The 131,935-nt window shown below is 42.0% G+C and overlaps 3 protein-coding genes and 1 gene segment (V, D, J or C); 2 read left to right on the top strand and 2 right to left on the bottom strand.

Annotated features, from left to right (window-relative positions):
* Nucleotides 1–16,290: 16,290 nt before the first annotated feature.
* On the bottom strand, nt 16,291–22,407 carry LOC135549891 (protein S100-A13-like). The gene is made up of 3 exons (XM_064980266.1): nt 22,266–22,407; nt 20,000–20,131; nt 16,291–17,111 (listed from the first exon to the last, which is right to left on the bottom strand). The coding sequence occupies exons 1-3, from the start codon at nt 22,275–22,277 to the stop codon at nt 16,944–16,946; spliced, it is 312 nt and encodes a 103-aa protein (XP_064836338.1). The 5' UTR covers nt 22,278–22,407; the 3' UTR covers nt 16,291–16,943.
* A 17,284-nt stretch (nt 22,408–39,691) lies between these two features.
* LOC135549073 (Ig heavy chain C region, membrane-bound form-like) lies at nt 39,692–46,134 on the bottom strand. The segment is given in 6 exon segments: nt 39,692–40,430; nt 41,177–41,220; nt 41,614–42,549; nt 42,677–42,997; nt 45,144–45,467; nt 46,009–46,134. Coding segments are annotated over 4 exon segments (996 nt in total).
* A 6,910-nt stretch (nt 46,135–53,044) lies between these two features.
* On the top strand, nt 53,045–104,053 carry LOC135549890 (semaphorin-4A-like). The gene is made up of 15 exons (XM_064980265.1): nt 53,045–53,355; nt 66,980–67,226; nt 87,515–87,675; nt 88,001–88,060; nt 92,666–92,764; nt 94,076–94,178; nt 95,375–95,524; nt 95,882–96,009; nt 96,109–96,290; nt 97,422–97,566; nt 98,412–98,601; nt 98,739–98,854; nt 100,247–100,410; nt 101,441–101,523; nt 102,219–104,053. Exons 2-15 carry the CDS (start codon nt 67,130–67,132, stop codon nt 103,046–103,048), a joined length of 2,508 nt encoding a protein of 835 aa, XP_064836337.1. The 5' UTR covers nt 53,045–53,355; nt 66,980–67,129; the 3' UTR covers nt 103,049–104,053.
* Nucleotides 104,054–110,105: 6,052 nt separating this feature from the next.
* Nucleotides 110,106–115,008, top strand: mrpl24 (mitochondrial ribosomal protein L24). The gene is made up of 6 exons (XM_064980264.1): nt 110,106–110,181; nt 110,900–111,086; nt 111,549–111,644; nt 112,322–112,425; nt 112,911–113,041; nt 114,533–115,008. Exons 2-6 carry the CDS (start codon nt 110,904–110,906, stop codon nt 114,667–114,669), a joined length of 651 nt encoding a protein of 216 aa, XP_064836336.1. The 5' UTR covers nt 110,106–110,181; nt 110,900–110,903; the 3' UTR covers nt 114,670–115,008.
* The last annotated feature ends 16,927 nt before the right edge of the window (nt 115,009–131,935 follow it).

Below are 131,935 nucleotides of genomic sequence, written 5' to 3'. Positions count from 1 at the left end.
TCCACAGGCCACAATCAACAGCCTGGTCAACTCTATGCGAAGGGGGTGTGTCGCGCTGCATGAGGCGAATGGTGGTCACACCAGATACTGACTGGTTTTCTGATACACGCCCCTACCTTTTTTTTAAAGGTATCTGTGACCAACAGATGCATATCTGTATTACAAGTCATGTGAAATCCATAGATTAGGGCATAATTCATTTATTTCAATTGGCTGATTTCCTTATATGAACTGTAACTCAGTAAATTGTTGCATGTCGCGTTTAGATATTTATTATGTATACTTCCTGTGGCTACGGGTCTGTGCATAATGTCATAGGCCTACTGAGGTGTTTACATGAAAACCAGTTAACCAGGATCTTCATTATGCTACCACAATGGAGAGGCCTAAATCTAGCCTAAATACTGGATCTGCACAGTCGGGTTCAAGCCAATGATTTATAATAGATGACTGATACGGGGCGCTGTGTTGAAGCCACCATACCTCCATCTTTGCACTCCCCCACTTTGTAAAAAAATACTATTTTGGAAGCGCTAGAAATGCACGTCTACATTAATTCATGCCACATTTATTCTATTACATATACTTTAATGCATACTTTTAAATTATATTACGTGAGCTAAACACTCTAAACAAATGTAAATACATTTTTAGAAAATACCCTTAATCTATTGAAATGACTAATGTTGCTGTCCCCATGACAACCCCCAAAATGCTTAAAACCATTTAATTTTATCATCGAAACATTTCATTGAAATCCTGTAGAATAACATGAATTCCTATGGAGGACTGCTCCAGCTGGGGAGCGCCAATATGGCTGACTGGTGGCTTCAAAGCCTCTCAATGTCCAATACATAGAATAATCAATCCAGGGTTTATATACATCATTGGTCCAAACCTGTTGTTTCGCACTACCACCCACCTCTGTTAAACATATGCTTGTAAAAACAAATTAATGTCATAATCGAAGACCACAGTAAAACGCTTAATGTGTCTCTAGAATGCGCAGCTGTTTGGTTTCACATGCGGGTTCAATAGCGACTGGTATCCCTGGGGAGAAGGGTGTGTCCTCCCTTTAGAGCTTTCGAGCCATTCCTCCTCGTTGTCTTCCAGAAAAACAGACACCACGCCCAAATTTGAGAAGACACGGGATCAAGTGGATTTAAGAGCTTGATTAGCCCTAACTGGGGTATCTGTCAATGTCTCTGGTACGATGTCTCATTGCAGAGACGTTTAGGCCTATGTTGAAATGACACTGTTCAAGAGAAAAAGGGATGGCCTACACCAGGGCTTTTCAACTATATTCTAACAGGGGCCAGACGTAAAAAAGGTTCATTGCAAGGGGGCCGAACATTTTCCACTTGCGATTATTCTTCGGAAGAACTGTTTAAAAAAAGCAACGCGCACACACCAATAAAGCACTTTTATTAACATTAAATGTTGCTAAAAGTATTTAGGGAAGAAGTGGAGGCCTCTCAGCCAACGTGACTCGAGGTGCACCCAAAACATTTGATAATAATTGAAAAGGAAAAGGCACAAATGCTCGCTCACCGTTTTTTAAATGTAATTTAAACAACAATTACAAGCATATTAAAACGAATTAGGTCATTTTAAAATCATTTGAAAAAGAAGCATCTCAATAAATAATGCAAAGTCATATCAAATCAGGTAATGACAAAATCCAATCTGAAGGAAGTATGCTTTGAATTAATTTCCTTCAGTCATTATGTGTTTTTTGTTTTTGTCACAATTCCTTCCAAAGAGTCATTGTGAGCATGAGAAGGATACATGAGAAGGGCACATAGATGGGTTCCTGAGAGTTGTAGCATTCAAGAAGAGGGTCATAATATGTTGTACAAACTTTAGAGCCAAGTTCATGTGAAGAAAAAACATACTAGGAGATAAAATCATATTTAATGACCTTAAGATTAAAAACTCCCTAAGAAGGAAGGAAAGTACAGTATGAGTAAATAACTTATACAAGCAACTTCATACAAGACACACACACACACACACACACACACACACACACACACACACACACACACACACACACACACACACACACACACACACACACACACACACACACACACACACAATTACTCATATACAGATATGATTTTGGGTAGGAAACAGGCACACACTCTGGAACAGGCAATTCAGTGCAGTCTTACAGTCTTCCACATAATTCACTTTCAGACAGTCATGCCCTTTGTGTTGCAATAGTGTCGTTATCTGTGGTCTCATTCCAATGTCTCTGCATGCATTGGTCCGTCCGTCCGTCCGTCTGTCAGTCCGTCTGTTACTTGATACGTCTGAAAAGAGCGATATGAACTGTTTGGACTACCTTTCAGTTCTTTGACGAAGTCTGTGTGTGCTTGTATAGTCTTGAGTCCTTAACTGACTGAGTCTCATAGATTAAATATGGTGCAGCAATTTGGGGGCATCGTATCAAACTCTTGGTCTCATGCTCAAGGCAAACAGGCTGACCACAGTCCCATTATTTGTAACATTTTTGGTAGTTCTGGTTATGTGCTTACCAGGTTATTCAAATATGTAAATATTTTGATTGCTTCCACAAGGACATCATATCACTTATATTTTAAATAAGAATTATGTTTCACTATGAAAGAGAGAGAGATACTGTTAGATTTTTTTCAAGTGAACCCAAAAAACAACCAGCCAAACAACTTTTCCTCTCCCTTCAGTCACCTCATTATTACGGAATGCCAGAACCTGTTAAAACTTGCAGCACAGTGAATTCACTATGTTCCGGTCTTGTTTGCATACTTGGCCATAGATATCGCTGCAACTTATGTGTGGCTCAACACCCTGTCATGAGGCGCTGATACAGCTGATGAGAACCTGGCAAGATCACGTTTCCCAGGAATGTCAAATCAATGAGTACAGTGTCAAATCAATGAGTACAGTGCAAGGGTGCCTCTCAATAGTCTATAGGGTCTTCCTCTCCTTGTCTCCTCTCTTTCATCTGCACTGGTCTGCAATATGGTGGATGTTGACCGGAAGTATAATTTGACCTATCCAGTTCTTTTCTCATCAGTTCAAACAAAGGAAAGGAGGTTTTCATTTCCCCCTGTACCTGATTGATTAAGCAATAACTGTCTGGATGGGGTGTGGTATATTGGCCAATATACCACTTTTTTTAGGCAGAACATCAACCGGAGTGCCTGGATACATCCCTTAGCCGTGGTATATTTGCCATACACAACAAACCCACAAAGTTTTTTATTTTTTATTTCACCTTTATTTAACTAGGTAGGCTAGTTGAGAACAAGTTCTCATTTGCAACTGCGACCTGGCCAAGATAAAGCATAGCAGTGTGAACAGACAACACAGAGTTACACATGGAGTAAACAATTAACAAGTCAATAACACAGTAGAAAAAAAGGGGAGTCAGAACTACTTCCCGATACTGCGCCTCACAAAAGGACAGCTTGAAATGTGGCAATTAAGATTATAATTTTGATTGCAACGTGGGCATAGTAGAGGTGTTGACGGTTTCAACAGACGCAAAATTCCGAGATCTGACCCAGGACTCGAGCAGGTCCGACGTCCTAAATTCAGACTTTTGTCTCGGACTCGGGTCGGGTCTGATATAACTGTAACGGGTCTCAGGTATGTGCAATTAAAATGTATTTACGGACTGGACCAATTGCAACACGATAAAAACGTATATAGCTTATGTCCAGCTGAAACGGGTTCTGGCTGCTCGCCTGCTGCTGAGGAGAGAGTGAGAGAGAGAGCGAGAGAGAGAGAGATAGTAAGAGAGAGAGCGAGAGAGTAAAAAGAGTATTGGCCTAGGTTACTTTTGATTGCGAAGACGTTTTTCCTTGAAATAAAATGAAAGTTAGAGGAGAAAGAGTATAGTGAAAAGAAGCCGACAAGGTGAATTTTTTTATATTGCTATTGCAGGCCTATGAAGGCATTGTTCACCGGCACTCCAAACGAATCTTATAGTTGAACTTGAGGTGAGGAAGAATGTTTTAGGCCTACCAGAGTTACTGTAAAGGCTTTCTTCCTGGGAAGGAGAGGCGGACCAAAACGCAGCGTGGTTAGAGTTCATGTTATTTTAATAAAGTAACTCAACATGAACAGAATGCAAAACAATAAATGTGAAAACCGAACACAGTCTTATCTGGTGCATAGACACAAGGACAAGAAACAATCACCCACAAAACCCAACACAAAACAGGCCACCTAAATATGGTTCCCAATCAGAGACAAGGACTAACACCTGCCACTGATTGAGAACCATATCAAGCCAAACACAGAAACAGACAAACTAGACACACAACATAGAATGCCCACCCAGCTCACGTCCTGACCAACACTAAAACAAGGAAAACACACAAGACCTATGGTCAGAATGTGACAGTACCCCCCCCCTCAAGGTGCGGACTCCGACCGCACAACCTAAACCTATAGGGGAGGGTCTGGGTGGGCATCTGTCCGCGGTGGCGGCTCTGGCTCTGGATGTGGACCCCACTCCATAATTGTCTTAGTCCACCTCCTTAGCGTCCTTTGAGTGGCGACCCTCGCCGCCGACCTTGGCCCAGTAACCCTAACAGAGGGCCACATTGGAATGAGGGGCAGCTCCGGACTGAGGGGCAGCTCGGGACTGAGGTAGCTCAGGACTGAGGGGTAGCTCAGGACTGAGGGGTAGCTCAGGACTGAGAGGTAGCTCAGGCTGGTTGACGGCTCTGGCAGCTCCTGGCTGACTGGCGGCTCTGGCAGCTCCTGGCTGCCTGGCGGCTCTGGCAGCTCCTGGCTGACTGGCGGCTCTGGCAGCTCCTGGCTGACTGGCAGCTCTGGAGGATCCTGGCTGACTGGCGGCTCTGGAGGATCCTGGCTGACTGGCGGCTCTGGCGGCTCCATGCTGACTGGCGGCTTTGGTGGCTCCATGCTGACTGGCGGTTCATGACAGATGGGAGACTCTAGCGGCTCTGGACCGACGGGAGACTCTAGCGGCTCTGGACCGACGGGAGACTCTAGCGGCTCTGGACCGACGGGAGACTCTAGCGGCTCTGGAGACTCTAGCGGCTCTGGACCGACGGGAGACTCTAGCGGCTCTGGACCGACGGGAGACTCTAGCGGCTCTGGACCGACGGGAGACTCTAGCGGCTCTGGACCGACGGGAGACTCTAGCGGCTCTGGACCGACGGGAGACTCTAGCGGCTCTGGACCGACGGGAGACTCTAGCGGCTCTGGACCGACGGGAGACTCTAGCGGCTCTGGACCGACGGGAGACTCTAGCGGCTCTGGATAGACGGGAGACTCTAGCAGCTCTGGACAGACGGGAGACTCTAGCAGCTCTGGACAGACGGGCAGCTCAGGCGGCGCTGGGCAGACGGGCAGCTCCGGCAACGCTGGAGAGGAAGGTTCTGGCAGCGCTGGTAGCACCTGTCTTGATGGGACGGAGAAACAGCCGGGTGCGGGGAGCCGGCACTGGTGGTACCGGGCCGGGGACACGCACCTCCGGGTGAGTGCAAGGAACAGGACACACCGGGTTGTGAAGGTGTACTGGAGACCTGATGTGTATAGCCGGCATCAAATCCTCCGGAACTCCAACACAAGTTTCAGGCTGAGTACGAGGAACTGACACAGGTGGTATCGGAAAGCTAACACGCTCCTCAGGGCGAATGCCGTGCATACTATGCCAAATCAACTGCTCTCTCTCCTCACACTCCCCCAATTCTATTAACACCTCCTCGAGTGTCTCCTCATCTCCCATCCGTTCACTCTCCTCCATTCTGTCCAATAACTCCTCAACCCTCTCAGACTCAGCCCTCAGCTTCGCCGATAGCTCCGATAACATCCATGGCTCCTTACGATAAACAGGGGGAGTTGGCTCAGGTCTGACTCCTGACTCTGCCACACTCTCCCTGTGCCCCCCCCCCAAGAAATTTTTGGGCTGCCTCTTGGGCTTCCAGCCGCTCTGCCGTGCTAGCTCCTCATAATGCCACCTCTCTGCTTTCGCTGCCTCCAGCTCAGCTTTGGGGCGGCAATATTCCCCTGGCTCTGCCCAGGATCTTTTCCCGTCCAGGATCTCCTCCCAAGTCCATTCTTCCAAATAGTGCAGCCTCTCCCACTGCTGCTGCTGCTGCTGCTGCTGCTGCTTTTGCTGCTGCCTCTGTTTGCCACGCCGCTTGGTCCTTGGTTGGTGGGTGATTCTGTAACGGCTTTCTTCCTGGGAAGGAGAGGCGGACCAAAAGGCAGCGTGGTTAGAGTTCATGTTATTTTAATAAGGTAACTCAACATGAACAGAATGCAAAACAATAAATGTGAGACCTAAACACAGTCTTATCTGGTGCATAGACACAAAGACAAGAAACAATCACCCACAAAACCCAACACAAAACAGGCTACCTAAATATGGTTCCCAATCAGAGACAATGACTAACACCTGCCTCTGATTGAGAACCATATCAGGCCAAACACAGAAACAGACAAACTAGACACACAACATAGAATGCCCGCCCAGCTCACGTCCTGACCAACACTAAAACAAGGAAAACACACAAGACCTATGGTCAGAACGTGACAGTTACTCCTTTAATCAAAAAATATAATGCTTAACTTTATATATAAATATTCTGATCGAAAATTCATGAATTAGTCTTCTGTAAGCATTGCTACGGGGACTTGCTTCCATTCAGCCACAAGAGCATTAGTGAGGTCGGGCATTGATGTTGGGCGACTAGGCCTATATGCATTTAGCACTCAAATCTCAGCTGAACCGTGAGGTAAACAATTATTGTTTTAGTAAAGTAAAAACCAATGAAACAGTAGATTATACCATTTTGAATATGCTACACATCAAAACAACTAAAGGTATATTTTATATTATTTGTTATAGACAGTTTTTAAGGACACGTAACTGTGGATAATTTGGCCAATATTGCTTGTTTATTGATGGCACTGGCAGTGCCGAGTTGTAGGTTTCTTTCTCTCTCTCTTTATACCCTTGAATCTGAACGGGTCTCTCGGATCCCTACCAACACGGTCTGTTTGGGTCTGTTTTCCACGGTCCTTTTCGGAACTGGTCTGAAGGTGATTGGGTCCATTCGGAACGGGTCTCAGTGAAATATGTATCTATTTATGCATAATTGGGTCAGGTGGGAAAGCCACGGATCCATTTAGAAACGAGTGTCAGTGTCACGACTCCTACCGAAGGTGGCTCCCCTTCCTGTTCGGGTGGCGCTCGGCGATCGTCGTCACCTGCCTACTAGCTGCCACTGATCCTTTTTTCCCCCTTGTCTGTTTATTAGTTACACCTGTGTTTAATTGGGGTTATTGGTGGGGCTTTATTATCCAGCCGGCCCGCCTACTGGGTATGCGGGATTATTCTCTGTGTACATTTGTGTACGACTGTAGGTCACGGTTGTGCGTGTATGTCGTTATTTTCTGGACTGTTTAGTTCCCCGTGTTTTGGAGCATTTGTTTGGTTTGGCATCGGTTTCACCTGTGTGGTGAATTAAAAGTATCGCTACCCTGAACTCTCTGTTTCCTGCGCCTGACTTCTTCCTCCACTACACCCCGGGCATTACAGTCAGGGAGTGTACGGGAGGCGAAGTCAGGTGAAGGAGAGCAGAGTATAGTTAACAGGCACACTTTTATTCTTGTTCCAAAAACAAGAGCACTACATAAATCAAACGCGCTCAAAACACAGGACATTACAAAAGTAAAGTGCATAATAAAACACCACATAACATGAAACAATTACACACAAAGACATGATGGGAAACAGAGGGCTAAATAAATGTAGATTGATTGGGGAATGAAAACCAGGTGTGTATGGAACAAAACAAAATGGATACATGAAAAATGGAGCGGCGATGGCTAGAAAGTCGGTGACGTCAATCGCCGAACGCCGCCCGAACAAGGAGAGGAGCCGACTTCGAAGGAAGTCGTGACAGTACCCCTCCTTGACGCGCGGTTCCAGCGGCGCGCCGACAACGGCTTCGGGGACGACCAGGAGACGGTGAGACTCTCCCTTCGGGCGGAAGGTCAAAAACGGGTGAACTCCTCAAAGTGGTCCAACACCGCATCATCTTCTCCCAATACGGCGTTTGCCCACTCCAGAGATCTCCCTGAGAGGCATGAGACGAGGGCTGACACTCTCTCCCTTTCCGAGGGAGCTGGGTGCACAGTGGCCAGGTAAAGGTCCAGTTGTAATAAGAATCCCTGGCACTGTGTGGCCGTCCCATCATACTCCCTGGGGAGGGAGAGATGTATCCCACTAGGATTGGCTCCAGATGGGACAGGTAGAGGCAACCCCGGTTGCACTGGTCGAAGCACTGGAGAGACTGCCTGTCTCTCCCAGCGGTCCATATTCTGGACAACGCAATCCATCATGGTATCAAGATGATGTATCATAGCCGAATGTTTCTGGACGCACTCCTTGACTCCTTCAACCAGGGTACCATAGTGGTACCATAGTGGGTGTGTAATTCAGTCATGGAGTGTACAGGAGGCAAAGTCAGGTGCAGGAGAGCACTGACAAAGACAAAACAAAAGGATATATGAAAAATGGAGCAGCGATGGTCTAGAATGCTGGTGATTCCGATCGCCGAACGCCGCCCGAACAAGGAGAGGAGCCGACTTCGGCGGAAGTTGTGACAACGAGTCCAACCTTTTGGACCTGTAAAGACCTCTATCACATAGGCTCTAGTGGATTAATGAAATAGCCTGAAATGTTTGGTTTTTTAGCTTAGATTTACTCAAGAAACATACAACGCAGTGTAGGCCTAGGGTTTTAATATTTTTTGATGTATTAATTTGGCGTTTACAGTGTGGACTACCCAGAAGTCCCCATATGGAACGGTTTAGTATGAATAAGTGTACCGTTGCACTCCTAGTAATGGGCTAAGGGCTGTACCCTCTCAAGCAATGACGTGAATTGGCCATAAAAAAAAGAATGACATGCCAATTGGCTATAAAAAGTGACAGAAGATGCAAACTTTGAAAGCTCACGCCCTTCACCCCATTTTAGCTAAAGTCCTGAAATTCGGTACATACTGTAGGTCCTTCGCCTCACAAGAAACATATTTGCCTCAAGGACCCATAAGGTCCACCATTATGGATTTTTTTATTTTGAAATTTGTGAAAAACACTTTCATGGGTAGTGCAGTTAACTGTGCTTTCCTGTTTTTTTGTATGATATTTCAACACACTGAGGTCGAAACAACACTCAAAAATCATGATAATGCCCTTTTTGTATAAGAGCTGTTTGGGAAAAAAACCTGCTACTTAATGTCATCTGCCAATCTGATTATAATAGACCAATTAATGTTAATTGTTTATTTACATATTCCCTCCTAGTTTTGGTGATGGTCCCGCCCAAAAGCAAGTGTGAGTGTGCAGTACGGCAGCCTTTGCGCTGAATAGCTGAACAATTTCTTAGCCTAATTTGGCTTAGATATATTTTTCATAATCTTTTTTTCTTTTCTTTTTTTTTACCCCTTTTTCTCCCCAATTTCATGGTATCCAATCGTTTAGTAGCTACTATCTTGTCTTATTGCTACAACTCCCATACGGGCTCGGGAGAGACATCTGATACACAACCCAACCAAGCCGCACTGCTTCTTAACACAGCACCATCCAACCCGGAAGCCAGCCGCACCAATGTGTCGGAGGAAACACAGTGCACCTGGCAACCTTGGTTAGCGCGCACTGCACCCGGCCCACCACAGGAGTCGCTGGTGCGCGATGACAGGGATTTCCCTTACCGGCCAAACCCTCCCTAACCCAGACGACACTAGGCCACCGACCTCCCGGTCGTGGCCGGTTATGACAGGGTCGTAAGGGTCTCTGGTGGCACAGCTGGCGCTGCAGTACAGTGACCTTAACCACTGCGCCACCCGGGAGGCCTATTTTTCATAATCAACTGTCAGAGAAGTTCAGTCAAACCTACTGAACAGCACACTTTGCAACGGGCTACATTGCAAATCAGGCAAGCTATACAGTGTATTTGGAAAGTATTCAGACCCCTTCACTTTTTCCCAAATGTTTTTACGTTACAGCCTTATTCTTTAAATGGATCAAATAAATAACTTTCTGAATGCACTGAACATGCGGATTTGTCAACGTTTTCATGTACCGAATAAAAATCTAAAGTTCAATGTGTTTCTATCACATTTTCAACTCTACCAATAGTTTTGTCACAAAAACTTTTGTGTTAAATAGCTAATGCATGTATTTTATGTAATCATACCTAACATAGTAAATGCAAATCCAGGACACTGAAATTAGTATGATATGTTACGTTTGATATGGTTACATAAGACAGATGGATACTTAAGGCAAAAAAGAAAGTAGAGTGGATGGGTGGGTGTATAATGTCTAGCAACCCAAAGGATGCGGGTTCGAATCTCATCACGGACAACTTTAGATAATTACCAACTTTTCAACTACTTACTACTTTTTAGCTTCCTCTACTTAGCATGTTAGCTAACCTAACCTTAACCCTAACCTTAAACCCTTTTTGCTAACCCTTCCCCTAACCCTAACCTTAACTCTTTTAGCTAACCATTCCCCTAACCCTTTAACCTACCTCCTAAACTTAACTCTAACCCCTAACCTTAACCCTGGCTTAAGTAGCGTTGACCAGCTAGCTAACATTAGCCACCTTGCTAGAATTATTTAGCAATTTTGTAACATATTGTATATATATTTGTTAATTCGTAACAATGTACGTTTTGCAAATCCGTAAACATATGATACAAATTGTAATTCATAACATAACATACCAAATGGGTGATGGACATCCACAATTTAATACATACCATATAAAACTTAACATATCATACTAAACGGAGTGTCTTGGATTTAAGTACAGAATAATACGAAATGCTCTGAGACAAGGTTCATACCAGGTTCACACCCCTTGACTTATTCCACATTTTGTTGTGTTACTGTCACGCCCTGGCCTTAGTTATCTTTGTTTTCTTTATTATTTTGGTTAGGTCAGGGTGTGACATGGGGGATTTATGTGTTTTTCTGATCTAGGGGTTTTGTATGTTTATGGGGCTCTCTCCTTTCTAGGTAGTTTGTATGTCTATGGTTGCCTAGATTGGTTCTCAATTAGAGGCAGCTGTCTATCTTTGTCTCTGATTGGGAACCATATTTAGGCTGCCATATTCTGTGGTACTTTGTGGGTGGTTGTCTTCTGTCTTTGTGTCTATGCACCAGATAGGACTGTTTTTTTCTTCTTCACATTTGTTCTTTTGTATTTTGTAGTGTTATTGTCCTTATTAAACATGTTGAACACTAACCACGCTGCATTTTGGTCCTCCTCTCCTTCAACGGAAGAAAACCGTTACAGTTACAGACTGAATTCCAAAAGGATTAAATATAATTTTACACACATTTACACACAATACCCCATAATGACAAAGTGAAAAAAAAATCAGAATTCTTTCAATTATATTGAAAATGAAATAAATAAATATCTAATTTACACAAGTATTCACAGCCACGAGTCAATACATTTAGCAGCAATTACAGCTATGAGTCTCTAAGAGCTTTGCACACCTGGATTTGTACAATATTTGTAAATTATTCTTTAAAACATTCTTCAAGCTCTGTCAAGTTGGTGTGTTCATTGCAAGACAGCCATTTTCAAGTCTTGCCATAGAGTCTTGCCAAGTCAAAACTGTAACAAGGCCACTCAGGAACATTCAATGTCGTCTCAGTGTATATTTAGTCTTTGGTTTTTGGTTATTGTCCTGCTGAAAGGTTAATTTTTCTTCCAGCGTCTGTTGGAAAGCAGACAACCAGGTTTTCAGTATTTAGCCTGTGCTTAGATCTATTCTATTTCTTTTTACCCTAAAAAAAATCCCAAGTCCTTCACTGTCAAACGCTCCCTGAAATCGAATAATTCCCTGCGATATGCAACTTTCCAGGGAAGTCAGGAAACAATACACGCAGTCAGTCAGGAAAGCAAAGGCTAGCTTTTTCAAACAGAAATCTGCATCCTGTAGCTCTAACTCCAAAAAGTTTTGGGACACAAGTTTTGTAAAATCCATGGAGAACAAGAGCACCTCCTCCCAGCTGCCCACTGCACTGAGGCTAGGTAACACTGTCACCACTGATAAATCCACGATTATCGAGAATTTCAATAAGCCTTTCTCTATGGCTGGCCATGCTTTCCTCCTGGCTACCCCAACCACGGGCAACAGCTCCGCACCCCCCACAGCTACTTGCCCAAGCCTCCCAGCTTCTCCGTCACCCAAGTCCAGTTAGCAGATGTTCTGAAAGAGCTGCAAAACCTGGACCCGTACAAATCAGCTGGGCTAGACAATCTGGACCCTCTCTTTCTAAAATTATCCCCCGCCATTGTTGCAACCCCTATTACCAGTCTGTTCAACCTCTCTTTCGTATCGTCCGAGATCCCTAAAAATTGGAAAGCTGCCACGGTCATCCCCCTCTTCAAAGGGGGTGACACTCTAGACCCAAACTGTTATAGACCTATATATATCCTGCCCTGCCTTTCTAAAGTTTTCGAAAGCCACGTTAATATACAGATCACTAACCATTTCCCATTGATAAAAGATTGTACTGTGCAGCTGTCTTCATCGACCTGGCCAAGAATTTCGACTCTGTCAATCACCGTAATCTTATCGGCAGACTCAACAGCCTCGGTTTCTCTAATGACTGCCTCACCTGGTTCACCAACTACTTCTCAGACCGAGTTCAGTGTGTCAAATCGGAGGGCCTGTTGTCCGGACCTCTGGCAGTCTCTATGGGGGTACCACAGGGTTCAATTCTCGGGCTGACTCTTTTCTCTGTATATATCAACGATGTCGCTCTTGCTGGGGGTGATTCCCTGATCCACCTCTACGCAGATGACACCATTCTGTATACATCTAGCCCTTCTTTGGACACTGTGTTAACAAACCTCTAAACAAGCTTCAATGCCATACAACACTCCTTCCATGAACTCCAACTGCTCTTAAATGCTTTTCAACCGTTCGCTGCCCGCACCCGCCCGCCCAACATAGCCTCTTTCACTCACGCCGCCAAACATACCCTAGTAAAACTGACTATCCTACCGATCCTCAACTTTGGCGATGTCAATTACAAAATGGCCTCCAACACTCTACTCAGCAAACTGGATGCAATCTATCACAGTGCCATCTGTTTTGTCACCAAAGCCCCATATACCACCCAACACTGCGACCTGTATGCTCTAGTCGGCTGGCCCTCGCTACATATTCATCGCCAGACCCACTGGCTCCAGGTCATCTTTAAGTCTATGCTAGGTAATGCTCCGCCTTATCTCAGCTCACTAGTCTCGATAACAACACCCACCCGTAGCACGCGCTTCAGCAGGTATATCTCACTGGTCATCCCCAAAGCCAACACCTATTTTGGCCACCTTTCCTTCCAGTTCTCTGCTGCCAATGACTGGAACGAATTGCAAAAATCGCTGAAGCTGGAGATTTATATTTCCCTCACTAACTTTAAACATCAGCTATCTGAGTAGCTAACCGATCGCTGCTGCTGTACATAACCCATCTGTATATAGCCCATCCAATCTAACTACCTCTTCCCCGTATTGTTTTTATTTACTTTTCTGCTCTTTTGCACACCAGTATTTCTACTTGCACATCTATCACTCCAGTGTTAATTTGCTAAATTATAATTAATTCGTTACTATGGCCTATTTATTGCCTTACCTCCTCACGCCATTGGCACACACTGTATATAGTGGCACACACTGTATATATATTATTTATTCCATGTGTAACTCTGGGTTATTGTTTGTGTCGCACTACTTTGCTTTGTCTTGGCCAGGTCGCAGTTGTCAATAGCCTACCTGGTTAATTAAAAAAATAACATGATGGAGCCACCACTGCTCTTGGCTTGTGCCAAGTGGTGGCTCCAAACAACATTTTAAACCAGCCTTAGTCACTCATTTAATTTTGCTGCACACTATTTGAATTTTGTACAGAACAAACATTATCAAAGCAAAAATAATGAATACATCCCCTATTTAAATGCATCTCATCTAGTTGAAGTGCTGCAATGTGAAAGCAACTCTTTGTGCAAGTCCTCGTTGGTCATTGCCTGCCTCATCTGCTTGATCCTGATCTTCCATTGGAGATTGTTTCGTTTCAAGCATCACTGCTCAACTGATAATTGTATGAGAGATAAGATAGTCATTCAAAAACCATGCAACTTATTATGTGACTTGTTAAGCAAATGTTTACTGCTGAACTTATTTATGCTTGCAATGACAAAGGGATTGAATAATTATTGACCCAGTACATTTCAGCTTGACATTTGTTATTAATAAAAAAATAATAATCTCAGATCATAATTCCATATTATGGGGTATTGCGTGTAGGCCAGTGACACAAAATCGAAATGTAATTCATTTAAAATTCAGGCTGTAACACAACCCAATGTGGAAAAAGTCAAGGGGTGTGAATAGTTTCTGAAGGCAGTATTTATCGACTGAATGGATTCCGCTAGTGCAGTGGTATTCAAACTTTTTCAGCAGGGACCACATTTTCTTCTCAAGAATTTCTCACAACCCCACCTCAAATCTAATGACACAACCTTAAAATTGATACATTTCAATTTTTACATCAACAAATAATCTTTAATTCATTACATTTTCATCTCCTATCAAAATGAAAAGAAACAAATGAATACATTTACTCAATAACATAACATTTTTCAAATTATCTTCCTCAAAAACTTTTGCATATTGTCCCATACAATAATCTGTACTCCCAACATTTTTTTCCTAAAAAATAGATATACTTTAAGTGTACAAACATGATGAACACCTGCTCTTTCCATGACATAGACTGACCGGTGAAAGCTTTGATCACTTATTGATGTCAGCTGTTAAATCCACTTCAATCAGTGTAGGAGACAAGTCACAGAAGGATTGAGACAATTGAGATGTTCCATTCAGAGGGTGAATGAGCAAGACAAAAGATTGAAGTGCCTTTGAACGGGGTATGGCAGTAAATGCCAGACGTGCCTGTTTGTTGTCAAGAACTGCAATGCTGTTGTTTTTTTCACGCTCAACAGTTTCCCATGTGCATCAAGAATGGTCCACCACCCAAGGGACATCCAGTCAACTTGGCACAACAACTCTAGGAAGCATTGCAGTCAACATGGGCCAGCATCCCAGTGGAACGCTTTCGACACCTTGTAGAGGACATGCCCTGACAAATTGAGGCTGTTCTGGGGGCGAAGGGGGTAGGCGCAACTTAATATTAAGAAGGTGTTCTTAATGTTTTGTACACTCTCATAAAGAGTATAATCTCATAAAACATTTTTTTTGAAAGTCTCAGTGTCGTTATCCTCACAAGGGTGATGGAGTACTGAAAACAGAGGTGTCAAAATAAATGTATATTACCAATTTAACAAAATCTCTTTCTTTGAGCAAGTGTATTAGTATAAAATAATAATAATAATATATATATATAAAAAATTGAGAATGCAATATAGCTCAGTATTTTAAATATTTTATGCAGTCTCTTTTGGTCTTTACTTTTTTGGGGGAGTGGGGGGAGGGGTGGACCATCCTTGGGTGGAGGACCATCCCTTTTGTCCTGATGCAACAGACACTTACCTCTGGGTGAGTCATGTAAAGTTTCATGTAAAGTTTCTCCTAATTTCCTCTTGCTTGCTCTAGTTGTCGCTCACTCAATCTCACACGTGTGCAGTTGCAGAGAAGAGGAAGAGATTAGCCAATTACACTCATTTCTAATAACAGCATGTCTTACCTTTTTTTGTATGCCGGACAGTGCCTGATTTGACATTGTCTGATTTTCAATGCAGTATTACACTTGGCTCTAACAACGTTTGAATGCTGAAGGTGCCGCTCAGATGTATGAATATTAGATTCTGACTTGTAGATCATGTATTATCAGACTTGGAGATAGATCATTTACCTGTTTCAATTCAGTCACAAAATATTACAGGTATTTCCGGAAGGCGGAGAGAAAAACATCATAGAACTGGCGCTGTGCAACGTTTGGGTGTATATTTAGTGGTTTTGCACATCTTTCGTGACGTATGAAGACACTGACATGTTTTATTTGAGAATTTGTGAATGTGTTTGCTATTGTTATGAAGCTTTAGCTGTCAGTATTACTGTTTTTGCATTCTGTATTCTGAGTTCTGTTCTTATGCTTCTGCATCATGGGATGAAGGTGAAGGCCTCGAGGGGAGCTGCCAGAAGCAAACGTTAAACCAAAATAACTGCTTGGCTGGGGAAAAAACACATTTTATTAAATGATATGATTTTAGGAGTTAAGTCTTTTATTGTTATTGTAATTCATTCCTTTCTGTCATGTTTCTTTTTATTGTATTTTTACTAATAGTATGTCAATAGGTTTCAGTTACCACAGGACCAGTTGTTCACCAAAAAGTTCCACAGGACCATATAGATCCCATAAAAAACCTTGTGGTACAGCTAGGATCACGATTACCACATAAACCTGAATTCCTGTGGTATAGAGCTCCCACACAATTTACCATTACAACAACAATTACCATACCATGTGGTTACACCAAATAACCACAAACAAAAAACATTGAATTACCACATAAAAACAAAACAAATTTACCATACAAAACCACAGGATTTGTACCCCAGCAATAACAAATTCATGCAGTAAAATGTTCCAAAATACCACACAATGTCTGGATACCACAGGTCAGATACCACAGGAATAGCCCAGAGTTCCACCCCAATGGGCAAAATCAACATTGTTTCCACGTCATGTCAACCCCAAAAACAAATGTGATGATGTTAAATCAAGGAGATGAGCACTGCTGGCACTACCTAGCGTGGGGAATAAAATGCCTGTAGTGGGAGGGGTGAGTACTATGTGAGTGTCCAGGTCTGTCTGGTTCCCCCTGGCTCACACCACCATCAGAAGGCATGGACCTCACAGGAGCACACAGCTGCTCTTGGACACTTTCTTACTAATGAGATCATGCTGCGTGGTGGCCAGTGACTGGATCAAGCCCCAGAAGTGCTTGAAGGTGATTCCCTCGCCATCCGACACACCCATCTGTTTCATCATCTTGCCCAGGCCTTGCTCTGAGCCTCCAGTCTGGGGGAGGGAGGGAGCACAAAAACAACTCTTTATTATATAGGCACTGTATTTAACACTTAATAAGCACTTATGGACATGTAATAAAGAAATAAAGTAATCATGCATAGACATGTGTTAGCAGGAAGTTAGCAATTAGTCTTTTACACTTTTGAGAGTATAACATTGTTGCCTTCATTACTCGGTAGGCTATATTCACAACAGTACTACTGATATCCTCAGCGTAGTAATTATGTTTGACTTCATAATCCAATATCGTTCACTCTTCAACTGTATCAACCTGGACTCAGGGGTAGACGTAACATAGTAAATATAATTTTTTCTCCCTCCATTTAGTATGTGCATATGGCGGAGGCGTCGGTGAACGCTCAAATGGAGGGGCGAGGGGAATGGAGTGATTTGATATTCAGCCAAAGTGTGAACTTTGTCAACTGTGCCATATGTTTCAGGCTTTGTTACCCTCTAGTGGTTATAGATCCATGGATCTTTTTCTAGGAATCACCACCATACTTTACAATAGGTATGGGGTTATTTTCTGCAGTGGTGTAAAGTACTTAAGTAAAAATACTTTAAAGTAATACTTAAGAATTTTGGGGGGGTATCTGTACTGTACTTCACTACATTCCTAAAGATAATAATGTACTTTTTACTCCGTACATTTTTCCTGACACCCAAAGTACACATTACATTTTGACAGGAAAATGGTCCAATTCACACACTTGTCACGAGAACATCCCTAGTCATCCCTACTGACCCTTATCTGGCGGACCGACTAAACACAAATGCTTTGTTTGTAAATGAATGTCTGTGTTGGAGTGTGCCCCTGGCTATCCGTAAATAAAATAAAAACAAGAAAATGGTGCCGTCTGGTTTGCTTAATATAAGTAGTTTAAAATGATGTATACTTACTTTTACTCTTGTATACTGAAGTATATTTTTGCAATTGCATTTACTTTTGATACTAAAGTATGTATAAAACCAAATACTTTTAGACTTTTACTCAAGTATTATTTTACTGGGCGACTCACTTTTACTTGAGTCATTTTCTATTAAGGTATCTTAAACTTTACTCAAGTACGACATTTGAGTACTTTTTCCAACACTGATTTTCTGCTTATACAACCTTTCGACGCCAAACCCACCACTGGTGTGCGTGGCCAAAGAGCTCTATTATGATGTCATCTGAACATGGCACCGGTTCTAATCTAAGTGCCAATACTGTTTAGCAAACTCCAGTCGTTTACATTTGTTGGATGACATGAAAATAGACCTCTTTGGCCACTGTATGTCCAAGCTGTTGTGGCTAACTATTGTGTAGCAGAAATACTCTACTTGATTGTCAAGTGGTGGATGAAGTCGACTTGATGCAAGGAGTCTTATTACAATAAGGCCTACAGTTGTTCTGTTCTGTTCATAAGGAAAACTGTTATTTACTTCTCTGTCAGAACATTTAATCCCCCTCCAGATGAGAGAACAACCTTAAACCTTCATCACTTGTTTATATATTTGAACGGACCTTTTCCTGTTTTTCAGAAGCATAGCTATCTTTGTCAACCACTGGCAGATTCAGACTAGTCCTGGAAAACTGCCTTAGGCCTCAGACAACTAAGCAGCGAGTTCCAAAATGAAGATACTTTGGACTTTTTAATGTTTCAAATAAAGCATGTGTCAGATTCAGTTCCTAGCGAGACGTTTAACTTTAAAGGGCCAGTGCCCTTGTTTTATATACACTGAGAACACCTGCCTAATATTGAGTTGCACCCCCCCCCCCCCCTTTTGCGCTCAGAACCGCATCAATTCGTCGGGGCATGTACTCTATAAGGTGTCGAAAGTGTTCCACTGTGATGCTGGCCTATGTTGACTCCAGTGCTTCCCAAAGTTGTGTGAAGTTGGCTGGATTCCTTTGGGTAGAGGACCACTCTTGATACATATGGGAAACTGTTGAGTGTGAAAAACCCAGCAGTGTTGCAGTTCTTGACACAATGAGGATGCCCATGGCACGCATACACAATACATGTCTCAATTGTCTCAAGGCTTAAAAATCCTTCTTTAGCCTGTCTCCTCCCCTTCATCTACACTGATTGAAGTGGATTTAACAAGTTACATCAATAAGGGATCATAGGTTTCACCTGGATTCGACTGATCAGTCTATGTCATGGAAGGAGCAAGTGTTCATGTTTTGTACACTCAGTGTATATTTACACACTATGAGGTTGAAATCATACTGTGAAATTGGGAAGAGCTGTTTATAAAGACTGGCTGAAATTTCTGCCTGTTTTGGTGGGATGGAGTTTTGTCCTGCCTGGTGTTATCACCAGGCGGTATAAGGTAATAGACGAATAACAAAGAGTTTAAACCTCTCTGCCAATAAAATCTAGTTTTCAGGTTATATATCCCTCTTATTAGGCTCGTCCAATTAGGCCCCTCATCAGACCACTCCCAGACAGTCCAATTCAATTATTTTTGTGTCTTTTTGCCCATTTTAATTGAAAGATTTAACAGTAAAGTACTTAATTGTTACCCAGAAATGATTTGATATTGAGAGAAAATATGGCTGCATAGGGCCTTTAAACTATGGACATCCAGATAATCCAGCGTAGGTGCTCATGATATGTGCTAACATGTTGAAAACTCAATTGGTTACTGAGTGCCAAGTAGATTACAGCCAAGTTTATTTTGCATCCAGCCTGGCAACCAACGCCTGCAGGCTTTTCCTGAGTGTTTGTTTGGGAGTCATAGGATGTGGCGTGTACTGTATGTGTGTGGTTGAGTTGGGGGGGGGGGGGGGGGGGTAGTAAGAGTCAGAGTCACGCCCTACTGGTAGAATCAATGGTAGGTGTGGCCGAGGAGGGCGAGGGCAAATTAGCCGACAGTTGCAGCTTATGTACCTTGACTAAGTTGGGCAACTGGGAGGCGAGGAGGTCTTTGAACTCTTTGGTTTGGAGCGTGGGACCTTTATTGGCCGCAGCGGCATGGAACTTTGTGACCAAAGTGTTGATGGCCTTTTCCAGGTCGGAGTGCTGCGCCAGAGGAGGAGACATAAACGTGTTAGGGTGGGGGGATCAAATAATATAACAATAACAAAAGCGTCCTTTAAAGTTTATTATTATAAGAAAGAAAGAAAGTTAACATATTCATCAGACAGACTCCCCAGGTGTGTGTCAAACAGTGGAAGCTGCTAATAATAATGACTCATAATAATGACTAGAACGGAGCGAATGGAATGGCATCAAACACATAGAAACCATATGTTTGACACTTTTCCTCAAGCCATTACCATGAACCCATCCTCCCCAATTAAGGTGCCACCAACCTCCTGTGGTGCCAAAGTGTACCGACCTCCACTTGCTTCAGTCAAAAATACCCCAAAAATGTCAGACACTCACATCCGTCCTCAAGTGCATATCTTCCATGCCTCCGCGTGTTTGAACCCCACGCAAGGATACCACTCTTGATGTTTAACCCTGTCCTTGAATTACTTCATCTCAACCAACATCGAACAACACTGCAGCATTCTTCCCCGCACAAATTACACACTAACCAACTGTGTCGTTTTTGTCAATGTTGAATAGTTAGTATTGTACTATAAACCTAATAAGCCACAAAACAACTAACAGTATACTCATGGATGACATAGGATGACAGAGTTTTTTGTGAGAAATAATATGTGAGTGAAAAGTACAGTTATACAGTTAGTTACACTTCCAGGTTACAAATGACCTGTTTGAAAAGTAGACCTTGTGTTTGGCAGTGGAATATGAAACTGTGTCACACAGACTTGTTATGTTGGTCATTGTGAAGGACATCATTCCATACTCTCTTTAAACCAAGAACCAAACACCCAATCTATTGTAACTGTTGGGTTTTTTGTTCATACTACTTTTTATTTATATCCTAAATCACTAACATTAAATAACTATTCAGGGACTTTGCTATGTCACTCACCCTTATTCAAATAGATATTAGAATATGCTATTGAAATGTGAGCATCTGTGGGTGGGTCGGGAGGAGAAGCTTAAGTAACGAGAGACTATTGGAAGGCAAATTGAGACAACTTGTCTCCATGTAGAAGATACTTGAAATACCTGCAGGTTGGGGTAGCTACAGTATGTTTATTTTCAGGGTGTGCCAGGAGTGGAGTGGCCATCTGGAATTTCGGGCAAATGCCAGATGGGCTGTTAAATTTTTTACCCATTGGGCCTGTCTAACTTATAATGGGGGCCTCGAGGAAAAAACTGGGGTGTTTCGTCAGTCCGTCCGTCTGTCTGTCTTTTCGTCTAGCTGTCATCCCTCACTAATCTCCAAAGAAGGTCTCTGTGGCATAGGCCACGGGGACGGAATAAGAAGGGACTGATTGCTTCCCCGTGCTTTCCATTTCCACACATGGTCTGTCTATAGACACAATTGAGAATTGCTCCTTGCTCCCTCAACAGCATATGGCCTAGATTAATTAGTTATTGTCCACATTCTTTGCTGCTGTCCAGCATGCACACTGATCAGTGCATTGAAATGATTCGTGGTAAACTCATGTTAAGCTGGCAAGAGCGCATGCAAAGTTGGCTATATGCAAACACCTATAGGACGATCTCATGGACTGTGACATGATATAAATTGGATAGCATAATATGTCAATGGAATTTTGGTTAAACTACATTTTGTGCCACTTCCAACGGTAATCAGAACGATGCGTAGAAGTTGGGGGAAGTTATCACCAAAAGAATGCAACAACTCCATTCCTTGCTTCTAGGACGAGATAAGCCACCATCTCTTCAAGTGCAACGTTTTGACAAGTGATGATGAATGAAAATGAATGAATGACATTTTATTTGAATGTCAAATCACCAGTTGGCAACCCATCCCTAATGGGATTAATTGACACATAAACAAGCATTACAATAATTCACTGTGAAACGATAATTCTTCTTCCGGTGTTCTCTACATTGCACATCGCATCAAGAGTGAAAACATTTATGGTAAAAATCAACACATAGTAGTAAATAAGGTTATCCAAACAATAATTACATCCCTAGAGCAGTAAAAGAATATACATACATACACACTGTGTATATCCACATACATACTGTACACACATAGATAAATAAATACAGAAAAAGAAACCAAAGGTATGATATTAAAATTGTATAGTAGGCCTACCTGTTCAGCCATTTGGAACGTTTTGTGCTGTCTTTTTCAAAGTAAAGTTTTCTCTCTGCGATGTTCAGCAATTGCTACTTTTCTCGCTCAGCGTTCAATTGCTTCTGTCACATATTGGCAAGATTCCTAAATGATCCCACTCAAGAAAAGAAAAAAATGCAACTTGATTCCACCTTCCGTGTCAGTCAGAGAAAGCTATGGGAAAGTACAGTGCACTCAGTGTAACCCGATGCATTGGGACTGTAGACTTCAGGAGGCAGACATGCAGTCATATAGACCAACCACCCTTATTTTATTGCAAAGTTCTCTTTAATTTAGAAGTTTTGCAGAGAGTAGCCTACACAGTTGTGCATTTAAAATATATAGGCTATTCAAGAGGAGCCTGGGAGTGCTTCCCTCAACATCTGGAAACATTTAGCAAAAGTTGAAACAGTCTGCAAGTTTACACTGGAATTCTTCATCTTTATTGTTGCATTTTTTGAACCCCTCGTATAAGCTTACCTATTTTATGCAGTGTCTGTAAAGCTTTGAATATCCTCCCAAAATCATATTTTTCTCAATAGGCCTATTGTAAGACACTTTTATGAACCATGCATACATGGACGGTCCTTATGGGTAGGCTTTTTTTCCGAGGTTGTTTACAATTGAAGTCGTTTGTCATTGTCCATTCCAATTGCCATTTGGCCTGCATTCATTTTTTACAAAGTTATCAGAGGTTGATAAGGATGTGCTGGCGGACTAAAAAGTGATGTGTGCGCAATGAACAGGCACGACAAATTCTTGTAAGTATTAACAGAGTGGTGGGGAAACTGTTTCTGTCCATAAATTGTCATAGGCCTATTGGGGTGTTTACATGAAAACCAGTCAACCAGATCCTTTATTATGCTACCACAAAGAAATGGGCTGTTGCAGCCTGGTCTCATTGACTATACGTAACATAGGTAAAGCAAATCCGGGACACACAAATTACCATGATATGTTACGTTTGGTATCGTTACATAAGACACAAGGTTACTTAACACAAAAACAAAATTGTAATTCGTAACATATCATCCAGGAATTAATATATACCATGCGAAACATAACATACTGTATAATCCTAAATGATTTGTCTTGGATTTACATACAGAATAATATGAAATGTTATGAGACCAGATTGGCTGTTTTGACAGGCCTAAATCTAGCCTAGATACTGGATCTGCACAGTCGGGTCCAAACCCGTTGCTTCGCACTACCACCCACCTCTGTTAAACATACAGTATATCACAAAAGTGAGTACACCCCTCACATTTTTGTAAATATTTGAGTATATCTTTTCATGTGACAACACTGAAGAAATGACACTTTGCTACAATGTAAAGTAGTGAGTGTACAGCTTGTATAACAGTGTAAATTTGCTGTCCCCTCAAAATAACTCAACACACAGCCAATAATGTCTTTAGCGCTGGCTACAAAAGTGAGTACACCCCTAGGTGAAAATGTCCAAATTGGGCCCAATTAGCCATTTTCCCTCCCTGGTGTCATGTGACTCGTTAGTGTTACAAGGTCTCAGGTGTGAATGGGGAGCAGTTGTGTTAAATTTGGTGTCATCGCTCTCACACTCCCTCATACTGACTGGTCACTGGAAGTTCAACATGGCACCTCATGGCAAAGAACTCTCTGAGGATCTGAAAAAAATAATTGTTCCTCTACATAAAGATGGCCTGGGCTATAAGAAGATTGCCAAGATCCTGAAACTGAGCTGCAGCACGGTGGCCAAGACCATACAGCGGTTTAACTGGACAGGTTCCACTCAGAACAGGCCTTGTCATGGTCGACCAAAGAAGTTGAGTGCACGTGCTCAGCGTCATATCCAGAGGTTGTCTTTGGGAAATAGACGTATGTGTGCTGCCAGCATTGCTGCAAAGGTTGAAGGGGTGGGGGGTCAGCCTGTCAGTGCTCAGACCATACGCCATACACTGCATCAAATTGGTCTGCATAGCCGTCGTCCCAGAAGGAAGCCTCTTCTAAAGATGATGCACAAGAAAGCCCACAAACAGTTTGCTGAGGACAAGCAGACTAAGGACATGGATTACTGGAACCATGTCCTGTGGTCTGATGAGACCAAGATAAATGTATTTGGTTCAGATGGTGTCAAGCGTGTGTGGCGGCAACCAGGTGAGGAGTGTGACATACTGAAGCAGAGCATGATCCCCTCCATTCGGAGACTGGGCCGCAGGGCAGTATTCCAACATGATAACGACCCCAAACACACCTCCAAGACGACCACTGCCTTGCTAAAGAAGCTGAGGGTAAAGGTGATGGACTGGCCAAGCATGTCTCCAGACCTAAACCCTATTGAGCATCTGTGGGGCATCCTCAAACGGCAGGTGGAGGAGTGCAAGGTCTCTAACATCCACCAGCTCCGTGATGTCGTCATGGAGGAGTGGAAGAGGACTCCAGTGGCAACCTGTGATGCTCTGGTGAACTCCATGCCCAAGAGGGTTAAGGCAGTGCTGGAAAATGATGGTGGCCACACAAAATATTGACACTTTGGGCCCAATTTTGACATTTTCACCTCTGGGTGTACTCACTTTTGTTGCCAGCGGTTTAGACATTAATGGCTGTGTGTTGAGTTATTTTGAGGGGAGAGCAAATTTACACTATTATACAAGCTGTACATTCACTACTTTACATTGTAGCAAAGTGTCATTTCTTCAGTGTTGTCACATGAAAAGATATACTCAAATATTTACAAAAATGTGAGGGTGTACTCACTTTTGTGATATACTGTATGCTTGTAAAAAACAAATTCATGTCATAATCGAAGACCACAGTAAAACGCTTAATGTGTCTCTAGAATGCGCCGCTGTTTGGTTTCACATGAGGGCTCAGTAGCGACTGGTTTCCCTGGGGAGAAGGGTGTGTCCTGCCTTCAGAGCTTTCGATGTCCTGCTCTCTCGCCACTCCTCCTCGATGTCTTCCAGAAAAACAGACACCACGCCCAAATTTGTAAAGCCACAGGATCAAGTGTGTTTGACAGGGCTGGCAAGCCCTAACTGAGGAATCTGTCAATGTCTCTGGTACGATGTCTCATTGCTGAGACGTTTAGGCCTATGTGGAAATGGCACTGTTCAGGAGACTAAGGGGTGGCCTCCAAGCTACAATGTACCTACTATTTTAAACAATAGTCAAATTAGGCATTAATGATCAAATTATCTTTCATGATTTTAAGATGAAAAACTCCCCATGAATGAACGAGAGTACAGCATGAGTAAATAACTTATAGAAGCTACTTCCTAAAAGCCAAACACAATTACTCATATCCATATATGTTTTTGTAACAATGGCGCCGGAGAAGAAGGCTGACGTTATACGTGTCCCCAACCTATTGTCTTTGTTTATTTGCGTTGTTTGCGTGTACTTATTTTGTACATAATGTTGCCGCTACCATCTCTTATAACCGAAAAGAACTTCTGGACATCAGGACTGCGATGACTCACCACGGACTGGCAGAATATTTTATTTTTCCTTTAACGAGTCTGTTGAGCATGACGCAAATGATATACTGCTTTCTCGGGAACAGGCCCAGATCCCCGTGATTTGTGTGAAGATGAGGTGGAGAAAAAGGGGCCAGAGGGTGCCTTCTGAGACTTTGTAGGAGATCGAATAAACCCCCACTTCCCTCCATTCTGCTAGCAAATGTGCAATCTTTGGAGAATAAAATCGATGACCTACACGGAAGATTAAACTACCAACGGGACATTCAAACTGTAACATCTTATGCTTCAGGGAGTTGTGGCTGAACGACGACACTATCAACATGCAGCTGGCTGGTTATACGCTGTACCGGCAAGATAGAACAGCGGCATCTGGTAAGACAAGGGGCGGTGGACTATGTATTTTTATAAATAACAGCTGGTGCACGATATCTACGGAAGTTTCAAGCTATTGCTTGCCTGAGGTAGAGTATCACATGATATGCTGTAGACCACAGTATCTACCAAGAGAGTTTTCATCTGTACTTTTCATTGCTGTTTACGTACCACCACAAACTGAGGCTGGCACTAAGCAGCATTGAATGAGCTGTATTCCGCCATAAGCAAATAAGAAAATGCTCACCCAGAGACGGCGCTCCTTGTAGCCAGGGACGACGCTCCTAGTAGCCAGGGACTTTAATGTAGGGAAACTTAAATCCGTTTTACCAAATGTCTATCAGCATGTTAAATGTGCAACCAGAGGGAAAAAAACTCTGGACCACCTTTACTCCACACGCATATAATGCTCTCCCTCGCCCTCCATTTGGCAAATCTGACCATAATTCAACTCCCTGATTCCTGCTTACAAGCAAAAATTAAAGTAGGAAGCACCAGTGACTAGATCAATAAAAAAGTGGTCAGATGAAGCAGATGCTAAGCTAGAGGATTGTTTTGCTAGCACAGACTGGAATATGTTCCAGGATTCCTCCGATGGCATTGAGGAGTACACCACATCAGTTATTGGCTTCATCAATAAGTGCATTGATGATGTCATTCCCACAGTGACGGTACGTACATACCCCAACCAGAAGCCATGGATTACAGGCAACATCCACACTGAGCTAAAGGCTAGAGCTGCCGCTTTCAAGGAGCGGGACTCGGAAGCTTATAAGAAATCCCCCTATGCCCCCCGATGAACCATCAAACAGGCAAAGCATCAATACAGGACTAAGATCGAATCATACTACACCGGCTCTGATGCTTGTCGGATGTGGCAGGGCTTGAAAACCATTACAGACTACAAGGGGAAGCACAGCAGTGACACGAGCCTACCAGATGAGCTAAACTACTTCTATGCTCGCTTTGAGGCAAGTAACACTGAAACATGCATGAGAGCACCAGCTGTTCCGGAAGACTATGTGATCACGCTCTCCGCAGGAGATGTCAGTAAAACCTTTAAACAGGTCAACATTCCCAAGGCCGCAGGGCCATACAGATTACCAGGACGGGTACTGCAAGCATCCGCTGACCAACTGGCAAGTGTCATCACTGACATTTTCAACCTCTCCCTGTCTGAATCTGTAATACCGCCAGGTTTTAAGCAGACCACCATAGTGCCTGTGCCCAAGAACACTAAGGTACTCTGCCTAAATTAATCCCGACCCGTAGCACTCCCGTCTGTAGCCATGAAGTGCTTTGAAAGGCTGGTCAAATCTTACATCAACGCATTATCCCAGAAACCCTAGACCCACTTCAATTTGCATACCGACACAACAGATCAACAGATGATGCAATCTCTATTGCACTCCACACTGCCATTTCCCTCCTTGACAAAAGGAACACCTATGTGAGAATGCTATTCATTGACTACAGCTCAGCGTTCAACACCATAGTGCCCTCAAATCTCATCAAAAAGATAAGGACCCTGGGACTAAACACCTCCCTCTTCAACTGGATCCTGGACTTCCTGATGGGCCACCCCCAGGTGGCATGGGTCCTCAGATCTACAAAAGGTTCTACAGCTGCGCCATTCACAAGGCACTACATAGGGTAGTGCGAACGGCCCAGCCAAGATTCCTGCCATCCAGGAAGGCCCTAAAAATTGTCAAAGACTCCAGCCACCCGAGTCATAGACTGTTTTCTCTGCTACAAGAGGCTTCTAAACAGCTTCTGCCCCTCTCCCCCTCTCCACCTCTTTTACACTGCTGCTACCCTCTGTTGTTAGCATCTATGCATAGTCACTTTAATTCCTCTACCAACATGTACATATTACATCAACTAACCGGTGCCCCTGCAGATTGACTCTGTACCGGTACCCCCCGTGTATAGTCTCGCTATTGTTATTTTAATTACTTGTTACTTTTATTTTTTATTCTTATCTGTATTTTTAAAAACTGCATTTGGCTCATAAGTAGGCATTTCACTCTCTGTTATATCGGCGCATGTGACTAATACAATACAACGATTTTTGATTTGATTTGATTTTGGGAAGGAAACACTGGCACAGGCAATTCAGTGCAGTCTTACTGTCTTCCACATAATTCACTTTCAGACAGTCATGCCCTTTGCATTGTAATTGTGTGATTATGTGATGTCTCATTCCAGTGTCTCTGCATGCATTGGTCTGTCTGTCTGTCTGTCTGTCTGTCTGTCTTCCTTCCAACAAGACATCATATCACGCATATTTTAAATAAGAATTATGTTTCACTATGAAAGAGATTTTTTCAAATGAACCCAAAAAACAACCAGCCAAACAACTTTTCCTCTCCCTTCAGTCACCTCATTATTACGGAATGCCAGAACCTGTTAAAACTTGCAGCACAGTGAATTCACAATGTTCCGGTCTTGTTTGCATACTTGGCCATAGACATCACTGCAACTTATGTGTGGCTCAACACCCTGTCATGAGGTGAGGCGCTGATACAGCTGATGAGAACCTGGCAAGATCACGTTTCCCAGGAATGTCAAATCAATGAGTACAGTGCAAGGGTGCCTCTCAATAGTCTATAGGGTCTTCCTCTCCTTGTCTCCTCTCTTTCATCTGCACTGGTCTGAAAACACAGGATAAATGAAAGCAATATGGTGGATGCTGACCGGAAGTATAATTTGACCTATCCAGTTCTTTTCTCATCAGTTCAAACAAAGGAAAGGAGGAGTGGAGAAAAGGGTGCTTTAAATTATTGAGATTCACTCAGACTTCCTGCTAGCCTCATCCTCTAGACCGGGAATTTCCAAACTGAGGTACACGTACCCCAAAGGTACGCACAAATCTGTTTTTTCTTCACATTTTCAAACAGTCCATTTATATTTTCCCACGGGGCTATACTTTTGGGTGATGTTTCAGTGTTCAGCGAAATAACAACACAATGTCAAATACAGGTAGCCTAGTCAAATAATTATCATCCAATCACATTAACCTTTACTCTCTCGCAGGAAATCCACTAACTGTCCGTACAAACATAGCTGCGGCTCATTCCGTTTGCTCGAAAAATGATAAATACTTAACAAAAGTAAGGCCCGTGTCCATAGAGACACATACCAGCTCTACTGGTAGTACTGCTACTACCAGCAGTACTACACCTGCACCTGTCGATGACACAAGTTGTTCTGCTTCCATGAGCACATCCAATGCTAGCATCAGTAATTCTACATTCGTTGTTAGCCCAGCTAGCATGGACACTGACAGTTGTGAATCTGATGCAGCCGAAGAGCTACTGCCCCCTTACCTGGGAAAGTACCGAACAACAGCCAGGGATGTTGGGCCATCGAAGAGGAGCAAATATGATGAGAACGACATTGATTTGGGGTTCACTTATAATGGGAGTAGTGCCTTTCCTCAGCCACAGTGTGTTATATGTGCAAAAGTACTATCTCACAACTCAATGAAGCCTTCACTCTTACACAGACATTTAGAAACAAAACATGGCAATTAGAAAAATAATCCACAGGAGTTTTATGAGCGAGAATTAAGATGACTTTTGAGTAGTAAGACATGCATTTGATTTGATTTGATTTAATAATAAGGGGCTAGAAGCGTCTTATATGGTGAGCTACTGAGTGGTTAGGACAGGCAAGCCCCATACTATTGTGGAGGACTTAATTCTTCCTGCTGCCGCAGATATGGCTGGGACAATGCTGGGGGAAAGGCCAAAAAAAACTATACAGCCAATGACTTCATCAAACACTGTTTCACGATGCATTAGTGACATTGCAGGAGATGTTTTGAAACAATTACTGCTTTGCATACAAGCCAGGGAATTCTATGCGTTATAGCTAGATGAGTCAACAGATGTGGTGGGCCTGGCACAGCTCCTGGTATATGTCCGTTACGTTTATGGGGGGTCAATTAAGGAAGACATCCTCTTAGGCAAATGACTGGAAACCAAGGCCAACAGGAGAGGATATTTTTAAAGTACTGGACAGCTTTGTGACATCAAATGGACTTTGGTGGTCAAGATGTGTTGGTATCTGTACTGATGACGCAAAAGCCATGACAGGGAGACATAGTGGAGTGGTAACGAGCATACAAGCAGTTGCTCTCGAAGCCACTTGGGTACACTGTAGCATCCACCGAGAGGCTCTTTCTGCCAAGGGAATGCCTGAAAGCTTGAAAGACGTTTTGGACACTACAGTGAAAATGGTTAACTTTGTTAAAGCAATTGAATTTAATCAGAAGCCACTCCCAGATTTCTGGATTAGGCTGCACTCAGAGTATCCTGCCTTGGCAAATCACGCTGTTAAGACACTGATGCCCTCTCTCTCTCCAATACAACCCAACATTGCAGAGATATGTGCATCCTTTCAAGCATTCACTTGTCATTAACATGTGGTGAGTTATTCACAATTTTCGATGAACAAATGAGGTTTAATATGTGAGATGGCAAAATAAAGAGCAAAATTATTGATTATTATTATTTGTGCTCTTTGTCACTTCCCACAAGCCGGGTTGTGACAAAAACTGACACTCATTCTTATATTTAGTAAATGTATGGTATAGTGTGTGTGTGGCAGGCTTACAATGATGGCAAAAAACAACATTTGAGAGTGAACTGACCCTGGTTCTAGATGGGGTACCAGCTCGAAGTTGAATGTTTGAAGGAATATGGCACTATAAAAAGTTTGGGAACCACTGCTGTAGACCTCTACCCTTGAAGAAACATCACGCACCCTACAGGGCATAGTAGGTAGTACAACTTAAATGTGAAACCAGCAGCATTTTCACTGTAATTGTCACGATCGTCGTAAGGAACGGACCAAAATGCAGCGTGGTATGTGTTCATGGTGAAGTTTTTAATTAAAGAAAGCACTGAACACTGAATACAAACAATATAAAACAATAAACAAATAACGACCGTGAAGCTATAATGAGAACTGTGCTGACACAAGCAACTAACATAGACAATCACCCACAAACAAACAGTGAAACCCAGGCTACCTAAGTATGATTCTCAATCAGAGACAACTAATGACACTTGCCTCTGATTGAGAACCATACTAGGCCGAAACATAGAAATCCCAAAATCATAGAAAAACAAACAGACTGCCCACCCCAACTCACGTCCTGACCATACTAAATAACGACAAAACAAAGGAAATAAAGGTCAGAACGTGACAGCTGGGACAGAACCAAAATGTGCACACAGAGCAATGTTAGAGAGCAATGGACTTAGAAGCACTGCAGTACTACAAATAAAAGCAAACATGCATAGTGGTTGTTTATTGCAGTTGGATATACATACGTTAATTGTTCTGCCCAATAGGATATACAGTACAATACATGAAAATAATGCAATTTCCTGTAGTTGGCATAACTCCAAAATGATTCAAATGCTCAACATTCAACATCATACACCCCTAAACGACACAGCAAGGCATTACAATTCAAAAAAGGAACGTAAAAGTACAGTATACACATTCATCAAAACATGGTATAATGTTTAGTAATGGATATTTTGGTAATCATCACATATTTTGTATGTGTTTGTAAAACCATACGGCCGTATACTGAGGAGCTCACAGTGTTAGCACAGAGTCTCTCTCCTCCTCTAACCACACGACGACTCATCAAAAACAAGGCTGTGTTCTCTGCATGGGCCTGTGTTTCCTGTCCACTTGTCTGTTTAAAGCAGCGTGAACACGGACTATAACAACACAAGGAAACCCCTCGGTGGAGTCACTGCAACTCACATTTCAGCTACAACTAGCTACTATTAAACGACAGCTTGTGTCTTGTTTTAGTTGCTCACAATGTATTACAGAAAAGCGGGTAAAGGTAAGACTGGTAAATATGAGCAAATATTGACAACAAAAAATGAACGTACAAGAATTGTACAAAACATCAAGAACCCCCCGCCCCCTTTAGCCCTCAGTCCAACCTCAATTCGTCGGGGCATGGACTCTACAAGGTGTCAAACAGTTCCAAAGGGATGTGGCCCATGTTGACTCCAATGCTTCTCACAGTTGTGTCAAGTTGGCTGGGCGTCCTTTGGGTGTTGGACCATTCTTTATACACGCGGGAAACTGTTGAGCGTGGAAAACCCAGCAGTGTTGCAGTTCTTGACACAGCGAGGATGCCCAGGCACCTACTACCATACCCTGTTCAAAGGCACTTCAATCTTTTGTCTTGCTCATCCACCCACTGAATGGCACACACACAATCCATGTCTCAATTGTCTCAAGGCTTGAAAATCCTTCTTTAATCTGTCTCCTCCCCTTCATTTACACTGATTTAAAGTGGATTTAACAAGTGACATCAATAATTGATCATAGCTTTCACCTGGACTCACCTGATCAGCGCATGTCATGGAAAGATGTCCTTAATGTTTTGTACACTCAGATTATGCCAATGAAGATACATTACATGCAACCCGTTTCCAAATGAGGAGTTAATAAAACATAAAGGCTCATTTAAGTGGAGTAAAAATATTTTCTTACGTGCAAAGTAGAAAGATATGTAAACATTTACCATGTGTTACTCCTACTGTCATTACTGAGAAGAATGTGAGATCTGTAGCTGAGTATGTGAGACTCAGTAGCAGAGTAGTCCTAAATGTGGTTTGCATTCTGTTTATAATTGTGCCAGAGCAGTGGACTGGAAGTGACACCTATCAAGTCAGGAGGTACAGCAGCTACTTCGTTGTGTCCTCTTTGCACTGGTTTAAAGTACTTAGGTAAAAACACTTTAAAGTACTACTTAAGTAGTTTTTGGGGGTATCTGTACTTTACTATTTATATTTTTGACATTACCTTCCTAAAGAATATTATGTACTTTTTACTCCATACATTTTCCCTGACACCCAAAAGTACTAGTAACAATTTGAGTGCCTAGCAGTACATGAAAAAGGTCCAATTCACACACTCAAGAGAACGTCCCTGGTCATCCTTATTGCCTCGGATCTGGTGGACTCACTAAACATAAATGCTTCCTTTGTAAATGATTTCTGAGTGTTGGAGTGTGCCCCTTGCTGTCAAAAAAAAGTTATAAAAAGGAAATTGTGCAGCCTAGTTTGCTGAATATAATGAATTTGATGTATAGTATTTACTTGTACTTTTTCTCAAGTATGACAATTGAGGACTTTTTCCACCACTGTACTTAAATACATTTAAAATGTTATACTTTTACTCAAGTAGTAATTTACTGGGTTACTTTAACTTTAGTCATTTATATAAATATATATTTTTATATTGTTATTATTAGTATTTTTTTTTACCTTTATTTAACTCGGCAAGTCAGTTAAGAACAAAATCTTATTTCCAATGACGGCCTAGGAACAGTGGGTTAACTTCCTGTTCAGGGGCAGAACGACAGATTTGTACCTTGTCAGCTCGGGGGTTTGAACTTGCAACCTTCCGGTTACTAGTCCAACGCTCTAACCACTAGGTTACCCTGCCTAAGGCATCTTTACTTTTACTCAAGTATGTCAATTGAGTACTTTTTCCACCTCTGCGTCTGTCGTGTGGTTTGAAGAGGAGGCACCAACTGCGGTGGGCTTTCAAGGTGATGCTCATAGGTTGACTTCTGAAGAATACATGCACTCATGACAAACAACTCCCCATGGCAACTGTTGTGACCTTCTGTGTCTTTCTGAATAATTTGTCAATAATGGTGTTTTATAAACCTTTTATTATAATTATGACATACTGTCATACTGATCATCATCATCAACATTTGTGTAAATTATATTCCAATTCAATTAAACAAATGTAACTTTGCCTGCTGCGCTGACTCGCATTGAAACATAACGGAGACCACTATGTCGTGTAACTACTTCTTCTCTCTAAAAGATGGTCTTTTGTCTGAAGTTGCTAACCAGAATGGTAGCATCAATTATCTGCCGTCTATTTTTACTCTCTGACATGGCCTCACAACCTTTACCAGGTCAAAGACAAGACCACCATATTGCACATTTAGGTTGGAAAGCATTTCATTCTGTGTCCAAGTTGGATTCAACCCTTGCTGATATGCCAAATGAATAAAGCTACTTTTGAATTAGCTTAAAGAAGAGTGGCTTGCATAAAATGTAAAGATATGCCTTGTAGAGAAAACTGAAGTGAACAGACCATATATAACTTATAATTACTTGGACTGAAAAATGTACTGACATGCCTCAAAATATAACATTCTCCTGAATCGGCCATGGACTGCATCGAGAGACAACTATCACATTAACCTCATATCAATCTATGCAAAGCATTTGGTTAATTACCATGTTTCTGTATTCAGTTGCAGGGCCCATCATGTTGGAGGACTCAACAGTGACCCAGTTTCGACCTTTTGTTGAATTGACGTGGTCGTTGGCAACATCACCATGAACTGCGTTCTGGAGGGGTTGACATCTTACTGTCATACTGTTGCCTGCATGAGATTGCCCACACAACCCGGGGTGCTGCGAGTCCCCAAGAACACCATTATCAACATCAGGTCTCAGTATGACATCTCATAGAAGATGTGCCCTGTGTTCATCTACACCGCAGCTGTCACCGTCTCTGGGATTTACTACTGTGCTGTCATATACAGGCACCGTCATTTGGGAATTACTCAGACCCTTTGACTTTTCCCACATTTTGTTACAGCCTTATTCTAAAATTGATTAAACTGTTTTTTTTCCCGTTATCAATCTACACACAATACCCCATAATGACAAAGCAAAAACAAATTTCACAAATTTACAAAATAATACCCCCCCAGAAATATCACATTTACATAAGTATTCAGACCCTTTACTCAGTACTTTGTTGAAGCACCTTTGGCAGCGATTACAGCATCAATTGTTCTTGGGTATGACGCTACAATCTTGACACACCTGTATCTGGGGAGTTCCTCCCATTCTTCTCTGCAGATCCTCTCGAGCTCTGTCAGGTTGAATAGGGAGCGTCATTGCACAGCTATTTTCAGGTCTCTCTAGAGATGTTCGATCAGGTTCAAGTCTGGGCTCTGTCTAGGCCACTCAAGGAATTTCAGAGACTTGTCCCGAAGCCACTCCTGGGTCTTCTTGGCTATGTGCTTAGGGTCATTGTCCTGCTGGAAGGTACACTTTCGCACCAGTCTAAGGTCCTGAGCGCTCTGGAGAAGGTTTACATCAAGGATCTCTCTGTACTTTGATCAGTTCATCTTTCCCTCGATCCTGACTAGTCTCCCAGTCCCTGCCGCTGAAAAACATCCCCACAGCATGATGCTGCCACCACCATGCTTCACCGTAGGGATGGTGCCAGGTGTCCTCCAGACGTGACACTTGGCAGTCAGGCCAAAAAGTCCCATCTACGTTCCATCAGATCAGAAGGTTTTCTCATGGCCAGATCAGAAAGTTTCTCATGGCCAGAGACCTTTTAGTGCCTTTTGGCAAACTCCATGCGGGCTGTCATGTGCCTTTTACTGAGGAGTGGCTCCTGTCTGGCCACTCTACCATAAAGGCCTGATTGGTGGAGTGCTGCAGAGATGGTTATTGTTCTGGAAGGTTCTCCCATCTCCACAGAGGAACTCTGGAGCTCTGCCAGAGTGACCATTGGGTTCTTGGTCACCTCTCTGACCAAGGCCCTTCTCCCCTGATTGCTCAGTTTGGCCGGGCGGCAACCTCTAGGAAGTGCCTTGGTGGTTCCAAACCTCTTTCATTTAAGAATAATGGAGGCCACTGTGTTCTCGGGTGTTGCAGACATTATTTGGTACCCTTCCCCAGATCTGTGCCTGGACACAATCCTGTCTCGAAGCTCTACAGACAATTCCTTCAACCTCATGGCTTGGTTTTTGCTCTGACAAGCACGGTCAACTGTGGGACCTTATATTGACAGGTGTGTGCCATTCCAAATCATGTCCAATCAATTTAATTTACCACAGGTGGACTCAAATCAGGTTGTAGAAACATCTCAAGAATGATCAATAGAAAACAGGATGCACCTGGGCTCAATTTAGTCTCATAGCAAAGGGTCTGAATACTTATGTAACAGTATTACTTTTTTGTCATTAAGAGGTATTGTGTGTAGATTGATGAGAATTTGTACTTTATCCATTTTAGAATAAGGCTGTAACATAACAAAATGTCTAAAAAGGGAAGGGGTCCCAATACTTTCTGAATGCACTGTATAGCCAAGTTTTACTTTAACTCCTATTCAGTAATAGTCACAGGCATGTATTTGTAAAAAAATGAATAATAATTAGAAATCAGTTTCCAAATCATCTAATAGCATTTTAATTTCCTTCACCAAAACCCTGCAACAAAATGGGAACTCCTCTTCCCTTAATATCATAGTTTGTACTACTGTAATAAAATTGACAGTATGTTAATGTAGTAAGTAGTCGTGTTAATTTGACAATAAATTCAGTGAATATGAAGATATTGAAAAACGTTTTGTATTAAACTGTACCGTTCCATTTGATGAGATGTTATTGTGTGTCCTGTCAGACTTCTCCACAGTGTTACACCATAGTCAGTCTCTAACAGGGTGCTGGGAATTGTCTCCTCTCTTCTTCTCATTACACTGACTGCATGGGCACAACTATCAGTCGAAAGCAACAATTCAGGTAAGATGTATTTCTGTATGATATTGTATACACTGAACAAAAATATAAACACAACATGTAAAGTGTTGGTCCCATGTTTCATGAGTTGAAATAAAAGATCTCAGAAATGTTCCAAATGCACAAAAAGCTTAATTTCTCTCAAATGTTTTGCACAATTTTGTTTACATCCCTCATAGTGAGCATTTCTCCTTTGCCAAGATAATCCATCCACCTGACAGGTGTGGGATATCAATAAGCTGATTAAACAGCATGATCATTACACAGGTGCACTTTGTGCTGGCCACTCTAAAATGTGCAGTTTTGTCACACAACACAATGCCACAGATGTCTCAAGTTTTGAGGGACAGTGCATTTTGTCATGCTGACTGCCAGAGAATTTAATGTTAATTTGTATACCATAAGCCACCTCTAACGTCGTTTTAGAGAATTTGGCAGTACTTTCACATGGCCTCACAACTGCAGACCAAGTGAAACCACGCCAGCCCAGGACCTCCACATCTGAAACCAGCCACCCAGACAGCTGATGAAACTGTGGGTTTGCACAACTGAAGAATTTCTGCACGAACTGACAGAAACCGTCTCAGGGAAGCTCATCTGCGTGCTCGTAGTCCTCACCAGGGTCTTGACCTGACTGCAGTTTGGCAGTTAGTGGGCAAATGCTCACCTTCGATGGCCACTTGCATGCTGGAGAAGTGTGCTCTTCACAGATGAATCCCGGTTTCAACTGTACCGAGCAGATGGCGTCGTGTGGGTGAGCGGTTTGTTGATGACAACACTTTGAACAGAATGACCCATGGTGGCAGTGAGGTTATGGTATGGGCATGCATAAGCTACGGACACCGAACACAATTGAATTTTACCGATGGCAATTTGAATGCACAGAGATAGCGTGACAAAATTCTGAGGCCCATTGTCATGCCATTCATCCACCGTCATCATCTCATGTTTCAGCATGATATTGCATGGAAACTTCTCGCAAGAATCTGTACACAATTCCTAGAAGCTGAAAATGTCCCCATGGCCAGAATACTCACAAGACAAATCACCCATTGAGAATTTTTGAGATGCTCTGGATCAACGTGTACGACAGCATGTTCCAGTTCCCGCCAATATCCAGCAACTTCGCACAACCATTGAAGAGGAGTGGGACAACATTCTACAGATCAACTCTATGCGAAGGAGATGTGTCACACCGGATACTGACTGGTTTTCTGATCCATAACGGATCTGTAAGCAACAGATACATATCTGTATTTCCAGTCATGTGAAAACCATAGGTTAGGGCCTAATGAATTTATTTCAATTGACTGATTTCTTTCTACATATGAACTGTAACTCAGTAAAATCAATGAAATTGTTGCATGTTGCGTTTATATTTCTGTTCATTGTAGTCACGTATGTTGCCTGAATCATAGTCAAAAGTAAAAAAGAAAGAAATGTCAAACAAAAAAAGCAGACTAACTGAAAGTGCTATCTGTGTTCATTCGTTTTTTATTCAGGCTGACTTGAGAAAAGTAACAGAAAATCCCCAAACTAAAGAAAGGAGGAGGGCTTTCATTGTGAAAACTGCAGTAAACCAACATTCAGAATAAAAGTGCTTTGAGAGATTCGGAGTGCTTCATACCTACTAGGAAGATGTTAAATGCAAAATGCACAAAACATATGTTAGAGGAGCCTAGTGCTTCCATAAAGTGCTATCTATCCTTCAAGTACAGTCATGATGAAATGCTCTTCTTTCTCATCTTGTGTCACTGTCTCCAAACATCCAGTAGATGTGAGTGTTTACTTCAAATCTACCTGTCCTGTCACTCAGATAGCCTGTAGTTTTTTCCCTTCCTATACAAACATCAGGTAGGCTGGAGTTAACTATACAAACACATTAGGTAGGAAACTTCGTTAACCAAATGATCTGCATCAATATTTTAAAAAGTAGCCGTCTTATTTGACAAAATAATTATTTCTGTGATGGGTCTATATTGCCTCATGTTGTGTCATACTGTAGAAATGTATAATTGTGGGGGGGGGGTTCGGTTCACTAAAGTCATAACTTTTTACTTACCAAAAACGACTACTGTCCTTTGTATTAACATTACATTAACATTTCATTGTAAAACTTTTGTTATGTCTTGCCATTACTTACTTGATTTCATCATGACTGAATCCAGCTACACTTAATTGAAGACGACTAAACCTTTTATTAAATCGTGTGTGAATTGGATGGAATGCAGATCCTTGTCACTCATCGGCCAGAGTGCTTTATTTCCCATTCAGAACTAAGTGGGAGCATAACTATGTTCCAATCCTTTAAAATACTGTTGTTGTAGAAAATGAACTGTTCCAATAATAACAGCACATTCCATCTATTGTCTGAGTTTCATTCATTTCGTGAAGGCTGCTGAGGTTAGGCGATCGGATGGGAGCTGATAACCTTTTTACTTTCGTGGTATGCTATCTAGTATATTGCGTGCGCTATTGGGTGAAAAAGTCTGAATATAGAATCTGCTAGTGGTTTGTTATAAGCAAAGCACGGATTTGATCAAAGCGGTGTCTGTCCAAAAGCATATCATGCTCAGAAAAACCACTCCTCGCAGAGAAAGAAAGCGAGAGAGATAAGCAGCTAAAGCTTAAACTACTGTGGTCAGCTTCTGTTCCGAAGGCTACAGTCCTACACATGTTACCTGTGACACTTTCTCATGTTACACAATCCGCAGTCTGTGCAGGAGCCTTCTCATTTTGGTCAGAGAAATTAAGACGTACAGTTTGTCAAAGTGCGCTTGAGATTGAGAATTTTAACGTCATATTTTTTGTTGTTGCATTCAAGCAAAGTTTTTAAACATATGTTTTAGATATCTGTTCAAAAACAGAGGCATGTTTGGCACTAAGGTTTCCAGGGAAATGGTAAATTAAATAAGAGGTGATAAAATGAAATTTAAAAAAAAACAAAGACATTCATTTACAAGCCATATTCATTGATTGATTTGATTTTGGATAATACAATTCTTACAGTTTTAAAAGTACAAAGAATCCCAGAGGATGACACACAATAGTATAAGAACACTTATTTCCAATGTGGTTTTCTGTGTTGGACAAAAACAGGACGCAACACAAGACAATCCATGGAAATACATGGGCCAGTGGAGGCTGCTGAGGGGAGAATGGCTGATAATCATGTCTGGAACAAAGCAAATGGATTGGCATCAATCCATGTGTTTGATGTATTTCATACTATTCCACTCCAGCCAATACCACGAGCCCATCCTCCCCAATTAAGGTGGCATCAACCTCCTGTGACATGGGCCTATGATAAGTCCCTAACTAGCCTACACCATAATAAATACACAATCCATACAAAATTCAAGAATATTCAGTAATTTTCCTATTTAGACCTGTGCACTTTTTCTGACGGAAGGGATCTAACCTGACCTCTGAAAGCCTTTCTGGACTGGGACAGCTTGATGACTAATGGGAGACTAGTCCACAGTTGAATTCCAATATAAAAGAAAGTACTTTGCAATTGAGGACACCGGCTACACAAATAATAATCTGAAATGTTTTCAGTGGCAGTTCATAAGCATCTACATCATGACAAAATACAAGGAATTTTTATGCAATTTCTTTGTCAACATCTGATTGGAGAACTGTATTTGTGCGTCTCCCAAAATTGATATGGTCCAAAGTCGCATACTGGACCTCCTGTGGAACGATCAACACCAGGGAGTTAATTCTCAAGGGTTCAGAAATAGGTACAGTATAGTTAATGCTTTATATTCAAGTATACAAAACTGCTTTAAAACTTTATGTGGACTGAATTGGGGCAGCAAAACTGCAAATGTAAACCAGGCTCTCATATGTGAGGATTCATACCATAGAAGTGATATTACGTCAGTCAATCAATATTCACAATTGAGATAACTGAGTAATCTAAAACGATCAATCTAGGGGTGAAAGTAGGTTTAGCCTCAATTCATTTGAGTTTGTTTACAGATATAATCCATGTACAAATGTCAATGTGTATTTACACAACCAGGTATATCACCTATAAGTACTGTATTTTCACTATACTTAACAAGTAATACACCAGTACGAGACATTTCAGAGCAGTATGTTCGGATCATAACATTCGTGTTTTTTCAACATGAATACACTATGGGGCCATTCCTGAAAAAATATTAAAATATTAACTAAAAACCATGTTCAATGGAAAATGTCCATACAACAAGTTTTTTTTTTAGTCAAGGACTATTGGCTTAATCTATTCCCAGTAAACTGTCCCCAAGAGTTAAATTGGGCCTAAATGGAGATAAAAAATGAGTTCCACCACCTTTACTATGTGAGAAAATCTGATAGCATGGCAATGGATTATAAAATCATGCAACATTAAAAAAAACATTTAGCACGACCAAAAATGATAGTTTAACCCAAATACAATAGCTACTTACCGAGAACGATGATCTAACTGGTCTTCTTGCTTCTCCACGTCTCCCTGCAAACGTCAGAACTCAGAACATAAACACCAATGCAGCCATGACATCCACCGACAAACTACTTCAAAAAGACTTGGAATCCTTCAATCAACCGGCCCTGCATACGCCATCAAGAGACGCTGTGAAAACTAAGGGTGTCTAAGTGCTACAATGGTACACAATGTGTTTCTCTACGACTTATTTTGAGCAATTTGGCAATCAAATCATATTTAATTAAAGCGCATTCATTCAATCTATTTCAACTGAATAGTTAAAAAGATAATGAAAACGCTAAAACACTTCCGCCACTAAATACCTCCAAGTTGATAAAAGCCATCTTGAAATCCTTCTAAAGTAGTCGGCTGTTGTATTTTATTAATCCTAAAATTGAAAAAAATGATGATAATAATTACCAGATTGATCCCGTCTGTTCTCAGTGCCTGTGCCTCTTTGTCTGAAATTAAAACAGAGGATTTCACACTCTAGCAATCACAGGCTTTTCTATAATCCAAATTTGCATTGAATGTCAGACTCAAACCTTGTATCAGCATCAACAACCACAGGATGCCCTATAGGAAAAAACAATCAAAATAACACATTTAATATCCAGGTTGAAGAAAGCATCATGATTCAGTGATAATGTTTGTTGTCCATGGCCATTTGTTAATATTGACTCTTTGATCTCAAAAGCAGGTGGAGTAGACTGCTGTCTAAACGTAGCAGACACTTGCCATAAAGGTCACTGTAACCACTACAGAGAGCCTGACTTGTGTGAAAGAGGGAAAAGAGGAACAAAGTCAAGAATTATCAACAGATTTTAATTCTCAACATTCCTGTGCAAGAGAAAATACAGGCCTACGAAATCCGATTTTATTCAATTTCCTCAGAAAATGACCTAATGGAATAAAATATTTTCTCCCATATTTAGCCACCTATTCTATTGTGTAACAAAATAAAATAACTTGACCCATATAGGTCTGACCTCTGAACTGGTTTACCTACATGACTACCCATAACCATAGGCATCACAAAGTGCACTTGGTGTTTTGAGTGGGTACTAGTAAGTTATTAAAAAGACTACATCTTGTAAATGTATATCCTGCAAATGTACCAATTGATGGGGCATGTTTCCCCTAAATTACAATGGTCATAACATCCTTTTCTGAGTACTATGGTATAAATTGTCTTGCACACGATCATTTGGTGTTTGTTATACAGTATTGGCCCATTATCCATTGATTTGATCTTACCACGGTGCAGACACACAGCGATAGTGACAGCAACTATTATGGTGAGGAGAGCAGCTGCAGAGGCCCCATACATCAACATTGTGCACATGGCATTGGAATCTATGGTGAAAATAAAGACAAAGTCTAAATAAAGGTAGTTTCAAGTTATATCTTTGTTTTCAGTGTTAAATCCCTTACTGAAAGAACAGGTGCAAAAGCTTAGTAAATCTGGGTCTAATGCAATTACCATTTTGCTGCAGCAGTGTTTTGGTGATATTTTTCCCCTCAAACTCCACCACACATGTAAACTCTGCTCGTCTGTCCCACTCCTGTGCCTGGACAAGAATCTGGTTCCTAGTGAACTCTGTGGCTGAATCACTGTTGTCTGTCCAGGTGGAGTCAGTGAGTCCACTCTCTTCTCTCCCGTCTATGAGCCAGAACACACGGACCTGAGACGGGACCACTTCCAACACCAAACACAGCAGAGGGATGAAGATGCGGTCAACCTCTGGCGAAGAGACGATTTGGATGGTTGGGGCTTTAGTGCTGTTCCCTACCCTTTCTCTCTCTAAGGACAAAATGGTCATCATTTAACAATTACATTATTAAGAATTACCAACTTGGTTTTCCTCCTGGTAAACTGGTTATTTAAAATAAAACAATGACTGGATTTATGATCAAAGAACATACAGTACAGTACAATTCAAACGTTTGGGGTCACTTAGAAATGTCCTTGTTTTTTAAAGAAAAGCACATGTTTTGTCCATTAAAATAACATCAAATTGATCAGAAATACAGTGTAGACATTGTTAATGTTGTAAATGACTATCGTAGCTGGAAATGGCAGATTTTTTTAATGGAATATCTACATAGGCTTATTATCAACAACCATCACCCATGTGTTCCTATGGCACGTTGTGTTAGCTAATGACAGTTTCTCATTTTAAAAAGGCTAATTGATCATTAGAAAACACTTTTGCAATTTTTGCAACAGTTGAAAACTGTTGTGCTGTTTAAATAAGGAATAAAATTGGCCTTCTTTAGATTAGTTGAGTATCTAGAGCATCAGCATTTGTGGGTTCGATTACAGGCTCAAAATGCCCAGAAACAAAATACTTTCTTCTGAAACTTGTCAGTCTATTCTTGTTCTGAGAAATGAAGGCCGTTCCCATGCGAGAAATTGCCAAGAAACTGAAGATTTCGTACAACGCTGTGTATTAGTCACTTCATAGAACAGCGCAAACTGGAGCTAACCAGAATAGAAAGAGGAGTGGGAAGCTTGTGGAAGGCTACCCGAAACGTTTGACCCAAGTTAAACAATTTAAATGCAATGCTACCAAATACTAACTGAGTGTATGTAAACATCAGACCCACTGGGAATGTCATGAAAGGAAAAAGCTGAAATAAATCACTCTCAACTATTATTCTGACATTTCACATTCTTAAAATGAAGTGGTGATCCTAACTATTTCTTTTTTTTTTCTACATCGTATAATAATAGTGAAGAAATCAAAACCATGAAATAAAACATACGGAATCAAGTATAAAAAAAAGTGTTAAACAAATCAAAACCTTTTGCCCTGATGACAGCTTTATACACTCTTGACATTCTCTCAACTAGTTTCATGAGGAATGCTTCTCCAACAGTCTTGAAGGAGTTCCCACACATGCTGAGCACTTATTGGATGATTTTCTTTTACTCTGCAGTCCAACTCATCCCAAACCAGCTCAATTGGGTTGAGGTCAGGGGATTGTGGAGGCCAGGTCATCTGATGCAGCACCATCCCTCTCCTTCTTGGTCAAATAGCACTTACACAGCCTGGAGGTGTGTTGGGTCATTGTCCTTTGAAAAACAAATGGCGCTAACCAGACAGGATGGCGTATCGCTGATTCACGCAGTCTCCTCTGAACAATTGATGTTGAGATGGGTCTGTTCCTTGAACTCTGCAAAGCATTTATTTGGGCTGCAATCTAAGGTGCAGTAAACTCTAATGAACTTATCCTCTGCAGCAGAGGTAACTCTGGGTCTTCCTTTCCTGTGGCGGTCCTCACGACAGCCAGTTTCATCATAGCGCTTGATGGTTTTTGTGACTGCACTTGAAGAAACTTTCAAAGTTCTGCATGTCTTAAAGTAATGATGGAGTATTGTTTCTGTTTGCTTATTTGAACTGTTCTTGCCATAATATGGACTTGGTCTTTTACCAAATAGGGCTATCTTCTGTATACCACCCCTATCTTGTCACAAGACAACTGATTGGCTCAAATCCATTAAGGAAAGAAATTCCACAAATAAACTTTTAACAAGGCACACCTGTCAATTGAAGTGTATTCCAGGTGACTACCTCATTAAGCTGGCTGAGAGAATGCCAAGAGTGTGCAAAGCTGTCATCAAGGCAATGGGTGGCTACTTTGAAGAATCTCAAATATATATTTTGATTTGTTGAATAACACTTTTTTGGTTAATACATGATTCCATATGTGTTACTTCATAATTTTGATATCTTCACAAAATAAAGAAAAACCCTGGAAAGAGTAGGTGTCTAAACTTTTATCTGGTACTATATATATTGTTTAATTTAGATGTAACATTCCGTTTTGTGTTTATTTTTTAAAGGTTTATATCATTATATACATTTGAGTTTTTTAGCAAAATATATTTTTTCTAGTTTAGTAAACTTTGTAAATAAATATGAACATACAAGACATGAAATTACCTGTCAAAATAATAACCTTAGAACCATTGCCAGAGTACACCATTTTGGAGTGAACAGCCAAACAGTAGTACATGCCAGAGTCGCTAACTTTTGCATTGGTGATTATAACGGAACATAGGTTGTCCTGTTCCTGGTCCGTTGAAATGTTATCAACCGTTAAGGTTGTACTCATGCTGTGTGTTCCAGTCCTGGGATCCACTTTTATCCAACTCACAGAGAAGCAGTAGGTGATAACCTCACTCAAATGGCATTTCAAGGTCACTGTATCACCAGCTTTCACCATCACCACTCCAGGTGTCTGGGTTATAATTGATGCGTGTGTAGCTAAAAACAGAAGTAGGAATAACAAGAATATAACATATATTTCATCTAATTACTGTTTAGCATGTTTGGTGCGTTTTCATAACTTTGTCAACTTTTTTTTCTCATGAATATACCAAGCATGGATGCCCGAACAGAAAAAAAGCTTAAATCACTGTCCACTTGTAAACAATATTTCGAAATTGAATCTTATAGGCCTGCTTTGTCTAACCTAAGATGTTAATTATCTTGAAATTGCTTGATTATAACATGAACAAAACTACATTATAAACAGATTATAGAGTTAATGACATACTGTATTTCAGATCACTGTTTCATCTCACATACAGGTAAGTAAAGTTCATGAAAAAGTTATAAAGTAGGCAGACTAGAATACTGTGGATATTCCTTGAAATAAATGAATGTAGGCCTATTTAGAGTAATGATGAAACAGTCTAAAGCCCTCACTGTCATCATGAGTTAGCGTTCGCCTAGCTGAATGTACCTTTTCTACATTAATTATCGATACATTGTCAACGTGTGCAGAATACAGTGTCATACTTGCCTTTCAAGACATAGCTCCAGCACAGCAGAAGTAGCAGGGGGCCTGGCATTTTAGTTTCACTCAATTTGAAAGGCATCATCACTTTGAGTCCGTTGAGCAACCTTTACGAGATGAAGATGTCTTGCCCATAGGCCGATCCTACATCTCAAAAAGCGAGACCGCCAATTTCACCGGAAATGAACACATGAAAAGTCCTGCGTTATAACTCAAACTGTGAGCAAGAAAAGATAGGTCAGATTCCAGCAAAGACAACAACAAAACATGTTTTTCGAATGAATGCGAGAAGATTGAGAAGATTGCACCGACCTACCTTTTTTTTCTCACTCTAAGAACATATTATAGGCCTAGTTTTCTGTAAAGTAGTACAGGCCGAAACTACCTTTTGTGAATTGTATTTGACATGGTCTTAATTCAATATTAATATTAGGCTATTTCATCATTATTATATCTGATCTTATCAATAATCCTCGTTTTTAAACAATGCATCACTAAAAACGTTAGGTCAGAGGCCTGTATGCCTATATAGTATTGGTACATAATATTAATCTAGTTATTATAATTGTTAACATTGCCTAATTATCTGAATTTAATATAATTTACTTTATTCATGGCTCTGTATGCAACTAATGATGATTCCAAGCCAAATCCAATTTAGAAACTTGCATTATAGGCTGTTTTATTTCCAGAAGGGAATAAAGAAAAAAGTAGAACAAAACAAGTTTAAGAGAAACATTACATAGCCTACATTCAAATACAGACAGTTACGTGCTTCATAATGCTTATTGTTGTTTTATATAACAAAACAACAGTTGCAATGTTTAATTTGAACACACTAAATTGGCTATAGTTCATATTCAAGTGGGGAAAAACAACATTGTATTGAATAGGCCTTGCCTATCATTGAAAAAAACGAAGAGCTACATACAGATCAAATGGCCAGAGTAACAATATATTCAGCCGTGTTTGTGCCTATGTTCGTAAACTCCTGCCTGCCATTTATTTCTAACGTTGCTTGCCTTAATCTAACCACAAAGGGCGCAAGTGACGTTGCAACCCAGCGAGGAAAAATTGCTTGTCTCGGCGTCTTCACAAACTACCTGTTTACCATTGTGGTTTCTAGACCACCAAGCCCATGGAAACTCTTGAGATTGTCATGCACACTATTGTTTCATTGCTGAACATGTCAGTCGGAACATATGTCCGGAAATCGCCAAAGGAGTTTGATGAAATTACAATAAAATGTCGTAGGCTAAAACACAAGAGATTAATGGAAATTGCCGAAGTAAAACTGAAAATATGTCTAACGGAGAATTTTGTCTTCACGGTAAAGGCAAAGGCGGGATGGCGATGGAGCTTAATGCGTTGATGCTGCAGTCATGCGTAAAAAGAAACGTTCGCAGTCTTGGTGAAAAATGTCAGCATTTACAACACAACTATGCTATGAGTTTGTGGCTTTCAAGAGTTAATATTTTGCATCAAGTCTTTAATGCAGTGTTTGACGGATGAATTAATGGTCAAGAGGACCACAATGGAAATAAGTCCCATACTTTGTGTTATCCTCGTGCTTGTTTTTTTGTTCTGTTTTAAAAAAAATGGTCGAATGAATAAACTAAACTAAACCTGATGCTGAACTGTGAACTCCAATAATTTCCCCCATAACATTCACGTAGATGCTTCTAGTTGTTAGGAATTAGATTAAAATAAAAAAAACATTTGGATTTACAATGATTAGGGGTGAACTTGAAGATATTTTAAGCTATTTAAAATACAAGTGTTTTACCTTTATTTAACTAGGCAAGTCAGTTAACGAATTCTTATTTACAATGACGCTGGGCCAATTGTGCGCTGCCATATGGTACTCCAAATCACAGCTGGTTGTGATACAGCCTGGTGTATGTATCAAATACATTATAGACCCACAATTGGCACAAACAAGCGCGTTCAAAAGCCAATGCCCGTGTGCCCTCTTTTGCTAAACATTTACGGTGGTTAGGCCACCATTTATATCGAGTCGCAGACAGTCGGAAGACACTACCATGGCTTATATCCTATCAAAGACAAATTATAAACATATAAATCAACCACCTACTTAGCTACATTAATAACAGGGTATTTACTTGCAGGTATTTACTTTTAGATTGTAACAATTGTTTGGATTTGCAGGCCTATTGAATAATGTGTTATGGCAACAAGTACCATTTATTTACCATGTCAGATAAAGTGTAGGCTATGGACTAATATCTGAAGGAGCTGTCAATACACGTACCCCTCGATTTTGCATATTTGGAAATGGTGCAAAGACCTGCAAAAGTTTGAAACATTGCCATGCACACAAAGGGCTGTTCCGAGGTAGCTGCTGAGCCTAAAATCTGATTTTCCCACCTGTATTTGGGGAGTTTCTCCCATGATTCTCCACAGATCCTCTCAAGCTCTGTCAGGTTGGATGGGGAGCGTTGCTGCACAGCTATTTTCAGGTCTCTTCAGAGATGTTCAAGTCCGGGCTCTGGCTAGGCCACAAGGGCATTCAGAGATTTGTCCCGAAACCACTCCTGTGTTGTCTTGGCTGTTGTCCTGTTGGAAGATGAACCTTCGCCCCAGTCAGAGCGCTCTGGAGCAGGTTTTTATCAAGGATCTCTCTGTACTTTGCTCTGTTCCTCTATCCTTCGATCCTGACTAGTCTCCCATTCCCTGCTGCTGAAAAACATCCCCACAACATGATGCTGTCACCACCATGCTTCACTGTAGGGATGGTGCCAGGTTTCCTCCAGACGTGACGCTTGTCATTCAGGCAAAAGATTTGTTTTCATCAGATCAGAAAATCTTGTTTCTCATCGTCTGAGAGTCTTTAGGTGCTTTTTGGCAAACTCCAAACAGGCTGTCATGTGCCATTTATTGAGGAGTGGCTTCTGTCTGGCCACTCTACCATAAAGGCCTGATTGGTGGAGTGTTGCAGAGATGGTTGTCCTTCTGGAAGGTTCTCCCATCGCCACAGAGGAACTCTGGAGCTCTGTCAGGGTGACCATTGGGTTCTTTGTTACCTCCCTCACCAAAGCCCTTCTCCCCCAATTGCTCAGTTTGGCTCGGGCGGCAAACTCTAGGAAGTCTTGGTGGTCGAAACGTCTTCCAATTAAGAATGATGGAGGCCACTGTATCTTGGGGACCTTCAATGCTGCAGACTTTTTTTGCTACCCTTCCCCAAATCTTTGCCTCGACGCAATCCTGTCTCGGAGCTCTACGGACAATTCCTTCGACCTCATGACTTGGTTTTTGCTCTGACGTGCACTATCAACTGCAGGACCTTATATAGACAACTGTGTGTCTTTCCAAATAATTTCCAACCAATTGAATTTACTACAGGTGGACTCCAATCAAGTTGTAGAAACATCTCAAGGATGATCAATGGAAACAAGATGCACCTGAGCTCAATTTCAAGTCTCATAGCAAAGGGTCTGGATACCTATGTACTGTAAATAAGATATTTCTGTTTTTTATTTATGAAAGAAAAAGAAATGTGCAAAAAATTCTAAAAACCTGTTTTTGCTTTGTCATTATGGGGTAATATATGTAGATTGATGAGAAATGCACTGTATGTTGAAAATTCTGTGACTATTCAGTCAATAGCTCTTACACAAAACATGCCATGATTAGAACAATGATATATTCTGAATCAGGGGAAGATGGAGAAAATTACCCCCCCCCCCTAAAAAAAAAAATGCAATGAAAAATGTTATTGAACAATAACAAAAACATTCTCCATCCTCGCCTGATTCAGAATATATAAATATCATAGTCATGACATGCTTTGTGTAACAGCTATTGAGAGAGAAAACCGAATATCCACTGAATGTCCAATATAAAACACATTTTACCTCGGTACAAAACCAGCAATTACGCAGTCTCTATGGGGGTGCCACAGGGTTCAATTCTCGGGCCGACTCTTTTCTCTGTATATATCAATGATGTTGCTCTTGCTGCGGGCGATTCCCTGATCCACCTCTACGCAGACGACACCATTCTATATACTTCCGGCCCGTCGTTGGACACTGTGCTATCTAACCTCCAATTGAGCTTCATTGCCATACAACACTCCTTCCGTGGCCTCCAACTGCTCTTAAACGCTAGTAAAACCAAATGCATGCTTTTCTACCGATCGCTGCCTGCACCCGCATGCCCGACTAGCATCATCACCCTGGATGGTTCCGACCTTGAATATGTGGACATCTATAAGTACCTAGGTGTCTGGCTAGACTGTAAACTCTCCTTCCAGACTCATATCAAACATCTCCAATCGAAAATCAAATCAAGAGTCGGCTTTCTATTCCACAACAAAGCCTCCTTCACTCACGCCGCCAAACTTACCCTAGTAAAACTGACTATCCTACCGATCCTCGACTTCGGCGATGTCATCTACAAAATTGCTTCCAACACTCTACTCAGCAAACTGGATGCAGTTTATCGCAGTGCCATCCGTTTTGTCACTAAAGCACCTTATACCACCCACCACTGCGACTTGTATGCTCTAGTCGGCTGGCCCTTGCTACATATTCGTCGCCAGACCCACTGGCTCCAGGTCATCTACAAGTCCATGCTAGGTAAAGCTCCGCCTTATCTCATTTCACTGGTCACGATGGCAACACCCATCCGAAGCACGTGCTCCAGCAGGTGTATCTCACTGATCATCCCTAAAGCCAACACCTCATTTGGCCGCCTTTCGTTCCAATACTCTGCTGCCTGTGACTGGAACGAATTGCAAAAATCCCTGAAGTTGGAGACTTTTATCTCCCTCACCAACTTCAAACATCTGCTATCTGAGCAGCTAACCGATCGCTGCAGCTGTACATAGTCTATTGGTAAATAGCCCACCCATTTTCACCTCCCTCATCCCCATACTGTTTTTATTTATTTACTTTTCTGCTCTTTTGCACACCATATCTCTACCTGTACATGACCATCTGATCATTTATCACCCCAGTGTTAATCTTCAAAATTGTAATTATTCGCCTACCTCCTCATGCCTTTTGCACACAATGTATATAGACTCCCCTTTTTTTTCTACTGTGTTATTGACTTGTTAATTGTTTACTCCATGTGTAACTCTGTGTTGTCTGTTCACACTGCTATGCTTTATCTTGGCCAGGTCGCAGTTGCAAATGAGAACTTGTTCTCAACTAGCCTACCTGGTTAAATAAAGGTGAAATAAAAAATAACAAAAATGTGTTGTAGCCTATACATAACTGTGGCTAAAACTGGACCCCTCAAGCTAATTAAGCCTAAATGTCAGGATCAATACTTTAGATGACAATAAATAGACCGGTTTAAGGAGGAGCCAATAATGAACAGTCTAAACAAGTGGTGCAAGTGACTAGGCCAGTTAGCGCTAGTTTATGCTAACTTGAATTGTGCTCCAATTTTACTTGGGATAGCTGTATTTGTTACCTATGTTCAAGTTAGAATTGTGCAATAGCAGAGCATAAGAGCGTTGCCACATCAATGTTACACTGAATTAATTAGTTAAATTATTGTTATTAAATGTTATATTCCATTCCAATATTATATTCAAGTGAATATTGTTTTTAATGAATACAAAATGAATGAAAACCTTTTGCTCCTGAATGTAATTTTAAAGACTACTTGGATCTAAAAACTTGCATTATTCAAATATTATTTAGTGCAAGTGTACTAATGGTGACATGTGCAACACCCCCCCCTCCCCCTTACTTACTAAAGAAAAAAAGGGGTGGGGGGGTGAGAGTATTTTTTTTTTAAACGCCCCTTTTCTAAAAACAACATTTCATGAAATAACTAAAATACTGTAGGTATTTATTTACATGACCTTTATCCACATACCAATTTTTCTCCAAACATTGCTTTTTTGTGTGTCAGCAATTAGAAATTGTTCTTAGTGCGGGCTAGTTACCCCCTATTACCCTAACCGTTTCGTCCTCACGATTATCCCTTGAGAAATTCTTCATTAGGGATTTCCTCAGCATTGATAGGGCGAGATATGTTTTAGCAGTCGTTAAACTGCCTAGTTCAAAATTGCCGCCGGTATAGGCATGTAACGCCCATCTGACTATCTAAGATAGCGGCTGCGGTGGCAAATTGGTTTAAATTACATGAGAAAAAAATGATGGTCTGTTATAATAAGCGTTTCTCTTGTCCTTTCCTTAATTACCTTCTGTAAACCGTCCCAACAAGAAGGCTGAGTGAAGGGCTTTCTATCATTTTCACCAGAGAATTGACCAGAGGGAGAGATTGACTGATGATACATTCTGTGGAGGGTGCAAGATCAAGTCATGACCAGGTAAAACTGATTTCTTTATCTACAGTACATGTCTGCACCTGTCATGAGCTCTGAGGCGCAGGGTTGCAGGCAGATGTTGGGGGTTTATGCATCCTGTGCTGTGTAGGTAAAGTTGTGTTTTATACCCAGAAAGCTGGTCCACTCCAGCATATCAAGCAAATGAATGGCTTAACAATATGTAACTTTTCCCCAGGTAATTTATTTGCACGTTATAGGCTACACTCTGAGGTGGTTTCGCCTGCAAGGTATGTGTGCATAGCCTACCCAATGGTTTGATTGGTAATTAAAAGCTTAGGCTATGAGATGCTTTTCTGTCATTTTGTAGATATCAAGTGGCCATCTTAGTTTCAGGTTTTGATCCATTTAATTCAGCTAGGCCTACATATTCAAATATATCCTACCGTAGACCTATTACAATCGGAATTGTTTTGTTTCCAGAAACGGATAGTCAAGTAATATGTCTGGCAGAATGCTCTGCTGAAGTTTAGTTAGTAGTGGTTGATGCCAGTAAAAGCCAGACTGGGCTTTAAATTGACAATGGCATTGAAAGAAATGTGTTAACGTGAATTGTAATGAAGGGAAAATGTAATGATGTGACCTCAAGCGACATGGTGGATTTGATCGTGTAGCCTACAATATTGTGTTTAAAAGCAGCCGGGTTTACCGGTTTTCCTCCTGTAGATGGCGCCTGTTGATCACTAGAGATCAGTCTACTAACAGCAATCTGTTGATCAACGGTGTGTGTTCACTTCGCTGAACAGGGTCAATACAATTGTATGGGAGAATGCAGGCCAGCCAGACAGGCGTTTTTCATCTGGGAGAGCCTTGAGCAAATGTTTACGGTCAGAGTTTTCCTCTTGTGGGCACGATTTATTTCGTTCGTAGCGAGAAGAGAGCTTGCTACCTTAGTGGCGTAGGTAGGCTTCTACAACAATCAGACCGTCTACCTGAACGCAAGGGCGCTCTGGTTAGATCAACGGGAGGGATATAAACGCACAAACACTCGGTGGAGGTACACAAATCCTCTGCACTTTGAGATGTGGGTAAGAACGCTGTGTCGAGTATGGCATTTTAGTAGCTTTTGTTCAATTCGTTTGCACAACACGTTAAATATAGGCCATATAGCTAGTTATCTACTTTAAATCAGCACATTTCAACCAGCACAACGAGAATGTCGTTAGCCTGCTAACGTTTGCTAGCTCACCCTTTTTTTCAGTGAGTGTTTTGATTGCAAACAGCCCATGTTATAGCCAGAATACTCATGGCAGCCTGCACATGCTTCTGTAATTTGCGTTGAAACGGAACAAAACATCCGTTGCACATGTGTGATAATGCACGGTTGTTGTATTTTGCAAATTATTCCGAATGACTTTTGCGCGCTGTGTACTTAGAGAACGCAACACTTCTGGGCTGAATATAGGAAAACACGTGCTTCCCTCTGCCTGTGGCGGAGTCGCGCTGTGGAATGTATTGACTGTTTTCCTCATGCACTTGGTTGTTATTGTAACGTTATGCAACCTGCTTTCAGCGTTGCCTCTGGAATTCAACGTTTGTGGGTGTTGGGTAATATCAGCAGTGAAAATATTAGCTATAGTCTCTGGCACATAACCTTTGCCCTGTCTGTTTTCCCGGCAACGTTTCCAACCACACTCATAACATGGCGAAACGTGTTACGATTGTCTACACTCGGTCTCAAACGTAAGTCTACCCCCTGATTCCACTGCTGCACAGAACTAGAGAATAGGCTACATCTGTGTAACAGTGATTTGAATGCCTTTTTTTGTTATTCGGTGACAGACCTAATACTAAGGGAAAGCCATGCTTGGCTGCAAATAAAGGCAAGGAAGTCATAATTGACTGACTATTGTCTTTATGGAGAGGGAGGGTCTTCTTGCTCTTACCTATTGAGGTGGAAAATTGGATAGATGGTTGAAGTGTGCATCAAAGGGGCACAAACAATTGCTTCTGCCCTTTGAGGAGGAATTCCACAGCTCTTGAAACCAACGCTTGCGCAACAAAATCATCTTGTATGAACTCCGCTTCAGCCTCAGGACATGCTTGCTGGTGCTTTATAATCTGGCAGGTAGTCATTGTCCAACCCTTTTATCTGACAGTATTGTTCATAAATGGGGGATTTTCCCTCAGATCTTTGTATCATGCCTCAATGAGTAATGTTTGATAGCAGGTAAGGGCTGAGGTGGGCAGATGTGCAGGTATCTGCTGGTTTGTCTATTTAAGAGAGGCTTTGTATGCTTCATTCACACATGTGTCTCCAGGCAGTCTGTCAGCTGTGTATAGTGTTGTATCATTAACCTTTTTTTAATTGACTATAGTATTTGTTTATTGAAGTGGAACTGACATAATGCTATCAGGTTGTAAATCACAGCTGGCCTGGTACATTGTTTGCTGCCTTTAGCCAATCGGGATGCACTGTTTCAGTTTTAAAACTTTGGACAAAAGTGGTTGAATGTAACGAAGGCTGGGAATGTCAATACAATCATACTAGCATAGGCAATGATGACAAGTCAGTCATAACGTGGCTAATAGGATAGCTTATCTATTTATCTATTGATTTATTTAGCATGCTAAAAACAGAGCTTCATGTTAGCTATAAAGGCAACATGTAAAGTGTCAGTCCTGCGTTTCATGAGCTGAAATAAAAGAACCCAGAAAATTTCCATACTCACAAAAAGCACATTTCTCAAGTTTTGTTCAGAAATTTGTTTACATCCCTGTTAGTGAGCATTTCTCATTTGCCAAGTTAATCCATCCACCTGACAGGTGTGGCAAAATCAAATTTTATTTGTCACATACACATGGTTAGCAGATGTTAATGCGAGTGTAGCGAAATGCTTGTGCTTCTAGTTCCGACAATGCAGTAATAACCAACAAGTAATCTAACTAACAATTCCTAAACTACTGTCTTATACACAGTGTAAGGGGATAAAGAATATGTACATAAGGATATATGAATGAGTGATGGTACAGAGCAACATAGGCAAGATACAGTAGATGGTATCGAGTACAGTATATACATATGAGATGAGTATGTAAACAAAGTGGCATAGTTAAAGTGGCTAGTGATACATGTATTACATAAGGATGCAGTCGATGATATAGAGTACAGTATATACGTATGCATGAATAATGTAGTGTAAGTGACATTATATAAGGTAGCATTGTTTAAAGTGGCTAGTGATATATTTACATCATTTCCCATCAATTCCCATTATTAAAGTGGCTGGAGTTGAGTCAGTGTCAGTGTGTTGGCAGCAGCCACTCAATGTTAGTGGTGGCTGTTTAACAGTCTGATGGCCTTGAGATAGAAGCTGTTTTTCAGTCTCTCGGTCCCAGCTTTGATGCACCTGTACTGACCTCGCCTTCTTGATGATAGCTTTGTGAACAGGCAGTGGCTCGGGTGGTTGATGTCCTTGATGATCTTTATGGCCTTCCTGTAACATCGGGTGGTGTAGGTGTCCTGGAGGGCAGGTAGTTTGCCCCCGGTGATGCGTTGTGCAGACCTCACTACCCTCTGGAGAGCCTTACGGTTTAGGGCGGAGCTGTTGCCGTACCAGGCGGTGATACAGCCCGCCAGGATGCTCTCGATTGTGCATCTGTAGAAGTTTGTGAGTGCTTTTGGTGACAAGCCAAATTTCTTCAGCCTCCTGAGGTTGAAGAGGCGCTGCTGTGCCTTCTTCATAATGCTGTCTGTGTGAGTGGACCAATTCAGTTTGTCTGTGATGTGGGTTGGCCAGAATATGTGTTGGCCTATCTATTGTAAGTCATCTGGCTATGCCACAGGCTTGTTCATTTAGCAGACAAGATATGTCATTATTTTCTATGAATTTATAGTAAGAAGAATATAATTGAACTTAGCTGAATAAAATTTAAAGGATATTTTTCCCATTCCGTAGCGAGTGCTCATATGAAGGCAATGTTGAGTGTAAAAGGAATGATTTGAAACAGGTTTTATAGGCTACACTAGATTTAAAGTTGCCAAATCACTCTAGTTGTTAATGATACAAACCTTACATGCTGACCAGACCGAACGTGCGCATGTTGATTTTTGTCAATCCACCCCAGATGCGCTCATGACACGCAGGTTGAAATATCAAAGCAAACTCCGAATCAACTATATTAATTTGGGGACAGGTCGAAAAGTATTACACATTTATGGCAATAGCTAGCTAGCTTGCTGTTGCTAGCTAATTTGTCCTGGGATGTAAACATTGGGTTGTTATTTTACCTGAAATGCACAAGGTCCTCTACTCCGACAATTAATCCACAGATAAGAGGGTAACGTTAAACCAAGTTTGTTTCTTGTAATCTCTCTTCAGACTTCTTCTCCTTTGGACTTCACCCGGCGGTTTAACTTTAACCTCTAACCGTCCCCCTGCGTGACAGTTGAGTAATGTAGGCTAATGTGATTAGCATGAGGTTGTAAGTAACAAGAACATTTCCCAGGACATAGACATATCTGATATGGGCAGGAAGGTTAACAAGAATTTAAGCTAACTGCACTGTCCAATTTACAGTAGCTATTACAGTGAAAGAACACCATGCTATTGTTTGAGGGTAGTGCACAGTTATGAACTTGAAAATGTATTAATAAACCAATTATGAACATTTGGGCAGTCGTGATGCAACATTTTTGGGGGAAATGCAATGGTTCAATGGATCAGTCTAAAACTTTGCACATACACTGCTGCCATCTATTAGCCAAAATCTAAATTTCGCCTAGATCCCTAAGTCATGTTGGAATTTCTCTTGCATTTCAAAAACTATGATTCAAAAATAAACATTTTTTTTGTATTATCTTTTACCAGATCTTATGTGTTATATTATCCTACATTCCTTTCACATTTCCACAAACGTCAAAGCGCTTCCTTTCAAATGGTATCAAGAATATGCATATCCTTGCTTCAGGTCCTGAGCTACAGGCAGTTAGATTTGGTATGTTATTTTAGGTGAAGATTGAAGAAAGGGTCCGATCCTTTTTAAGGTGCATTACTACAACCAACTGGGCTGGAGTGTGGACCTCAGTTCATCTTTCAATCACCGACGTGGGTATATGCTTCTAAACACCAATAACGAGATGGCACGTGGGTATATGCTCCTGAAACCCAACGAGGAGATGGAAGAGGCGGGACTTACAGTGCATCAAACGACACAAATAGAACCAAGTTCTATTTTAGCACTTGGCCAAGCAGACGCTTGCGAGCAGTGTGGGTTCAATGATTGAACAACATATATGCGAGCGGTGTGGTCACCATGTTAGAATGTCTTAGAAATCAAAACATACAGTGCCTTCGGAAAGTTTTCAGACTCCTTAACTTTTTCCACATTTTGTTACGTTACAGACTTATTCTAAAATGGATTAAATGAGGGGGGATCCTCAGCAACACACTAACCCATAATGACAAAGCGAAAACTGTTTTTTACCTGTGGTAAATGCAATTGATTGGACATGATTTAGAAAGGCACAAACCTGTCTATATAAGGTCCTACAGTTGACAGTGCATGTCAGAGTAAAAACCAAGCCATGAGGTTGAGGGAATTGTCCGTAGAGCTCCGAGACAGCATTGTGTCAAGGCACAGATCTGGGGAAGGGTACCAGAACATGTCTGCAGCATTGAAGGTCCCCAAGAACACAGTGGCCTCCATCATTCTTAAATGGAAGAAGTTTGGACCACCAAAACTCTTCCCGGAGCTGGCCGCCTGGTCAAACGTATCAATTGGGGGAGAAGGGCTTTGGTGAAGAAGGTAACCAAGTACCCGATGGTCACTCTGACAGAGCTCCAGAGTTATTCTGTGGAGATGGGAGAACCTTCCAGAAGGACAACCATCTCAGCAACACTCCACCGATCAGGCCTTTATGGTAGAGTGGCCAGACGGAAGCCACTCCTCGGTAAAAGGCAAATGACAGCCCGTTTGGAGTTTGCCAAATGGCACCTAAAGACTCTGACCATGAGAAACAAGATTCTCTGATCTGATGAAACCAACACTTTGGCCTGAATGGCAAGCATAATGTCTGTAGGAAACCTGGCACCATCCCTACAGTGAAGCATGGTGGTGGCAGTATCATGCTGTGGGGATGTTTTTCAGCAGCAGGGACTGGGAGACTAATCAGGATAGAGGAACAGAGCAAAGTACAGAGAGATCCTTGATGAAAACCTGCTCCAGCTTAGGTCCTCTAACTTGGGCGAAGGTTCACCTTCCAACAAGACAACGACCCCAAGCACACAGCCAAGACAACGCAGGAGTGGCATCGGCACAAATCTCTGAATATCCTTGAGTGGCCCAGCCAGAGCCCGGACTTGAACCTGATCGAACATCGCTGGAAAGACCTGAAAATAGCTGTGCAGCAACACTCGCGAGCCAACCTGACAGAGCTTGAGAGGATCTGTAGAGAATCATGGGAGAAACTCCCCAAATACAGGTGTGCCAAAATGGAAGCGTCATACCTAAGAATAATCGATGCTGCCAAAGGTACTTTAACAAAGTACCGAGAAAAGCGTCTGAATTTTTATACTGTATATAAATGTAAAATTTCTTATTTTTTAAAAACATTTTTTATTAGCAAACATTTCTAAAAATGTGTTATTTGCTTTGTCATTATGGGGTATTGTGTGTCGATTTAGTTTTGTTTCTACATCAATCTATTTTAGAGTAAGGCTGTTAGGTAACAATGTGGAACAAGTCGAGTGGTCTGAATACTTTCTGAAGGCGCTGTACATGGGCTGCACGGTGCGACAATAGCAGGCCTGGATTACAGGCTACCGATTATTTGAGAAAGTCGCAGGAAAAGCTTGCGCTCTGTTCCTTGCCTTAAACGCTGTTCTCTCAAGTGATCATATTTCTATCCGTCAGACTATTCCAATTTTTTCTCGATTTAGGGGCAGAGGAAAAAAGACATGTCACCCCCCTATGCGCCCGAGGCCGCTATCCCCCTGTTCATTTGGGTAGGATACTCTGGTTATTTCACTCCATGCATCAACTTCTGTTTGAGGAGCATGCAGCCTCTCGCTGCACGGCGGAATATTGCAAAGCCGACGGTATCCTAATGTGTCACCATCTTAACTATGAAAATATGAAAACATGTCATATTACTAGGCTATTCAAAATCGATACAAATTCTGTATTGTAGGCTAACTCTGTAAGTCGCCCTGCACAATCAATGAACCAACAGCATCGCCTAGGCCCATAGGTTCTCTCCCAGACTCATTGATAAAAACTTTGGAATGTAGCACAAGGTAACCAGTCCATCCAGTATACATGATAATACATTCTACGTTCAAAGGCGATTTACTAGAATTCGTTTTAATTGTTCTAGCCTATATTCCAAAATTAAAGACATCTCAAATAAAAACCTTTTTTTTAGGCGGTTTTCTGCTGTGCGTAATTTTCTGTAAGCTATGTATTGTATAACAAACGGCACAATCATTATTTTATTTAAGTTTTTTTTCTGGCTTGATGTCGGTGGTTAGAAGGACAATAGATCCTTGAGTACCAGGGCATTAGTGAGTTAGACAACCAACACATGTCATGAATGCATAGGAGGAGATGACCTTTTTTGGAATTTTACTGTGGTCATGACTCATGACTACCGGTGTGGGGGTAATACAGTTTCCTCAACAGCCCTACCCCAATGAGTCATAGTGACATTTTAATTTAACCCTAGTCCCCAATTTTGTCTCAGATTATACCCTGACCAGAATTTGGTGGTTTTAGCACCGACATTACGGTATAAACATCTGAACTATTGTCGCTGTGAAGCTGTGTGGACTCTACTCAAATTCTTAATATGAAGCAGTTTTGTTTGCTTATTCGCTTAATCCCCTTGTTGTTTTGGTGACTCTGTTTTGCACAGCTTTTTTTTACAGATTTGGGGAAACTGCATACAAAATGTTTTTTTATTTCAAGAGAAAGTTCTGTTTAGCCCCAATTCGGTGTGTGAATCTGAAGTGAATTTGTAATTTAGAATGGTACTGTGAAATTTAAGAAGTGTTTGTCCGTGGAGATATGATTTGTCCACTTTGCTGCTTTATTAAAATAAAGATTCACCTATTTTGAAAGTTATATTGTTTTTGTGAATCTCTGAGCGATGTTCAATCAATTCCGGGGGGCCTTTTCATGTTTTCATGTGTCTCTGCACTATTGTCTTTAAAGCAAGCTGAAGTTCTGCCGGGATGACATAGCATCATGATAAAGCCACTGTCACTACACTGGAAGTTAATAGGAATAAAACTTTTAGACCATGAAAATGTCTATCATACATGTCAGATCTAAATACTGGCTGATGTCATAACGCAAGAGCTTGTCTTCTCTCGAATGAGCCATTGATCATATTTTTGTGATATTCCTACTTTGAGAAATGTATAATTTAAGAGGTTGCTCCACATTTCTCCTATTTGTCTGCCTCTTCAGTCCAAGTGTGCATTCATAGAGATACACTGAACAAAAATATAAACGCAACATGTAAATAGTAGCCATCTTTCATGAGCTGAAAGAAAATCCCAATAATGTTCCATACCCACAAAAAGCTTATTTCTCTAAAATGTTGTGCACATTTGTTTACATCCCTGTTAGTGAGCATTTCTACTATGCCAAGATAATCCATCCACCTGACATATGTGGAATATCAAGAAGCTGATTAAACAGCATGATCATAACACAGGTGCACCTTGTGCTGGGGACATAAGGCCACTCTAAAATGTGCAGTACAGCAACGAATATAAGTCTATGAAGCAGTTTTTAGAGTTAGTGTTCAACAACAGAAGAGACATGTCTCAGTTACAAACAATTTTCTTTACAGATAACAAACATTAAGTATTTATTGCTGAATTGTAAAGACAGCCACAAGAAAGTTAGCTTATTGGCCAAAGAGCAAGCTAGCTAACTTGCTAGCGAGCATGAAGGAGAAGTCTATGGGAGTGTTAGCCATGCTGTTGGTAGTGGTAATCATATTGTATCCTTAGCTGGTGGGAGCATGCAATTGGCATGCTGACTGCAGGAATGTCCACCAGAGCTGTTGCCAGATAATTAATGTTAATTTCTCTACCATAAGCCGCCTCAACCTCATTCAAGAGAATTTGGCAGTATGTCCAACAGGCCTCACAACCACAGACCACGTGTAACCAAGCCAGTCCAGGATCTCCAAGCAGCTTCTTAACCTGCGGGATCGTCTGAGACCAGCCATCTGGACAGCTGATGAAACTGTGGGTTTGCACAACCAAAGAATTTCTGCACAAACTGTCAGAAACCGTTTTCAGGGAAGCTCATCTGCGTGCTCTTCGTCCTCACCAGGGTCTTGACCTGACTGCAGTTCGGGGTCGTAACCAACTTCAGTGGGTTAATGCTCACCTTTTGTTAGCCACTGACATACCATTTATTACAGAGAATCTGTATCCTCTTGCCTATAGGTGACTTAGCTTATTCAAGCCTGTCTCAAAATACAACACGGCACCTTTAAGACCAAAAGAAAACTCTTCACGTGACTCGCTTTTCAAAGATGTCTAGAAATGTACTTGTTTTGTGCCCTTGTAGGAAGCAATCACTCCCCTATTGCTGACTACAAATGATCTATAACTGGGCTAATAACTCACTAACGAGCAAAGGATATGAACAAAGTGTGCACACGTGGTTACATGCAGTTCTCGCCTTGGCCTCAAAACAAGCGTATCTACTCACGACCGTTCATGCTGTAAACACATTCCAGTTCAAAGTAAATGACACAGATCCATATTTCAATGGTCTATTTAAGCAATAAGGCATGAGGGGGGGTAAGGTATATGACCAATATACCACGGCTAAGGGATGTTCTTACGCACAACGCAATGCGGAGTGCCTGGATACAGCCCGTAGCCATGGTATATTGGCCACATACCACAAACCCCTGAGGTTCCTTATTGCTATTATGAACTGGTTACCAATGTAATTAGAGCAGTAAAAATAAATGTTTTGTCATACCTGTGGTATACGGTCTGATATACCACGGCTGTCAGCCCAATCAGCATTCAGGGCTCCAACCACCGAGTTTACAGTTGCATTTAGGCCTATTTCAGCTCTGATTGTTTATGCCGCACCGGTATGTGTAGAGTAAGGGCTGAGTAGTGCGTGTCAATGTAATAGAATCCTACTCCGATGAGTTCTGCCTCCAACAAAATCTCTTTGAATAGTTTGTTTTGGTATTTTCCATTGAAAGTGGCTGTTATTGTGTGGATTCTATCACCATTTGCCACAGTAAAAGAAAACGTTGATGGTGTTAACAGGGAAATCTCTAGAACAGTGGTCACCAACCACTTCTGAGTCAAGATCACGGAGTCAAAATGCAAGCCGATATCTATCTACGGTCAGATTTTTGTTTTGCTTAACTTGCCATGCCAAAGCATTGTTTTGGACATTGCTCACTCATACTTTTTTGAATAATTTGCTTTTTATTTTACTGTGCTGATGGTGCCTGCATCTATCAGTTGGTCAGTCTCAGCAGAGGGAGAAAGCAGCAGACTGAGGGCTCGCCTCTCAACATCCCTCCACTCCCCCTTTACTCTACTGACCAAAAAGGTACACAGTCCTCCAGCTGCTAGTGAAACTCGAGTCGCACCGCATCATGCACAAATTCATGTTGTTACTCCTATGAACAGAAAGAGTGAAATATATCCTCTATATTAAAGAAGACTCAAGCCGCTAATAATAACAATGCAAGCCTATAGATGCACCTTCCTACTGAGTAAGAAATTAAAAAAGTTGGGTGAAGTTCAATCTCTCTGTAGGCGTATATTTCTCTGTGGCAGTCCGGGGAGCTGCATGGCAGTCTCGGGGCTAGCGTGCGCACCAACACACATGCAGCTTAGAGGGAACATTGGTCACAACACTAGGAATGACCCAGAGATCCTTGAGCTACGTGGGTTATAGTGACAGCAGGGCTCCTCTCGTCACATGTTTGTCACGCTGGAGGTGTCACATGGACATGCTGGCATCCCTAATCCTTCTTATTCTGATGGTCATGGACTAGTAGTCTTAATGATTCCAGTGAGTTTTTTTACTTTATCACTCAAGTATAATAACTCAATGCATGTACATTGAGTTAACGCTCAAATGTCATCAATGTGTGCATATCCCAGACCAGTGGTTCCCAACCAGGGGTACTAGGACCCTTGGGGGTATGTGGTCTAGCCACTGGGGGCATTTGAGAAGACTCATTAGACCTTAGACTTACTGGTAAAATTCACAATAGTGGGTACTCCAGACAGAGTCAAATTCAGTTGGTGGTACATTAAATGAAAACTGTTGGGAACCAATGACCCAGAGTACAGGCTCAATCTAGGTGATGGAAAAAACAGCCGGATTTTCCAGTGATGTAACCTGGTCTACCAAGCCTGAAAAAACGGTTCTGCAAAAGCTGGTCCCTGATAATTGTAAGATCCCCCACACAACGCTCTGTTTTCTATTAGTGCCCTGCAGGAATGCAGCATCGCCTGCGTATATCTCGCCCTACGAGATGCGAGCATCCTTCCCAACACTGCCCAGAAAGGTAGAAACAGGGTGAGGGAGAGAGAAACTGAAAGGGAGAAAGAGAGATTGACACTGTGAGAGAAACCAAGGTGGAGACAATTGGAGAAGCCTAGAGAGGCAAAGACTAACCAAGGAGATCTCAAACGGGCTCTGCAATCTGAATTTTTAACCCCTTGGTGAATGAATGTTTGAGATGTGTTTTTTGTTTTGTTGGAAGAGGGAGATTAGTAGCTACTGAATTGGATGTTTTCATTCTACAGAAGGAAACTTTGAAACCCCCAGAAGATGGGTCACCCTGACATAGGTGAATGTAATTTATATAAAGGTGAAATAAAAAAGACAAACTAACCAAGGACCCACCTGCTGTGGAATGTGTATGTTCCATGAGTAGGCTAATTAGGCTATGCTTGTTCACATTTTGGACAAATGGCTGTTGTATTAGATGTCGTGAAAATATTGTACATTTTATATTAGACCTATTCGAGTTAGATAATACAGTCTCCAAAGGGGTTATGACAAGACAGATGAAGGGATGAATGGCAGGTATATTTATAGTTCCAGGAGATTGACTTGGAACGATTACTCAGATTAATGATGAGATCTGTTGGCGAGGTGCTTCTGTCTAGACAGCCTGAGACTTCAACCTGTCCTCATTGCCACAGGTAAAGTCTGACATATCTGTGCTAATCCTCATGCCTACAGCATCTGGGTAATCCTGTTATGCCACTCTGACAGGGGTGGATTCTGTTCTTGATTGGCCTTGTGACCCAACACAGAGTTGGCACCGTCTATGGAGTTATGGGGGCTCCTCGCCGTGTAGCGCTTACTTATTAAGTAGGGCCCTATAAAATCCTGGATGTCGAATGCGGAATCCAGACATTGAAACAGAATTCAACAATATTCGAAATGTATAGAATTTAGAAGAAAATATATTCTAAAATGATTATGACCAAGAATATCATAAGACATGAACATATTGCGTAAATTGCATTTGCCTTCAACCTTCTGAAGCACAGTGTTAAATAACAATGACAATGTTTTTTGTGATTTTATTATTTTTCTTATTTTTACGTTATAAGGTTGGTAGCAACATGGAAAATCATTGTGGAAATCTGTTGCAAATATTGTCTACTATAAAATCCACAATGAAATGCTCTATGGGATGGCTGGCTAGCTAGCAAACGTAGCTGCACACAATATCATAGACAATATCAGCATGTAGCGTAGCTAGTTAGTGCACTTTATTTAGGTGATTTTACAGCTATCAATTTAGGACTCTACAATCTCACCATGTTCAATCTGCAGATAGTTGTGCCTCAGAGTAGAGTCAACATTCGCAAGGGCAGATATACTTTTGAGGATTGAAATGTTGCGATGGATCATTGGGGATCATTCAATATTCCCATTTGTTGTTCAGTGAAATCATCCCATGTGAAGAGTCAACTCATTTAATTAAATTTCAGTTTGTAACTAAATAGTTTTTTTTTGTTTCTATTGGAAGGATTTTACCACTTGCAATTGTCTACTTATGATAAGGTAAAAGGTTTATGTTTCTGTCTCCATATGATATGGTAAATATATCCAATGCAAAAAAACATCAAAATTTTAAATGGTATTAATAATATTAATTGGCATATTCCTGTTAATTCCACGGGAAGTTCCCACTTCTGAATGTGCCCCAAAATGTGCAAACCTAATCGTGACATTACGTACATTCAATGGAAATAGACATGTTTCTCGACACATACACCGACTGTGAGAAGGTATTGCGTGATGATTAGCTTAGCAACTGCATGACAACGTGAACTTATGCTGTGTGGGACGTTATACGTTCCTTCATTCATTGGATTTCTAGCTCCTTTCTATAATATCTCTGGCAACGGCACCATGCAATGCACCCTGGACTAAAGAGGTGGACAAATAGGAAAAATGTGCTAGACCCTCCTTTTAAATTACACATTTCTCAGGGTAGGAATATTGCTAAAATATCACCAATGGCTCATTCGAGAGAGGACTTCCTCCCTACTTATGACATAGGCCAGTATTGAAATCTGACATGTATGATAGACATTTTTGCAATCTGAAAGTTGCGTTCCTGTTATCTTCATCATGGTGCTACGTCATACCTTCCGGATTTCTACCTGCTTCAACGCCGATCACTTGAAAACATTAAATGCTTTTAAGAGCAAAAAGCCTGAATCTTAAACCTGGAAAAACTAAACAAAGAAAAAGTAATTTTGGGAAAAATGGAATGAGACTAATTTAAATAGATTTTACATGGCCATTAATTACCTTGCACAGTAGATATCAATGAACATATTGGTAATGCATTTCACTAGATCATTTTCTTTTAAAAGGATCATATTGTTATGAGCAGCAGTCATTTCAACCTGGTGTAGAGCAGGTCTTATCTGTATTCCTCACTGAACCCCCGTGTTCTGTATGTCAAATGGAATTTCAAAGTGATTAAGTTCAAAATCAGTTTGTCAGGCATTTCTCTCGTTATAACCGAAATGACTGAATTTTGTACCGTATGAATCATTTAATTTAATTTAGGATATTCCATGAGGTTTCTAGTAATGTTTTCCACTAAAGAGCCTGTACTCGTCTGAAGTAATTTATTCCTCTTAATGCAGACTGGTGACGACTGATTTTGGATATGTTTTTCTGAACTTATTAGATAATTTTAACTTTGTCACATGACAGAACTAAAGAACTGTCAGGTTGATGATGCCTTATGATGCTTAGTTATGATCTATAATGCTCAAACACACTAGTGGTTTTTCTTCGTAGTGTAGAGCATCGTTTCCCAAACTCTGTCCTCTGGACCCCAATGGGGCCACGTTTTGGCTTTTGCCATAACTCTACACAGCTGATTCAAATGATCAAGTTTGATGATTAGTGGGTTATTTGAATCAGCTATGTGGTGCTAGGACATATATCAAAATGTGCACCTCGTTGGGTCCCTGGGACCGAGTCTGGGGAAACTCTGTGTTAGAGGAAGTGGCCTCTTCCCCCCCCTCTTCTCGTGAGAAATGAGTCATTCCCTTGCATGCAGGCCCTCTATCCACCCACAACTCCACTTTGCTAAGGGAGTACCGCTCTTTTCTCTGACCCTCCTACCATCTCTCTCTCTTTTTCTCTCTCCCTCAGATGCGATGACGGCTGCCTCCAGAGACCAGAGGAAGTGGCTTTTGCATCGGTACTGCCCCCACAGACCCAGTGTTTGACATCTCAGACAAGCACCAGCCACTTTTCGCCTGACGCTAGCTCCCTAGCCCCGATTTTGCTCTTTGGGTCATCATGGAGCACCAAGGCCTACTCTCTATCATCGTGGTCATTCTATGGGTTATGGCTGTGTGTTTGGCCAGGCTTACCCCCCGGGTCTCCTTTCCCATGGGTAAGTCGAACAAACATTTTATGATCTTGTTAGCTCCTCGATTGTGAATATGAACTTTGAAATGGAGTGATAGATTTCAATGCTTTCATTTAGTCTCACTGTCTTGAAATGAAGTGACAGTCGCTTAAAGCAAAGTACTTTGCAGCTGTGATACGCTCCAGTGACTGTCTAGTTATGGATTTGTGTTTTTTGACTTAAGAACAGATCAGAAAGACACTCTTTGTGGAAATGCTTGCCTGTCATGCCCTGCTTGGGCTGAATACACCCACCCAGTCCACAGACATTTACAAGTCCAATTTAACAGTGCTCCCGTACTTGTGTCGTGATATGAAAATGGTAAGGACTTGGAATGGCTGGGTAATTATTGATCTCTGTTATGGTGGTCACTATTAGAGCTCTGGTATTAACTGCATCCCTGACATGACAAGATGGAGGTTCAACAGGACCAACGAAAGGTCAGAAGTGCAACAGCGCAAACAGGGTGGACATGCGATCGTGACTGACGAGCGAGGCGAATAATTTCTCTTGGTGAGGGAGTTTCAGCTTTAAGTCGTGTTAGTTCAGTCCGTTTTCAAGAATGAATCAAAATCCAAATCTTTGTCTTCTGTGTATGGTGGTGCTGTGTTTATGTGCACATTGTATTGCTAGGTCCAAAGTTGTCCCACGTGAGCCTATTACAGGCCTGTTGCCATACATCATTTGTGGATATTCTGGAGAGGGGAATGAAAGTTGAGCTGAACCGATGCTCTGTTGTCTCTCGTACAAAGCACTGCTCTGAGGTCTTAAGAAAAGCTCACGAGTTTTGTCCCAACTAACGATCTACTAATGGGACAAGCATTATGGTTAACGAGGCAGCCAGCAGATGACATCACAATGTTTGAACTGTTTGGTTGCATCGTCTTCAAAGCTTGTATTCATTACTATCGTTAAGGGCCTGGGTAAAAATGTATATTTTTCTGTGATATGGTTTTTAAACTGTTTCCGTTGTTTGCTCCAGTTTTGAGTATTGGAAGTTGTAACATAAAGTAAATAGCATCCACTGTTGGCCATTTGTTTGTATAACAATACTGTTCCTGCCTTAGTTTGTACTGAAAATGCCTCCATTTCTAACCAAATATCTCGTTAGGCATGGTATCACACACAAATATTTACCTTTTTATCCTTCCAGGTTATGGCTTGTGGTTAATTTACAAGCTGTGTTGTCTGTTGTGACCGAGGCCCTAATGAATTCATACTTGACATCGGAAGTGTTGTGCGACGCTAAATATTGAGTTGCCGAGTACTACTCAGTAAAACAAGGAATTAGTCTGCAGTGTCATGAAGGGAAACTAACAGTCCATTGTCTTGCAAATATTACGGGACAAGATGTGGACACTGGCACAATTTGGAAAACAGTTTGTAGTCCTATAATGTTCATAGGGCCCTACACATTTATTTATAATTTTTTTTCCGAAATGATTTTTTCTTCGTTATGTTTTTAAAGGTTTCTGTAAAAAATTACATTACATTTAAGTCATTTAGCAGACGCTCTTATCCAGAGCGACTAACAAATTGGTGAATTCACCTTCTGACATCCAGAAAAATCTGTTTTTTGTTCTGAAAATCACATGTGTTTTAAGGGAATATCCAATGTACTTTTTTGAATCCACAACGATGCTTGAACCTACTTTTGAGGTCTGGTAGAAATAGAAGAAATTTAGATTTTTGGGTGTAGTTACCCTTTAATGCAAGTGCACACCAGAAAGAGGCTGTTTGGTTAATAATGTTTCTGTAGTGCTCATGTGATTGCTGAGTTTGCAAAACAAATGGCCACTGGATTGATGCAAACAATCGTAACTACAAAGTAGCCTAACGTTTAAAGTTTTTGGGAAAGCCTTTCCATATCTGCTAGAAGGTTATCATTAGCATTATCGGTAACAGCTAAACAGTGTAGACATACGCACGCACACACAAGCATTCCTGTGCCGTTTCAGAAAGTTGAAGGAAAATACTAGTCACTGATGCATTTTGTTCATGTCTTATGATTTACAATAAATGACTCTTCTAATAGGTTCAATACATTTTAGTTGATTTACTACTAAGTTCAGTATATTGTTGAATCCCATTTGAATGTCTGGACTCTGTGATTCCGTTTGCTTTTATAGCCCAAATGGGGTCCGACTACAAGAAAAGGAAGCGAAGATGACCTGATTGAGGAGACAAATGAACGTGAAAGTTGAAAGATTTGCTGATGTAGGTGAAGCCTTTTGTTTTCTTTGTGGCCTGGAATGAATAGCTCCGTTGTTTGGGCACAGTATCAGATAAGGTTGTGTGTGTATCTGTTGGACAGGAATAGTACAAGTAGGGTCACTCATACCCTTTTCACAGTATTGTGCCCACCCAAACCGTTCTTTGCTGGCTTGGAAGCATCTTCTCACATTGTCCTTTTCAGAATGGTTCCAACAACAGGCCGTTGCAGTATAGCTCAGCTCAGTAGTGTGAAAAGGGTAAGCTTTTAATTTTCGCCGGAAGCCTGAATTGAACTCCTGGAAAAATGCCCATTCTCATAGACAATTGCCAACACCCCATTCAAGACCCATTTTCCCACACTCAATGATACAGCACAAATGCTAAGTTAGAGTTGACAACACTTCCTTCATCTAGGGACACAAGATCAGCATCTCCACCAATTCTGAATGTGTAGGGCCTGGGATTAGGGTCTGGGGTGCTGATCTTTGATCATTTCCTGAGAGGTGAATGTAGACAAAGCTGCCTCAGTGTCTTTTCTCCTTTCAGATATCTCTTGAGGGTTGGCGGCAGGCAGGGGTTTAGGGAACTTAATAGAAACTTGTGATGTCCCCCTCCTCCGATGCAGCTCGTAAAGGTGATTAGCTCTTCTACCTGTGGCTGAGATGACCAAGAGAGCCTGGCAGGCTGATGCCTTAAGACCTGCCTGCTGCTTTAGTTTGGTTGTAGTTATGGATGCATGATATATCTGCAAGCATATCGGATTCGGACTATATTAGCTAAAAATGCCGGCATCGGTCCGATGTCTAGTTTAACGCTGATTTGCAAAACCGATGTCAAAGCTGACGTGCCTACCTATATAACGTAAGTACATGACGTAATGACACCACGAAGAATACAGCTCTACATGTGCAACTCAGCATTCCTAACCTAGCCCACAATGTCTGCTGTGTGGATTGAGCAGTCAACAAGTCGAGCAGGCATTTGAAAGAGTAAGAGCATTTCAGCAAGACAACTCAAAGGCGAAATCCTTTAACGCCAAGATAATGAAATTCATTGCACTTCGAGGACTGGTACACACTACCAAGTAGGTGCTATTTTTCAGATGCTGCCCTACTGGAGTTGCACAGTATTGTTGAACTCACATCCAACCCAACTGACATTTGGACCAGCAATATCAGCCCCATGAGCATTAGACGTCTGACAGCTAGGGTTGCACATTTTGGGTAATTAACGGGAATATATGGGAATTAATGGAAATATATGCAAATTAATGTTTTGCATTGGATATATTTACCATATCATATGGAGACAGAAACATAAACATTTTAGTCAGCCTGTTGCGTGCTTTGGTGTGTGTTCCCAAACAAGGACCAGTTGCGCTCTGAGGCGGCTGATGTTGGTGGGATTTGGGGGATGATTAAGGAAACAGAGGAAAGAGCCTCAGATCCACAAAGTCCCTTCCACCAGGTGGCTGATGAGATACGTTGGCACGACTACCATATTGCATCTCCATCCTAAAGCCCTTGCTTGGAAGTGTACTTCGCCAGACTGCCCAGAACCTTGTCCTCATACAGGCCAAGGTGTCGAGACGGTAGTGATGACACCATAGGCCTTGTTGATCTCTGCACCAGACAGGATGCTCTTGCCAGCATACTTGGGGTCCAACATGTACGCAGCTGCGTGTATGGGCTTCAGGCAGAAGCCTCCACGCTTTGATGTACACCGCTCAAAAAAATAAAGGGAACACTTAAACAACACAATGTAACTCCAAGTCAATCACACTTCTGTGAAATCTAACTGTCCACTTAGGAAGCAACACTGATTGACAATACATTTCACATGCTGTTGTGCAAATGGAATAGACAACAGGTGGAAATTATAGGCAATTAGCAAGACACCCCCAATAAAGGAGTGGTTCTGCAGGTGGTGACCACAGACCACTTCTCAGTTCCTATGCTTCCTGGCTGATGTTTTGGTCGCTTTTGAATGCTGGCGGTGCTTTCACTCTAGTGGTAGCATGAGACGGAGTCTACAACCCACACAAGTGGCTCAGGTAGTGCAGCTCATCCAGGATGGCACATCAATGCGAGCTTTGGCAAGAAGGTTTGCTTTGTCTGTCAGCGTAGTGTCCAGAGCATGGAGGCGCTACCAGGAGACAGGCCAGTACATCAGGAGACATGGAGGAGGCCGTAGGAGGGCAACATCCTCCAGCATGACTGGTTTGGCGGTGGGTCAGTCATGGTGTGGGGTGGCATTTCTTTGTGGGGCCGCACAGCCCTCCATGTGCTCACCAGAGGTAATGGGTGTGGTGTGAGGGTAGGACTCCTCCACTTTAGACCAAGCAGCCTTCATGTTCGCAGCATTGTCTGGCAACAGTGCAAATACATTCTCTGGTCCAAGGTCATTGACTGCCTTCAGCTCATCTCCAATGTAGAGACTGGTGTGTCTGTGCTCTTGTTGAATACTGGTTGAGGGGTGGAGATGATGTAGTAAATTATTCCTTGCCCACAAATATTCGACCACCCATCGGAGATGATTGCAATACAGTCTGCTTTCTCTATGATTTGCTTGAACTTCACTTGAACTCTGTTGAACTCTGCATCCAGCAAATGATTAGATCAAGCTTGTCTGGTTGGAGGGGTGTATGCTGGGCGAAGAACATTCAGAAATCTCTTCAATACACATTGCCTGTGAGCATCAGTGAACCAGTTGCATACACAGCTCGAGCAAGACATTCATTAGCATTTCTCTGACCACATTCCTCCATTGAGTAAAACAAAACTTCTGATTCCAGGAGGACCATGAGCTGTTGCCCTCGATAAGGTGTCTGATTCATCATTTTCACTTTTCACCTCAAAGGAAATTGAGGGACTTTGGTCAGAGGTTGCTTGTTGTGAGCGCTAAGGAAACGTTATGCACTTGGCCAGATGATTCTTCATCTTTGTTGCTTTCTTCACACATGATTTGGCACAGTATTCACTATTTGCTGCAGTGAAATGTCTCCACACATCAAATAAATAAAAAATAATACAATTCCATGTACAGATAAATAGTTAAGCAGTTAGATTAAACAACTCCTTTGTAAGATATGTTTTTAAATTAAATGTGTATAGGAACAGGTGAATTAACACTCAGTTAGCTGGCTCAAGCAAGCTAAAAACCCACATGATAGCAAAAATTAACTAGCCGATATTGTTTACTAGTTTACAAAAAAATCATGTCATATAAAATATATTCACCCCACCCAGTATTGTGGGGCGGCAGGTAGCCTAGTGGTTAGAGCGTTTGGCCAGTAACCGAAAGGTCAGGGATTCGATCCAGCAACAAGGTAAAGATCTGTCATTCTGGCCCTGAACAAGGCACTAAACCCACTGTTCCCCGGTAGGCCGTCATTGTAAATAAGAAATTTGTTCTCATCTGACTTGCCTAGTTAAATACACATACAGTGGAGCATAAAAGTATTTAGTCAGCCACCAATTGCAAGTTCTCCCACTTAAAAACATGAGAGGCCTGTAATTTTCATCATAGGTACACTTCAACTATGACAGACAAAATGAGGGGGAAAAAATCCAGAAAATCACATTGTAGGATTTTTTTAAATGAATTTATTTGCAAATTATGGTGGAAAATAAGTATTTAGTCACCTACAAACAAGCAAGATTTCTGGCTCTCACAGACCTGTAACTTCTTTAAGAGGCTCCTCTGTCCTCCACTCGTTACCTGTATTAATGGCACCTGTTTGAACTTGTTATCAGTATAAAAGACACCTGTCCACAACCTCAAACAGTCACACTCCAAACTCCACTATGGCCAAGACCAAAGAGCTGTCAAAGCTGTCAGAGCTGTCTGCACCAGGCTGGGAAGACTGAATCTGCAATGGGTAAGCAGCTTGGTTTGAATAAATCAACTGTGGGAGCAATTATTAGGAAATGGAAGACGTACAAGACCACTGATAATCTCCCTCGATCTGGGGCTCCACGCAAGAACTCACCCCGTGGGGTCAAAATGATCACAAGAACGGTGAGCAAAAATTTCAGAACCACAGGGGGGGGACCTAGTGAATAACCTGCAGAGAGCTGGGACCAAAGTAACAAAGCCTACCATCAGTAACACACTACGCTGCCAGGGACTCAAATCCTGCAGTGCCAGATGTGTCCCCTTGCTTAAGCCTGTACATGTCCAGGCCCATCTGAAGTTTGCTAGAGAGCATTTGGGTGATCCAGAAGAAGATTGGGAGAATGTCATATGGTCAGATGAAACCAAAATAGAACTTTTTGGTAAAAACTCAACTCATCGTGTTTGGAGGACAAAGAATGCTGAGTTGCATCCAAAGAACACCATACCTACTGTGAAGCATGGGGGTGGAAACATCATGCTTTGGGGCTGTTTTTCTGCAAAGGGACCAGGACGACTGATCCGTGTAAAGGAAAGATTGAATGGGGCCATGTATCGTGAGATTTTGAGTGAAAACCTCCTTCGATCAGCAAGGGCATTGAAGATGAAATGTGGCTGGGTCTTTCAGCATGACAATGATCCCAAACACACCGCCCGGGCAACGAAGGAGTGGCTTCGTAAGAAGCATTTCAAGATCCTGGAGTGGCCTAGCCAGTCTCCAGATCTCAACCCCATAGAAAATCTTTGGAGGGAGTTGAAAGTCCGTGTTGCCCAGCAACAGCTCCAAAACATCACTGCTCTAGAGGAGATTTGCATGGAGGAATGGGCCAAAATACCAGCAACAGTGTGTGAAAACATTTGACCTCTGTCATTGCCAACAAAGGGTATATAACAAAGTATTGAGAAACTTTTGTTATTGACCAAGTACTTATTTTCCACCATAATTTGCAAATAAATTCATAAAAAAATCCTACAATGTGATTTTATGGATTTTTTTTTTCATGTTGTCTGTCATAGTTGAAGTGTACCTATGATGAAAATTACAGGCCTCATCTTTTTAAGTGGGAGAACTTGCACAATTGGTGGCTGACTAAATACTTCTTTGCCCCGCTGTATATATTTATTTTTTCGTAATTGTAATCACAATTTACCAGAAGGCATGTAGTCCTTGGCTGACAGTGTAGTAGTGTGGGCTCAATAGCATCTCATTACTATGCAAGATCTTGAAGAATCAGCTGTAGATGTGATGAAAGAATACACTGTGCATGCAGAGGGTTGCAATTCTATTGAATTGGAGATAGGTTAACCAAAGTATGCCACAACACCTAGAATTGCCTTGTGTATCCCACAAAAATGGTTCACTGTTATAAGCTAACTGTTTTGACGAATTTAAGCAAAATTCTCCAAATTCCAGGGCTTGACTTCTCATGGAAAGTTTCCAACCCTTTGCAACTACTACTGACAGCACAGTGGATCGACAAGGATTTCGCACTGAGGAAAGCCGTCTTGCATGCTCAAGAGTTTGCTGGTTCTCATACCACTGCTGCCATTTCAATGGCACGTTTGAAACTTGGAAACATGAACAATCCAAGTCCCTTTTGAAAAACTGACTTGAGAAATAAGCACAACTGTGTCTGCAGCAGACGTGATACCCTGTCATGGCATTGAAACGCCGGCTCAACAAAACAGCCAACACAGACCATCGGGATAACTTGGAAAAGTACTCTACTAGAGGCTGTGAACAAGCGATTCGGTTGCATTCTCTCTGAGCCTCCACTGTGTGGCCACCATGCTCGATGCTAGGTACAAGGACCGCTACTTCGATGCAGACCAGAAACGGGGTTTACGTGAAATGTTAGACACAGCTGGACAAGATGGAAAAGGACACAGTGACAGTGCGCACCGGGGAAGAGAGGCCAGGTGTAGACAGAGCTGAAACTTGACTGCTTGACATGTATGATGAAATCCTGGTTGAGACTGAACAAAGAAACAGCACAGCCAGTAAGTGATGGGGACATACTTAAATACTTACAAAAAATAACTTTTTGGTCAGTTAGTGTGTGTGTTCAACTATGTAACTGTACTAGAATGCTTTTAGCTGCTGTAAAAAATAATTTAATATCTGTATCGGGTATTTTTGGAAAGGAAAATATCGGATATTGGTATCGGCCAACAATGTCATATCGGTGTATAACTAGTTGTAGTCTGATCATTTTCTCTCAATAACATTGCGTTATTGGAGTTTGTGTACAGGAATCGCCTAACTTACAAAGCGGTTTGTCTTACAGTATGTTAGACCTGTGGTCAAATCAGTATAATAAGTATTTTATGCTTTTCTCCGTTTGCCAGGCATAGCCTATTAACCCCAATATCTGGTCAACCTCTGCTGTAGTTAAAATAAGATTTTTTTAAATAATTAAAAGATGCCCGTTACAAATGCAAGAGAATTGCCTCGTTTTAAGAATATGGTGTAGAAATGTTTACCTCAGGTGTTCAGGGCAGGTGCAGAAACTAATTGGTGATGGTGTGCTTTCTGCTCACTCTCTGTTAGCTAAATGAGTACAAACACATTTTTGATAGTGTGAGAGCCAAGAGACATGGTTGAGATAGACAACCACGTTTACAAGCTAACCTCCTTGTGACCCGACTCTGTGCTGTTTAGAATTCCACAGAATAGTGTTTGTTGGCCGTCGGCAAAGACCTGACTATCACTTTACAGAACTCATTTTTGTTGTTGACATGAGGATTTTTGGAGTTCCTCGTCTCGTTGGTCTTGAGGAAATGCCCTCGGGTAGTACATTTCTGCTGTTTGCAAACTCTCTCATCTCCATTTCCATCAGGCTTTACTTAACCACTCGGCCTCAGACAGTGGGGCCTCAGTCGGCTGGAGCCAGCCACCAATGTAGTTGCCATTACGCAACATGTGGAACAGGAGTTGTGTACACATGCGTGCTCTTACACCCGGACACATTTTATAGATACACAAGTTTTAGTGAATGACGTTTTATTGGAGTGTGACACAAGGAATCACACAAGTGTTGATATCATTACAAATGGATGTCCATCACGGTAGTTATTCAGATTCAAAATGGCATCAAAATGCCAAGAGAAACATGAGTCCTGTATCCACAATTGTGTTCAGTGTGAGATTGAAAATAATCTCTTAGGATTAGTTTCCACTGAGGTCTCTTCATTTCCTCGCTGAGGCGAGCCTTGAACCCCTGTGTGTGTGTGTGTCTGTGTGTGTGTCCAGATAGCTGACAGGTAATGGAAAGGATCCCTCCCAATCCCCAGGATGACAGGTCTTATCTGCAGTGTTGCGCAACAACAACCCCCCCCCCCCCCACTTCACGCTCTTTCTAAATGGGTGGCTGCTCACACAGTAGCCCAGCCTTGCTCATTCATGAGTAACCAACCCATGAGACATGACCCATAGAGCAACACCGTAGTCAGGAAATATAGTATTCACTCCCTCTGTCAACTGTCTCGCATGGCAAATTCTACAATGTGACGTGTTACGTTTGTATTCACAGGTAAGGAGCTCACAGATGTTTTGGACTTCTAGATACGAAAGTTTATTTTACTATTTCAATTGAAGTCAATGTGACTCTAAATGTAAACTCATCTCTTTAGCCGATATCCTGCCCCATTTTCCACTCCAGCTGTGTTGCGTTTAAAATACCTGTCTGAAGGTATGTGAAACAGCAAAATCAACTGTTGCTTGTTTGTCTGCGCAAGGCCTCCTCCACACGGCCTTACTCAGGACCCCTGTGAATCCCTTGCCAAGCTTGGATGGGTTGCGGACAACATTTCACTTGAACCTTTGCCAAGGACTGTTTGCTTTCCTCCCCGGGCCTCATGAGACTTGATCTGTGTGAAGTCATGCTCTGCGGAGAGTTTACGTCTCAGAGCGTGCCTGCAAGGGTGTGGAGTCTGATTCATCTGGCTGTGCATGGGTGTGATGGTGCAAGTGTGTGACGTGTTTGTGGGGGTCATTAGCCAACGGACATCATTCATACCCACCCCAGTCAGACTGAGAAAGACCTGTGAACTTTCGTTCTGAGTGTAGAGGAACTTTGAGGTTGTGGGAGAATCTTCCAGGGTGCTTTTTGCACACCCCGGGGAGAGGGAGATGTGCCCAGTAATGATGAGTGTGGCTATACACATGAATATACACATGAATGAGTGTGAGAGGATGTGAAAGAAAATGTCTGGGGGGAGAGGAAAAAAGTGAGAGGAGACAAAGAGAGCAAATGTGGGTGAGAGGAAAAACAACATATGAGAAAGACCGGGCCACTGAAACAGTTGGCTTCAAGGAATAATCCACTCAAACTTTCTTTTGGTGTTTTTCCTCCCATTAGTCCACTGTTGATGCAGTCCCAAAATGTTGTGCATCTCCACAATCAAGTTTTCAATATATAGAACTTTCAAAAACCGAATTGTAATGATGTGGCAAGTTACAAATAGCTTTTTGACAGTCCTATAGCTCAACTTGATTGCTATTTTGTGACTGCATCAACAGTGGACTAATGAAGAAAATACCAAAATTAAAGTTTGAGTGGATATTCTTTGAAGTGAAAATGATCAACAGCACGTGAGTAAAACTTGATGTTGCGTTTTTCCATAATACAGTACCTCTTGGCCCAGCCTGAGCCGACAGCTGCTGGGTGGAGTTAGATCCTCACCCTACCCCACCCTATGTCCTTGCTTGAGGATGACGGGGTGGGGAAGGATCTATGGCAGTGTTGGTTCTTTATGCAGGGGTTACGTCTGTAATCTCCGGTTGCCACTAGATGAGGTTGTAATAAGAGCAGTTTTTTCTTTCTCTTCTAACAAATTCGGCGATATCTTTGACAAAATGATTGTCTATCAACAATGACAAGCAACTGGGGTCTGACAATCTGGATGAAGAATTACTGAGGATAATAGCGGACGATATTACCACTACTATTTGCCACATCTTCAATTTAAGCCTACTAGAAAGTGTGTGCCCTCAGGCCTGGAGGGAAGCTAAAGTCATTCCGCTACCAAAGAATAGTAAAGCCCCCTTTACTGGCTCAAATAGCCGACCAATCAGCCTGTTACCAACCCTTAGTAAACCTCTAGAACAAATTGTGTTTGACCAGATACAATGCTATTTCACAGTAACAAATTGACAACAGCCTTTCAGCACGCATATAGGGAAGGACACTCAACAAGCACAGCACTTACACAAATGACTGATTGGCTGAGAGAAATTTGTTAAAATTACTTTGGGGGCTGTCTTGTTAGACTTCAGTGCAGCACTGTCTCTTTTTCAGTAGGAGAGGGAGAGACTATGGCTGCCCCACTCTTGCGAACACCCATCTATCCACTACGCAATGTTATCTTTCTCGCTCATTTTTCTCAATAAAAGCCTGAAACTATGTCTGAAGACTGACACCTTGAGGAAGCGATAGGAAAAGGAATCTGGTTGATATCCCTTTAAATGGAGCGAAGGCAGGCTATGGAACATGGAGCTTTCAAAATAGAATCCACTTCCTGGTTTGATTTTCCTCAGGTTTTCACCTGCAATATCAGGTATGTTATACTCAGACAATATTTTGACAATTTTAGATACTTTAGTGTTTTCTATCCATATGTCAATTATATGCATATTCTAGCATATGGGCCTGAAATAGGCCGTTTACTTTCGGAACGTTATTTATAAAAATGCTGCCCCCTAGCTGAAAGAGGTTAACAAAGAGCTGCAGTTAGTTTCAGAATGGGTAGCAATGAATAAGTTAGTCCTAAATATTTCCAAAACTAAGAGCATTGTATTTGGGACATATCATTCACTATACCTCACCTACATCTCGTAATGAATAATGTTCAAAACATTGATACAACAATAGCTAAGATGGGGAGAAGTCTGTCCATAATAAAGCGCTGCTCTGCCTTAACACTATCAGCAAGGCAGGTCCGGCAGGTCCTGGTTTTGTTGCACCTGGACTGTTCAGTCGTGTGGTCAGCTGCCACAGAGGGACTTGGGAAAATTGCAGTTGGCTCAGAACAGGGCAGCACGGCTGGCCCTTGGATGCACACAGAGAGCTAACGTTAATGACATGCATGTCGATCTCTCATGGCTCAAAGTGAAAGAGCGATTGACTTCCTCATTACTTGTTTTTGTAAGAGGTGTTGACAAGCTGAAGTCACTGAGCGGTCTGTTTTTAAAATACTAGCACAGAGCTCGGACACCCATGCATACCCCACAAGACATGCCACCAGAGGTCCCTTCACAGTCCCCAAGTCCAGAACAGACTATGGGAGACGCACAGTACTACATAGAGCCATGACTACATGGAACTCTATTCCACATCAGGTGCACGTAGTAGATTCAGATTTTTTTTTTAAACAGGTAAAAATATACCTTATGGAACAGCGGGACTGTGAAGTAACACACACACCATAACATACGCACTATACACACACACACACACACACACACACTTGGATTTTGCGTTGTAGATATGTGGTAGTGGAGTAGGGGCCCGAGGGGGCACACTTAGTGTGTTATACAATTTTAACATTACAGAATTCATAACTGCCTTAATTTTGCCTGACTTCAGGAAGAGTAGCTGCTGCTGTAGTGTAGCTACATACTGAAGAAAATCATACACCATTATTGCCTGATGATCTTCTGAACTTCCCAATACCTTTCTGATGCATTTCAGTCACTTCAAACCATACTTCCTTCAGATTGAAATACTTTCAAAATTACTCTGAGTCTGATTTGTAATAGGCCCAATTAAAGAAGTTAACATTGGCCATTGATTACCTAACTGTTTTTGACATGGTGGGGTTGCAAAACAATTTTGATATGAAAATGGGGTCCCGGGCCAAAAACGTTTGGGAACCCCTGTCGATGGCTTTGCCTGGGAGGCTGAGAAGAGACTGTTGGTTTTGACTAAACACATCTAACGTGATTGGTGCTGATCAAATGTTCACTGTCGAACCTTGAGTCTGGCCCTCGTTTGTGTACACAGCATTGAGATCTGGAACACACATGGCTTGGCCCGAGTCCAGTTCTTCCTGGATTAACCAAAACTGAGCACCCGAGAGAGAGACGACCCATATCAGACCCAGAGGTGAGGGGGTGGTGCCTTTCAGACAAGTATTTTAATGCAACTCAGCTGGAGTGGAAAATGGGGCAGGATATCGGCTAAAGAGATGAGTTTAAATTTAGAGTCACACTGACTTCACTTGAAATAGTAAAATATCAAACTTTCATGTCTAGGAGTTCTAAAAAAAATAATGTGTTAGTCCACTGTTGATGCAGTCACAAAATAGCAATCAAGTTTTCAAGATATTGGACTGTCAAAAAGCTATTTGTAACTTGCCACATCATTACAGTCCGGTTTTTGAAAGCCCTATATCTTGAAAACTTGATTGCTGACATGCACAACATTTTGGGACTGCATCAACAGTGAACTAATGGAAGAAGAAATAAATACCAAAAGAAAGTTAGAGTGGATTTTCTGTCTTCTCTCTCCCCTAGAAAACCCCTGAATAATGTAAATAATTAATTAATTAATGTGTATTGCCATCCTCCCATTTCTTGGCGCAACCACTTCTGTGAGCGAGAATCCCAGTGGAGGAGCACATCCCCGTTGAAGCATAGACCGAACTCATCATTACTACGCACATCTCTCTCCCTGGGGTGGGCAAACAGCACACTGGAAGTTTCTCCCACCACCTCAGTACCTCTACGCTCAGATGGGCTGGGTATGAATGTTGACTGATGTCTCCCACAAACACGTCACACTCTTGCACTCTCACACACACACACACACACACACACACACCCACGCATGCATGGCCAGATTAATCATCACAGATTCCACACCCTTGCAGGCACGCGCTGAGACGTAAACTCTCTGCAGAGCATGACTTCACACAGATCCAAGTCTCCTGAGGCCCGAGGAGTAAAGCAAACAGTCCTTGGCAACCGTTCAAGTGAAATGTTGTCCGCAACTCCAGCAACCTTGGCAAGGGATTCACAGGGGTCCTCAGTAAGGCCGTGTGGAGGAGGCCTTGCCCAGACAAACAAGCAACAGTCGATTTTTGCTGTTTCACGTTCTCCACTAACTCCTAAGCTGAAGCGGTTTTCTCATGACCTCCACAACAAAGGAGCACTGTGTGCCCAGGGCCTGGAAAGAGCCACTTCATAGGTGGGGTGGGCATGGAGGACAAACAATTACCTTGATCGCTGAGCTGGTGTTTTTGCGATACGTCTCCCACTAACAGAGCTTGGAGAAGGACGGAGTGGTGAAAGGTGACCTTGCACACAATGAAACCAGTGTTCAACTCAAGAGGGGTGGCAAAAGCAACCTTGACCGGGGCCTAATGACAAGTGTTGACTACATTAAAACCAACATTTTCAACTGGAATGCTGTTCTGTTCAAAACATACACTGCAAAAAAATGGAATAAACAACACAATGACAATCAACTTCTGTGAGTCCACTTAGTATTGAAATTTTCATGCTGTTGTGCAAATGGCATTTATAGGCATTTAGACACCCCCAATAAGGAGTGGTTCTGCAGGTGGGGACCACAAACCACTTCTCAGTTCCTATGCTTCCTGGCTGATGTTTTGGTCACTTTTGAACGCTGGCGGTGCTTTCACTCTAGTGGTAGCATGAGACTGAGTCTACAACCCACACAAGTGGCTCAGGTAGTGCAGCTCATCCAGGATGGCACATCAATGCGAGATGTGGCAAGAAGGTTTGCTGTGTCTGTCAGCGTAGTGTCCAGAGCATGGAGGTGCTACCAGGAGACAGGCCAGTACATCAGGAGACGTGGAGGAGGCCGTAGGAGGGCAACAACCCAGCAGCAGGACCGCTACCTCCGCCTTTGTGCAGGAGGAGCACTGCCAGAGCCCTGCAAAATGACCTCCAGCAGGCCACAAATGTGCATGTGTCTGCTCAAACGGTCAGAAACAGACTCCATGAGGGTGGTATGAGGGCCCGGCGTCCACAGGTGGGGGTTGTGCTTACAGCCCAACACCGTGCAAGACGTTTGGCATTTGCAAGAGAACACCAAGATTGGCAAATTCGCCACTGGCGCCCTGTGCTCTTCACAGATGACAGCAGGTTCACACTGAGCATGTGACAGTCTGGAGACGCCGTGGAGAACGTTCTGCTGCCTGCAACATCCTCCAGCATGACCGGTTTGGCGGTGGGTCAGTCATGGTGTGGGGTGGCATTTCTTTGGGGGGCCGCACAGCCCTCCATGTGCTCGCCAGACTGCCATTAGGTACCGAGATGAGATCCTCAGACCCTTTGTGAGACCATATGCTGGTGCTGTTGGCCCTGGGTTCCTCCTAATGAAAGACAATGCTAGACCTCATGTGGCTGGAGTGTGTCAGCAGTTCCTGCAAGAGGAAGGCATTGATGCTATGGACTGGCCCGCCCGTTCCCCAGACCTGACTCCAATTGAGCACATCTGGGACATCATGTCTCGCTTCATCCACCAACGCCACGTTGCACCACAGACTGTCCAGGAGTTGGCGGATGCTTTAGTCCAGGTCTGGGAGGAAATCCCTCAGGAGTCCATACACCAACTCATCGGGAGCATGCCCAGGCGTTGCAGGGATGTCATACAGGCACGTGGAGGCCACACACACTACTGAGCCTCATTTTTACTTGTTTTAAGGACATTACATCAAAGTTGAGAGTGACTCCAAATCCAGACCTCCATGGGTTGATCAATTTGATTTCCATTGATAATTTTTGTGATTTTTGTTGTCAGCACATTCAACTATGTAAAGAAAAAAGTATTTAAGAAGAATATTTCATTCATTCAGATCTAGGATGTGTTATTTTAGTGTTCCCTTTATTTTTTTGAGCAGTGTATTTATTGGCTGAATACATGACTAATTTGAGGACGTTACTGCATAAAATATTCAGATTGCTTAACCTTTGTACCCAGAGGTAGAACTTGCTTTCAATGCAAGGAAATGAAGACTTGTAGAGAATACTTCCCAAAAGCATCATTTTTAACGTCTTTATGATTCAGTCATATGATCGTTGCATTGATTCCAGGGTTCTAAGTATAGTGGTTGATGTAAATGGTTCCCAAGCTCTCTGCTACAATGACACAAACCAATCAAACCACCACGCTGTCTTCACTGCAGCTCATACAGAGTAAACCCATATTTCACCAAACTTTGTACTGTTGCAAAAACTACTCTTCAGAGTTCAAGCGGAACTAGTCTTGTCCACCAGCCGTGTGTCTGACAGCTGTGAACCCAGGAAAGCCATGCGAAAGCAGAACGAATGCATTCACAAGTCTTCAAAAAAAACAACAGTTTCTGTGAAAAGTGTGAAATAGGCCTAATCAATGTAATCTGTTTGACTGTTGACTGGTTTTGAGGAATTGCCTAAAGCGGTTTTCTGGGTTCACTCACAGCAGTTACTGTTCGTCTCATTAATGTTGTCAATGTTTTGTCGTCTGTAACGCCCATGGCGTTCTAGTATTAGCTTCCGACGCCCCAGGCTTACGTGTTCTCTCTTGACAGGAGGTACAGGAGATATTGTAACATATCATAACAGTTTTCTGGGTGGCAGTGCCTCTGTTCAGTAAGCAGAAGTGTTCGAACAATTCAGAACACTGGTGTACTTGTCAGGCATCCACACGTATAGATCACTATACACGCATGCATTTGTGCTGTGTTTAAATCGAGGCCTGTGTTAAATTTAAGGGTTGTGTGCGTGCATGTGTTTTGAACACCTCTTTTATGTGTAGCCGTGTTTGAGTCAGGACTCTGTGTTTCTGTGAATGCATTCGATAGCTGGTCGTATGGTTGAGCCGCGGTACATGTTTCCGCTGTTGTGTTAGCACATCACTCCAAATCTCTATCTTATAAAACCGAGATCTCATCTCACCAGAAATACTGCCCTAAGCAGGAAGTGGCTTTGTGCTTTGTTCATCAGCTCAATGTCACACATACACAGGCATCTTTCGCAATCACTGAACACAAAGCTGTCATAGTGAAGCTCTGTGCCGATTTCAAAAATAAATGATATATACACATACAGTTGAAGTCGGAAGTTTACATAGTTTGGTTGGAGTCATTAAACCTAGTTTTTCAACCACTCCACACATTTCTTGTTATCAAGCTATAGATTTGGCAAGTCAGTTAGGACATCTACTTTGACACAAGTAATTTTTCCAACAATTGTTTACAGACGGATTATTTCACTTATAATTCACTGTATCACAATTGCAGTGGGTCAGAAGTTTACATACAAAGTTGACTGTGCCTTTTAAACAGCTTGGAAAATTCCCATATATAATGTCATGGCTTTAGAAGCTTCTGATAGGCCAATTAACATAATTTGAGACAATTGGAGGTGTACCTGCCGATTTATTTCAAGGCCTACCTTCAAACTCAGTGCATCTTTGCTTGGCATAAAAGGAAAATCTAAATAAATCAGCCAAGACCTCAGAAAAAAAATTGTAGACCTCCACAAGTCTGGTTCATCCTTGGGAGAAATGTACAACTGCCTGAAGGTAACACGTTCATCTATACAAACAATAGTACACAAGTATAAACACCATGGGATCACGCAGCCGTCATACCGCTCAGGAAGGAGGCATTCTGTCTCCTAGAGATGAACGTACTTTGGTGCGAAAAGTGCAAATCAATCCCAGAACAACAGCAAAGGACCTTGTGAAGATATTGGAGGAAACAGGTACAAAAGTATCTAAATCCACAGTAAAACGAGTCCTATATCGACATAACCTGAAAGGCCGCTCAGCAAGGAAGAATCCACTGCTCCAAAACCGCCATAAAAAGCCAGACTATGGTTTGCAACTGCACATGGGGACAAAGATTGTACTTTTTGGAGAAATGTCCTCTGGTCTGATGAAACAAAAATATAACCTTTTGGCCATAATGACCATTGTTATGTTTGGAGGAAAAAGGGGATGTTTGCAAGCCGAAGAACACCATCCCAACCGTGAAGCACGGGGGTGGCAGCATCATGTTGTGGTGGTGCTTTGCTGCAGGAGGGATTGGTGCACTTCACAATATAGATGGCATCATGATGATGGAAGATTGTGTGGATATATTGAAGCAACATCTCAAGGCATCAGTCAGGAGGTTCTTAGTCGCAAATGGGTCTTCCAACTGGACAATGACCCCAAGCGTACTTCCAATGTTGTGGCAAAATGGCTTAAGGACAACAAAGTCAAGGTATTGGAGTGGCCATCACAATTCCCTGACCTCAATCCTATAGAACATTTGTGGGCAGAACTGAAAAAGTGTGTGCGAGCAAGGAGGCCTACAAACCTGACTCAGATACACCAGCTCTGTCAGGAGGAATCGGCCAAAATTTACCCAACATCGACAACAGCCACCCTCGAAGCAGCGTTACCCATGCAGAGCAAGGGGAATAACTACTCCAAGTCTCAGAGCGAGTGACGTTTGAAACTCTATTAGCGCACCCGCTAACTCGCTAGCTTTTTGACATTGGTTACACCAGCCTAATCTCGGGAGTAGAATAGGCTTGAAGTCATAAACAGCTCAATGCTTGAAGCATTAAGAGCTGCTGATAAAAAAACGCACAGAATTGCTGTTTGAATGAATGCTTACGAGCCTGCTGCTGCCTACCATCGCTCAGTCAGACTGCTCTATCAAATCATAGACTTAATTATAACATAATAACACACAGAAATACGAGCTTTTGGTCATTAATATGGTCTAATCCGGAAACTATCATCTCGAAAACAAGACGTTTATTCTTTCAGTGAAATACGGAACCGTTACGTATTTTATCTAACGGGTGGCATCCCTACGTCTAAATATTCCTGTTACATTGCACAACCTTCAATATTATGTCATAATTACTTAACATTCTGGCAAATTAGTTGGCAACGAGCCAGGCGGCCCAAACTGTTGCATAAACTCTGACTCTGCGGGCAATGAATGCAAGAGAAGTGACACAATTTCACCTGGTTAATATTGCCTGCTATCCTGGATTTCTTTTAGTTAAATATGCATGTTTAAAAATATATTCTTCTGTGTATTGATTTTAAGAAAGGCATTGATGTTTATGGTTAGGGACAGTCGTGCAGCAATTGTGCTTTTTTTTTCCACAAATGCGCTTTTGTTAAATCATCCCCCGTTTGGCGAAGTTGGCTGTCTTTGTTAGGAAGAAATGGTCTTCACACAGTTCGCAACGAGCCAGGCGGCCCAAACTGCTGCCAAATCGCTGTCCAAAAATACCGATTTCCTATTGTTATGAAAACTTGAAATCATCCCTAATTAATGGGTCGACCTCTAGTCCAAGCACACCAAGCCAGTCGTGGCGGATGGTCTCCTGAGGGATCTCCTCCCAGACCTGGACTAAAGCATCCGCCAACTCCTGGACAGTCTGTGGTGCAACGTGGAGTTGGTGGATGGAGCGAGACATGATGTCCCAGATGTGCTCAATTAGATTCAGGTCTGGGGAACGGGCGGGCCAGTCCATAGCATCAATGCCTTCCTCTTGCAGGAACTGCTGACACACTCCAGCCACATGAGGTCTAGCATTGTCTTGCATTAGGAGGAACCCAGGGCCAACTGCACCAGCATATGGTCTCACAAGTGTTCCCTTTATTTTTTTTTTGAGCAGTGTGTGTGTGTATGTATATATGTGTATATATATATATATTAGTTGCAGGTTAATGCGTCTTGATTCTTGTCCTGTAGGCTAACTTTGTTTTCCCCTTAGATATGCCAGCTGCAATCAAAATTGGCTATATTGTCAAAAAAAATTATTTTTTTATATATAACTTTTCTAATTTTTTTTTTTACTTGACACTTATTTTTCTTAACTGCATTGTTGGTTAAGGGCTTGTAAGTAAGCATTTTCACTGTACGGTTGTATTCTGCGCATGTGACAAATAACATTTGATTTGACGTTTCTGCTGCTGAAAATGTAGGCCTAAGCCAATATTCTTTTAGACCATTTACTAGCTACTCGAATCCAACATGGATAGCATATGCGAGATTTGAACCCACGACCTCTGTGGGGCTGACACCATGTTCCAACTATCTGATGATACTCCATGATTTATATGAAGGTCCACCTCTACCTGTATGCACTTTCTTTTGAATGGGAAGCCTAATGCCTGTCACTTTAATCTATTGCTTAACAGGTTCACCTGGGAGGTGTCTCAGCCACTTCGACAGCTCGGACGTCGGCAACACCACGACACTGTTGCTAAGCGATGACGGCGACACGCTGTTTGTGGGAGCGCGGAACGCAGTTCTCTCATTGGATGTCAGCCAGGAGGATGCCATTGTGATGAGGAGCAAGGTGCGGAGCTGACATTTACACCCGTGTTATTAACATTGTATTATGAGCTCTATGAGACTTCATGAAGCTTTATAGACCCCATATGTTTTAAAACTCATGCATAAGACCACCAGATTTTGTGGGAAAATACTTCAGCCTTACAGTTCATGCAGGCTATATCGGATCAGCAGTTTTCTATTGGTAAATATTCAACACTGCCTGGAGCTCGTCTATGCTGCAGAAAATGTCCCCCTCCGGTGGTTTAGTTCAGTGGTTGTTATGTGAAACACAAACACAGCTGGTTCAAGTCTGAACACTGACCTCTCTCCCTTCATCCTTCTCTCAGCTGGACTGGTCCCCCTCAGAGAAGGACCTGGACGAATGCTCCATGAAGGGCAAGAAAAAGGCAAGTTAACCCTGGCTCATACAACCCACCCATTTAGTGTTAATGCCACATGCGGATAGTGTTTCCCCCTAGATTTGATCTTGGACAGGCAATGAATATCGCAAGGTTTTTCAATAGCACTTAATTTTAACTTTAGAGCTTAAATAATAACTTTATTTTAGAATTATAAATGACAAAGCAAGTAGGTGGGGCGATTATAAGGCTGGGCAAGCGGGTCGGTCTTAGGGAGGTTAAACATGACTCACCAGAGGCACAGCTGTCGCTGCGTTCCACTACCATCCACCCCAGCAAGACTGTAATTCCCTAATGGAACTTTTTTTTGCTATTTGATTGATTGGATAACTTACACCGGCTTCCTGGCTGTCAATGTGTTTGCAATACGAAAGGAGGAAGTTGACACACGATGGTCTTAGCCAATAGGGATTAGCAGATTTATGGACCTGTAGGTAAAGTGTTCTTGTTAACTCAGAAATCTGCGTTTTTCACAGAAGATGAAATGTCTTGCTGCATTTTGTAAACACAGATCTAAAATGCTTATTGTTATTTCTGTTCAGCGTCAGACTAACTTTGGGCTTCAGTTGCACTTCTCCACTTGGATGAGAATTCACAAACAGGCATTCGTTTAGCAGACAGTGTCGCTACTTTTGTCTGGTACTTTTCTGTGTATCCTACTTTCCCTGGTAAAATGCCATATTAACTCCAAGCAAAACATTAGTAAATGCAAATGGCTACTTTCTTTTGATCAACTTTAGAAATATGATGGCCATCTGTAGTCTTAGCAAAAAAGACCTTGCTTTTTCATTGTGAACGCGTTTACTTGTGTAGCTTCTAGCCAAATAGCGTTGCACTTCTGTTGCCATCCGATGAAGCTATTTCCTGCCGAATGTATTGTACTAATGTATTTACTGTGGTGAAAAACTATAGTTGCATGCCCCTGATCACTCTTTTGAAGACAAAAGAACTGACATTCAAAATAAAACACAGGTGAAATGCGTTAAAACGCAGATTTTTTGGGATGGTCTGTGTTTTGAAAATGCAGATTTATGAACTCTCAACGCGACCCCTGACGTTGCGTCACATGCAATGGCCTTAGCTACATTTGACATATCTTCCTCTGACTGGTCAAACAAAGCCATTCTACACACATCCATAGTATACATCAGATGAGAGATGACCATAATGGCCATGCATACAAAGACCAATTCCATTATATAATATAGACTTGATCCTCTTCAAAGGTTATGCGAGAGCTTATACACGAAGGTACCTTGCACAGCTTTATGCACAAAGGTAAATATGTGTCATTACCAACATGCCCCATATCCCATGATTAAGGATTGAGAAAGGAGCTAGGATAAGTTATATCTTAGAGGTATAAAGAAATGATGCGATGCAAGCTGGTCTGTGTGTGTGTGTGTTGGGGGAGAATATGCGCAATTCTCGCAATAAAAACTTCCCAATTGATCGAATTCAAGTTAAAAACATGGCGTTTCGGCCGCCAATGGCCTCCATCAGAATGACCGTTGTTGGGGCAGAAACAAGGAACTGCCAAGGCTTATTGTAATGCAGGTCTTCCATGAAGTAAGCCTCCACATGTGGCTCCATTAAACTAAGTTAATAGGATTAGGGTGACCAGCGCTAACGGTGCTTCCTCCCCCTTACCTGCTATCTTTAGGCAGACTAATCTAGAGGTGAAAGAAATGCACACCTATTTAGGCGAGGTGCTGGCTGGCGGAGTGGAACACTTTTTTTAAAACAAAAATAAAAGTGAAGGGCCTCCCGGATGGCGCAGTGGTCTAGGGCACTACATCGCAGTGCTAGCTGTGCCACCAGAGACTCTGGGTTTGCGCCCAGGCTCTGTCGCAGCCGGCCGCAACCGGGAAATCTGTGGGGCGATGCACAATTGGCCTAGCGTCGTCCGGGTTAGGGAGGGTTTGGCCGGTAGGGATATCCTTGTCTCATCGCGCACTAGCGACTCCTGTGGCAGGCCGGGTGCAGTGCAGGCTAAACAGGTCGCCAGGTGCACGGTGTTTTCTCCGACACATTGGTGCGGCTGGCTTCCGGGTTGGATGCGCGCTGTGTTAAGTAGCAGTGCGGCTTGATTGGGTTGTGTTTCGGAGGACGCATGGCTTTCGACCTTGGTCTCTCCCGAGCTTGTATGGGAGTTGTAGCGATGAGACAAGATGATAGTAACTAACAATTGGATACCACGAAATTGGGGAGAAAAGGGGGTAAAATTTGAAAAAAAATAAAGGCGAGCCGCACACTCGAGGAGCTCAGATGCAAAAATATTTCTGTCCAACGTTCTGTTCAACAAACGAGCAGTCTTCATCAGGGTTTAACGTCTCTACAATATATTGGCATTGGACATGTCACCCACCCTAGGAGAGGGGGTGACCTCGACAATTTATTGTTGAAACGAGAGGCTGCTTGGATCTTTAATTTAAAGACCCTTGCTCCCTTCGTTCTCAATGTAGACTTTGATCTGAAGCCATTATTGTGATTTTGCTATTGTAAATGTTTGTAGGCTTATTGTCTCTATCCATTTATGTTTTTTGTATGCTATTTTAATATGAGAATTAACCAATGATATCAGGCCTCCCCCGGCCATGATTAGACACCTGTCTTTTGACACTATATAAATGAGTCATCCCACAGTGTTTGTCACTATACCCTGATGAAGACAGCTTGTCTGTCAAAACGTTGGACTTAAATATTTTTGCATCTGAGCTCCTAGAGTGTGTGGCTCTCCTTTATCTTTAGACAGACTGACACAAACTTTGTTGCAGGGTCACCCAGTTCTGGTTCTGGATGTTCATTGTGTTTTAGAGGTTTATTTATTTGGCTTGGCTATCACCCACAGTTGAAGTCGGAAGTTTACGTACACCGTAGTCAAACACATTAAAACTCAGTTTTCACAATTCCTGACATTTAATCCTAGTAAAACATTCATGAAATTCCCAGTGGGTCAGACGTTTACATGCACTCAATTAGTATTTGGTAGCATTGCCTTAAAATTGTTTTACTTCAGTCAAACGTTTTGGGTAGCCTTCCACAAGCTTCCCACAATAAGTTGGGTGAATTTTGACCCATTCCTCATGACAGAGCTGGTGTACATGAGTCAGGTTTGTAAGCCTCCTTGCTCGCACACGCCTTTTCAGATCTGCCCACAAATGTTCTATAGGATTAAGGTCAGGGCTTTATGATAGCCACTCCAATTACTTGACTTTGTTGTCCTTAAGCCATTTTGCCTCAACTTTGGAAGTATGCTTGGGGTCATTGTCCATTTGGAAGACCCATTTGAGACCAAGTTTTAACTTCCTGACTGATGTCTTGAGATGTTGCTTCATTATACCCACATAATTTTCCTACCTTATGATAGCCATCTATTTTGTGAAGTGCACTATTCCCTCCTGCAGCAAAGCACCCCGCCCAACATGATACTGCCACCCCTGTGCTTCACAGATGGGATGGTGTTCTTCAGCTTGCAAGCATCCCCCTTTTTCCTCCAAACAGTGGCCAAACAGTTCTATTGTTCTTTCATCAGACCGGAAAAGACCAAAAAGTACGATCTTTGCCCCCATGTGCAGTTGCAAACCATAGACTTGCTTTTTATGGCGGTTTTGGAGCAATGGCTCCTTCCTTGCTGAGCGGCCTTTCAGGTTATGTCGATATAGGACTCGTTTTACTGTGGATATAGTTACTTTTGTACCTGTTTCCTCCATCTTCACAAGGTCCTTTGCTGCTGTTCTGGGATTGATTTGCACTTTTCGCACCAAAGTACGTTCATCTCTAGGAGACCCAACGCGTCTCGTTCCTGAGCGGTATGACGGCTGCGTGGTCCCATGGTGTTTATACTTGCATACTATTGTTTGTACAGATGAACGTGGTACCTTCAGGCGTTTGGAAACTGCTCCCAAGGATGAACCAGAGTTGTGGAGGTCTACATTTTTTTTACTGAGGTCTTGGCTGATTTCTTTTGATTTTCCCATGATGTCAAGCAAAGAGGCACTGAGTTTGAAGGTAGTCCTTGAAATACATCCACAGGTACACCTCCAATTGACTCAATGTCAATTAGCCTATCAGACGCTTCTAAAGCCATGACATAATTTTCGGGAATTTTCTAAGCTGTTTAAAGGCATGGTCAACTTAGTGTATATAAACTTCTGGCTCACTGGAATTGTGATACAGTGAATGATAAGTGAAATAATCTGCCTGTAAACAATTGTTGGAAAAATAACTTGTGTCATGCACAAAGTAGATGTCCTAACCGACTTGCCAAAACTACGAGTGGTTGAAAAACGAGTTTTAATGACCCCAACCTAACTGTATGTGAACTTCTGACTTCAACTGTATCAAACTTTAAATTCAAACCCCAAAGTTTAAATTCCACAATTCCTAGAACAAGAGTATTGTGTAGACTGGAGTGACAGACAGTAGCACACAGTGTACCTCAAGGACCAGGATTAGGAAACCTTTTTCCAATATTTACCTGTCTTAATTTTCTCCATCTCTCCCCGCACTCACGTTTCTAGGAGCTGTAACTAGTTATTTGCACTATTTAAAAAAAAAAGTTATCTGTCTCCATCTTGTCCCCCCCTTCAGATGGACTGTCCCAACTTCATCCGGGTGCTGCAGTTCCTCAACTCCACGCACATGTACGCCTGTGGAACCTTCGCCTTTAGCCCACGCTGCGCTTACGTCGTAAGATTCTCTTTTCTCCTTCTCTGTGTTTCTTTTACTCCAATCTTTTACTGCCGTGACATACATTTGTACAGTATATTGTAACCCACACCTACATTAGATTATTTTCTTCAAATAATTTTCTCATACTCAAATGAGAACAAGCTTTATCGTCACTAAATGTATGATGCAGTGTACTCAAGGGCAAATAGTGAGGCCAAGAACTTAACAGGTTTTTAGTATTCATCCCACACAGTCTTGCATTTATCACTGTCTCAAGCTTATTTCATTGGTTGTTTATCCCGATTTGTTCTCTCCTTCCGTCACTGCCTCCCTCACCATCTCTTTTTTTTGGTCCATCTATCACTTCCTCTCTCTCACCCACTGAGTATCTTCTCCAACTCTCTTAAGAGGGTAATGGTGCTTGGTCATGGGCTGAACAGTAAACCCATATTAGATATTCAATGGCAACGACATTAGTGCCATGCACATCATGGCTGTAGGTCATTTTTTGCTCAGAAACGTGCTTGCCGGTGCTTCCCATGAAGTTGATAATTTCTTAATCCGGTTATGTGTGTGTGGTACTGAGCTCAACAACCTGCCCCAGCAATCTTTTCATACTCTGCTGGCTCGCCCCCCTGAGTGTGATGCTCAGGGGCTGAGAGTGTGTGTGTGCATTTCTGTGTGATAATGTTTAAGAGGCTGGATCCTCGCGTGACCACCAGTCCAGCCTGTCCAACTCGGGTCATGTTGGTGCTGGCAGCTTTGCTCGACTACACTCGCATAGCCAATGCTAGCCAGGTCAGAACATCCCTCATATAATGATTCCCAAGACTGGGCTACACTTGTCTCTATCTAGATAAAGACAATTCGGTTGCTCCTTCATATACTTAGCTAGAATTAAGCATCCTTTAGCGTCAAAGAAGCATGTGTTTCTTTAGTAGTCATTTTTACATTTTAGCCAGTTTTTACATGAGAGGTTATGGTCTCTAGTAGCCTAACACTTGTAGGTTTTTAGCAGCTACACTGGCAGCTCAAGCCACTTGATCAAGTATTTACCCTCATGAGCCGATGTTCAATTGGCAGAAAATATACTCCAAGCCTAGTGTCATGCTTCAAAAGGACGCTTCGCTCATTCGGCCATTGTAGCAGGATTAATTAACTGCGGGGGAGGGTGTTACTCATGGCATATGCTCAGCAGAAAATGAAGTGTCCAGTGTAGCAGGTCTGTAACTATGGTCTTAGATAAAACTGCGCTAAACACGGATTAACGTAGGCTTCCTCATGAGTCATGACCTTTGGTGTGACCCTGCTCTGCTCTTTTCCTTACAGAACTCCGAGACGTTCTCCCTGGTGACGAGCCCCAGCGGAAAGCCAGAGGAGGGCAGAACAAGGAAATATAATTTGACAAAGCTGATGACCCCATACGACCCCAGTACCAACCAATGGCTAATGCACTCGGAATCCATCACCGTCTGGTGTCTACTCCTGAGAGATGACTCACAGGAAGTGGAGGGGGTAGCCAAACGTCCCTCTTCGTCTCATTGTAGGGTTAAGAATAGTGTGCGTGAAGGTGGTGGAGATTGCCATGATAACATGTTGCTGTTTTAATCTGTGATTGTGTGAGCGAGAGGAAGAGCAGACGCTGATAATCCTCTTGTCAATACATCCTTGGCCTGATGTCTTTATCATTATGTGGGCAACATGTGACTGCTAGCCAGCGTTACAGGAGGGTGGGCAGCAGTTTTGCATATGTATCCTGATCAGGCCTATAAATCTGCCAATGGCCATAATTAACATTTTATGTTTTCAAGATTGTGATTTCACTTGCCGTTTTTAATTTTGACTGATTGTGAGAATCTGTCCCCAGCAGAATCTGTCTCCAACATTGCAAACATCTGGGCCTCCCGGGTGGCGCAGTGGTTAAGGGTGCTGTACTGCAGCACCACCGGAGACTCACAGCCGGCTGTGACCGGGAGGTCCGTGGGGCGACTCACAATTGGCCTAGCGTTGTCCGGGTTAGGGAGGGTTTTGCTGGTAGGGAAATCCTTGTCTCATCGCGCACCAGCGACTCATGTGGCGGGCCGGAAGCAGTGCGCGCTAACCAAGGTTGCCAGGTGCACGGTGTTTCCTCCGACACATTGGTGCGTCTGGCTTCCGGGTTGGATGCGCACTGTGTTAAAAAGCAGTGCGGCTTGGTTGGGTTGTGTATCGGAGGACGTATGACTTTCAACCTTCGTCTCTCCCGAGCCTGTACGGGAGTTGTAGCGATGAGACAAGATAGTAGCTACTAAAGAAATTGGGGAGAAAAAAGGGGTAACATTTATTTATTTAAAAAAAACAAAAAAAAACTTGCATTCCTCGCAATAAATATCAGGTCTTGACAGAATCTGTCGTCACCTGTTAAGGCATTGTCTTGATGTGGAAGGCAGTACATGCACTGACTGTACAACAATCATGTTTCTTTCCTCTTACCATGATCTTGTTGTCATCCAAAGCCAGTACAACTATCATTAATATAGGCATTGCACTCTGGAATTTGTCAGCGTTGGCTGTTATGTCATTCTCCTGTATGTTTACTCAGATTCACGTGTTTGAGGCACACAGAGGCTCGTACTGGATGACGCTCAGTGTGTGTGTGTGTGTGTGTGTGTTTAGATGGAGAGCTGTACACTGGAACTGTAGCGGACTACATGGGAAACCGGCCGGTCATCTCCCGCCACCTCAGCGAGGGTGGCCATGTTGATCTGAAGCTGGACGACACTTTGGGCTGGCTGGAGGGTACGTGTCTGCAACAATCTACTCATGATGTATTACACACACCCCCAAGACTCTTACATATATAGGATATTTAGCAATACGTGACAGAGGGAGAAATACCTACAAGTAACTTTTTCCAAATAAATCACAACTAAAAGGAAATGTACATTTTGACTTCTGTATTTAAACTGGTATTTTAAAGCACTCAATTTTTTTAGGCAAGCATTGAATGATAAGTCATTTGGTGTTGGTTAAGCCCTCCTAAACAATACGTCTGGAATACTTTCCAATGATTCCTTCGTTAATACATTTTCCTCACCAGCTTTCAGTAACACACATCTCAATTAATCTAGCCAATTGTTCAATCTTTTTCTCCAGATCCCACTTTCATTAGCTCCAACTTCGTCCCCAGCGAAGAGAAGATCTATTTCTTCTTCAGCGAGGTGGGCCGGGAGTACGACTTCATTGACAAGTTCACTGTATCTCGCATCGCCCAAGTCTGCACGGTAAGACCCTAAGAGATGCATGATTGTGTGGTTGTACGCCTGCGTGTGTGCGGATGCATGTTAATGGTAATCCTCTCAACCATTTCCTGTCTGTCCCAGAGTGACGTCGGGGGCCAGCGTACCCTGCAACGACGCTGGACCACCTTCGCTAAAGCCCAGCTCCTGTGCCAGTCTGACAATGAGCTGCCCTACAACGTCATCCAGGACATCGTCACCCTCCCGCCACCTGAGGGCGCCCCAGTGGACGACACCCTCTTCTTCGGCATCTTCAGCTCTCAGTGGTGAATAGTTTACACATTCTATACTCTATGAATGGGATGAAGTCATCTGTTGACAGTCTCCCGTAGGAATGGCAACTGTTTCTTGTTAGCAGGTCTTAATGATATGTACAGGTCTGTCACCAGCTCTCAACCCAATTGAACACTTATGGGAACCAGTAGTGGTGTGTAGGTAAAATCACTGGTGAAGCCCAAAAAAAGATTACAACCTATGTACTGTGATAATTGCGTTGTTTGCTCTATAACCTGTTAGTTCATATACCTCAAGTAAATTCGACCACATCTTTGTTTCATCACAAAACCGGAGAGCAACATCTGTTTGGTGGAGTCCACATAGCATATTAAATGTAACAAACAGTTACATGACCTACAGTATGGTCATGACCTACAGTATGGTCAAGCAAGTTAAACCACAAGGCCACATCCATGGCGATTTAGGATAGGGACAATTTTAGCTAGCTAGATAACCACTGGAGAACAACACAATGAGATGCAACAAATCAAGTTGTTTTTGTAAATGAGGTATGCTCTCAATGCGAATTGATAGGAGTGACGCCATATCCAAACTGGACCCCCCCCGCTTAAAAAAAATCTATAGATATTCAGCCTCTTGGAAATTATGAAAAGTAGAGTGACGAAATACAGTATTTTGTTGTTTTTTCTTAATACTTTTTTGGGGGAAGCGTGGCTTCACTTGGCATTCATGAATGCACACCACTGATGGGAACACTTTCTGGAGTGGCACCTGATAGCGTTTTCCTCCACCGTAAAAATACCAACCAAATGATGGAATTTCTTGTGGAATAATGGTGTCACATCCCTCCAATAGAGTTCCAGAAATTTGCCTTGTGGTGGCCCAATGCCCTATTAAGACACTTATGTTGGTGTTTCCTTTATTTTGGCAGTTACCTGTACCTGGCTCGTTCAGTATTGAACTCCAAATTTAATTTGAATCCCTCCCTGAAAAACATTTGTCAAATAAGACCACTTTTTTTTTTAAAGACTGGTTGGTATGTTGAGGGTTTTTTAAATGTGTGCATTTCAGAAGGGTGTTCAAGTTTTTACAAATTTAGCTGCTACCAGATTGTAGCATGGTTGTGACCGCAAGGGTCTTTGATGTTTGTGCACTACTAGGTCGGTGAACTCAGGGCAGTCGGCAGTGTGTGCGTTCCGCCTTGGCGATATCAAAGCGGTTTTCGCAGGCAACTACAAGGTCCTGAATCGGGACACGCTTCGATGGAGCATGCGGGTTCAGGAGAAGGTTGCCAACCCGGGAGAGGTAAGCTGTGTCCCTGTCTCGAATGACAGAGATCCCCAGAGGGTTAGCAGAAATAAATTGGCTTGTTAGCTAATTTGACCTTCTTCTAAGAAGTTGGATGAAAGGAAAATATACATAAGAAGTTAAAACAAGTTCTCTAGACAAAACAATGCTGGGAGAATGCCTTGTTTATCCTTGCCGAGGTAAATGTTAGTTACATTTCTGTTTTGTCTTGAATGCCTTGACATATTGTGTTGTCTCTCTATGTTGTATTGAGGAATAAATCAGCCATGCCTTACATCAGTGGTATTTAAATGTAAAACATTTATCAGGGTACAGATTATTGTATGGGAGTGCATTTCAGAAAGGTGTTCCAAGTTTTTACAAATTTAGCTGCTACCAGATTGTAGTTATCTTAACCTTTTTGAGATTACTGAGTAAATGTATTTATTGGTTTCTTTTCATTTTGTTGAAGAGATGAAGATACAATTTATTGAAGGTTATTTGTTGTTGTAAAAATCTAAATTGACAGATTTTAAAGTTGTCATTATATTGGGGTGGGGGGAAATTGAGTCTCCAGAAATCCTGGTGTAAAAAATGGGGTCCCTGTTGAAAAAGTTTGAATACCACCGCCTTATATCATAAGCATGGACTGATTTGATGTTCAGTTAGAATAGACTTCCACACATTGGAATAATAAATGTGATATTGGAGTTAAGACGTTGGAGTCTTTTTATGCAAATGTTTTCCTTCAAACTCCTAAACATAATTGTTGTGGATGACTCCCATACCAGCCAATTGGCACACAGCTGGATGTATCTCAATAGCTGTGCCTGGCTCAATCCCATTTCTCTTCCTCGTCTCAGTGTGGCCTGCACAATGCCTCAGACAACACCCTTCGCTTTGTCAAAGAAAACTTCCTCGCAGACGACAGCGTACACCCTGTGGGGCGGAGCCTGACCATGGTGTCACCTGACCAGCGCTACAGCCATGTGGTCTCCCAGAGAGTACAGGCCGCCAACGGCAAGGACTTCACCGTTCTCTTCCTGCTCACAGGTACTGGACATGTATTTAACTCGGTGTGGCAGGCAATTGAACTGGAATCGGCCAAAATATGACTGTATTACTCAGTACATGTATGCATGTGCAGACCATTACTGTGTTAGTCATTGATTTCAAACGCTTGCTTTCAGAATCGGGCTACCTCCACAAAGCAGTGTTGCTGGAGAAGGGTGCCCACATCATTGAGGAGATCCAGGTCTTCGAGCAGCCTCAGGCCGTGAAGAACCTCCTGCTTTCCAAATCAAAGGTACCGTTCTAGTCATTAGGTATTCTCCATCTCAAGTTAGGTACTCATTCCACTTTACCCTTGCCTCACTGTCACATAAAATTTTAATTCAGAACCGGCTGGCACTTAACTAGTGCTTCAACCGTGCATGATGCAAACTGTGAATCCCCCTGTCGCCAAAGCTCTCAGGAGGTTGTTTAGATGAACTGCTCCTGTCATCTCTTCCCTCAACCTTCCCCACAACCAAACATCTGGTCACCTCATGCGTGACGGCCTTGTCAGTTCCTTTTACAGCGAGGCAAGCAATTGCTCGCCCCTGAGGAACAGATCACATTAAAGTATAACACAGTGAACCACGCGACAGTGGAGCGAGTTTCACGCTAGTTCTTTGCGTGATGCATATGGTGGGGCAGGCAGGCCTGGTGAGGGGTCAGTGTATGTGTGTGTGTGTGTATGCATGCGTGCGCTGGGTTCATCTGCTCTCTAACCTCACCAGCATGCCCAGAGGTTTCAACCAATCACGTCACATCTGCTGGTGACTGACAGATGGACATGGCCTGTGGAGTCCGTGTCACTTGCTGGCTTCATACCGTCTGTGAAGTGCGAGGTGGTTGGTTAGCACGGAATAGACACACAGTCAATTGCACATGCAGAAACGCTGTGAAACTTTTGTATTACCACTGCATATAATATTTCAAAGTTTATCTAACAGCCTTCACACATAATGAAATACCGATGACGAATACAAATTGTTGAATTTTTGGGACCGTTGAACTATTTAGCTTACACTGTGGTGTTCAGTGTACACTTAAGTAACAGAAGCTGGTAAGGTTTTGCAGGACTGTGTCCGAGACAGCATGACAGTAGAGAAGGCCATGGTTTTAACCCCGATAAGCCCCCTCTCTCGGACCTACTGCACGAGAGCGAGCGAGCAAGAGAAATAAGCTGGCAAGCTGTCTGTATGGGGGTGTGTATTTCACAACGCAGCTTTCCAGTGTGACAAATGTATTCAAGGTGTGCACAGTTCAGTTCCGGTTCAGTATGGCTGGCTGTAGAACTCAAGTTATTTCGGACATCATGTCAAGTAAGGGTCACACCATGTCGCAGAGAATCTTTGTTCTCTGACTGAAGTAAAATATGGTCATTTAGCGGACACTTTTATCCAAAGCAACTATCAGTTGAAGGGGTTACATTCAGTACGTGACCCCTAACCCCATACCCACAACCCCAGTGTTGAGAGCGCCTTGGTTTAACCAAGATGGTCAAGATTAGTTTCAATTAATTATTCATCCCAATCATCTGCATGTGCCATTGGTCATTAAGTGTATACTAATGCTAACATGCTACTCGCCTTATCTCCCATGTATACTAATATTAGCGAATTAGCACTAATGCTATCCTTCACCCTCACAGGGTGTGTTGTTTGTGGGCACATCAGAAGGCGTGGTGAGGGTCCCGTCCTCCAACTGCTCCTACTACTGGAGCTGTGCCGAGTGTGTGCTGTCCCGGGATCCCTTCTGTGGCTGGGACCCCTCCGTCAAAGTCTGCACCCACGCCACCAGCATCCAGGACAACGTGTGAGTGTCACACCCCGTCATGTTACATTACAACCACTCCACCCAGCAGGCACAAACCCAATAAAATGGATTTATAGAATGTGCCATGGCAAGTAGAATATGATACTTAGAGCTGGGTGTTTAAAAATGACTTTTGGATAAAGGCTGTTGCATTTGATTTTGTGGAATTCATTTATTTCCTTCAGGGCTGTATTCCCTGTACAGATGAGACTATTCCTCAACTAAAAATCACTTTTAAATTGATAATCTCCATTGAACATGCTTCTTAGTGCAGGAGAAGGCTTAATGTGGACTTTAAACTGGCCCATAATATTTAAGAATTAACAGAATAACATTTAATGGGTGTAGGTAGAGTAGATACTTTTATTGGATCATTTAAAAAATATATATTCTTTTAACATTATAGAGTTATAGAGCCCATTGCACTCTCCCAGAAGTGTAGTCGGTGCTTAAAATCCGTGAATTCAAAAAAGCTCAAAAGTGATGGGTCCACACTCAGAAAGATGATGCATAAAGCATAATTCATTTTTTTATATATATATAAAACATAATAATATTCACTGCATCCGGGATGGTCTACACAGAAGTTTCGGCTTTGCAGCCTTCAGTGTGTAGGTACAGATCTTTTCCATTCAAAAAAGATTTACACTGCATCGCAGTGTTGCCGTGTCACTACAGCCTGGGGTTCGATCCCGGAGGATGCAAGACTCGACTTTCACCTCTCCCGGGCCCGTTGGGGAGTTGCAGCGATGAGACAAGATCGTAATCCCAATCTAAAAAAGAATACAATAATTAGTACCTACACAGTGAAGACGGCTGCCATGCCAAAAGGTCTGTGTACGCTACTCTATCCCTGATACAGTGAATTTTATATATTTAGTATATAGTACATTTTATGCATCATTATAGAGTTAACCAGAATGTAAACAGGAACTTTGCATGGACCGACGCACAGAATACATCACACAAACTCACACGTAAACAAATACACCCACACACAAACTGACAGTGTTTATCTCGTCTTCTACAGAGGCCAGGATGTGGAAGGAGGGAATGTGCAGGGGGCGTGTGTTTCGCCCAGATCCAGATTTGGACTGCACAAAGGAAAAGCAGGTGAGAATCACACATCTTCATGCTTATCTTTATCCTGTCAGACTAGTATAGCTAGATAGTATTCATAGGTTGCACCAACATAGTGGTGCCCTAAAGTGGTGCTAAGCCCAGCCATTCTGGATGGAGGCTAACTACTATTTTGTCTAAATGACCCTGTAGTGCCTGAAAATATGTTGACATTTGCCAGCGTTATCATGTTGTCAAATGTACTTTAGTCAGATGGCAATGTTGTCATTGGCTAGCAAAGGGTGTCAAAAATAGCTAGCAATGCTAACATTAGCTAGGTAAAATCCGGTGGCCTCGATCCCCTCGATCTTAGCTAGCTAACTAGTGTTATACTGCATCTAAAGTCAATCTGGTGACGACAAAAGGTTTTCCTACTAATTATTTGCCTCCTTTTGAATGTCATAGTATTTCCAAGCCACCGTAATGCTCTTTTGATGAAATCTTAATCAGCGCTCATTGATGATGCATTGAGTAGAATGCTCAGTCGGGCATCAATCCAGAACGAACGTTCAGAACAATATTGTGACGAAACATGCAACATATGAAACCTAGATACACACTGCAGTGTGTGTGTGTGCTCAAGCCTTTGCTTGTGGGCTAGCCGCTAGCTTAGCCGCCAACTGCCATAACTCTAGCATCTGGCTCAGTCTAAGCTTGGGCCTCAGTCAGTGACTCCTGATTTCTGTTAGACTCCTTTCCCCTAGGTGAGCTGGTGTCTGTGTCTCTGAATGAGGTGGTGCGACTGCAGTGCCCAGAGGCCTCGAGCCTTGCCCACCGCCACTGGGAGCGACCCAACAGCCGCCTCTCCCCAGACCTCTACCTGCAGCTGGAGGATGGAAGCCTGCAATTCCTGGCCACACCCGCCACCCTGGGCCACTACCTGTGTCTCTCCACAGAGAACGGCTTCCAGCAGAACCTGGCCATCTACCAGGTAAAGCAGAAGAGCAGCCCCACCCCTCAGGCCACTGCCATGACGACCACACGCCCCCAGAGCCCAGCGCTCCCCCCAACCACCCAGGCTGGTTCAGGAGGATGGCTCACTCCGCACTTGCCTGGGCCCAAGCAGACCAAGCCGGAGCCCACCGCGCCAGCAAGGGAGACTCCAGTCACCACGAGGCGAACCAGCAGGAACTTTACTTTCTGGGTGGAGCAGTCGGGGGAGACTGAGACTGAAGCGGAGTGGTGGGGAGGGGAGAAGCTGCTCCTGGGGCAAACCTACCTGAAGGAGTTGGTGGTGGTGTCTGTACTGCTAGCGTGCTGCGTTAGTATTCTGCTAACTATGACGCTGTATAGCGTGAGGCAGCGCTGCCGCAGCAGGACGGCGCCCCAGGCCAGCGCCCCAGGGAGGGACTCGGAGAGGGGTGGCCCTCAGGAGCGGGAGGCCCTTCGGGGGGGTCAGTCGCCATGCAGCAATGGCATGCGGAATGGGCAGATGGCACACAATGGCCAAGCCAACGGGGTCGTGTGCAACGTCACGCCGAGGGGCTCCAATGGGCATCTTCCCAACACCCCTATCTGAGCACAGTCAACCACACCCTAACTATTGACATGCCATATCCACTCTACCTAAGAACAATGTAGCCTTTACATGGCCACTCTTGAGCCATGGAGTTTTACATGAACACGGCTAACTGCAGCACTGTGTGTGGACTGTCATGACAGCGAGTAAGACTGTATGTATGGCCTGATGTGGTAACTCAACTAAATGGACACTGTTTTCTTCTGGTACGATACCATCCTGTGTGAATCAAAGTGCAGACTGATTAACATGACTCACTGCTCTTATATAATAATCTGTATTATACTGTGCTGTATGTACTTTGGAGACGAGGTTCTATTGACTAGGCTGTTATGTGTATTTAATGAAATAGCCAAGAAAGACAATTTTATCGAATGTACATGAACTGCATCACTACACTGCCGCCACACTGCCACAAAAAAAAAGAAAAATGGCTCCTGTCTAACTATTAAGGAACATGTCCACACAAATCACAGGCAGGATCACAAACAACAGCCTTTTTTGTTCTAACAGTATTTTTGTAGCATCAGGTCTACATTGCTAAACCACTGTCTTTGTATGCGGAGCACGTTGTATGGTACAATGTTCTATTGTTATTTATTTTGCTGTTTTTTTTTGTCGTTCTGTTGAATGTGCTGCCAATTTACTCTTCTCTTTCACCCAAAACGCACATTTTTTTTAAATACTGCGGTCTGTGAAGCCATGAGAACATGTTGATTTGACACTGTAGGGCTTATCTCTTCCAGAACAAGATTATGCTGGTGGTTAGAGACCTTTTTAGTTTTTATAATTTATGTGGTTGTCAGCATATTAACTGGACAGAAATCCTCAAATCACTTAGAAAACTGTGATATTGCCAAAATTGCATTTTGAATGAAAACATGTTTTTTTGCTAGACAGCTATTCAGAAACTGAAAGCAGATTATGAGAAAATTGGTCCATTTTAAAGCTGCTTTAGATGACGATGAGAGAAACTAATAGTTATTAAACAGATCTCAAACCACTTTTTTTGTTAAATAAGTTGTCTTTATTTTTATACAATCGTATCTTACTGTTTCAATGTTGCAAATAAACTGTTCAATTTGTGTAAAAATAATATCTGTAATTTGTGTTGAATTAAGGCCTACTGTAGAAAATCACAGTTTACAGCATTTTAAAGCTTCACAGTAATATGTTATTAATGTAAGCTTAGTTGAGTAGGATTTAACAGAGAAAAGGGCCCCAGGCTAATCTCCAATATAATTTGGCCATTGTGCTGTGTTGTGAAACTGTTTTTCACAAAGATGTGATTCTCTGTCCCATAAATTTTCAGTCAAAAGACCAACAATTGGGCAAAAGATCAGAATCTGGCTTTCTGTGTAAACGCAGCCATAGTACCATATGCCACACAGAAGGGCTTGTTTTGAGAAATACATTTAATGACTTGCTACAATGAACTGATAAGATGAATGGACTCAACATGATCAGATTGATTTTCATCAGCGTCTTGATGTAATATACTGAACTTCAAATCAAATTATTATTAGTCACGTGCACCGGTTACAACAAGTGTAGAACTTACAGTGAAATGCTTACTTACGAGCCCCTAACCAACAATGCAGTTTAAAAAAATAAATATATATTGATTAGAGATAAAAGTAACAAGTAATTATAGTGACAATGAAATAACAATAGCGAGACTATATATGTGGGGTACCGATACAGAGTCAATGTGTGGGGCCACCGGTTATTTGAGGTAGTATGTACATGTAGGTAGAGTTACTAAAGAGGGGGGTCACTGCAAATAGTCTGGGTAGTCATTTGACTAGATGTTCAGGAGTCTTATGGCTTGGGGGTAGAAGCTATTTAGAAGCCTCTTGGACCTAAACTTGACGCTCCGGTACCACTTGCCAGTCTATGACACAGGTGGCTGGAGTCTTTGACAATTTTTAGGGCCTTCCTCTGACACTGCCTAGTATAGAGGTCCTGGATGGTAGGAAGCTTGCCCCAGTGATGTACTGGCCCGTACACACTACCCTCCACAGTGCCATGTGGGCAGAGGCCAAACATTTGCCATACCAGGTAGTGATGCAACTAGGACGCTCTCGATGGTGCAGCTGTAGAACTTTTGAGGATCTAAGGACCCATGCCAAATATTTTCAGTCTCCTGAGGGGGAATAGGTTTTGACGTGCCCTCTTGACGACTGTCTTGGTGTGCTTGGACCATGTTAGTTTGTTGGTGATGTGGACACCAAGGAATTTTACGCTCTCAACCTGCTTCACTACAGCCCCGTTGACGAGAATGTGGGCGTGCTCGGTCCTCCTTTTCCTGTAGTCCACAATCATCTCCTTTTGTCTTGATCACGTTGAGTGAGAGGTTGTCCTGGCACCACACGGCCAGATCTGACCTCCCTATTGGCTGTCTTTTCGGTGATCAGGCCTACCACTGTTGTGCCATTGGCAAATTTAATGACGGTGTTGGAGTCGTGCCTGGTCGTGCAGTTACGAGTGAGCAGGAAGTACAGGAACTTGCTCCATATCCTATAGATAGGTAATTTATGACATTTTTGAATGTCACTTTAAAAGTTCTCCCATTTATCCACTGGGTGACACCCACAACACATAAACAGCCACACAACTGATACAAGGTTAGCCAAAGATTTTTTGTAACTAACCCAAGATAGACCCGAGCATGTTGTGTCCAATGGGAGTAAATTAATCATAGTGGGCAGAGGACGTGGGCGGGGCCAAGCACAGGCTAGTGAGATCCTATTGGTGCATTCTAGCATTTATTTGCATATTTCCGTTAGGGAACTCCTACTCTGTGAAGTGTGCGTGTGCAATAACTCAATGCGCCCTTGCACTCCTAAACAATGCAATTTATTTTAAACTTTGGCAAAGGGTAAAGTCTACAAAACGCAGTCCATTCTTACAGATTCTAGTTTTACAAACAGAAAACTGTATGGCGATCAAATGTTTCATTGATGAGAAAATTAATAAATGTCGGCCAAAGTCCATCTCGCTCCATCTTCTCCCACTGCTGGCCGGTGAACTTCCTCTCATCACCATATTTGGTAGTGAGTAGAAACGCCAACCGGATGCTCTGGCAATGATTTTGCCCAATTTGTCACAAATGAGCTGACGAGGGAAAAGTTTGTTGATGTCAGGCTTGATTTGAACAATATGCAGTAAATGTGCGAGATTGGTTGCATTTGCGAGCCCTATTTTTGTAGCTCGCGGTTGGTCAGTTTTATGTGACATTACCATATTTGGTAGTGAGTGGAAACGCAAACCGGATGCTTCACATTTGTACATCCGGTGGAATATCTGTCTCATTGTTCTTTCTGTGGTTTAGCATTAGTCTTGGAATCTTGCCATTTATCACCAAGCTATTCAAACTAGATTTATAGTAGTAGGTAATATCCGGTAATCTGCAGCACTGACGTGATGCTTAAAACATTGTTATAATGATACTTAAAAGAAGAGTACAAACACCAACAATAGATCGACTAAGGATGCCAGGTAATAAACTCACTCACTCACACTAACAGACACACGTACACACACAGAGAAGACAACCTTAACTCTATTTGGCTGTATTTTCTCAGTGACATGAGACCGGGGTGTGCCATCAATCTATTTCCTACATCTAAATACCTGAAAATGGATTCTGTAGATTTACAGAGGAGACACAATTCACCATGACCAAGTATTTTCAAATGTTAATGATCACTTCTGTTTATCTGCAGCAAAGCATCAGCCCACCCAAGGCCACTACGCAAGATTACTTAAGTCTATCCTGCTTTGAGGCTGTAACAAGCATATCCGCTGCTAGGCTCAAGTTTGTAGAGGGTGCCATCCGGATTGCGAATGGAAAAATTGACGGTCTTGACAGAAGAAATCCAAGGGTAACCATTAAGTCTGGATTCTGTGAGGGCAAACCGAGTCCAAAAGAGTTTGAAGTACTGCACTGAAGGAGTATTCAGATTGTTAGCAACTTGACAGGGACTGTACTCCAGAAAATGCTTGACATATTTCTGGAGTAAACCTTAGAGGATGGGCACCATGGAGAAGAGTGTGAAAACCTTAAATATTACAAGGCAAGGGTACAACATAGACAATTTCAGTTTTCTTTGTTTGCAGTCGAGGCCACAAATGACAAGATCCGAATCTCAGACACACTTCTCAGAGGAATCCAGTGATTGTCTTTTTATGCCAGGACCTGAAACTATTGGAAAAAACTACTTACCATAAAACTTTAAAGCATTGACAAAAATTATACGCATACATTAAGCATAAATCTTGTGATCATTACAGTAATACACTACATGGCCAACAATATATGGACACCCGTTCAAATGAATTGATTTGGCTATTTCAGCCACACCTGCTGCTGACCGGTGTATAAAATCAAGTACTCATCCATGCAATCTCCATAGACAAACATTGGTAGTCGAATAGCCTGTACTGAGGAGCTCACTGACTTTCAACGTGGAAACATCATAGGATGCCACCTTTCCAACAAGTCAGTTTGTGAAATTTCTGTCCTGCTAGAGCTGCCCCCCAGTCAACTATAAGTGCTGTTATTGTGAAGGGAAACGTCTAGGAGCAACAATGGCTCAGCCACAAAGTGCACAAGCCTAAGATCACCATGCGCAATGCCAAGCATTGGCTGGAGTGGTGTGAAGTTCACCGCCATTGGACTCTAAGCAGTGGAAACGCACTCTCTGGATGTGATGAATCACGCTTCGCCATCTGGCAGTCTGACAGACGAATCTGGGTTTGGCGGATGTTAGGAGAACGCTACCTGCCCCAATGCATAACGCTAACTGTAAAGTTTGGTAGAGGAGTAATAATGGTCTGGGGCTGTTCATGGTTTGGGCTAGTCACCTTAGTTCCAGTGAAGGGAAATGTTAACGCTACAGCATACAATGACATTCTAGACGATTCTGTGCATCCAACTTTGTGGCAACAGTTTGGGGAAATCCCTTTCCTGTTTCAGCATGACAATGCCCCCATGCACAAATCGAGGTCCATACAGAAATGGTTTCTTGAGATTGGTGTAGAAGAACTTGACTGGCTTGCACAGAGCACTGACCTTAACCCCATCGAACACCTTTGGAATAAATTGGAATGCCGACTGCGAAGCCAGGCCTAATCCCCCAACATCAGTGCCCGACCTCACTAATGCTCTTGTGGCTGAATGGAAAGTCTCCACAGCAATGTTCCAACATCTAGTGGGGAAAAAAACAATCCCAGAAGATTGGAGGCTGTTATAGCAACAAAGGGGGGGACCAACTCCATATTAACGCCCATGGTTTTGGATTGAGATGTTCGACGAGCATACTTTTGGCCATGTAGTGTACATCAAAGAACATTGAGTGAAAACATTCAAATGGATTCTATTTCTATGTGAAAACAATTGTATATTTATAAAATAACTAGTTTGTCACCATTTTATTGTGATGGTTAAACATGACATGAGGTTCAAGTCATTAAATTGGATATATTCAATCTGTCAAGCTAGCCTACGACAATTAGCAGAGTATGAAATGAACAAGACACAAACTGGGCAAATTGTGTGGGGACAGCTTCCAGTGCTGAATGGTCAATAACATTGAAACCTCATTCAATTGAATTGAAATAACATTAAATAGAAGGATCACAATGGAAATAAGACTCCGGGCTTTATTGTGTTTTATTAATTCTAATTGAATGTATTTATTGTACACATGCCAGCACCTCTGTGTCTACACTACATTTGAATTTCTTTGGGTGAAAGTTCAAATTACATCTTTTTGGATTCATCATCTGGCTATATCCATGCCGGACTATAGTAACACATTTGACATACAGCCACACACTTGACTAATTGAAATCAATGGATAAATGTAAAGTGTTTCTGTCATTCCAGGAATGAGTTAAATAGGGTATCCTAGGAGTTTGACTGCTGCTGTAGTTGTAGTTTTATAGACTTGACCTCTAGGACAGCTGTTGTTTCTGTTCTACACTAGGTTACTGATTTGACTAAAGGCATGACGAAAGGAGCTTCAACTATTTAGTTCTGCAATCCATCCTGTGAACAGGGACATATTCGGAGGTACTACAACATCAAACTGTCATAATAACCACAACCTTTTAATAGGATAACATTGTATAGAATTTTTATCCACTCACATCCATGACTATTCACATGTACTTCTCAATTTTACATGTTTGAAGAAATGTGTGATTCAAACAGCTTTTTGTGCACATTCTTAACACAATTCTGTGAATAATTTGACATATTTCTATATCTGGCAGACCTGGATCATTTGGTTGTGTATTCTCCATCACAATTAACATTTTAAGATATAATTGTGGATACTACAATTATATTTCATACAGGCATGGTCAGGCAAAATGTATCCAATAAGTTGTTTGGTGGCTCTATTGGAAAAAGGTTTCTGTGGGGTTCGTCCTGTGATTCTAGCTGTGTGTGCAATTTGGTCCTTGTACCACTAAAGTTTTCAAAAACATAGTTGCCCCCACAACATGGAATTCTATGTCTGAGTTTCCAACATTCTAATGTCAATGGCACAATTTGGGAGATTTTTCGACAATAGCTGTAGCTAGTGCATTCAAAGTTTGTTATATATATATCATTTTTCATGACCTTTCAGAACCACTTGTCAAACACAGTTTAAAATGTATCAGGTATTCTGATATGTACCCTAGGGGTCAAATGGCAAAGTTCTGTTGAACTGGACAGGCCTGAAAATGTTTCTGATCGATAGCTGTGAATCTAAGCATTCCGTTTATGATTGAATTATATAACTTGTTTTATACTGACAATGTTTGTTAAAGGGTAAAAGTCCTATTGGAAAAATTAATGGGATGGCGGGTGAAAGAAAAAACAGAAATCTCCCAGATTTAGGGGGATGGCTCATAGACTACTATTAATGACCCCGAGCCCAAGTCAGTTCGTGACTTGGGCGTCTGCAGGTGATTTCGTTTGGCTGTCATTCCTCATTCACCTGACAGTGGCACAGATTCATCACTCCACCCGTACGATAGATGGCAGTAGAGATCCAGTAAACTAATTACAACCCCTAAAGAAGTAGTAGGGGTCAAAGTGGAACGATTTACGCATGTGACATTGAAAACGAGAAGGGGTAAATGCAATTTTCTGATTGATAATTTGGAAATGTATGGTATCTGCTTTGGTTTGCTATCTATTTTAGTTGCGTTTTCTGTATTGTGGAGACGATTGACTTTCAATCTTCCTTGAATCCTCGGCATGCATCTCTCTTTTCAAGCAAACTAACGTTAGCGAAATGTCAACAAAATGTCACAACAATTAGCTACATTGCTAGCGCTAGTTTTTTCGGGTTAGCTACTAAAAATAAGCTAACTAGCTACATATACGCTTGGCAACGTACTACTAACCAGAAAAGTGCAGGTGTGTTTTGCTATAGCCAGAATAACGATTACCATTCTAGCTAGCATAGCCAATGTTATCCAGCATCTAACTAACCAGTGATGAAAATGATGGCTCTGTCAATGTCAGTGTTGCATTTGTGTCAATAAAACATCATGACAATGCACAGAGTTATTCACACAGTGTATACTTAAAAATAATGTATCTATTTTATAATCAACTTTATATCATTTGCTGATCAGCACATTTCATCTTATGTATTCAGCAAGCTATCTATACTGTCACTATCATAGAGATCCTAATTATATGGTTATTATACTGTATGGGCATCAATAATTAGGCTGTTGAGTAGTAAATGTTGAAAAATAATGACTTCTCTTTGCCTCCCTTTGATTTTTACAAACCGCACACACCAATTAAGTAAAAATATGTTTTTATTTTTTTTCCTCCAGGAAAATGCGATTAACAGCCATACTGTCGATGGCCGCTAAGGCTGCCTTCCCTAAAGACTACCGCTACGGCACAAGTCGGCCATGGACCATAGCTGCCAAGAGATTGAACCCACCAGGCAAGAAGAGAAGAAAGGTGTTCATTGAGCCCATAGCTTATGAGGACTGGTCTGTTTTCAAAGGGGACACAGTAAGTGGTCATGCCAAAAGGACAATGAAGATTTTTAGATATGGAATATTTAAGCAATAAGGCACGAGGCGGTGTGTTATATGGCCAATATATCACGGCTAAGGGCTGTTCTTATGCCCGATGCAGCGGAGTGCCAGCTATTTGCTGTGGTATATTGGCCATATACCACAAACTTTATAATTTATAATAAATATTATGAACTGAAAATGTTATGCTTCCCTCTAAACACTGGTATTGCAGTTAAATGCCAATTTTTTTAGCAGAGATACCAGTTATTAGACACAAACAAATAGTTAGGCAAACCATTGAGTTTATCAATTCCTTGCTATAAAAGCAACACATGGAAGGTTACGATAATGAGATGTAGGGCTGAAAAGGGAGTGTCACTGTCAAGGTTTATTCAGCCATTAGCCTAATGTTTTGATGCTTTGATATTCTAAACTGGTGTTCCACCTTGACCAGGTTGAGATTCTCTCTGGGAAAGACAAAGGAAAGCAGGGCAAAGTGGCCCAGGTCTTCAGACACAGAAACTGGGTCATCCTGGACGGGCTGAACACGGTAAGAATCCTAGTCATCGTTGTCAGAGGGGTTATGTTTACCAGTTCCATAACAGAGAAGACATTCATACACTACATTCAGTATAAACACCCAACAGTTGTATACTATTTTGTTTACATACTGTATAACCCACTTGATATAGTGTCAGCTATGGTTGTTGTAGTCACATTTATTTTAGCGTTTTAGAAAACTGTCCCTACTACCAATGAGGAGCTTCATAAATGCTTGATGGGCTTCCTTCTAATATTTTTATCATACCGGTTTCTAGTGCACTGTCTTTGAATCTGGGTAGCCTTCTCAATGGCTTCACAGGCCAAGCTACAGTTGCAAAGACCAGGACCCGGTTTTATCGCTAGAACCATAGGATCCTATTTTAAGAGCAACTCACAAACTAGACTTAATGCCATCCTGTAATTTATTTTGCTACCATCATTACAGTGAATTTAGGGAGAATCCATTGTCATGTTTTGGACTATGATGATAAACAAGCATGGTATGTTTCTGTTAACAAATACTGTATTTATGATGTTGAACCCCACTTTATATTATTAAAAAAGAATATGGCCCTTTTTAGGCTGCGTTACAAATAATGGACATTGATTTCAACAGCAATTGAAGTTCTGTTGTCTCTGCAATGTTTGAATAGATTAAATGAACCCAGTATTTCTCAATTTTAGCATTTCAGGTACATTGGGAAAACTGCAGATTACCGGGGGACCTATATTGCCAGCGAGGCTCCCCTTCTAATCCGAGACATCTCACTTGTCGACCCTACTGACAGGTGAGTCCCAGTGCATTATGGGGAGGTCCAGATTCTAACATTTGTCTAAGCCCATGATCATCAAACCTGTTTCTGGGTGTGCAGGCTTTGGTAACAGCCCAAAACTTAAACAACTGATTCAGTTAAACAGGGCTTCAGTAGAAAATCTCATGGTATACAAACCTTTACCACAGAGTGGTGCAGAAAACACCCATGCAAAAAAAGAAACGGAACAATAGCCTGCTCACCCAGTAGCTATCCAGAACCTGGGTTTGTGTCCATGCTCAGTTTAGTTTTGGATTTATTTTAGATTTTCAGTAGATTTTATGTGCAGGGCTTGGATTTAAAGGTGCAATAAGTAGGATCTTTGTGCACAGATGCACCCACATTTCTATTTTATTTAAATAGTTTATGATTAATGAATGCTTTGACTTGAATCCTGACTGATCCTGACTACTTTTGTCCTGAGTTTGATACCAAACCTGACTCCTGTCTTGCTCCAACAGGAAACCCACTGAGGTGGAATGGAGGTTCACAGAGGAGGGGGAGAAGGTGCGCGTCTCCCTCAGGACGGGCCGCATTGTCCCCAAACCAGTGTTCCAGCGCAGAGACGGCATCGTACCGCAGCAGTGGAAGGGTGAGTCTGCGTTTGGGGAGGGAGGAACAGAGGCTAGAGGAGGGGCAAAGAAATCTAGATGGATTGAGGTAGCTTTTGTGAATGAGAGTCAAGCTTGTCAAAAATGTGGGTGAAGATGAGTGAGTGGAAAAGCAGGACACAAGCTGGTCTGGGTGATGTATAAGGAACGCCTTTATTTGTTTAAAGCGGTAAATCAGCAGTTGAAACAATAACAAAGCTTATTCCCCACCACTGTTTTGGTAAAAGCTGAGGGATGGGACTGGAGGAATGTCACCACTCAAATTTCTTCACAGAGTTATGGATGCAAACTGTCCATGATATCAACGTTCTAGTTTAAAAAATGTCTATGTAAATGTTTGTTCACATTTTACTTTGTTTACAAACATTGGAGTAAAACAAGCTTACCTTTTGGGTTCTGATAGGGTATGACAGTTGAACTAAGCTCATGAGGCATTAATAAGTTATATTTTCAAGAATCAATGGGACTTATCATTAATTTGTGAGTTAAAAGAATTTGGTAGCAACTTCCGATTGCCCCTTTAAAGGCCAAATGCAGCTATTTTTTATCTCCGTATCAAGTCATTTCTGAGTAACAATTAAGTATCTTACTGTAATGATTTTCAATTAAAATGTTTAGCAAAGAGCAATTTCTCAAGCAATAATTTTGCTAGGAATGTTTGGGAGTGATCTGAGTGGGAAGGGGAAAACTAGCTGTTGTTGGCAGAGGTCTTTCTTATTGGTCTATTAACTAATTAACCAAAACTCCATCCCACCAAAACAGACTGAAATATACCGCCTTGTGAAATCAACAGACAGGCCATAACTCCACCCATGCAAAACCTACTAATTAGAAGGTCCTGTGTAGATTGTATTTTCAACCAGAAACTATCAAAAAATAACACTGATAACAAAAAAACAAAAAAATACTTTTACAGTGTTAGTTTCATCAGCTGTTATTACACAATAAAACACAGGAAAACTTAATTTCGACTCCACTGGGCCTTTAAATAATTATATTATAGCAATGTGAGAGTTGAAGTTAACAGTTTCCTGCGTCTCTCGTCAGAATTTGGCCTATGATTAGGATCATTTTGCAGTCCCTCCATGATTTTGCGATGGCATTTTTAGATTTTTTTTGCCAAGTCAACGATTCTCTGCAAATTGATCAATTACCGCATAAAACAGTAAAATCATCGCAATATCACAAAAAGGTGACCGATCACACACTACGATAACAGGGCTCGTAGTTTAAACAAATCACTCACATTTACTGCATAATATGGTTCAATCAAGCCAACAAACCTTTTCCTTCGTCAGTGCATTTTCGTAACAGGCAATCACAAAACAATTACTAGGGTGATGTGTACTGGAAGTTAGGTGAGTTGGGTCAGCTACATGCAGTCTACTTAGTGTAAGTATACCCTTTCTTCTGAATTGACCCCCCCCCTCTAATTTTGGAATCCCCTTATTGGTTGGTGTCTGCCATCCCAGACGGCCCCAAGGACACCAGTCCGGAGGAAACCCTGGAGAAGACTTACACGCCCTCCCTCAAGACTCTGGAGGAGGAGGTAATGGAGAAACTGGGCATCGAGGAACCCAGGAGGAACCGGAAGACCTACTGGTACTGAGGGGGAAGACCCTCTGGTGTCTGGGCCACACAGCCACGGGTTGGGTTGGGGTGTTGCATCCACGGTATCCCTACTGAATGCTCTTTATGGACCTACAATAGGCCTATATCTGTGTATTAAAGAAATGTTCCACATCGCTCAGTCCAGATGGATATCAGAAATGGGTTGAGTGAGCACAGTAACGTGATGGGAATCTTCATGTGCACATAGAGATGTAACTGCATTACATGTCCTCTGTCAGGCATACATTTAGCAGCAGTCACTATTTATGATGCTTTCAGAGTTTGTCTCAAATGTTTTGTTTTGTTTTTATCATAAATAAATGTCTATAATCTACAATCCTGTTCTTGATTTGACTGAGTTTTCCTAGATAGTGGGAGATAAAAATGAACAATAGAAGTAATCCTAATGTTTCTGTGCTACAAATTGAGCAGGTACATGCATGCTGTCAATACTACATCTGAATTTGTTATAGAATTGGCTACTTTAGTTATCCATTCAGATGTTGAACAAGTGGTCTTGCCAAAGCATCCCTAAGTGAACTTGTGTCTAAGACCTGATGAATATGTGTAAAGCTGCAATGACGTCTCGTTGTTACCAGAACTGCACCGTCAGCAACTAGTTCAAGCTTTTTAAACAGGTTTTTACTTTTGCAGGACGGCGTGGCTTTTGAGGGACATCTTGACAAATAGAGAGCTCAGAATTTGACAGACGAGCTGAAATCAGAGTTCAGGAGAAAGACGTCAAGACTCTAAAGTTCGAGCTGCAGCAAACGCAGAGCCAGGAAAATAAATGTAGTTGCCAGCCTTTCTTGTAAAAGGGTTTGGGAAGATGAAGTAGAAAATACCTTAAGTCATTACTCTTCTTGGGAAAGCTCACCGCCACTTTGGCCATTTATATGTTCAAATGAGTTATACTTCTTGGGCCAGGGTGTAATAATGCCATTTTAAGCTTTAAGACAAATGTCTGGGTCTCTTTTCAATCCGTCGGAAGGAAAGAGGCGAAGGACCAAGTAATGGACATAGTCCAGAAGGAAATCCTTAGCAAGGGAGTGGCGAGGAGCGGGACGCCTTCTCAATTAGGACCACACTCGCCTCATTTGATTAGGGTTCGCATCTTATATGCCCAGTCACCTCATTTGACTCTGTTGGAAGCTGGATATGTGACATTCAAACTTTTTCCACAGGGTGGTGTACAAAGTACTCATACAGGTTTTATATGATGGTCAAGAAGGGGAAAAGCCCACCCCCAAAAAATAACAATACTGATGTACTGAACTGTTGAAAGTCCATGATTTATAATTGATTCATCTTTACATTTTATTTTACAGACGTGTAATAATATTCTGTCGGTCAATAGTGGAAAACCTACAGTTGTCCTTATTCAACTGAAAAGCAATCTTCATAAGTCTGTTTTTTTGTCACTGTGCCATCCTGCTTGTTAATTTGCATAATTTTAAAATAGCATCTGCAAAGGTGTAGTGAAATATGGATACATCCATTTCTTCAATTTATACTGTCGATCCAGTTGATGCTTAGATTAGCAGATGCTCCCTGGTGATAAAATGTTGCAGACAGATAGGGCAGCCGTGCTTCTAGCTCCGAAGCAACTTTGCAGTATTTTATTTTTATGTGTTATAGCTTACATTATTAGCCCAGAATTGTTTGGGGGTTATTATATACAACTGGAAATAACTTTTGTATATCAGAGCGGAGGTATCTCACCAGCATTACGATCAGGAATACAACTTTCCTGAATTTGATCCTTTGTTCGTACCCCCCATGGCAATTGAACTGATTCCAGAGGCTGATCCAAAACACTGCCGGTGGAGCAGAGGTATTCGGAGTCCGACTCAGGAGGCGCGCACACCTCCCACCGCTTCTGAGTATATTACTCGCAAATGTTCAGTCTCTGGATAATACAATTGACGGGCTCAGTGTAAGGATCTCCTTCCAGAGAAACATCAGGGACTGTAACATACTTTGTTTCACGGAAACATGGCTTTCTCGGGATATACTGTCTGAGTCCGTACAGCCAGTTGGGTTCTCAGTTCATCGCGCAGACAGGAATAAAGATCTCTCTGGGAAGAAGACGGGGGTGTATGTTTCATGATTAACTACTCATGGTGTGAATGTGATAACATACAGAAACCTTTTGTTCACCCCGACCTGGAATACCTCACAATCAAATGCCAACCATATTACCTCCCAAGAGAACTCTCTTCAGTTATAGTCAAAGCTGTGTATATTTCCCCTCAAGCCGATACCACGACGGCCCTCAAGGAACTACACTGGACTTTATGCAAACTGGAAACCACGTATCCCGAGGACGCATTTATTGTAGCCGGGGATTTTAACAAAGCTAATCTGAGGAAAACGTTTCCGAAGTTCTACCAAAACATTGACTGGAGCACTCGCTTTGAGAACATTGGCCCACTGCTACTCAACAAAATGCCTACAAAACTGTCACGTAGAGTAGGCCAGAAGGATAAACTGAAAAACCTAACCTCTATAAAATAAAAAGATGGCAGAGCCGTAAAAGTACTTATATGCAAGGGTGTTTATTTACATAGTGAATCCGGAAGAAAAACAACAGTACTGCCATCCAAAGTATACATTATGGGGACAGCTTTAAAACAATGCTGCCCCATCAACAGCTCAATCCAAAATAGTTCCCCAATTGAACTGAGAGGCTCATTTTGTAGGGGAAGCCCCTCCCATCAGAACATACCCAGCACTAATTAATTAAGCAATTACCTTCATCAAGGCCTACATTTTCCACTCAGCTAAACATAATGAATTATATACATTGCAACACGTTCTCATGATACAATACACCAATATAACACAAAATCCCATCCCTACTGACATGGAGTCTTCCAATATACCCATTCACATGAAGAAGCCATTCAGGTCAGGCACGACAAAGCCAGCCCGATTACCGTAGCTCTGGTCCTTATCTCAGCATACCTGGAAGCTACAGAGATGGAAAGAGAGGAACAGAACCAAACAAACAACGCGCTTGCCTATAAAATTTAACTACAATGTGTTGCTTAAATTAAACATGAACGCTTGTTTGTATATTCTTTAAGCTGTTACTGACGGGAGGTATAAAAGTATGAAATGTATGTACTAAGATAGGGAAGTTAACTTGTGTGTCGACCTACATTGTTAACGGAGCAGGGAGGAGCACTGAGTGTGTGTTAGTGTACCAAACGCTGCCCGTGTCACAAAGACCCCCCCCCGCGCTCCCTTCAGGAAAATATGATCATTACTCCATTTTGCTCCTCCCTTTCTATAGGCAGAAACTCTAACAGGAAGTACCCGTGCTACGGACTATTCAACACTGGTCTGACCAATCAGAATCCATGCTTCAAGATTGTTTTGATCACGCAGGCTTGGATATGTTCCGAGTAGCCTCTAAGAATAATATAGACGAATACATGGATACGATGACTGAGTTTATCAGGAAATACATAATGTACCCACTGTGGCTATTAAAACCTACCCTAACCAGAAACAGTGGATAGATGGCGGATTAGCGCAAAACTGAAAGGGCTGACCACCACATTTAACCATGGCAAGGTGACTGGGAATATGACCGAATACTAACAGTGCAATTATTCTCTCCGTAAGGCAATCAAACTGGCAAACCGTCAATACAGAGACAAAGTGGAGTCGTAATTCAATGGCTCAGCCCCCTCCTGTACTTCCTGTTCACCCATGACTGTGTGGCCACGCACGCCTCCAACTCAATCGTCAAGTTGGCAGACGACACAACAGTAGTGGGCCTGATTACCAACAATGACGAGACAGTTTACAGGGAGGAGGTTAGGGCTCTGGGAGTGTGGTGCCAGGAAAATAGCCTCTCACTCAACGTCAACAAAACAAATGAGCTGATCGTGGTCTTCAGGAAACAGCAGAGTGAGCACCCCCCTATCCACATCAACGGAACCGCAGTGGAGAAGATGGAAAACTTCAAGTTCCTCGGCTTACACATCACTGACGATCTGAAAGGGTCCACCTACACAGACAGTGTGGTGAAGAAGGCTAAATAGCTCCTCTTCAACCTCAGGAGGCTGAAGAAATTTGGCTTGGTACCTAAAACCCTCACAAACTTTTACAGATGCACAATTGAGAGCATCCTGTCGGGCTGCATCACCACCTGGTACAGCAACTTCACTGCCCTCAACCGCAGGGCTCCCCAGAAGGTGGTGCTGTCTGCACAACGCATCACCGGCGGTAAACTACCTGCCCTCCAGGATACCTAAAGCACCCGATGTCACAGGGAGGCCTAAAAGATCAAGGTCAACAACCACCCGAGCCACTGCCTGTTCACCCCTTCTATCATCCACAAGTCGATGTCAGTACAGTTGCATCAAAGCTGGGACCGAGAGACTGAAAAATAGCCTCTATCTAAGGCCATCAGATTGTTAAATAGGCATCGATAGCACGTTAGAGGCTCCTGCTCTATATACGTAAACTTGAAATCACTGGCCACTTTAATAATGGAACACTAGTCACTTTTAATAATGTTTACATATGTTTTATTACTCATCTGATGTATATATTGTATTCTATTATATTCTACTGTATTTTAGTTTTTGCCGCTCCGACATTGCTCGTCCAAATATTTACAGTTGAAGTCGGAAGTTTACATGCACCTTAGCCAAATACATTTAAACTCAGTTTTTCACAATTCCTGACATTTTATCCCAGTAAAAATGATCTGTCTTAGGTCAGTTAGGATCACCACTTTATTTTAAGAATGTGAAATGTCAGAGTAATAGTAGAGAGAATTACTTATTTCAGCTTTCATTTCTTTCATCACATTCCCAGTGGATCAGAAGTTTACAAACAGTCAATTAGTATTTGGTAGCATTGCCTTTAAATTGTGTAACTTTGGTCAAAGGTGTTGGGTAGCCTTCCACAAGCTTCCCACAATAATTTGAGTGAACTTTGGCCCATTCCTCCTGACAGCTGGCGCAACTGAGTCAGGTTTGTTGGCCTCCTTGCTCGCACACGCTTTTTCAGTTCTGCTCACAAATTTTCGATAGGATTGAGGTCAGGGCTTTGTGATGGCCACTCCAATACCTTGCACTTGTTGTCCTTAAGCCATTTTGCCACAACTTTGGAAGTATGCTTGGGGTCATTGTCCATTTGGAAGACCTGTTTGCGACCAAGTTTTAACTTCCTGACAGATGCTTTGAGATGTTGCTTCCATATATCCACATTATTTTCCTACCTTATGATGCCATCTATTTTGTGAAGTGCACCAGTCCCTCCTGCAGCAAAGCACCGCCACAACATGATCCTGCCACCCCGTGCTTCACAGTTGGGATGGTGTTCTTTGGCTTGCAAGCCTCCCTCTTTTTCCTCCAAACATAATGATGGTCATTATGGCCAAACAGTTCTATTTTTGTTTCATCAAGGCAGAGGACATTTCTCCGAAATGTATGATCTTTGTCCCCATGTGCAGTTGCAAACCGTAGTCTGGCTATTTTATGGCGCTTTTGGAGCAGTGGCTTCTTCCTTGCTCAGCGGGCTTTCAGGTTATGTCGATATAGGACTCGTTTTACTGTGGATATAGTTACTTTTGTACCCGTTTCCTCCATCTTCACAAGGTCCTTTGCTGTTGTTCTGGGATTGATTTGCACTTTTCGCACCAAAGTACGTGTCCCCTTCCTGAGCGGTATGACTGCTGTGTGGTCCCCTGGTGTTTATACCTGCGTACTATTGTTTGTACAGATGAATGTGGTAGCTTCAGGTGTTTGGAAATTGCTTCCAAGGATGAACCAGACTTGTGGAGGTCTACAGTTTTTTTTCTGAGGTCTTGGCTGATTTCTTTAGGTTTTCCCTTGATGTCAAACAAAGAGGCACTGAGTTTGAAGGCACACCACAGGTACACCTCCAATTGACTCAAATTATGTCAATTAGCCTATATGAAGCTTCTAAAGCCATGACATAATTTTCTGGAATATTCCAAGCTGTTTAAAGGCACAGTCAACTTAGTGTATGTAAACTTCTGACCCACTGGAATTGTGATACAGTGAATTATAAGTGAAATAATCTGTCTGTAAACAATTTTTGGAAAAATTACCTTTGGCAAAGTAGATGTCCTAACCGACTTGCTAAAACTATAGTTTGTTAACAAGAAATTTGTGGTGTGGTTGAAAAACAAGTTTTAATGACTCCAAGTGTATGGAAAATGGCTCAGCCCCCTCAGTGTATGGAAAATTCCGACTTCAACTGTATATATTCTTAATTCCATTCCTTTACTTTAGATTTGTGTGTATTGTTGTGAAATGTAGATATTACTTGTAAGATATTGCTGCACTGTTGTGGCTAGAAACACAAGCATTTAGCTAATAATATCTGCTAAACATGTGAGACCAATACAATTTGATTTGATCAAACACCTCATCTAAAGACATCCCATCTCCAGATCTCATCATCTCTTCTGCTTGCTCAACAGTTCTCCACTCGCTCAATGGTTTGTATTGTGCTCCCTCGCTTTTTGTCGAGTGGCTTTCTGTGAGTCTTTTTAGCTATTAACTTGTCAGTTTTCTGTTGGCGTGTGTGTCTTTGATTCAGTGCCTAGCTTGCCTTGTCTGTCCACTTTAAATAGCCCATTTTCTCTGTACCCATACTCTTTGCACTATGAACAAAGGATACTGTTAGTTCTGCCGCAGACTGCCATAGGGGTGGTCTGTCATGAATCATCGTCTGTTTGACTCTGAGGCTCAACCGTGTGTGTGTGTAAAACCCCAATGTATATATTCTTCCAAACACCACCGCTGACATGTTATGTCCACTGGTGTCCATTTCCTCCCAGTGAATCCTCACAGGATTCAATCTGCTGGAAAAACTATCATCACCACCAGCCGCTGAGACAAGAGAAATGATGTGTCACGTGTCATATAAATACATCATTACCTCATTCATGGTCATTTATATCCTCTCTTGGCCAATGCAATACCATCATCAACTGGGAGTATGACTAGCCAGAGGTTTGGCCAGGGCAGTCCGCTTCGTACTGTAAGTGAGACAAGCACAGTTATTTGCCCAGGCTTTGCATCCAAGGAAAAAGAACGTCGAGTCAGCAAAAAAAAAAGTCTGGTTTTGTGGTTTCTTTTAAAGGAAAGGAATGAATGGGAAAAATGACTTAACAGCTCGTCTCTCTTCCCACTGCCATGTGAGTACGTTATGGATCGCAGCGTAGGAATATGGAGAGTAGGCCTGTAGACGAACTCTTGCTCACATTTTTACGCCTGTGTGTTGTGGGATCTCTGTCTCACTTTCTGAATTAAATTTAAGAAGCTATATTGGCTTAGAAAGTACAAGAACTTACATTACCAAAGCAAACGTATAGGGACGTATTGACTGAATGATGACAGAAGAATCTCCCTCTGGAATTCTCAATATTTAATTGGCAGATGAAACAGATTTCTCAACAACCCATCTCTGAGCCTGTACAGTAATGGGAAAAGTGACCTTGAAAAATATGTAAACTTGTATTTTCCTTTATGTGGTAAATCAGCAGGAAGGATAACAGGCCATTTAAATAATACCGCTGAGAGTGACTCAGACAGGCTAAATTAGAGACTTCTAATAAACACAACTCGGTTCCTTGTAATTTAGGTGATTCACTTAGTGACCCTGCTTGTCCATGGAAAACAAATGCATCCCACCTATAGGCCTGTATTTAATGCATTTTTTTCTTACCTAAATTGTTAACCTTCTTATTGTGGGTTATTTGTTTCAAAGAGTTCCGGCATACTTCTGATGTAATGTTGAACCGCATTTGCAATCATGCCCATGAGTCACTAAATGACCTGTGTCAATGATGGTTACTTGCATGTTTGGTTGACTCCATTTTGCATAGCTTCCCTCACCAAAGGGTAATTGGTAACAAAATGAAACAGAATTGATGCTCATGATACTGACATCAGTGTACTGCTAACAGTATAGCTTCCTCCACCGTCACCAGTGATCCTCTAATCACATACACATGACTGCCCTCCTTGACTTGACAACAATTGAGCTATGGAAAAGGATCCAATTTGATTGCTCTATTGGAGACATTTCAAGCTTATGGCATGTTCTTATCTCTGTGACAGACAGTGACAGATTTGTGGACCTCACTTATTATGCTAAGAAACTGCCCAGAGGAATTCCCCAAGGTTTTGCATTCTGAGACGTGGCGCAAATAGTCTTGTGTTTCAGGACCACCAATCAACCTCCAATGTGTATTTAGTCATCCACCTGGATGCCTGAATAAGCCAGCCAAGTCATCAAAAAGAAAACCCCTCTCTCCTTATAGCCTTGGCTAACCACAGTTGAATGACAGCCAGCCCAAATCTCTATGGAATTCTGTCCTCTGGACACCAGCAGGATGGGATGGATAGTTAAAAGTTAACTTCGCATGTAGCTGCCACTGTGAGGGCATGTGAATGGCAGCTATCCATTGACCGAAGTGCCAGATTGGCACACTGTTGACCTTTTGATTCCCCGGTATACCAAATGTATAAAATATTCGAGACCCATCATGCCTGCAGCATGCTTATAGCTAGCTACTGGATGGCTCTGGATGCACTGCTAGCATGCAGTCACGGCTTTGACCTCATATGTTATGATGGTGTTCTTCTCTGACTCACTTTAGCTGTTCAGTCAGATAACCTTTATGCGGAGAAGTTTCACTCTATTACATTTTCTTGTCACACGGTGGTATACAGCGGAGCATCAACCTGGCAGTACCAAATTCTCTGTCAATGGAGGGCACATATCAAGGGACTATGTTGTCTTACCACCACTGAGGTGCCAGGACAGAGAAGAGCTGTGGTTGGGATGAAGGGTGGGGAAGCCAAGTGTCCACAGATTGCTGAACAGAGTGCTTGAGCCGAGGCAGAGATGGGCAAAGATACATCAAAATGTATATTGTTAAAAATATCCCCCAAACAAATTATCAGAATACTGGTGCCAAATAAAATAAATATTTGATTTAAAATACAAAAGCCGAGTCCCTTGTAGACGAAATTCACTGCATGATCCTCGCTCTGGAGGTGCATCCCTGTTTCAACTGTCTTTCAAGCTCCTTCCCTCATCCATCAACACCTCTAATGGCCTCAATGGATACTGCCGTAAGACTTCTGATACCAATGCATTACATTTGGGGTAATGGGAGCCACAAAATTCGGAACCTCTATAAAAAATGGTAGAAAGTATTTTGTAAATGTTCTGAGGTATCTTGCTACAAATCACATACATTCTTTCCCAGGCCTTTCAAATACAAATTATAAAATACTCAAAAGTAATTCAAATACCCCTCTCTTACTGGAGGTAGGGAGGAGTAGTTTCCCTTGACAAAAACCAAGGTGTTGAATTGGATGCAAGCTGCTACTGGGAACCAATGGAGATTGCAAAGGAGCAGAGTGACATGGGAGACCTTGGGCAGCTTGAAATGCAGGGTGCTGCAGCATTTTAGATGAGTTCATGGCATGGAGCCTAGCCAGCAGAGTTGCAGTAGTCCAGACAGGAGATGACATGTGCCTGGACTAGGACCTGTGCTTCAGTTGCCAAGTCATATTTTGCTGTTGTTCCCCTTCAATCTATTAGAAACACTGTTCAGATGGTGATAGTAGTTTCATTTCAGTTGTTTCTGTCATGGCCTCTTCACCCCAGTGAGGATGTTGTTCTCAGTCCCTGGTCTCCAGGGCCCCCCTGAGTTTCTGTCAGAAGACTCCGGTGTGCTCCCCAGCTCTGAGCCATTTCAAGTAGGTGCGTCTCTCCAGAAACACCAGGATCAACACATCCTTTTGCTCATCAAACAGACCAGAGGCGCGAATAAAAGTGAGTTGTGTTTGTGTGTGTGCATAGAAAAGAGAGTAACCCCATAGGACATACAACCCGGGGTTTAATTCGGCATTTGCTGTATTTGGTACCTGTTCGAGTCACCCCCGTCTGATTCAAAGGACATTAGACCCACCCCGCGACCTGGAACTATATGGAGCACCACTCGCCCCCAGGTAAATACAGCTGATCACACAAATGGTCTTTCTGCTCCCGTCTGTGATGTTGTCTATGATTATTTTGCCTGTGGAATACAGTTGCAAACCAATCCTTGGTAAATACTGTTTATATTCAGAACCACAATGTAAAGCTTAGAGAGGATCTCATGTTAAATACTGTTGAAGTAATATGGCTACAGGTTCATCTGCCTCACCTAAAGCCCATTCTTGTGGAAAGCTGCTATAGACCACCAAGTGCTAACAGTCAGTATCTGGATAAAATGCTTGATAATGTATGTGATATCAGCGCAGAGGTATATTTTCAGGGGGATGTAAATATATATTGGCTTTCATCAATCTGCCCACTCAAGAAAAGCTTCAAACTGTAATCAGTCAACCTACCAGGATAGTTACAAACAGCAAATGAATAAAATCGTCATGTATTGATCACATCTTTACTAATGCTGCAGAAATTTGCTTTAAAGCAGTATTCGGATGTGGTGATCACAATATAGTATCCATATCTAGGAAAACCAACGTTCCAAAGGCTGGGCTTAATATAGTGTATAAGAGTTTTGTAGTGATTCCTATGTTGTTGATGTAGAGAATATTTGTTGGTCTGTGGTGTGTAATGATGAGCAACCAGACGCTGCATTTGACACATTTATGAAATGGCTTATTCCAGTTACTAATAAGCTTGCACCCATTAAGAAAATGACTGTGAAGACTGTTAAATCCCTGTGGATTGATGAAAATTGTATGGTTGAGAAGGATGAGGCAAAAGCAATGGTAAATGTCTGATTGGCAAACTTACTGCAAATTGAGAAATCATGTGACTGAAAAAAATAAGAAACTTTACTATGAAACCAATTTAAATTACATAAAGAATGATAGTAAAACGCTTTGGAGCACCTTAATTAGGGCTGAGATCCCGCTAACGGGAGCAATATGACAACAGCCAGTGAAAGTGCAGGGCGCCAAATTCAAAACAACAGAAATCTCATAATTAAAATTCCTCAGACATACAAGTATTTCACACCATTTTAAAGATACACTTCTTGTTAATCCCACCACAGTGTCCGATTTCAAATAGGCTTTACGGCGAAAGCACCACAAACGATTATGTTAGGTCCGAGCCAAGTCACAGAAAAACACAGCCATTTTTCCAGCCAAAGAGAGGAGTCAAAAAAAACAGAAATAGAGAGAGAATTAATCACTAACCTTTGATGATCTTCATCAGATGACACTCATAGGACTTCATGTTACACAATACATGTATGATTTGTTCGATAAAGTTCATATTTCTATCAAAAAATCTCAGTATGCATTGGCGCATTATGTTCAGTAGTTCCAAAAACATCCGGTGATTTTGCAGAGAGCCACATCAATTTACAGAAATACTCATTATAAATGTTGATGAAAATACAAGTGTTATACATGGAACTAGATACACTTCTCCTTAATGCAACCACTGTGTCAGATTTCAAAAAAGTTTTCCGGAAAAAGCAAACCATGCAATAATCTGAGTACGGCGCTCAGAAACTAAACAAGCCAAAAAGATATCCGCCATATTGTGCAGTCAACAGAAGTCAGAAATAACATTATAAATATTCACTTACCTTTGATGATCTTCATCAGAATGCACTCCCAGGAATCCCAATTCCACAATAAATGTTTGATTTGTTCGATGAAGTTAATCATTTATGTCCAAATTCCTCCTTGTTGTTAGCGCGTTCAGCCCAGTAATCCCACTTCATGATGCACAAGCAGACAAAGTCCAAATGTTCCGTTACAGTCCGTAGAAACATGTCAAACGATGTATAGAATCAATCTTTAGGATGTTTTTAACATAAATCTTCAATAATGTTCCAACCGGAGAATTCCTTTTGTCTGTAGAATTGCGATGGAACAGAGCTCGCTCTCACATGAACGAGCGTCACGAGCTCAAGGCATTCTGGCAGAGCCCTGACTCATTCCCCTCTCATTCGCCCCCACTTCACAGTAGAAGCATCAAACAAGGTTCTAAAGACTGTTGCCATCTAGTGGAAGCCTTAGGAAGTGCAACATGACCAATATTCCACTGTATTCCAATGTATTCCACTTCAATAGGGAATGAGTTGAAAAACAACCAACCTCCAGATTTTTTCTCAGGTTTTTTGCCTACCATGAGTTCTGTTATACTCACTGACATCATTCAAACAGTTTTATAAACTTCAGAGTGTTCTATCCAAATATACTAATGATATGTATTAGTAACTGGGACTGAGTAGCAGGCAGTTTATTCTGGGCACCTCTGGGCACCTTATTTATCCAAGCTACTCAATACTGCCCCCAGCCATAAGAAGTTAAATGAAATTTTGCCCAAAAAAGCTAACTCAACTCCATCGTTCATTACATCAGATGGCTCATTCGTCACAAAACCCACTGATATTGCCAATTCATTTAATACATTTGTCATTGGCAAAATTAGCAAATTGAGGTATGACATGCCAGCAACAAATGCTAACACTACACATCCAAGTATAACTGATCAAATTATGAAAGACCAGCATTGTAGTTTTGAATTCCGTAAAGTGAGTGTGGAAGAGGTGAAAAAATTGTCTATCAACAATGAGAAGCCACTGGGGTCTGACAACTTGGATGAAAAATTACTGAGGATAATAGCGGACGATATTGCCACTCCTATTTGCCATGTCTTCAATCTAAGCCTACTAGAAAGTTTGTACCCTCAGGCCTGGAGGGAGGCGATAGTAATTCCACTACCCAAGAATAGTAAAGACCCCTTTCCTGGCTCAAATAGCTGACCAATAAGTCTGTTACCAATCCTTAGGAAAACTTTTTTTGACTAGATACAATGCTATTTTACTATTAACAAATTGACAACAGACTTTCAGCACGCTTATAGGGAAGGACATTCAACAACCACAGCTCTTACACAAATGACTCGCTGAGATAAATTGATGATAAAAAGATTGTGGGAGCTGTTTGACTTCAGTGTGGCTTTTGACATCGATCAGAGTCTGCTGATGGGAAAAAAAGTATAGGTTATGGCTTTACACCCCCTACTATATTGTGGATAAAGAGTTACCTGTCTAACAGAACACAGAGGGTGTTGTTTAATGGAAACCTCTCCAACATAATCCAGGTAGAATCAGGAATTCCCCAGGGCAGCTGTCTAGCAACCTTACTTTTTTTTACTAACTTTACTAATGACATGCCACTGGCTTTGAGTAAGGCCAGTTTGTCTATGTATGCAGATGACTCAACACTATACACGTCAGCTACTACAGCGAGTGAAATCACTGCAACACTTAACAAAGAGCTGCAGTTAGTTTCAGAATGGGTGGCAAGGAATAAATTAGTCCTGAATATTAAAAAAAAACTAAAAGCATTGTACTTGGGGCAAATCATTCACTAAACCCTAAACCTCAACTAGAAATAGTTGAAATTGAGCAAGTTGAGGTGACTAAACTGCTTGGAGTAACCTTGGACTGTGAACTGTCTTGGTCAAATCATGTTGATACAACAGTAGCTAAGATGGGGAAAAGTCTGTCCATAATAAAGTGCTCTTCATTCTTTTTAACAACACTATCAACAAGGCAGGTCCTACAGGCCCTATTTTTGTTGCAGCTGGACTTCTGTTCAGTCATGTGGTCAGCTGCCACAAAGAGGGACCTCGGAAATGTACAATTGGCTCAGAACAGGGTAGCAAGGCTGGCCCTTAAATGTACATGGAGAGCTAACTTTAATAATATGCATGTACATGTCTCATGGTTCAAAGTGGAGGAGAGATAGACTTCACTGCTTGTTTTTGAAAGATGTATTGACATGCTGAATGCACCGAGGTCTGTTTAAACTACTAGCACACAGCTCTGACACCCATGCATACCCCACAAGACATGCCACCAGAGGTCTCTTCACAATCCCCAAGTCAAGAATCAAATCAAATTAATTTATATAGCCCTTCTTACTTCAGCTGATACCTCAAAGTGCTGTACAGAAACCCAGCCTAAAACCCCAAACAGCAAGCAATGCAGGTGTAGAAGCACAGTGGCTAGGAAAAACTCCCTAGAAAGGCCAAAACCTAGGAAGAAACCTAGAGGAACCAGGCTATGGGGGGTGGAGACAGTCCTCTTGAGGGGGGAGCCAGTCCTCTTCTGGCTGTGCCGGGTGGAGATTATAACAGAACATGGCCAAGATGTTCAAATGTTCATAAATGACCAGCATGGTCAAATAATAATAATCACAGTAGTTGTCGAGGGGGCAGCAAGTCAGCACCTCAGGAGTAAATGTCAGTTGGCTTTTCATAGCCGATCATTAAGAGTATCTCTACCGCTCCTGCTGTCTCTAGAGAGTTAAAAACAGCAGGTCTGGGAAACGCACAGGACAAAATAGAGCCATGGCTACATGGAACTCTATTCCACATCAAGTAACTCATGCAAGCAGTAGAATCAGATTTAAAAAACAGATACAATTACACCTTACGGAACAGCAGGGACTGTTGAGACACACACACACAGGCACAGACCCAGATACATATGATATGACACGCACTCTACACACAAGTACACATGGATTTTGTATTGTGGATACGTGATAGTAGAGAAGTGGCCAGAGGGAACACACCTAATGTGTTGTGAAAAGTGTTAATGTAATGTCGTGTAATATTTTAAATTGTATTTAACTGTATTAATGTTGCTGGATCCCAGGAAGAGAAGCTGCTGCCTTGGCTTTTGGGGATCCCTAAGTAATACAAATACAAATACTACTGTCAAATTTCCTGACTCTGGCTGGAGATGAATCACATACTCAGTGGGTAAAATTTCTAAATATTCTGGTTGTAAACTGCTATTCTGGTTGAGAAGACATTATATAAAAGGATGACAACCAATAGGTTAATTATAAGCAGCAATTAGATTTCAGTACCTTGCGCAAGGGCATATCAACAGATGTTTCACCTCATTGGCTCGGATTCAAAACAGCGACTTTTCTGTTACTGGTCTAACGCTCTTAACTGCTAGGCTACCTAGACAGTTAAGCGGTAAACTACAAGGTACTCCCAGAGATCCTGATTGTCAATCATCAGGTAATCTAAAGATGACAGGTTAGGGAACGGTGGAGAGATTGGTATATCTGTTTTATAGAAGATAGCATTACAGGGTATTTCAAGGTTTCGTAAGCTTCTTAGTCCTGTGACCACAGCACTTGTTATATGATATTGATCAACTGGATTTAATGAGAGATGGAGTATTGTAACGTTGGCCAGTCGCTCTAAGACCCCGGGCTCCAAATGGAACATTTGATTTCCATGTAAATCTATATTATTGACTGTATTATATATAAGCTTTTCTGTTCATATTGATTTAAGATTATTTCCGGTCAAATCCAATGTCTAGTTTTTGCAAACCCTCCTTGAAAGTCTTACTCAAGGTCTGGGTATTGTTGCTCTCAAGATTCATGGTTTGTAGGCCCTCAAACCCTGGACAAAACAGCCTTAAAGGTTTGGAATGTTGTTAAGATTGAGTTCTGTGAGTCCGGTGAGATTTTCACCACAGAAATTGCACCTTTTTCTGGGTTTTTAAAAGTAATCCCATACATAGCCAGCAAAACAGCCTAAAATGTTTTTGCAATGGAAAATAAAATGTATATTTCTTATTGGACAAGTCCAGGTATTCCCTCCCTATTTCAGTCCGTTTTCTTCTATTTGATGCCTAATGAACATGACCTAGCCCTTCCTGCTTTGCAGTTCTCCGCCTAGACAGTCCTGGCAATGTCTCATCAGTGTTAAATTCCTCTGGGCCCCGCCACTTCTGCCAAGGCAGAGGAGCTTTTTCACAGTCCACAGGTTCAGACATTTAAGGGAACGTACAGTATTATACAGAGCCATGAGTGCATGGAACTCCCATCTTTTATAGTGCAAGTAAACAGCAAACCTGGTTTCAAAAAACAAATAAAGCAACACCTTTCCCCCATGTGAACTACTTGTTGTGTGTATGTACTGACATGTATGTGTAACTGATAGATGCACACACAGACTACATGTTAATGTATGTCAATTGTAAAGTATTTTGTCTGTAATGTCTTTTTCGTTATTTGTTGGACCTCAGAAAGACTAGCTGTTGCCATTGGCGTCATCTAATGGGGAGCCTAATAAATCAAATAATTTGTTATGACAAGCTTACATATATTCAGGAGTAAAAATATGCTTAACAAGTCACATAATAAAGTTGAATGGACTCACTCCGTATGCAATAATAATGTTTAACATGATTTTTGAATGACTACTTCATCTCTGTACCTCACACATCTGTTAGGTCGAACAGTGAATTTGAACCACAAAGACCTGGGAGGTTTTCCAATGCCTCGCAAAGAATGGCACCTATTGGTAGATGGGTAAAACAAATTAAAAGCAGGCATTAAATATTCCTTTGAGCATGGTGAAGTTATTAATTACACTTTGGATGGCGTATCAATACACCCAGTCATTACAAAGATACAGGAGTCCTTCCTAACTCAGTTGCCAGAGATGAAGGAAACTGCTCAGGTTTCAACATGAGGCCAATGGTGGCTTTAAAACAGTTACAGAGTTTAATGGCTGTGATAGGAGAAAACGGAGGTGGATCAACAACATTGTAATTACTTCACAATACTAACCTAATCATAAATGTTTTTTTGCAGCTTTACGTTTTGCAATGTTTGTTTTCTGTACAGAAGTGAAAAGAAGGAAGCCTGTACAGAATACAAATATTCCAAAGCATGCATATTGTTTGCAATAAAGGCATTAAAGTAAAGCTGCAAAAAAATTGGCAAAGAAATTAACTTTATCTTCTGATTACATAGTGCAATGTTTGGGGAAACTCCAACACAACACATCACTCTTCATAGTTTAAAGCATGGTGGTGGCTGCATCATGTTATGGGTGTGCTTGTCATCAGCAAGGAATGAGGAGTTATTTATGATGTAAAAGAAAAGGAATAGAGCTAAACACAGGCAAAATCCTAGAGGAAAATCTGGTTCAGTCTGTTTTCCAACAGAAACTGGGACACAAATTATCCTTTCAGAAGAACAATACCCTAAAACACAAGGCCAAATATACACTGGAGTTGCTTACTAGACAACATTGAATGTTCCTGAGTGGCAAGACTTGAAAATGGCTGTCAAGCAATGATCAACAACCAACTTGACTGAGCTTGAAACTTAAAAAAGAATATTGTGCAAATATTGTATAATCCAGGTGTGGAAAAAGTCAAGGGGTGTGAC

The sequence above is a fragment of the Oncorhynchus masou genome, chromosome 12, assembly GCF_036934945.1.
Source record: "Oncorhynchus masou masou isolate Uvic2021 chromosome 12, UVic_Omas_1.1, whole genome shotgun sequence".
NCBI lineage: Eukaryota > Metazoa > Chordata > Actinopteri > Salmoniformes > Salmonidae > Oncorhynchus > Oncorhynchus masou.
This window is presented reverse-complemented; position numbering and strand designations above follow the sequence as displayed.

Coding starts and splice junctions, on each gene's coding strand:
- LOC135549891 (XM_064980266.1), bottom strand. Junction 17,112..19,999: donor AGTTGCCCAACTTAGTCAAG/GTACATAAGCTG, acceptor TCCCTCCCCCAG/ACTGGAGGCTCAGAGCAAGG.
- LOC135549890 (XM_064980265.1), top strand. CDS start 67,130: ATGGAGCACCAAGGCCTACTCTCTATCATCGTGGTCATTCTATGGGTT. Junction 67,227..87,514: donor CCGGGTCTCCTTTCCCATGG/GTAAGTCGAACA, acceptor ATTGCTTAACAG/GTTCACCTGGGAGGTGTCTC. Junction 98,602..98,738: donor CGTTCTCTTCCTGCTCACAG/GTACTGGACATG, acceptor GCTTGCTTTCAG/AATCGGGCTACCTCCACAAA.
- mrpl24 (XM_064980264.1), top strand. CDS start 110,904: ATGCGATTAACAGCCATACTGTCGATGGCCGCTAAGGCTGCCTTCCCT. Junction 111,645..112,321: donor TCCTGGACGGGCTGAACACG/GTAAGAATCCTA, acceptor TCTCAATTTTAG/CATTTCAGGTACATTGGGAA. Junction 113,042..114,532: donor CGTACCGCAGCAGTGGAAGG/GTGAGTCTGCGT, acceptor CTGCCATCCCAG/ACGGCCCCAAGGACACCAGT.